The 144,179-nt window shown below is 49.2% G+C and overlaps 1 protein-coding gene across 1 annotated transcript; it reads right to left on the bottom strand.

Annotated features, from left to right (window-relative positions):
* Positions 1 to 42,276: 42,276 nt before the first annotated feature.
* On the bottom strand, positions 42,277 to 109,115 carry ACTL8 (actin like 8). Its single transcript, XM_015441907.4, has 3 exons — positions 109,072 to 109,115; positions 46,012 to 46,383; positions 42,277 to 43,572 (listed from the first exon to the last, which is right to left on the bottom strand). The coding sequence occupies exons 2-3, from the start codon at positions 46,357 to 46,359 to the stop codon at positions 42,820 to 42,822; spliced, it is 1,101 nt and encodes a 366-aa protein (XP_015297393.2). The 5' UTR covers positions 46,360 to 46,383; positions 109,072 to 109,115; the 3' UTR covers positions 42,277 to 42,819.
* Positions 109,116 to 144,179: the final 35,064 nt, after the last annotated feature.

Consider the following 144,179-nt stretch of genomic DNA (forward strand, 5'->3'; position numbering starts at 1 on the left):
CTGATGGGGCAGGCAGGGGAGCAAAGCAGAGGGTCCTTTCAGCCAAGCTGAGTGACCGTCCCCCACCCACGGCTCCCTGTGGCTCCCATTCAGCACCACAGCTGCCAAACCCATTTCATTCAATTCTGCAAAGAGCTCGGAGCACCCCGAGTGGGGGTTCCTGCCTCTCCCTCGAAGCGGAGAGCAGCGAAATTGGACAGTAATGTGTTGTCGTTCAAATATTTCAGCTGGAGCCAGGGTGAATTATGATGCCGTCCCACTTTATTCAGTGTAGCATCTTTCATAAGAGCGGTGTCTCAGAAACACGTTGGAGAAGGAAATAATAAATAATTGCCCAAGGGGACAAAGCGTAAGATGAAAAGCTCCAGGCTGTTGGGGAGGGGAGAAGAAACTCCGACTTGAGGAGCTGTTGTGTCCAGGGAGCCCAAGCTGAGCCCTGGGCTCCAGCAAGCAGAGCCTTGGGCTTGAGTGCTGGGTTCTGGATGCTTCCAGGACCTCCAGGAGGCAAGGCCACAGGGACCCCACACCCCAGGACTCCACAGAGACTATCCTGCTGTCAAGGAGTCCTAGAGCTCCCTCCATCGGAGCTAGGCCCCCTGGATAAGCGACTTTTTTGCAGAGACAGGGTGCTCACTCTACTCTGAGCTGTCAGTCAAGGCACAGGTCCTCACTCTGACCCACAGAGCCCTACACAGCCTCACTCCCATTACTCCCCTGACCTTTTCTGACCCCTGAAACTGCTCTTCCTGCACCAGCCCCACTGATCTCCTTGCTGTTCTTTCAACATGCCAGGCACATGCCTGTCCCAGGACCTTCGCACTGCTGTTCCATTTGCCTGGAACAGTCTTCACTCAAACAGCCATATCATCAATTCCCTCACCTCCTTCAAGTCTTTGCTTAAACATTATTAGATTGATGCAAAAGTTAATTGTGGTTTTTGCCATTGTTAATTGCATTATTAATTGCAAACACCACAATTACTTTTGCACCAACCTAATGCCTTCCTGGTTAAGCCTTGTGTTAGTCCACTTCGTGTTGTTATAAGGAATATCTAACTCTGAATAACCTAGAGAGAAAAGAGGATTATTTGGCTCGCAGTCCTGTGGGCTGTACAAGCACGGCGTTAGCATGTGCTCAGGTTCCGGTGAAGCCTCAGGAATCTTTTACTCCTGGCAGAATGTGGAGAGGAAGCAGGTGTGTCACTTGGTAAGAGAGGAAGCAAAAGAGAAAGAGCAAGAGAGAAGGAAGGAGGTGCCAGGCTCTTTTAAACAACCAGCCCTTGCATGAACGAATAAAGTGAGAACTCACTCATTATCATGAGCCATTCATGAGGGATCCACCCCCATGACTCAAACACCTCCCACCAGGCCCCACTTCCAACACTGAGGATCACATATCAACATGAGATTTGGAGGGAGCAAATATCCAAACTAGATTAGGCCTACTATTATTGCTCTATTTAAAATTGCTCTTCCCTTTTCCTTACTCTTGATCATCCTTACCCTGCTCTGTCCTCCCAGCAATATGATACTTCTCACCTTCTCACACACTCTGCAATGCACGGATTCTTATGATTATAATCCTTCTCCTCCTGCTGCTGTTTCTGGATTCTTTCACTTAACAAAACGTTTTTGAGGATCATCCATGCCGTTGCATGGATCAAGAGCTCATTCCTAGGAGTTTGAGACCAGCCTGACCAACATGGTGAAACCCTGTCTCTACTAAAAATACAAAAATTAGCTGGGCATGGTGGCACATGCCTATAGTCCCAGCTACTCAGGAGGCTGAGGCAGGAAAATCACTTGAACCTGGAAGGCGGAGGCTGCAGTGAGCCAAGATCATGCCACAGAACTCCAGCCTGGACAAGAGGGAAACTCCATCTCAAAAAAAAAAAAAAAAAATTTATTCCTTCTTACCACTGAGTAACATTCCGTTGAATGGATATACCACATTGTGCTTACCCATTCTTTTGTTGATGGATGTTTTGCCTGTGATGACACCTCTCCACCTCTCGCATACACTATAATGTACGTGTTATTAGGATCAGAATCCATCTCCTACTGCTAGGTTGTAAGCACTGCAAAGGCAGCGCTTTTGTTCCCACATGGTGCCTGCCACACCCTCAGTGTTCTGTCAACATTTGTTGAGTGAATGCAGGCATGTACCAGCAGACCCTAGAGCATCACACTTACAGGTAAGTACATGCATGTTCCTACCTGTAGGCCCATCTGCAGTGCCGCACACATGCACACCCTCAATGCAAACTCACAGAGGCTCTCTGATTTGAAAGACCTGCCTCAAAATGGGTAAAGTCCCAGGCCTCACCCTCCCTAGATTTTAATCCCAGCTCTACCATGGGCTGTGAGGTCACCTTGGGCAAGGCGTGTTGCCTCTCTACGCTTCCAAGTCTTCATCTACAAAAAGGAGATAATCATGATTACTGCTACCCTGTTAGGTAGAAACTAATTATTATGTCTGTTGTGCAGATAGGAAAACTGAGGCATAGAGAGGCAAAGTGAGAATGAAATAATTGCAAAACAGCTATCATCACTCAGGTGTTTGCTGAGCCTAGAAATTAAAACAGAGAGGACACAGGAGGCAGAAGAAGGCTGAAGTAAAAACCTCAAAATAGACACTAGAACTGACCTGGAATAATTTGTCCCCAATCCCTGTATGATGGAAAGTAAATCTGCTGTGACAAAGTGAACCAAGAGCCAATGTCAGCCATGCGGACTAAAAATCATCCTCAAGCATCAGCGCAGGAAGGTCCTTAGAGATAATCAACCCACGTACCCACTTTCCAAACGACGAATGAGGTTCAGAGAGGGAAAGCCATTTGTGGGCAATCACACAGCTGATAAGAGTGTGAAATCTGGGGTTTCAGTAGGCTCTGGCTGACATTTCAGCTCTTGCCCTTTTTGTTGTCTGATTTCATATTGATTCATTCTCCAGGAAGCCAGCTCTTGCCCAACTCCTGAGTCACTGAGGGCGCTAGAACCCAGTCACTCTGGAGCAGGCTCTCTGGAGGCCATGAAGATCCCCGATCCTGGGTTTGTGCTGAGGCAGCAAAGCCACTCATAGGCCAGGAGAAGGGGTCTGTGGGGTATGGGGCAGGATGCTTGTGTGCAGCTCAAGTGTGTCTGTCAGATCCACAGCTGCCAGCCACGGGGGCAGGAAGCAGAGGCCAGCGGGGACCTCCAGGAACATCTGGCTTGAGGCTTTTCAGGGATATTTTTTTCTTGCTCGCTCAGAAGCAGTGATTTCTTGTTGGGAAGTGAAGAAGATGTCTCAGCAGAGTCTGAATTTAAAATAATTAAAGCTGCCATGTCTCCCAGGGCCTAATAGAAAATTTAGGACTATGTACAAGAGTGAGTTTGACATGCCAGTGGGAAGGGGAAAATGAGCGGGGAGGAGTGCTCAATTCCTATACTCAGTCTCTGTTCAACAAAACTATCCTGGGTCCAGCACCAGGCAGGACAAGGGGGACCAGGCCAGGCACTGGGGCAGGTGGGGATTCAAGGATGAGTAAGATATGGCCTCAGTATTCACAGAGCCCACAGTCTGTTTAGAAATAGGCCAATCCCATGGTATTGTCTGAACCTAGCCAGTTGCAGCTCCCTCCACCTCAGTGGTCCTCAAGTGGGCAATTTTTATCCCCCAGGGAGTATTTGGCAATGTCTGGAGACATTTTGTTTGTTGTAATGGGGAGAGTGGGCGGCCATGCTACTGGCCTGTAGAGGGTGGAGGCCAAGGATGCCCCTAAGCATCCTACAGTGCCCAGGGCGCCCCACAACAAAGAATGATCCACCTCGAAATGTCCATGGCGCTGACGATAACAACCCTGCTCCACACAAGGAGTTTTGTTTTCATTTTTATTTGTTTGAGGTGGGATCTCACTCTGTTGCCCAGGCTGGAGTGCAGTGGTGCAAGCATGGCTCACTGCAGCCCCAACCTCCAGGGCTCAAGCAATCCTCCCACCTCAGCCTTCCAAGTAGGTAGGACTATAAGTACATGCCATCACGCTGGCTAATTTTTTTTTTTTTTTTTTTTTTTTGGTAGAGGCAGGGTTTTACCATGTTGCACAGGCTGGTCTCAAACTCCTAGGCTCATGCGATCCTCCCGCTTTGGCCTCCCAAAGTGCTGGGATTACAGGCATGAGCCACCGTGCCTGACTTAAGGAGTTTTTTGTTTTTTGTTTTTTGTTTTTAAAAAAAAAAAGAAAGAAAGAAAGAAAAACAGGGATTCTAGGATGCTTAGAAGGCCCAGGGATGTTCTTCCAGAAACCCAGGTATCCCCCTAAAATCATAAGCAAAATTGGGGGTTTATGTGTATATATGAATTTTTCCAGCCTGACAACCATTGTAAGTTTCAGTTCAGTTTTGAGGCCAGATATCAGGCTGAATTGTTTGACTGTTTTGTGCTCAGCACAGGCCACGGCACAAAGTAAGTGCTTGGTACACTGTTTGGATGAATGGCAGGGGGTTCTTAAAGACTCCCAGAAAGACTCTGCCTCTTCTCCATCTAAGTTCTGAACAAATTGGGAAATAAGACAGGCCACCTGCCTCCCAGCCCCCTCACAGGAAAAAAGCTCATGTCTAGATCAACACTGTTCAATAGAAATATAATGCAAGCCACATATATATCATTTTAAATTTTCATGTAGCCACATTTTTAAAAAGAAACAGGTGAAATTGATTTTAATAATATATTGTATTTAACCCAGTATCTCTAAAACATTATCATTTAAACACATAATATAAAAAATTATTGATGAGCTATTTTACATTCTTTTTGAATACTAGTTTTCAAACTCCAGAGTGTATCTTATGTTAATAGCACTCTTTTTTTTGAGACAAGGTCTAGCTCTGTTGCCCAGGCTGGAGTGCAGTGGCACAATCATGGCTCACAGCAGCCTAGACCTCCTAGGCTCATGAGATTCTCCTGCCTAGGCCTCCCAAAGTTAACAGCACATGTCAGTTTGGACTAATAGTCACAAATGGTGAACAGCTACCATATTGGATAGCAAAGGTTATAGAAGATCAGAGAGCAATGCCTGCCCCCTGTAGACAGCAAGCTTTCAGGGGGAAGCACCAACCAGATCAACCACTCCACACCCCTGGGACAGAATGGAGAGAGGCCAAGAATTATACTAATTGAGCCACCTGTGAAGGAAACATTGGAATTGGAGACACATTCCTCCCAGACGGATGGACGGATGGATGGATGGATGGATGGATGGATGGATGGATGGATGGATGGATATGGATGGATGGATGGATATGGATGGGTAGGGATGGATGGGTGGATGGTGGATCATTAACACACAGATGATGTGAAATCCAAGGAAGACAAACCACACCAGGGCAGGAAGTCAATTTCTATTTTAAAAAGTTACAAATGCCAAACCCTTATGAAAGAGAATACTGTGCTTTTGGTAGCAATAAGTCCTTGTCTTGAAAAAGACCAGAATCCCATCCACTGTCACCTCATCCAGCCTCTGAGGGAGGAGGAAATAATACCTAAATAATAAATAAGTCACCATTGCAAAGCTCTTGCTGTATGGCAGATAGTTGAATACTTCATCCAGTAGGAACACAGGCTATAAGCAAAGAGGGATATTTTTGTCTGATAGTTTATGTCTCTATCTCTAGTATGTGCATAAAATAGTACTGAATACATTTCTGTTGAGTTAATAAATTATTCAATTGACTCAAAAGGCTCAGGAGGATGAGGCTAGGTCACATCACCACTAAATGGTAAAACCTGAACTTGAACCCAGGTCAGTTTCCAACACCTGTCTCTCAAGCGAATGACGCAGAAAATCACATTTTCCCATCTGTTCTTCAGGGAGTATGGCACCAGCTCAGACCTGTGGATTACCCGCCTTCGAGACTATCTCAGCAAAAGTTCAAAGCCAAAGTGGTTTTCTCCATTTTTCCAGCTAATAATTTGCCATGATGCTCTCCTCAACCCCCAGAGTTGAGAGTGCCAGCGGGGAAAACAAACTCATTTAAATGAGGAAAAGTGGTGTGCTGGTGCAGGCTCGCAAAGGCTTGTAAGAATCCATTGTCAAGGGTTCAGGAATTCTGTGAGCCTGTTGTCAGATACAGCCATTATTAAAATCAGATTACATAAACTAAATACATTTTGTCTACATCTTCTGTCCAGCTGAAACTTGATCCTGTTGTAAGACTTCCGCAAAGCAATTCTTTTTTTATATATATTTTTTATTTTGTTTTATTATTTATTTTGTTTTTTGAGACAGAGTCTCACTCAGTCACCCAGGCTGGAGTGCAGTGGCACAATCTCGGCTCATTTCAACCTCCGCCTCCCGGGTTCAAGCGATTCTTCTGTCTCAGCCTCCCGAGTAACTGGGATTATAGGCATGTGCCACCATGCCTGGCTAATTTTAGTATTTTTAGTAGAGACGAGGTTTCACCATGTTAGCCAGGCTGGTCTTGAACTCCTGACCTCAGGTGATCCATCTGCCTCAGCCTCTCAAAAAGCTAAGATTGCAGGTGTGAACCACCACACCTGGCCTTCTTTTACTTTTGATGCTAAGACATAGGGGACTAAGTTTTGTTGGGATTGGGTTTAAAGTAAGAGAGGAAATTGAAAATCTGTACCTGAATCTCTCACTAGAGGAAAAATATCTAATTAGTGTTAACTAATAATTTTGTAGCATCTGATATTAATTTGAATGCCATGTGTTCTTCGTACAATGTATTTTTCCCTATTAAATAAGAATGTGGACTAGATCAATTTTAGTTATATTATTAGTTTCAACATTATATAATTTATTTAAATTATGAACTGTACTATACATATAGTGCTTGGTATAATTGATAATACAATTAATGATCATAACAATAATAATTTAATAATAGCAAATACCCATGTACCCACTAGCAGTTTTCTGAATTTTGCATTAATCCCTTGCATTTTGTACAGTTTTACCATACATGTATACATCTTTAACATGTTATTTTACTTTGCCTGTTTTTGACTGTAATAAATATAATGCATGTAATTCTTTAAAAAATTACATAAGTTGCCATTAATTAAATCACATTAAAAACAAAGATGATTAAAACTCAAAATTGATCGCTTTATAATTATTTTAGTATATTTAGTACTACCTATGTTTTTGAGCTTATTTCTGCTTTCTGTACCTGCAGGATCAAGATACTCTAGGATATCCTACTGAGGTTCCCTTCCCAACTCCATGTTCAATGATGTCACTTTGGATGACTTGAGATCAGCCATGGTGGGAGTATTTACATCACAGAAACTGTCAAATGCTACAAACCAGGTCCTGTTTTTACTAATGTCCCAGAGAGACCATTATTAAACATGTGCCAACAGCGTTATCATCACATAATCAGAGTATGGTTTTCAAACTCTCCGCTAGGCCAGTATATAACTGAGAGAAAACCATCTTCACTCAAAAAAGGACATCTTGCTTCAGAAGCCAGCACCAGCCTTGTACTTTCTGATGTTTCCCCATGGGGGATGGGAAATTCAGCACACATTCCCTTTGGGGCCTAGCTGACCTGTTCATCTCTGCAGGGGGCCTCTCTGACCACAGAGAGTCAAAAGGCTCTCCCACAGACATCTAGCTCCCTTTGGAAATATCAAAGCCCAGCCCATTGGAGTCATTGCTATGCATGTCAGAGCAGGTATCTCGTCTCTAATGAGCAGTTGGCATGATGCCCGCAGTATCATCCCAGGCCCCCTGCTGAGATGAAGTTGATTTAACCATGTCCTGCTGTCTATATTGCCCACCCTTTGTCTCTGCTTTTAATACTCTGAAGAATGTATCAGTGGTTGGAGTGGAGACCATGCAAAGCAGAGAACAAAAGCAGAAGTCAGCCTCAGAAAGCACGTCTGCCCCCAGCCAGCCATCTCATATATACCTTGAGAGCCACCTCATATGTACAGGAGGGTCTTTAATCAATTTCGCATTTCCTCTTCAATGGAGTTTAGTATTTGTTGAGTACCCCCTGGGTGCCATGTATGTTGCTGGGCACTTTACAGACAATCTTATTTAACCCTTCAATTATTTCGCAAAGTAGGTATCATTAGCCCCTTTTCCATAAAAGGAAATTGAGACTTGGAGAGGTTGAGCAGCCTTCCCAAGGTCATACAGTCAATGAATAACTGAGCCAGAATGATAACACTCATCTCTAGCTGCAGAGTCACCTATTTTCTAGTGTTCTCTGCTTGCTTGAAATAGAGTTCCTAAAATAACCCTTGAAGAGTATGATTTCAACAATCAGAGTTCAGGAGGAGGACATGAGAGACATGGTAGAGACCATCAACAAACTAACGGAAATAGGAAATGACAGGGCTTATGAAGAGCACTGAGTAGGCTTAAGGTTCACACAGGAGGTGAAGGAATTAGTGTGGATGGAGGGACATACGGACAAATCGGGGGTGGTAAAAAGGATGGGTGGGTGGGTGAATGGGGGAATAGATGGATGGGTGAATAGGTGGGTGGGTAGATAGGTGGATAGGTGAATGAGTGGATAGATGGATAGGTGGATGGGTGAAGAGGTGGATGGGTGGGTAGGTGGATGAGTGGATAGATGGATAGGTGGATGGGTGGAGAGGTGGATGGGTGGAGAGGTGGATGCGTGGAGAGGTAGAGAGGTGGATGGGTGGAGAGGTGGATGAGTGAATAGGTGGATGGATGAATGGGTAGAGAAGTGGATAGGTGGCTTGATGAAGAGGTAGATGGGTGGGTGAGTGGACAGGTGAATTGGTGGGTGGGTGAGTGGTTGAGTGGATAGGTAAGTAGGCAGGTAGGTAGATGGATGGATGGATGGATAGATGGATGGATGGAAGGTTGGATAGGTGAATAGGTAGATGGGTGAACATGAAGTCTGGATAGATGAATGAATGGAAGAGAAAAGGTAGAAGGATGAAAAGGGAGATGGGTAGACAGGTAGACAATGAATGGTGGCAGGGAGGGAAGGGTACAGGGAAGGGTGAAGGGAGAACTGGTAGGTAGATGAATAGGTGGAAAAGTGGAAAATGAAGGGTGGATGGGTAGATGAATGAAAGTGTGGAAAGGTGATGGATGGATAGGGAGAAAAATGAAAATGTGAGCGGTGGCACATGGATGCATGGATGGGTGTTAACGTGATCATCTGGAAAGATGAACGGGTAGACATATTGATAGAGGTAGACTGAAAATGTGGGAAGGTGGACAATGATAGGTAGATATAGATGGGAGGGTGGGTGGGTAAGGATGGAAGGGTGTCTGGGTAGACAGATAGTAATGTGACTGGATGGATGAACACATGTGTGGGTCTGAGAGAAGGAAGAGACAGAGGCAGAAAAGAAATGAAGGGAAGAAAAGAGGGTAGGGCTTATCCCACCACAGAGGTACATCCTAAGGCTCCTGAGGAAAGAGTCACCCTCACACCGCATCCAAGAACCAACCAAAGCCAGGCTTCCTGGGGAACCCAAGGTACTAATAGCTAAGCTTTCTCCAGGGGCTCAACGCCTCCTCTGAGTCCCTGGTCAAGGACTAGGCTCTGTCCCTGGACTTCCTCCACCTCCTCCTTCCTCTTCCCACCTCCCTGCCCGTCCCTCTGCCGCCCCTTCCACACAGCAGCATTCTCTTGGCAAGAGTCTTGTTGGAGTCGAGCAGTGGGACCAGCCAGTTTGACCTTCTCTGTTCTTGGACATAATTACTGTTATCCCAGATAATCACTTTGAAATAACTCTATGTCAGTACGCACCTTTGTGCTGCTTTGCCCATTTATCTGCAAGCAGCCCTGTCCTGGGGAGTGGGGATTTGGAGGGAACAGCCTGCTGGGTTATTTCTCTGTCTCTCTCTCTCTCCCGCTCCTCCTCACCTTTCCCCTCCCACCCTCCTCTCTCTCCTCCCAGGCACCACACTTGCCTTAACCCTTCCCATCACTGTTCTTGTCAATGTAGAGTTCAAAAAATAGGATAGACAGCCCCTACAGGCCAGGGACCAGACACCTCTGGATGGGTAAAGAGCCAGTGGCCCAGGCAGACTCTGAAGCCATACCGGACCACATGTGCATTCTGAGGACCCAGGAGTATGTAGGGGTGGGAGGGAGAGACAATCTAAAGCCAGCAGCAACAAGAGCTGTACATGCTGAACAGAGGAACCAGAGTCAGGCCCAAGAGCGAGTAAGACCCTTGGTGAAACTGACCTGGAGGAGGCTACTACTGGATAGTGATTGAGATTGTCATCAAGTGTCCCCCAGCGTCCCATGGTGAGCTAGCAGAATTGGTCATATCTGGAGCATTCCAAGGCACAGGGCCACAGATGGTGGATAAAATAACGAACCCAACCAGGAAGGGCACTTCCTTGGGGTCAAAGGGCTGTGCCCTTTAGCCTAAGAAGCCTCCATCCGACAGGCCTATCTCTGAGTCTGCAGAAGGAGTGAGGGTCCAGACAAGCCCTGCCCACGGAGGGGGCTCCAACCTCCCATGTCTCAGCAGTGACTCCACCACCCCTATCATTTTCCTGGGAGGCCCACCCATGGTCTTTCTCCTAGAATCAGCCTGCTTGGAAGACTGCCTTTGGGATGAGACAGACTTGCATCTGATCCTGGCTTCATCACGGAGTAGCTCTGTGACTTGGGGAAAGTGACTTAGTCTCTCTGGACCTTGGCTTCCTCATCTGTAAAGTGGGGAAAATGATTACACCCACTCACAGAGTGGTTGGGAAGATTCGACGTGCTAATGCACATAATTAGCACAGTGTACAAAGCATAGCAGTTGATCAGTAAATAACAATAAGAGGAACAGTCAGCTTGGGCAACCTTCCCCCTTGCCAGCCCTGGTTGCCCTCCAGACTTCTCTCTTGCCACACCAGACCTTGGGTCTGTGAGCCTCCAACTTCCCACTGGTCTCCATTTGGTTCCGCCTCTCCTAGTATCAGCAACGCCCATCGGCTCTGCCGTGGGACCCAAGCCACATATGGCAAAGGCTGGGAGTTTAAGGAGAGGTAATGGCATGTCACTAGGGTCAGGTGGGCTGGAGGTCAAGGCCAGAGAAGCCAGCTCAGGGAGGAGATCAGGCAGTGTCCAGCCCTTAAGCCCACCTGATGCATCCAAAAATGAATAGCTCCCAGCAGCTTGGCTTGGTTCCGAGGCCACATTCCAAGACTCTCAGAGCTTCTTAAGCCTTTCCCGAGCTCAGCAGTCCCTGTTTGTTGCCTCTTCGCCTGTCCATGGTGCTTGCTAACACTCTGACTTCTGCTTGCCTGGCCTGGCTCCAGCATCCAATTTGTCTGCATTGAACGTTGCCATGGCAGGTGACTGGGAGCAACTGATGTAACCATTGCAGAGAGTATTCATGACTGGGGAGCACGGGGTTACTCAAACCTGATGGCTTTTCCATTATAAGCTCTTCCAGCGGGTGTCTTCTATCTCCTTTAATTATCTTCATTACACCTTTCCATTACAGCCTTTAAACACGTCCTCTTGCTTTGAATGCATCATCACTCCTGAGCAGCTTGGCTCAGCTGCCCAGGAGAGGTGAAAGGAGAGGTGAAGAGGCCCAAAAGGGCTAAGAACAATTCAGTGGCTGAGCTCCTCCAGAGAAACTCTGAAGGGAGATCAAGACCTCAAAGTCTAGCCTCCATGCTCTCTTCCTGCAGGAAGCCCTCCATGATTTAAACCTACCCAAATAAGATCAGTCAGAGTAGCTTCCAAGCTTTGGGTGCTCACAGCCAAACACTGCACTTGGGGCTTTAGGAGCATTCACTCACTTAAATATTAACCCTGTATTTAGTGAGAAAATAGTCTCACTAGGCACAGTAACGTAGCCAATGTCACAGTTTGTCCACGGTGGGGCAGAGAATCCAACCCAAGCCTGTGTGACTCCAAATCCAGCGTACCTCCCATAGGGCCACACTCCCTGTCACACAGCATCCGTCCTTGATGCAGATGTCACTTTCTGTGTTTTTAAACAGAGTTTTCAGTGATTGAAAACTACACCAAGGCTTTCCAATATTTCTCTATTGTCTTCTTCATGAGACTGAGAGGTCCCCAAGGGCCAGGATTGTCACCTCACTAGACTGGGAGCTCCTTGAGGTAGCAGCTGTGCTTCTTCTATCAGGCTGGAAGCAGAAGCGGTGCCTCCCCTATCAGAGCAGCAGTTCCTTGAAGGCAGAAATTGGGTCTCCTCCATCAGACTGGGAGATCTCACCTTCCCTCCACCGCACTGCCTATCCCTGCAACGCCCTACCCTCCTCTGCGCTCCCCAACTGTCAGTGACTACAAAAAAGGCTGCTGGGCACCATAGCAGGACCCCCTCTCCCAGCACACAGCCCTGGCACTATCCCTTCCCTGGATCCCCTCTTGTGGCTCCTTCTCCTGGAAGCAAACAGCACATCCATCATCTCACTAACAGGTGTCTCATGCGGCCCACCCCAGACTCTCCAACAGCTGGAGCAAAATGGAGTGTGCACGCTTATATGGGCGGGGGGGGGGGAGGGGCAGCATGGCCTCCTGCTCCGTCCATGGCGGCACAGAGCCCACAGCTGGACCAGGCCATGGCAGAGGGTGGGGAGGTCCACAAGAGAGCACACAGAGTCCACCCTGCTCCACAAATACTAATTCAAAGCCCTGGCTTGCCCTTTCCACTCCAGGGTCCAACTTACCAGCTGCGTGGCCTTGGGTAAGTCTCCTCTCCAGTCTCGGCCTGAATCTACTCTCAGCCTGGAAATCTATCCCTGCCAGACCTGCCACTTCTGCTGCCACTCTGCAACCTGGGAGTTTCTGGAAATGGAATGGCAACCGCCTCCCTTCCCACCTCACAGCCTGCCTCCAAGGGCAGATGAGGCCGTGTGTGTGGAGGCTGTTTCTGAATGGGGGTTCCTTATGGCTGCAGCCCACAGCCTAGCAGCTCATGCCAGGCTGGGATGCCTGAATCCCTGCCGCCTAGGCTGGAGGCTCCAGACCAGCTGGGGCAGGAGGTCTGGATGCCAGGATGGTGTCCAGGGGTCGTGCCATCATCTTTTACCCTGTTTTTTTTTTCTTTTGAGACGGAGTCTCATTCTTATCTCCCAGGCTGGAGTGCAATGGTGCAATCTCGACTCACTGCAACCTCCTCCTCCAAGGTTCAAGCGATTCTCCTGCCTCAGCCTCCTGAGTAGCTGGGATTACAGGAGTCTGCCACCGTGCCCAGCTGTTTATATTTTCAGTAGAGATGAAGTTTCACCATGTTGGCCAAACTGGTCTTGAAATCCTGACCTCAGGTGATCTGCCAGCCTCAGCCTCCCAAAGTGCTGGGACTACAGGCGTGAGCCACTGCACCCAGCCTACCCTGGGTCTCTCTTGAGCTTTGGAGTCAGACATATTGGAATTCAAATCCCACCTCTGGAATCTATGAAAATATAAGATGTTTATAACCCTTGACCCCAGTCCCACTTCTAGAATCCATCCTCAGACATCAAAGCACCATTACCAGTGGACACCCACTCCACGGTGGCTGTAGCACTATTGTGAGAATGGAAACCTTGAAACAGCCGAGATGTGCATCGCAAGGGAAGCTGGCTGAATAACTATGCTAATGCATGCTACTGGCTACTAAAACACTATTAAAAACAATCACCGACATCTGTGTTATTGACCTGAGGTATCCAGACTGTACTGTGAAGCAAAAAATATATCGTTGAGGAAAAAAACATATTAATGTGAAAACAAAGTTGCAGAGTAGACAGAGAGCAGCACCCCACATTTTTCCCAGTGCCCCCAGATATGTGTGTATATGTTTGTATATATTTATAGGTGTGGATGGAGATTGTTTACATCTGGGAGGAGGTACTGGCAGAACAGGAAATGGAAGAAAGGTAATAAAGGTTATTAATATTTTATGTACTTTGGAATTATTTAAATTGCTTTAATGAGCATATGTTTTAAAAATAAAGAAATGGTTGGAGGGGCATGGTGGTTCACACCTGTAATCTTAGCTTTTTGAGAGGCTGAGGCAGACGGATCACCTGAGGTCAGGAGTTCAAGACCAGCCTGACCAACATGGTGAAACCCCGACTCTATTAAAAATACAAAAATTAGCCAGGCATGGTAGCAAGTGCCTGTAATCCCAGCTACTTGGGAGGCTGAGGCAGGAGAACTGATTGAACCCAGGAGGCAGAGGTTGCAATGAACCGAGATCACACCACTGCACTCCAGCCTGGGCAACAGCGTGAGACTCTGTCTCAAAAAAAATAAAATAAAATAAAGAAATGGCAATTTTTAAAACTTGTATCTCTGTCACTGATTTACAATGGGATTTGGGCATATCACTGCATGTACCTCAGTCTTTCCACCTGTAAAATGGGAATAGCAATGTCTGCCTCATAGACGCACTGTGAGGATTAAGAGATTGTGGCACCCAGTACATACGAGTGCAGAGGGGAGAACGGGAGGCTATGCCCCTGCAGCCAGAGGCCCATCTCTTTCAGGGCATTTGCTTGGACTGACATGGGGAGAATTCCGCTTTTATTCCCCTCCACAAATGCCACCCCACCCTCTCTGCCTTCCAAGCTAGCCAGAGAATGCTAAGCCAGCCTTGTCACTGCTGCCAAATGACCCTGACAAATGTCCATCCCTCTCTGATTCCCAGTCTCCCCTCCTGGAGAAAGGCAGGTGTCTCCTCCCCGCCTCCTGTGTGTGCCCAGGGTACCTGGCTTCCTCCAGGCCTGGGCAGCCTCTCCAGCAGAGCCTCTAGCTGGTGGATGAGTAGAGAGGCAGAGCTCTTGGGTAAACATGGCTTCTTATGCAAAAGCTCAGAGATCTGCCCCCGAAAAGCTCACCTGAGATGTCTGAAACCAGCCAATGAATCCCGAAGCGCTTTGCAAACACAACTTGAGCAGGCTGCTGCCCCTCAGGAATGGGGGTTAAATTCTGGGCTTCTGCACTGAAAAGCAGAGAGATTTGCTACATTCTACCAGGGAGGGGAGGAGGAAGAGGGGGAAGAGGAAAGGTATTGGGGAAAAGAAGGAGGAGGAAGAGGAGGAGAGCACCCTCTTCCCTATCTTATTCCTCAAGAGACAGAAAGGAGGCACAAACCTAATTCCTAGAGACCAGCTAGGAAGGTAGACAGCTCCAGGAAGGAGCGACCCCACTGAGGGGCCAGGTTGGCACTGCCCACCCAGCAGAAGCTCTTGTGGACAGAAGCTGAGGACGAGGCACCGGGCACTGCCTGCAGATGCCACCACAGTCCTGGAAATCAGATGGCATCCCAAGCAGTAGGAAGGGAGGGAAGTCCCAGATCAACTGAACTTAAACCTGAAATGACTGAGTTTACCTGGAATTGTCTGAGATTACATTTTCTGCCCTCAGGCAGAAAGGGAACTTGGGACGGAAATTCAGTTCCATGATAGAAAAATAAAGTTACAGTTCTTTGCACACCAGAGTACGTGGCTTGAAAATTCATACTCACTCTCTAGATAGCCCTTAAATTTAAAAATAATAAAAAGAGTAGCTAGGGAACAGAGGACCCCAGACCCCACCCACGCAGCTCCCGCTCTTGGATCATAGGGAGGCTCTCCAAACATCGTTGGAAAAGTTCTGCCCCAGGCCAAAGGGGGACGGGGTAGGAGAAGGGATGGCTTTAGGCTGCCTGCCCCTATAGCACTGGTGCTGTCTGTTTTCTCTGAAGTCTGAGTTGTTGCCTCAGATTAGAGCAGATTTGAGATCCCAGGTCCTGTCCCAAGAGCAGGACTGGGTGAATGTACATCCACATAGAGCCTCATGACATACCCTGGACTTGCAGAGCAGCACTACCCACCCCTGCAGCTTCGGGCCCCCAGAGTAGGGCTTCTCAACCTCTGCATTATTGAAAGTGGGGCTGTTGGCAGGTGTGGTGGCTCATGCTTGTAATCCCAGCACTTTGGGAGGCCGAGGAGAAGGATCACTTGAGCTCAGGAGTTTGAGACCAGCCTGGGAAACCTAGCGAGACCTTGTCTTTACTAAAATTCAAAAAACAATTAGTCGGGCGTGGTGGCGCACACCTGTAGTCCCAGCTGCTTGGGGTCAGGGAGGCCAAGGCGGGAGGATCGCTTGAGCCTGGGAGGTGGGGGCTGCAGTGAGCCCTGATCGTGCCACTGCACTCCAGCCTGGGTGACAGAGCAAGACTCTGCCTCAAAAAAATAAAATTAAAAAAATATATAGAAATAGAAAAAAAAGTGGGGCTGTCTTATGTACTGTAGGGTGTTTAGCAGCATCCCTGGCCTCTACCCACCAGATTTCAGCAGCACCTACACCCCCACCCCCAATTGTAACAACCAAAAATGGTCCCAGGCATTACCAACTGTCCCCTGGGGAGTGAAATCTACTCTCCCTCTGTTTCCCAGTCTCTTATGTGCAATCTGCTCTGAAGAGTTTTCCAGGCCTCTTGTTGTGTTTTGAAGTTTCTCCAGACCCTGGGCTGCCAATGGGGCTCCCTTGAGCTCCGCTCAAAGATTTGGTGCCAGCCACTTGAGGGGCTTTTCAGCAGGTGCTAGGCCTGGGTCTCTGCCAGCTCCTGTGCATGGGAAGGGAACTCGCCCATCTGAGCCTGGCTGTCAGTCTTGGTGAGCTGCTCCATGGAACCGCAGTATCAAACCCAGCATGTGCAGGAGCAACAGAGCAGCTCTGGACTCGCACAGGACACAGATGCAAAAGCAGCGCTCTCACCCTGGAGGGCGGGGGTGATGGAAAGAGCCTCAAGATCTCCTGGGGAAGGTCTTCTCCCAACACCCTCTGACCCGGCCCCTGGGCCCAGGGTGACTGCACATCTCAGCCCCAGCCTCTGTGAGCTCAGGCCCTGGGCAGCCACTCCATGAGACACAGCCTGGTGTCTCTGGGCTGGGGAAGGAGCAGGCAGCTTTCAGTTTGGGAAGAACAGCATATGGGGTGAAGACGCTGGTCCCAGCCACACTCCTGGGCACACCATCAGGATATGCTCTACAGCTCCAAGCTCCCCGCTGCATTTCCCATTGCATCCAACCCAGAGCAGCCTGCAGCACCAAGACCCAGAGCTCAGTGGACCCCTCTGTGTACATCCCCAGGGCACCACCGTGGGCCAAGCTGCATGCTCGGCACTGGGGGACTAGAGGTGGCACAGACACAAGGCATGGGAATGACACGAGGTGTCGGGGACACAGGCACATGTGGTCTGATAAGAGCTAACAGGGGGCCATGGGGCATGAGGGCTCTCCAGCCCTAGCATCTCTTGAGCTACCTACATGCCCTTCAGTCTCTCAACCTCAACACATCCCAAAACACCTCCTTGCTCTGCCTCAAACCTGCCCCTGGTATGGTTTCCCCATTTCAGGTTCTGGGCCCACCCTGGGTCATACACTCTGGGCCCAACAGAGGAACACAAGTGAAGACAGGAACCCACATGTGGGTGGCTTCCTTTTCTCTCACTGTCCATCCAAGCAGGTGCCAAGTCCAATTTTCAAGCACCCCTCGTGTCTCATTCTGTCCTGCCTCCATTCCTGCCCCTCTCGTCTCTGGGCCCCTGGCCTCCAGAGAGGTTAAGAAATTGCATGTGTGCAAAATCCAGCATCATTGTGAGCTATTAGGTGCATGATATGGAGAGAGTTTTCCAACCTTTCTCAATTTTCTTATCTTCAAAATTAGCATAATAATAGTACGTACCTGATAGGGTTGTGAGGATTAAATAAGCTAACACGTGCGCTGTGTTGGAGCTGTGCCCGGACCATAATAAATGAACAATAACGAACAGCTATTTTTCATTGCCTAACGCATCCTCTATGCTGTAAAGACTGATCTTCCTAACCCACAAATCTGACCTTCAGCTCTTACTTAAAGGGTTCCCATGAGACCCTTCACAGGTTAGTAGCTCTGCTAACTACTTGTATTAGTTATCAACTGCTGTGTGACAAATTGTCCCAAAAAGTTGTGGCTTAAAACAAGAAACAGTGTCTCCTCCAGGTTCTGTGGGTTAAGACATCACAGCAGCTGGCTAGGTGATGCTGGCTCTGGCCCTCACACGGTGGTAGTCAGTGCGTCACCTGGGCTGCAGCCGTCCACACACAATTGACTGGGGCTGGAGGACCCACTCCTTAGATGGCTGATTCTCACAGCCACTGGCTGAGACCTCATTCCCTGCTGGTGGTTGTCAGAAGGCCTCTGTCTCTCGCCACAAGGGCCTCTCCACAGGGTTGCTTGACATGACAGCTGGCTTTCCCCAGAGCAATTGATCCCAAAGAAAGACAGCAAGGAGGACGCCAGAGTGCCTTTGAGGAATGAGCCTTGAGAGTGACATTCCATTCCCTCTACCAGGTCTCAACACAGACCAGCCCCAGTACAGCATAGGAGGGGATAACACAGGGCAGGACACCACTGGGAGGCTGCTCCCACACCTCCCTAAGCTGCATCTTTCCCCACTCCACAATGTTCAGGCGACACTCCTGGAACCCAGAACTACTGCAGTTCACATCATGGGCAGTGCCTTCGAGCCTTGGTACATGCTGTTCCCTCTGCCTGAGATGCTCTTCCTTTGCATCTCAACCTAGCCAAGGTCTACCCATGTTTAAAGACTCAGCTAAGAATCTCTTCTCCAGAAAAGCTTCTCTGACCCTAATAGGCCAGGTTAGGTATCTTTTCCTTGCTTATGGCTGTCACAGCAATTATTAATAAATGGCCACAATGATAATGATATAAACGAACATTTATTGAGCACTTACTATGTTGCAGGCACTACAGTATTAATAAATGTTTGACACATGTATTAGTCCATTGTCATGCTGCTGAAAACATACCTGAGACAGGGTAATTTATAAAGAAAAGGAGGTTTAATGGATTCACAGTTCCACGTGGCACGGGAGGCCTCACAACCATGGCAGAAGGTGAAAGCCAAGTCTTACATGATGGCAGGCAAGAGACAATGAGAGAACCAAGCAAAGGGGGTTTCCCCTTATAAAACCACCAGATCTCATGAGACTTATTTACTACCACAAGAACATTATGGGAGAAACCACCCCCATGATTCAATTATCTCCCACCATGTCCCTCCCACAACACATGGGAATTATGGGAGCTACAATTCAAGATGAGATTTGGGTGGGGACACAGCCAAACCATATCAACACATAATAACTCATTTTTCTCTCAAAAGCCCCATGAGGGAGGTACCACATTACAGATGGGGGAACTGAGGCTCCAAGGAAGTAGGTAGTTTTCTGAAGGTCACACACTTGGTAAGAAGTAGAGTCCAAAGTTGAACCTCAGCCCTCTGACTCTTAGGCATCAAGATGGTGTTAGGTCTCTCTCCTTGACCTTGAACTCTACAAAGGGACAGAATTTTGACTGATTTATCCCTGGCTTCCAGTGCCTAGGGCATGCCTAGCCTGCACCAAAGAAAGAAGGACAAAAGGTTAAGAGAAAGGAATAAAGAGAGGAAACGAGGGTAGAGAGGAGGAGATAAGCCAAGAGCTGGGCCTGATGGATGAGGTCCCTGCCAGAATTCTGAGCAGGCAGTCTGGGTCCAGCCTTCCAGTTCATCCTCCTCTCCAGAGAACTGTGAGATTCCCAAGACCCCAGCCTGTGCATGGAGCCCCTCCCCATGGCTGGAGAGGGAAAGGCACCCAGCCTTACCACACCCCGCTCCTGCAGACTTTTGGAGTACCAGTTCTTAATTTTTATGTCTGCTTAGCCACTTGTCCTATCAAAAGAATAATTTCATTAATTCCAAGAAATGTAATTAATTTTAATTGTTCATGATAATTCATTGTTTAATACTCTATTAATAATTATAAAAAATCCTAGTGCCCAGTTACTGTCCTATAATAGGATAATTAAACACTTGTTCGGGAGACACTTCATTTTCAAGTGCCTCCACGTCACTTCGGTCTGCAGAGCAGAGCTTCCCCAGTTTAACCTTTGATGCGCTCACAGGGAGGCTCCCAAAGATTGTGACTTCATTTGATTCTTTAAATTTCTTTTGCTTTGGAGAAGGAAGCAAGGGGGTGGGAGGTGGGAGGGGCAGAAGCTGGCAAAGAGCTCTAGAGTGGGCAGAAGAGACAGGGTGCTGCTGCATCAGAGGTGGGAGAAGTCCCCGGGGAGGTGCCCTGTGCACTCGCCTAAGCCGGGCTGGTACCTTGGACAAGCAGGTTAACTAAGCAGTCAGTTCACACACATTATTGACTATTTATCATATCCGGTGCCTACCATGACTCTTGATGCAGGGACTATGTTAGTGATCAAGACAAAGTAATGTCTTTATGGAGCCTAAATTCTAGAAGGGAGAGTTAGACCATGGATGGATGGATGGATGGATGGATGGATGGATGGATGGATGGATGGACAGATAGGCAGATGGATGGTGCCATGGACTGAATATTTGTGTACCTCCCAGAATTCTTATGTTGAAACTTAATCCCCAGCTTGATGGTGTGTGGAGGTGGGGCCTTTGGAAGGTCATTAGGTCATGAGGGTGGAGCCCTCATGAATGGGATTAGCGCCCTTATAAAAGAGACCCCAGGAGTTCCCTCATCCCTTTGACACAGGAGGAGGACAGACAGAAGATGCCATCCATGAATCAGAAAGTGGGCCCTCACCAGACACCAAACCAGCTGACACTTGGATCTTGAACTTCCCAGCTTCCAGAATTGTAAAAAATAAATTTCTGTTGTTTATAAGCCACCTAGCCTAGGGTACTTTCTTAGAGCACCCCAAACAGACTGAGACAGAGGGACAGATGGATAGATAGACGGATGAATAGATGGATGAGTGGATGTACAGATGGATGGATGTATGGACAGATGGATGAGTGGATGGACAGATGGATGGATGGACAGATAGATGAGTGGATGGATGAACAGATGGATGGAAGGATGGATAGAGAGATGAACGGATGGATGGATGATAGATTCACCAACAAACAAATGAGTAAATAAATTCAAAGAATGATAGCGCTCTGAAGAAGATAAAACAGGATCCAGCAAAGCAAGACTTGGGAAGGTGCTTTTTAGACAGACGGGTCAGAAAAGGCTTTTCAAGAAGATAACATCTGCCCTGAGATGCGTGGGATGACAGAGTCAGTCTTATGAAGATCCAGTGAGACCGTATTCGAGGCAGAAGGAACAGCACATGCAATGTCCTGAGATAAGGCTGCACCTGGCATGTCTGAGAGACATAAAGAAGGCCTGAGTAGCCCAGGCAGAGGCAGCAAGGAGGAGGGAGCGGGGTGGTGAGGTGTGGGGAAGGGGAGCAGGGATGGCTCATGCAGAAACCTGTAGATTAGGGGGCAGCAAACCACAGGCTGCAGTCCAAGTCTGGACCACCACTTGTTCTCGTAAACCAAGTTTTATTGGAACATGGCCGTGCCCACTCCCTTACGAACTTTATATGGCTGCTTTTGTGCTACCACAGCAGAACCAAATAATTGCAACAGAGACCATATGGCCCACCAAGTTGAAAATATTTACCATCCGGTCCTTTACAGAAGAGATTGCCAACTCCTGATACAGGGCATTGAGTTTTATTCTAACTGTAATGGGAGCCCCTGGAGGGTTTGGGGCAGGGGAATGTCCTAATCTAATTTATATTTTTAAAATATCCGTCTGGTGGACTGAGGGGTGGCAGGCAAGGCAAGGAGAGCAGTGACGAGGCTGGAGTTGATGCTGCTGCAGGGAGATACGATGCTGCGCGAGAGGTGGTGAGAAGTGGGCAGAAGTGTGCAGGAGGCAGTGGACCTGGCGGGATGGACCTGAGGACGGCTCAGACGTCACCTCCCTCCTCTGAGCCTCGGTTGCCTCGTTTCTAAAGCAAAGATGAGGACCAACTCCACTCCCTAAGTTGAGGAAAGTTATTAAGGTGGAGAAGTGGCGAACGCAGCAAACCAGAGAGGGAAGGCACCTCCACCCAGGTAGCCCAGCAAGTGCTGGAGTTGAGGAGGGAACAAACTCGTCAAAGGCAGGGCTGGCTTTCCAAACATCCCTGAACTGAGTATTGAGTTGGGAGCAGAGCCCAGTGGGAGAGGTGTCAAGTGCATTCCACGTCCTTGAGGAAATGAGAAATTCATGGAACCTGGCTAGTTTATTCACTCACTCACTCCTCAAACATGGAGAGTACGTGCAACCCCTTCCCAGGCACTGAGGAGAGAGTGGAGAACAAAACCAGAGGTGGCTCCTGCTCTCAGAGTCCACAGGCTGGCAGGGAACCAGACATAAATCTCGTAGTCACACACATTAATGCAAAAGTGCACCCATGGCAATTGCCATAGGGTGTGTGGGTTTTGAGAACCTCATATGTAGAAATCAGACCCTGTCGGGGAGGCTGGGTGGGTCAAATGATGCTGACGCTGAGATTGGAAAGAATTTTTCTAAAGAGAGAGAAGAGTGCTGCAGGTTGAGGACACAGCACATGGAAGGTCCCTGGGGTAGAGGGAGCGTGGCAGCTACGGAAGGCTGAAAGCTGGCCAGTAAGTATAGTGGGACATGGGACCAGGCGCGGTGGCTCACACCTGTAACCCCAGCACTTTGGAAACCCAAGGCAGGCAGATCACCTGAGGTCAGGAGTTCGAGGTTTACAGACGCAGCAGCAATTTTGCCTCAGTTCCCAACCTCCTGGCCTGCCCTGTAGGCTTCGAACTCATGGCTATAACATCAGCTCTTACCTGAATTTCCAGCTTGCCAGCCTGCTCTCCAGACTTCAACTCAAGTCTGTAACATCAGCTCTTACCTGAATTTCCAGCTTGCCAGCCTGCTCTCCAGACTGCAGCCAATTCTTTAAAATCTCTCTCTCTCTCTCTCCCTGTCTCCCCACCACCTCCTTCCCCTTCTCTTCTTCTCCCTCCCTCCTAATCCTCCTTATAGACCATCTTCACCTGAGCTGAAAAGCCCTCAGAAAGCATCTTATCCAAACCTTCCCACTACCAGTGTTCAGCTTGAAAACCCGAGGCCCAGACCCAATAAGGAACTTTATCAGGGTCCCAGTGGCAGAGCCAAAACTTGAACGCCAGCCTCCTGTTGCCATAAATGTTCCTACACCTTCAATCCATGCCATCCAACATTTCCTCTGAGAGCCCACAGTTCCCTGGTAGAGGGAAATCTGCGATCCTGGAACATTCCATGAGGCAGTCAGTGCAGCCCCCCCACCCCAAGCCCACACACCCCACCAAGGCTGCTGCCTCAGCCACAGAGAAGCGGTTCATCGTTTATTAATGGGCATTTAGTACCTACGCCAGGGCCCTGGCTGTGTAGAAATTATTCTACTTCCCAAGACCCTTAGGGGAGACCTCTTGGCACTGGAGACTACAGTGGGTAGAAGAGCCTCCTGATAAGCTGGTGCCCAGGCCTCCTGGTGTCCCCCAACCTCCCAGAAACACCACCCTACCCCATCACTCCTGAACCAGCCTTCCCAGGAGAGGGCAGGGACTTGGTGAGGGGCCAGTGGGTGACCTGGGTCCACCCAGCTCAGCTATGTCTGATCTCAGGGAAGCAACCAAAGTTGTGCTTCTGGGGGCTGGGCTGGCTGGAGCTCGGAGGGAAGAAGGCAGACAGGGACCCAGCTGAGGGTTTGTTTCCGAGGCAGCCAACTGCCCTGCACACAACACACAACCAGGCACATAGGTTGGCACCTGGGGGACACACAGGTCAAGAAGGACAGTGTCCTTAGAAACCCAGAGAGACCCAGAGACAGATGCCACCTGGACAAGGGCACTGTAAGACATATACACACACACACACACACAGAGGCACACACACAGTGACAGCAGCCAGCCAACGAGCTTCCCTGGAATTATCCTCTTCCCTATCTGTCCCTCCCAGGCTCTGGAAGAGAATGACATGTTTGCACCCTTGCAAGGGGACAAGAGTGGGTGGGTCTACAGAGCCCATCCCCTCCCCTGAACCTGCCCTTTTCACAGCAGGCAGCACGTTGGAGAAGGTGAGGCCATAGCTCCTTCCTCTGCACCTGGGCTCCCGACTCCGCCTCCTGCAGGTGGAGTGTAAACTGGGGGTGGGAGTTAGAGGGGTATAGATAAGGTGCAGGGACCAGAACCAGCTCCTAGAGGGACTAATCACTGCTCCCAATGGTCCCCAAGGCCCAAAATGTGGCCCGCCCCCAACCCTGACTCACAGGCCACATGGAGCAAGCAGGACTGAGAGAACCAAGGGGACAGAAGCCCTACCATCTGGTAGAAAGGTGGTAGGGAGAATGGGTGTATTGTTTCTTTCATGGAGAAACATGAGTTCAGACAGGTTAAGCAGCTTCCCCCAAATCACTCAGCCAGGAAGCGAGGAGCCTAGCTCAGAACCTGGGTCTGTTGGGTCCATGGGGACAAGAGAGGTCCCATGGGGAGGGGGAAAGGTGCCAAGGGCCTGTCCCAGCAGTCTACAAGCACCACCTCCAGGAAGCCTCCTCAAACCCCCAAGGTAAGCACCATTCTCTCCACTCCACGTACAAAGAGCTGGGGATAGCACGCCCCAAAAAGGCAGGGCACTCGAGCAGCAGCCAGAGTCAAGGAGTCCTCACTATGCCCCTTCACTTACTGGATTCGATCAACTCATTTATTAAGCACCTGCTGTATACCTGATGAACAAACCAGATGTGACCCTGCCCTCTTGGAGTTCCACAAATGCCTAAAGATCCCACTGTTCCCTGCAGAGTCAAGGCAGTGAGGGAGACCTGGCCCCTGAGGGGACTCAGAGGGGTTAGAGCACAAGCCCTGAAATCCATCACCCCAGCCTGGTCTTCTGGTGTCAGGCGCCACCATCTCAAAGGAGGGCAAAGGGCGGACCCTGTCTTGCTTCACAAGACAATATGGCAGGGAGGGGGGGGTGCCATCTGCCTGTCCTGCCTTTCCAAGCCTCTGGAGGGAGGAATGGGGGCGCCGGTACATGGTTCTGTGCTCTTCCTCCCTCCTCCTCCCAGCAGGAGCTCCAGATCCAAGGGCCCAGCATCATCCTAATTTCCACACAGAAGCAAGTACCGCAGCTGCACCCCCACCCTAAGCACTTAAATACACAATTTACTCGCAGGAATTATACGCTGCCGGCTGCTTTTAAAACAGAGAGGAGACCCCCCCGCAGCACTGGCTCCTTTCCTCCAGTGGCATCTTCTGCAGCGAATCTGCCCAAGCCTCTAATTGCACCATCTGTGCTGGGCAGGGCTGAGGGCTCGGGGTTGGATGACAGTCTCTTGCCCTCTGATTTTGTTGTTAATTCCACAGCCCCCACCCGCGGGGCCCCTGCTGGAAGGCCCTCCCACTCTGACCCCATCCACTGCCCTTGGACACAGCTGGACCAACCCCATCCCTTGAACTCTCCCCCACTCACTATGCATGATGTTAACCCCTCAGCCCCTGCCCTGTGGGGTCCCCAAGCCCCAGACTGAAGTCAGCTGTCTCTTCTAAATGTTGTCCCTTACAGAATCTTCTGGAAGCCAAGCTGAATGTGACCCCAAGATTGCCGGTCCCTGGGGAGCACAGACGCTCACATTTTGCTGCCCTATAAACAAGACCCCAGTAAGGCAACAACTCCAGAAATCCAGCTCCTCTTTCCCCCTCCCCACGTGACCGCTCTTGTCCCCATGGACACAAGAGACCCAGGTTCTGAGCCAGGCTCCTCGCTTCCTGGCTGAGTGATTTGCAGGAAGCTGCTTTACCTCTCTGAACTTGTGTTTCTCCATGAAAGAAACAACACACCCATCTCCAGACCACCTTTCTTATTTGGGTTCCCTCCAAAGAGACAAAGATTGGAGTACAAGTCCATTATTAAGGAGGTGACTGCAGGAAGCACGGCAAGGTGGGAAGTGAAAAGAGGAGGAAGGTGGCCAGTAAAGGCGAGCTTGTGGGCAGTTACTGCTACTGGCACTCAAGAGACCCTGTGAGAACAGCTCGGAACTGTCCCTCAAGGGATCGAGGATGAAGAACAGGCAAGGAAGTTGGGCTTCTGTCCACCAGCACCCCCACCTCTCCTCCAACCAATTCCACACTGAAGCACTGACTCCCAGGCACATCTGGTCTGTCCCAAGTGTGGCTAATCTTGAGCTCAGGCAGAGCTGTGCACGGTGAACACCTGCAGCCCACCCCAGGGAGACACCTATTCCCACATCTGCTGCCCCTCCCTGCAAAGTGGTGGCCAGAACGGCACCTAGAACCTGGCAGGTGCTCCGTGAATATTTGCAGAGATTTCCCCTTTCCCAGCAGGTAAATGGTCCCATTTAAACTCCTGACTTCGTTATGATTAGGACGAAGGAAAGTGTCTGTGAGCTTCAGGTTGGGTACTAAGTGTAGACCAGGCCACTGGGTCACTGTCCTCTGCATGGATTGAAGCCAAGTCAGCCAAAGGAATCTGGGACCAGAGCCCTGGCCCCAGAGAAACTGACTCTCTGGCCCCCTCTCCCCTGGCTAGACTGGCTCTCTCTGCCTGACCTCCCTCCCACCCCATGGGTCTGCCTGTACCCCATCCCTGCCAGCCCCTACTCCGTGGTCTGATCAGCCCCTCCCACAGGCCAGCCTGCTTCATGAAGCCTGCTTCTCCCGGGAGGGCAGCTCTGCTCCTTCCCACTCGCAGCAGGCCATGCTCACAGCCAAGCCTCCTCTCACTTCTGGGCAATCTCAGGGACCTAGCATGGCCCCCGGCTGGGCAAGGAGGCATTCAGCTTCCCATGGGCACCGCCCACCAAGGCACCTCCCTGCTTTTTCCTGTTTCAATGTTCACACCCACCTCCCCTGGCCCTTGACTTCCACTTGGGGTCTGCACATCTGAGATCCAGCTCCTGGCCCATCAGTGTAGCAGAGGACCCAGGGAAAGCTGGACAACATGGCTCATGCCATTGTGACCAGAGACACACCTTTGCCACCTGCAGCAAATAGATAGGCGGAGAACTACTGTCCCTATTACCTCGGCCCCTTGAGATGTCCTAATAGCTTGATCAAATCCCACATGCCAGGCTGTGGACTCCCTGTGTGGACTGATCGGGGGATTGAAAAGATCACCCAAGGCATTCTAAGTGTCATCTTTGCACCAGAAACTTCTATCAACCCCGGGGCTATGGTGGTGAACAAAACAAATGAAATCTTGCCGAGCTGATGGACTAGAAGCAACAGAGGAAGTAGTAGGGGTTGGGGGAGTGGGGACATACAATAAACAAGCAAACAAACAAATCATTCCAGGTCTCCATAAACCTCTGCAGAAGAAAAGAGAGCAGGATGATTTGACAGCCTGACTAGCTGGGAAGGGAGAAGTGCACGACAAGATCAAATATCTGAGGTCACAGAATGAGGCCCCAGTCATGCAGGGATCTGGAGACAAGGCACTCAGGCGGCAGCAGCAGCAGCAGCAGCAGCAGCACATGCAAAGGTGCTGAGGTGGAAATGCTTGAGCATGCTTGAGGGTAACTAGGTGTTGAAATGGAATCATTTTGGCCTCTGTTTTGGATGAGGCCCTAAGACAACAGATGCTAACCTCATCCTCATTCCAAGGTGAGGTGTGAGAACACCAAAGCAGGATTTCAAAGGAGGTGGCCAAGAACTGGCCTTACTGATCCTTCCTTTAGTTAAAAGAGGTTGGAAGATGGACACGGTGGCTCACGCCTATAATCCCAACACTTTGGGAGGCTGAGACGGGCGGATCACTTGAGGCCAGGAGTTCGAGACCGGCCTGGCCAACGTGGTGAAACCCCGTCTCTACTAAAAATACAAAAGTTAGCTGGGCGCAGTGGCAGGCACCTGTAGTCCCAGCTACTCAGGAGGTTGAGGCAGGAGAATCGTTTGAACCTGGGAGGTGGAGCTTGCAATAAGCCAAGATCGTGCCACTGCACTCCAGCCTGGGTGACCGAGCGAGACACTGTCTCAAAAAAAAAAAAGAGGTTGGAGAGGTCAAGAGGGGGCTGGAGATGAGGAGGAGAGTTCTGGGGAGAGTGAAGAGGGTTCTGAGAGTGTCCCCCCAAAGAGAGAAGGGCGGGTGCTCATCCTGACCCCCGAGCCCAAGCAGATGATTATATGTACTTGGACAGCTACATATGCCTCCCTTGGGTGCTTGAGCGGGGACACAACCATATGTGCCTCACCCAGGAAAAGTTAAGTTGATATGGGGGAGGGGAGGAGGCACCTAAAACCTGGTGTTCGTCAGGGCAAAGCATCTCTCAGGGACAAGAGAAAGGCACCGAAGTGATCAGGAGGATCCCCAGGGAGCAAAGACACCTCAGCATCAGGCAGCTGGAGACCCATGACAGATGGCCAGCCAGAGGAGCTGCAGGTGAGTGGGGGCCGGAAAGGGGCAGGGCTCCAAGGAACCCACCAAAGTCCCGCATGAGAAAGCGTGGGATTTAAACATGGGCCAAGCCCAGAGTACACTCGCCCCGGTTCACAAATGCCGGTCTGGTCCACTTCTGCCTATTTCCCCTCCTTCTCTCTTCCCACCTCTCCCACCTCTGACCCCAGAGAGCAGGACCCTCAGGAAACACTGCCAGTCACGGGGAGGAGGCAGGAAAAGCAAGGTGGGAAATCGAGACCCTACCACATCTCCGCTTCTTGCCCCCAGCTGACCTGGGCCCAGGGACTGGAAAGGCCTTGAGTCTAAATGAATGAATTTGCATGTTTTCACTATTCCATGAGACTGGACATTACAGAAGTAACCAGAGGAACTTTCACCGCCTAAGTGACCAGGAAAGCTGTAGGATTCGCTCTCAGTTTCGTCTAGTAGCAAAGGATGACATCGCCCCACAGAGCAAGTTGGCTCAGAACACAAAGGAGAAAGCACCGCTGTGTTCTCTTCACCCTACAAGTCCCATCTGCCAAAAGTGATGGTGAGTCTGGATTAGAAATCAGGCCAGAACAAATGGAGAGGCAGGGGGCATTCAGCCTCTGTACCCAAGTTATCTTCTCCCACAGTGATCACGATCAGCCCTCAGTGGGCACCGCTGTCTGCACGCTACAGACAAGAAACCCACATGGAGAAGTTACTCAGCATGCATGGAGTCGCCCTGCCAGGAAGTGGTCAGTGGAGGTGGGACAGGGAGGCCGAGGCGGGCGGATCACGAGGTCAGGAGATCGAGACCATCCTGGCTAACATAGTGAAACCCCGTCTCTACTAAAAATACAAAAAAAAAAAATTAGCTGGCTGTGGTTGTGGGCACCTGTAGTCCCAGCTACTCAGGAGGCTGAAGCAGGAGAATGGCATGAAACTGGGAGTTGGAGGTTGCAGTGAGCCGAGATCACACCATTCCAGGCTGGGCAACAGAACAAAACTCCATCTCGAAAAAAGAAAAAGAAGAAGAAGAAAACATGCCTGATTCCTTCAGTCCTCTCTAGTATAACTTCTGCAGGAGCCAAACTAAGCTGAGAAATGGTGAGGGGATGAGAAAAAGAGAGAGAATAAAAAGTAAAAGAATCTGAAGGTGTGGGGAGAGCACCAGGCAAGGGCCCTGAAGTCAACTGTCCGGAACCAGCTTGCCCTTCCCTGGGGCAGCCCTGCACCCCACCCCCACGGCAGGACCTCAGCCTGACCAAGGCCTATCCTCAAGCTACCCATTCCCAAAACCGCAGCTAGGGACTCCAACAGGGGACCTGGACAATCCCAGTGGGGAGCTGAGACTGCCCTTTAAAGAGCTGTGCCCAGCTGGTACCTGCTGTCTCTGCTGCTACAGCCACCAACCAGTTCCCACCAAGCCAAGCCTGCAGGCTGTTAATGGGTTGAAACGGGTCAGGCTTGTCCTGTAATGTGAAAGAGGCAGTGGAAATAAACAGACACACACACCCCTCCTCTTCCACCTTCCTGGTCAGTCCAGGGAGGCAGAGGCAGGAGTGGGGTCTCCAAAGCCAGGACCCTTAGACCAGGCTGTCTTAGTCTGTTTAGGCTGTTGTAATGAAACAGCATGTACTGGGGAGCTTGTAATAACAGAAATGTATTTCTCAGTCTGGATGTTGGCAAGTCCAAGATCAAGGAGCCTGTGGATTTGGCATCTGATGAGGGTGCCCTTTCTGGTTCACAGATGGCACCTTCTCACTGTGTCCTCGCTTGGTAGCCGGGGAGAACACTGGTCTCTTCAGCCCTTTATGGGGCCCTGATCTCATTCGTGAGGGCTCTGCCTTCATGACCTTACAGCCTCCCGAAGGCTCCACCTCCTAATATCATCCCACTGGGGATGAGGTCTCAACATATGAATTCTGCAGAGGACAAACATTCAGTCCATCGCCCCAGGATATGTGACTTTTGGCCATCTGGCCATCTCTGGGCCTCCTTCCATCAGAGTGCATTAATACATTCATAACAAGAACACACAGTCCACACAGTAATTCCAGGAGCTAAGCCAGGGAATACTAGCCCCATTTCACAGATGAGCAGACCAAGGTCCTCAGAGGGGCAAAGTGACTTTACCCCGGACAACCCGCTGGTAAGAGCGGTTGCCAGAATTCTTGTTCAGTAAGGGGGACCAAGGCATGAAGGGACGGCGTTCGTGCAGGCTCCACTCCTTGCAAGGTGGGGTGTGGGGGTCCAGTGTGCTGAGTCCTGATCCTGCTGGGCCACCCATTTGCTGTGTCCTTAGGCAAGCTGAAACTCCTCTCTGAGCTTGAGCTTTGCTTTTTCCATCTGCTAAGCTGGGAGGTGGGACTGGGAGAGGCAGGAATGGGTGCCCCATCTGGCCAGAACATTCTATGAATCTTCCCATCACAGAAATCTCCCCAGGAGCTCAAGGGACAACCCCCTTCCTCCACTAATAACGTGTATGAACCCCCATGTTATGGGCTGATTTGTGTCCCCCCAAAATTCCTGAAGCCCTAAGCCCCAGGACCTCAGAATGTGACCGTATGTAGAGACAAGGCCTTTCAAGAGGTGATTAAGCTAGAATGAGGCCGTTAGGATGGACCGTAACCCAATCTAACTGGTATTCCTATATGAAAAGAAAGTTTAAACACACAAAGAGATCCCCAGGATGTGTGTGCATGGAGGATATGGCAAGAAGGCAGCCATCCAAATGCCAAGGACAGACTCCTCAGAGGAAACCAACCTGCTGATGCCTGACCTTGGACTTCTAGCCTCTAAAACTGTGAAAAAACCACATTTCTGCTGTATAAGCCACACAACCTGTGGTATTTGTTATGGAAGCCAGAGCAGACTAATGCACTCCACCAATCCTACCTAATCCAAGCAAGAAATAGGGGCAGAAGGGGATTGGGCAGCGGCAAACCTACTTAAACTCCACCGTGGCTTTGGTAAGGTTGTATGTCACAGGATAAGGCACAGAACTACGGAAGCTCCACCAGCTTCCAGATAAAGCCATGCTCCTCAACCAGGCATTCAAGGCCCCCGGCTCCAGCCCTATCACTCATTCACCCTCCCAGGTCACCTCTGCTCTTGATGGAAGCACCAGCCAGTCTTTTAACTGCTGGGTCCTCCTCTGCACCTTTGCACAGGCTATTCTGTCTTAAATGTCCTTCCTTGACTAACTTCTACCCATTCTTCAAACTTAGCTCAATGGCACCTCCTCCAGGAAGCCCTCCCAGCCTGGGTAGCTGCTGCCCCTCTCCTGCACATCCACGGGACTCTGGGCTGCTCTGATGTTCTGATCAGTTTCGTGGATGGTTTTCTACACTGAATTGTGAGACTCTAAAGAGCTGAGGCTGCCTGTGTCGTAACCACCTCTTTTTTCCCAGGGTCTGACAAAGCACTTGAAATTTGAGTAAATGGAAGGATGACTAGAAGGAAGAAAGATTGGGAAACCCGGAGTTGTTTTCCCCAGAATGCACACTCGCTGCAGGCTAGGCATTGTTGACCATCAGTGCTAGCTGGGACTCAGGAGACCACCTGCTCCAACCTCCTCATTCTACACAGGGCGAAGCCAGAGCCAGGAGAGGTGAAGTTGCCCGCACCCCCTCCCCCAAGGGCAGAGAGATCAGAGACAGGCCAGAGTCCCAGGACACCTGTCTCCCAGCTCAGTGTTCCTCACACGTACCACGTTTCACCACCCTTTCCCAGCCCCCTTGACAAGTGGAGTTTAATTATTTACAACGGTGCTTTATAGCTGCGGGTGAACCCACCGGAATATATTTTGTAAAAGTAATGAAGGCTCAGTAATGCGAGACCTCACTACAGCTCCCGTCTCTAAATCTTGGCCTATGAGTCGGCCAGAATGTGTAGACATTTTTTTTTTCCTTTCCCTTCCCTCTTTCGGAGAATTACAGGGTTTGCAGATTAGGGGTGGTTGCAGCACAAGGCATATCCAAGACATTTTTTCTCATTTAGGGGGAAAAGCAGCAGCCTTCATGGAACCAGCGTCTGCATCTCCCCAGTGGGGATCCGAATGGCACGTCAGCTACAGTTTCCCGACAGACGCTCCCTTGGAGGTGCCACATTTGCAGCAGTCAGGACACTGTCACCAAATCCCCACTGTCCCCCATCCTGGGGGTGGGGGGGACAGACCACAATCAGTAACCATGAAACTGAGGAGAGAGGGCAGGCCTAAAAGTCAGGGACCTGTGTCTCTGCTCTGCCGCTCTGGGCCTCAGTTTCCCCATCTGTAAATTATGGAGCTGGAAGAGACCCTGCCTCTCCTAGTCCTTTCTACAACATCCCACCATTGTCCTAGCAATGACGATGAGATAAAGGCTTTATTCCAAGACGGCAAGTGTGTTGTGGGCTTCCTGCAGGCCCTCCCTGAATCCTCCCTCCCCGCAACCCCATCAGGCAGATATTAACCGCATCACACAGAAAAGCCAAGTCACAGTGCTGGAGAGTGACAGTCCGGGTTGGCACCCAGGCCTTCTGGCTCCACATAGAACACCTTCAACCACAGCTCTGCAAGCTTCTTAATGAATGGTTACAACAGGCCAGGCACTGTGATGGGCATCTCACATGCTAGGACTCATCACATCCTCCCAACAATGACAAGGAATGTTTTCTCATCTTCATTTGTAAATGAGAAAACTGAGGCTCACAGGGAACCCAGATTTTCAAGTGGATCTCCCATTTAAAAACACAGGCTGAGGTCTCTCCACTCCATTTCACTGTTGCCCAAGGACTCTGAGATGAAGTTCCCTGGACTCCAGTAGCTGCGGTTGAGTTGAGAGAGATAAGGCTCAGCCTCCCCCAAATATCCAAGAAATAGAAATGATGCTCCAATTCACTGTATGCAAGAGCCAGGACACAGGCTGAGCTGAGTACATCACAGCCTGTTGCATATCACAGCCTAAGGCACACAACTATGGAAGCTCCACCAGCTTCCAGATAAAGCCTTGCTCCTCTACCAGGCATTCAAGGCCCCCAGTTCCAGCCCTATCCCTTACCCACCCTACCAGGTCACCTGTGCTCTTAATGGAAGCACCAAGACACCATGGTGTCTTGAGCCAGATGATGGTATCTTGAGCCATGGTGTCTTCGAGTCAAGCTAAGGCCTCGGTCTGCTCATCTGTAAAATGGGGCTAATATTCCCTGGCTTAGATGTTGAGCCAGATCCCTTAGTCAGATGATGGTGTATTAAGCCAGATTGAAGAGAAAGGGAGCGATGCAAACCAGCAAAAAGTGCCAAGGTAGCAAGATGGTCAGGGAAGGAGGTGGGGAATGTGCCCAGAACATTCCAGCATGAGGGAGAACAGGTGACACAGCCTTAAATGATGGCATTTTGGATGGGAAGATCAGGTGGTAGGATCAAGAGTCTAGACCGAGAGCCCCTCAAGGGTAGGAGCTATTCATCTGTGTAGCTCCAGTACCTATGCCATAGTAGGTGCCTGATAAACGGAAGCGAGGGTTGTTAAATAACATGACCTGACTTGGACCTTGATTCTGCTATTAAGCAGCCAACTTTGACCGCATCCTGTCACCTCCCTCGGCTTCTTCTTTATCACATTATCAGACCCACCTTCGCACGACAAAAAATTCTACCAGGCAGCTAACTAAATATACATCCCTGCAGATGAGAGGCTTTCAAACCTCCTAGAAAGGTATCTCCATCAATATACTCACAAGACTATACCAATCTTTAACTCAATGCCAGAAAATTTTACAAGCGGATCACCTCAATACCTCCTGCTGGATGCTGGAGCCACATGCCTTTGTTTGGTTCTCAGAAGAGAAGGAAGAGTTGGCTGCCCATCCTGTGTGTAGATTATAGATACATCCTCAGGGAAGGAAGATTCCATCACCAATTCATTCGATAAACATTTATTGAGCAACTATGTGCTGTCGCTGTTCTAGGCACTGGGGATACAGCAGTGAATGAAACAAAGTCCTGCCTTCATGGAGCTTACATTCTAATGGAGAGATAAATCAGAAAAAAATCGAATAAATCAGGGAGAGGAAAGAGAGGAGCTGTGGGGGCTTTTGCTTTTTAATGGAAATGGGGGTGGTCAGGGATGTCCTCTCTAGTAAAGTGGCATTTGACCAAAGACTTGAAGAAGCAAGAGAATGCACCAGCAGTTGTCTGGGAAAGATGCCGCAGGCAGAAGGAACAGCAAGAGGAAAGGCCTGGGCAGAGCACACTGGGCAGGACCAGGGAGCAGTGGAGAGGCCGGTCTAGTTCCTGGAGGGCCTGAAGACAGAGGGAGGGAGAGGAGAGGCTGTCAGAGTGGACCAGGAGCCAGACTGAGCAGGGCCTTATAGGATGCAGTGGGGACTTGGGCTTTTTACTGTGCATGAGATGGGAAGGTTTTTAAACAAAGGGGCTGAATGGCCTGACATGGCCTTTTACAGGTTCCCTGTGGAATAGGGGTGGAGACAAAGCTGAAGGCAGGGCAGGCCGGTAAGAGCTCCTTGCAGGAACCCAGGTGAGAGACAGTGGCCTGTGGAGCAGGCGAAGGGTGGCAGTTTATGGAGAGAGTCTGAAGTCAGAGACAACAGGGAAAGTATTTATTGTAAGTCCAGCTTATCCAAGGTGAATCTGACTTTCAAGGTCATGGCCACCAGGTCAACAGTTTAGCCTAAAGGAGTCCTTGGCTGACACTCACATCCTCTCTTTTGACTCCAGTCCTCCGGAAGCTGGAGGAGAGGCCGCTTTTCACATTAAAACTCTCACCCAGCGCTTGCAGGAGAGGCCGGGTCTGAGCCTGCTCTGAGACGTGCCATGTGGCTCTCAGGGGTGTCAGGCTGAGGGCGTCCATCTACATCTGGCAAGATGCCGCTCCCTGCAGCAGAGTCACCAACTCACGGCCTCCAGCCACAACTGACAACCCCAGACCAACTGTGTCTGTTAATGCCAAGGATCCCCTATGAAAGCAGCTGAAAAGATGAGTAAACATGATCACAATCACGATAATAACAGCAGCAGCAGCCAACACTCCGCACATTCACTAAGTGCCAGGCCCTGCGCTAAGCATTCTGCTCAAGGTAAGCTCAGATAAGCTTTACGAGCCATAGGGTAGATACTGCGATTATCCCATTTTAGAGATGAGGGGTTTGGAGCTCAGAGACACTAGGTAATCAGCCGAAGGTCACACAGCCAGACAGTGACAGAGCCAGGGTGGAAATTGGGGTCTCTTCTCCAGCCTTTAGTCTTCCCGACTGAGCGGCTCTTGGCTGAACGGACCCTCCCAAGGGCTCACCAGGCAGATCCACCTTGTTTTACCTCCTCAACGCCTTGGCTCTGGCTCCACTGTCCCCACCCTTCTCCTCCGAGACAGGGCCAGCCCTCGACATGTACCCCCTCTCCCTCCCCACGCGCAGTTCCACCAGCTCCCCAAGTCAAAGGCTTCCCCATTTCCTACCTACAGCAAGACCACATTAACTCCAGGTAGAGGGCCAGGTGGTTGGAACCGGGCGTTGCTTTTAGAGAGACGAAAGCCAAGTTGGTCTCTACTTCCTGCAGAGACAACAAACTCATACCTTAGCCAGGCCCTCAGGGACCATCTCTAATGACTATGTAATGACTAAGGTGTTTGATAAAATAACATGACCACAGGAAGATTGTTTCTGCCACCTCCATGGCCTCCTTTTGGGCCAGGCCCTGTGGTAAGTACACAGCCAAACACAACCCTGCTGCCCAGTTGGGGCTGATGGCCCATCTGTACCATTTTGCAGATGTGGAAACTGAGGCCCAGTTGGGGGTAGGGGAAGGGGGGGAGTGAAATAACAATTTGCAGATTCACTGCCTACACAGCCCACTCTCCCAAAGACTGTCACACCAGCTAGATGAGGGAATGTGCCCCGAATCACGTTCTCCAGCAGGTTAAACATCGCACCTGCAATTGTGCTCTATTTACTTTCAACCAACCCATTCTTTTCTCCATAAACCACGCAGCATCCTACCCTTGTCAGAATCATCAAAGGCCCAATTAACCCTGAATGCCGTGGTCCCTCCTCTGCAAACTGCCCCCAAAACCATGGCATTTCAGGCTGGGAATATTACAAAGCTGGTGGAAAACCAGCCCAGCAGGCAAGCAAGCATTCCCTCTCCAGTGACCCTGTGGGGGAAGGGAAAGCCCACACACGTAAGAAAACCACCCACAGCAGCTAAATTCCGACTGCCAAGCCTTTATTAGTGGTGATAAAAGGCAGCAGAAACAGCACAGGGCTTTCTACTCCCAGGTGGGGGCTGCAGTTCCAGGAATTAGTCATGTTTTGACTGGTAGAGTTATGGAATTTATAATGGAGGCCCTGGAGAAATTAAACCCAGATTACGGCCAACCCCTTCCCCCTGCCGAATGTCTCCAGTGGGAGCAACATGGCAGAGCCCTCAGCCCCTCCAGGAGACTGATCTGCTGGCTGGAAGAGCTGAGCAAAGATCATGACCCCACAAGCACACGGTTACAGAGGAGGTGGCTCTGGCCTAACCCCCACCTCCCTGGGGGTGTGTCCACTCCCATTAAACCCTAAGGAGTGGGAGTCAGGTCTGTCCTCCATGTCCCCAGCAGCCCCACCCGGTGTTCGGCAAGGCTTGTCAAGATGAATCTGTGTCTTCAGTTCATCAGTGTTGTCCTTCCTAGGTGAAAGCAATGTCCTCTCCCTCGAGGGAGGCAATTGTAGAGGGGACAACCACAGATCTAGGTAATCAGGAGAATGGCCTGAATTTGAGCGAGTGTTGTTAACTCTGCATGAATTACAGAAGAAGAGTAGGACCCACCTCTCACACTCTGATTTTAGGGCCTCTTAAAATTCTAAAGATTCCTAAGATGGTTGTATATCAAGATCCTAACACCTTAGTGGAAAAGTTAATCAAAAGGACAGGATGAAAAGGAACCTGTCCTAGTAGCATGAATGAGTGCTGGGGCCCGTGCATCATTGTGGAGGCTCCTGGTGTCCTTAGTCCTGAATTTTTGTTGCAGACATGATTCAGGGAGAAAAATTACCTTTACTGAGCACCTACTATGTGCCAGGCTCTGCAGAGCCACTTTATAAACATCCTTCAATCCAACAGAGCCTAGCAAAGGGCCAAGGGCACAGAGAAAGTACTTACTGAATTTCATTAAATGGATAAATGACTTTAATTCCCATATCAGCCTTATGAGTTAGGTATTATTATCACTACTTTACAGATGAGGCCATGGAACCAGAGAAGGGCAGTGCTTTGCCCAAAGCAACACAGCTTGTAAGTGAGGAACAGAGATTCCAGCCTGTGTCTGCCTAACTTTGACAACACAGCTTGTACTCTCTGCCAGGGTTCCTGCTTTCTCAGAAGGGTCTGGCTTCTTGAAACCAGAGATCATGAATGAGAGAGAGGGGAGAGGAGGTGAGAAGCCCATGGGAGCTGTCCAAGACTTGTAGTGCTGAAAGGAAGAGCTAATGGAAAAAGCACAGATGTACACAACTGATGAAGCCTTTCACTTCAGGCTGCCTTTCCTGCCATAACCCAGGCACTAAAATAGCTCCAAAATTGATAAGTAATGGCAACCACTGCTGGAGGACAGGGAAGACCTGTTAGCCCCTCAAACTCACCATGATCCCAAGTATCACTGAAGCCAAATTCCCAACCCAAGACATCAGAAGGGAACAAGGTCCCAGGCAATACAGAATTGTTAGCCTAGAGTCTAGTGAAATACCTATTTTATGGTGTATGTTATCACTCTTGTCTGATCCCTCTCTGAGCCCCTATTCTCCGAGCTACACCCAGAGCCCTGCATTCTCCGGTGATATCACAATTCTGCTACAAGTCTGTCCTCGGTGTGACCCCTGATGTCCTTCAAGAGCTGAGCCTGTCAACAATCACCTTCATCCTTCCCTCCCCTCATTCCCCAGACATTCCAGATGTTCCATCTATTTAACCCCCCATACCAGGGTGTCAAAGGCAACCATGGGGGTGGCAGTGGGAACAAGCATTCCAAACAAAAGGAACAGCATCTGCAAAGTCCTGTTCCTCTGGCAAGAGCTGCCTCAGGTATCACTTCCAACAGAGGACACCTCTGACTGTCTACCTCTCCCCGGTGCCAGGTACCCCCGATATCTGTGATACTTCCGTGTCCAGAATGCGATTCTACCTCATCACTCCATGTCTTAGTCTGTTCCTGCTGCCATAGCAAAATACCACAGACTGCATAATCTACAAAGATTAGAAATGTTTGGCTCACAGGTCGGGAGGTCAAGATCAAGGCACCCACAGATGTGGTGTCTGGTAAGTGTCCACTCTCTGATTCCAAGACCGTACCTTATTGCTACATCCTCCAGAAGGGACGAATGCTGTGTTCTCGCATTGTGGAAGAGTGGAGGGCCAGGCAGCCAAGGTCCTCTTTTATGGAGAATTAGTCCCATTCATGAGGATAGAACCCTCATGACAATCACTTACTTCCGAAAAGGCCCCACCTTTTTACCACCACCACAACGGGGATGAGGTTTCAACATGAATTTTGTAGGGACACATTCAGACCACAACATTCAGACAAGAAAAGAAATTACCCTGCAATGCCTTCCCCCGGGGAAACTAAGCCAGCGCTTTATGATGTTTTAATCATGTTGTATCACTAGCATCTATCTGTCTGTGACCAAGTAAAAATAAAATGAGCCAGGTGTGTGCCTAAGGACTTGGCCGATAGAGGCTGGTATGTACGAAATAATAGCTAACCTTCATGTGACTGGCGCTCGCTTAGTGTTTTATGTATGTTAACTCATTAAAACGATATGGTAATCATCAAAGCCACCCTGAGGTAGACATCTTTGTTATGCCCACTTTACAGAGAGGCCAAGTGAGGCACAGGGAGGTTAGGAGAGCCAGAAAGCAGCACAGCAGGGACTGCAGTCCATGCAGTCTGGCTTCAGAGCTCATGCGCTTGTCCATTTTCACCATCTGTCTAAGAAAGGGCCCTGGAGATGGGAGAGGCCATACACTTCTCCTCTAGAGGCAGGAGGATGCTCAGTGTCAATGTCGACTTGGTTATCAGCATCAGCAGAACCTAAACCTTCTGCCAGGGTTATCCTGGGGAACTTAGGCATCCAAAGCCTACCCACACCCAGATGCAAGGGTACTAAGCCCCAGCCTTGGCAGCAGAAATTGGCAGAACTGTATCCTCAGAACTGGGGATGGGTCGCCTGGGGGCTCTTTCCCTTTGTCCCCTCTGCCAGCCCCACCCAGCCCCTGACCCAGCTGCCAAGACCCTGCCTCCCTCCCCCCTGCACCTGGCTCCCCTGGCAGACAGCCCCAGACCCCTCACAGAGGATGAGCCTCCCCAAGCTCTGAGCAGCTGCCAGGCCTTGCTGGAGCCCGGCAGGCATCTTCTGGGCACCACGTGCCACCCCGCTAGGCCTGGCGTGCCAGCAGTTCCGCATTAGGTTGATGGCCCCGCACAGCCCATGGAGCTGCTATTTTTAATTTAATTGGAGAGTCAGAGGAGAGAGATGGTACCCAACAAGGGAGTTTTAAAAGCTTTGGGGGTGGGGGAGGGGGGAGAAAAAGTGAAGAAAAGTTCATAATTATATACTAGGCAGCCAGATTTGATGCTTGAACAGAAAGGTTAAATGTTACATTCAGAATGAAATGAGGAAAAGGGTTCTGATGACAGTTGCCCAGAGCTAAATAAGGAAAGAAAATGTCCCTTGCCCATCTCCCCTCCAGGCCCTCCTTTCCCTTGTCCTACATTTCTAAGCTGCCCCCACTTCTGCCTTTTAAGGCTCAGGTGTGTACAAACACAGGAGTTTCAAGTGCAAAGATTGCTGCCCAGGGTGCCCACATCTCGACTGCTATCCAAAAGCAGCTTTCACACAAGCCTGGGAAAATCAATACATCTGCATCTCAGGCCAAGGGAACCAAGAAGGCACAGAAAGCTAAGAAGGCAGCCTGCCACTGTCGGTGATAACACAGGCTTTAGTACGGACAGACGTAGATTCAAAGCTCTCCTCTGCCAAGGAACGAACATTGTGGATCAGCTCACTCAATACCTGTATGTCACCTCTTTCAGCTACCTCCAAGTAATGAGCCAAACAGAAATCTGCTGGACGACAACTTTCTAATAGCAAGTGACAGACCCAGATGAGACACTCTCTTCATGCTTCCTTTTCCTGCAGGAAATATAGGGGGTGATGCCTGGAGCTGCCACAGCCATTTTGTGACCACAACCCAACAAGCCTACACACTGAAGGTGGAGAAATGGAAAGATAAAGAGAGACCTTGGTGCTGTAGATTTGACACTGTTCCCCTGGAGTGTCTACTTGTTGCCTGAGACAAATAAATCTGTTTTGGCCACTTTTAGCCTAGTGTTCTAGGCATGCTGAATCCATTCCTAACTCTGACAAATCATGATTAGCTTGAACTTGAGTGTGAACTTAAACAAGTGCTTAACATCGCTAATCTTTGGTTTTCTTATTTGCAAGTGGGGACAAACATCACTCATTTCACAATGTGCACGTGAGGATTAAATGTGACTCCATTTGTAAAACTCTCATCACAATGCTTGGCAAGTGATGGTAGCTGCCATTGTTATCAACACTTCTGTTTAATAGGCGAGTGACATCAACTTAAAAACTTGAAAGTCATTTCTCTTACCTCAGTAGCACATAATAGCTTCACAGTGAGTTCTCATCCCCTATCTTAGCTTGTCTTCAACCCCAAATCTCTGACAGGAGGTGGTTATTACTTCCTATTTTATACTTGATAGACTCAAAGAGGTTAAATGACTTGCCCAAGGCAGCTCAGTTCGTGATAGGGCCACCCTGAAACTCAACCTGACACCAAGTCTGGGGCTTGCACCAGGCTGGTTCTGAGTTGGTCTAAGAATTCTTATTCCAGGCTCCTACTCTTTTCCCTGGGGACTGCTGATGCTTCAACTGTGGGAGCAAACACATGAGAATATGGCTCACGTATTCAAAGACAAGGTGAGCTGGACTCTGCCCTCCAAATCTTCTTCTACTTGCCCTGAGACATCTGGGTTCCTTGAGCTCCAGTCTTCCAAACTACACTTGTTACTCTATTCCAGCTTTTAACATTAAGGAGCCAAGAATCCCTTTCAGAAACCGCTGGATAACACTATGGTTGAGAGCCCAGGCTGGGTTCAAACCCCAGTTCTGGCACTTAACAGAAAACACATTTCATTAAATAAATTGTATATTGTGGCTCCTTTCTCTGTATTAGTCAGAGTAAGCAAAAGAGTTGCTGTAACAAACAGCCCCACACTCTCAGTGGCAGAACATAGATTCCTCATGCCACAGGCTAGTGTTGGTGGGGTTGGGCAGGGGTTTCTGTTCCACCCAGGCACTCAGGCTTCTTCCATCTGCAACTCTTGCCACCCCCTAAGGCTTACACATCCTCCCCATTGACCTATCCCGCAGGCTGTGAAGGGGTATTTTTAAGGTCAGGTGCATGCCAAATGGGCCAGAACTCAGCCACCTGGCCCTATATAACTGCTGAGGACTTGGGAGCATTGCCTCAGTGTGCCATTGAAGGAGAGAACACAGTTACTGATGGTCCCTAGCAACCTCATCTCAGTCCACTCCATTGAAAGTGGCCATCCCGCCACCTCCAGATCACATGACCGTGTCACATTTGATTCATTTCATTCATCATCATCAGAAATATTAACGTATGTACTGTCTACAATAGATCCCACAGGATGCTGTAAGCTGGAAACCAGAAACCTTGTACATCTTTCTCACCTCAAGTCCCCAGTGTCCAGCACAGCTCCTAAAACATGGTAGGTACTTGAATATTCATCAGATATATACCAAACAAATACAAGAAAGAAGGAAAACTTTCAACAGAATATTGGGACACCTGGGATGGATGGATAGAATGTGGCAGTGGAAGAACACAGGGTCCAGACCCTTGCCTATTTGGCTCAGTGGCAGCCACTGTTCACAGGCCCCAGACACCTCAGAGACTGCCCTGGCCCCTACCTGGCTCTCTCACACTTATACTCCCTGAGACTCCCCAAGGGGCCGCCCACCCTATCCCCATCCATCACAGGAGCCAGCGCTGCTTCCAAACAAGTTGTTTATTTGCAGATATAAAACAAGGTCCAACCACGGGTGGCAAGGGCATCCCAGGCTCACCTGCAGCAATGCCTCCCTGGCCAGAAAGGGCCTGTAGGACCAGAAATGTCAACTCTTCCCCATCCCCTAGTCAAAAATAATTGGGACTCCTAGCAGAAGCGTTACCCCAGTTAAAACCTACTCAACCAAGAAGAATGAGACAAACCAAGTGAAATGTCAATGAAAAACCAGTGGCTCTCGGGCATGGAGATGGCAATCAGCCACTCATACTCCAATGACAGGCCACCCTGGAAAAACCGTTCCCTGCAGAGTTTCCAAGGATGACATCTTGTCTTTCCCCTTGGGTAGGTCCCACTCTTGCAACAAGATAAAACCTTAGAACCTAAAAAATACACTTATGCCCCCAGAATTCCAAAGCCAGCTCACCCCACCTCACCTCATTCTACCACCACCCAGAACATTTTGCTAAAATTAATCTGCCTGTGCCCATCTAACAGGAGCCCATTCTCAGGAGACAGCCAGTAGGGTCACATCCTCCTATGCTCACCATACTCCTCTCGGGACATCCACTCAGACTGGTAGGTAGAAAGGTGAGCCACCACGGACGCTCCTAGCCAGACACTGAAGTTTCTATTGGAACCCGCCCAGACTGTGGCCTTGGTGGAGGAGACACGATCCCCCATCAGCTCCCTGAACAGGCGCTTTGTGAACCCGGGATAGAGGGTGTTGCCCCCGCAGGCCATCACATGGGAGACCAGCAGGGGGCGCAGGGAGATCTCGCAGGACTCCACGGATTCCACGATGGCCCGTGGGATGCTGGGCCCTGGCTGCTCGAACACCTGCGGGCTAAAGAACATCTCAGGAGCCACCCGCTGCATGGGGGTCAGCTCCACGCGGGAGCCGTCTGGGAGCTGATAGGTGTTGCTCTCATCCAAGCCATTCTTCTGCCTCTCACGAAAGTCCAGGGCCTCCCCCAGATTCTGCGGCACGTAGCACTTGTTCATCTGAGTAATGGCGACCGTCTCCAGCTGAAACAGGCTGCGTCTATCGCAATCTTCCTTAAAGAGGCTCTTGAGGAGATAGGCGGAGAGATCCTGGCCGGCGAACTCCAGCGTCTTGCCACTGGCGGGCAAGGGGCGGCCCTGGTGAAAAGGCTGCACGCGGGTCAGGCCGTAGCCAGAATCAACCACCACTCCGGTCAGGAGGCCAGAGGCATACAGGGACATCTGCAGCTGGTCAGCCAGGAGAACGGATGGGACATGCAGCAACTCAAACAGGATCTGCAACAAGGGAGAATTCACTCAGTGCATTTCCCCCAGCCTGCTCAGTAGTCAAAGCTGAAGTCAGCACAGAGCCACGTTCTCAGGGGACTCTCGGGCTGCTCCAGGATGCTGCGCCCAGGGACCCTGGAGCTCATGCAGTGAGGATAAAGCAGCAGCTCTAGAGGATTAGAAGGGGAGCTGGGTTTGCCCTCAGGAGCTTGTCTGGTCATGGCCGTTCAGAAGATCACTTTGGTGGAGAGGTGAGAAGAGCTCTGTGGCTGCAAGAAATGGTTCTGGGACTGGCTGCAGGAGGGACATGGCCACGGGTCATATGTGCAGCCTGAACCGCCTCTTTAGAAGAAGGAAGAACAGATTAGAAAAGAAACAAGTGTTGCATATTCACCACTGCCTCCAAAAAGTGGAGGAAGACTAGAAAGACAGACAAGAAAGATAAGACAGACAAGAAAAAAGACAAATGGGTGGAAAGAATGAAAAAGGAAAGAAAATGAAAGAGAAAAGGAAAAAAGGGAAAGATGCTCACTGCCTGGGAGCAAAAGCCTTATTTATTCTTTTTTTTTTTTAATAAAAACCTTACAAACGTTAAGACAAACCTGGAATTTGGATATTTAGGGTTTGCCAGAGACCCTGGGCTGGTTTTCTCCCCCTGCCCCTCACCCCCTGAATCTTTACAAAGTCTCCCTGCCCCCCATTCCTCAGCTCTGGCTGCCTTCCCAAGGTTCTAATCCCATAGAAGCAGAAAGATCACAATAGTCAACCCTTCTGTGGCCCCAGCCACTTACCGCTTCAAGCCCCCACAAGCCTGTCATCTCCCCTCAGTGGGAGGGGGCTCTCTCTATTATTACTCTCAGAAAATTGTCCCCCCACCAGCCATTTCACAAAATAGCAGCCAAGGTCCTCTTTTTCAAATAGAAAATCAGATATGACTCCCCCATTTAAAACTCTCCATTGAAAACTCCCCAGGAACTTCCTATTCACTTAGAGCAGTGGCTGGCAAGCATTTTCTGTAAAGGGGATAGACAGTAAGGGTTGCCAAATTCAGCAAATAAAACTACAGGATGCCCAGTTACATATGACTGTCAAATCAATAATAAATAATACTGTAGTGTAAGTATGCCCCATGCAATATGAAACATACTTAAATACTAAGACATTATTTGTCATTTATCTGAAACTCAAGTCTAACTAGGACATCATGCATTTTATTTAACAAATCTACGATAATAAATATTTTAGCCTTTAACTTGATGTATGGTCTCAAACAGTCTCTGCTGCAACGACTGAACTCAGATGCGGGAGTATGAAAGCACGCTCTGCCAAACCCTAAATATCAGAATTCCTGTTTTGTCTTGATGTTTGGAAAGTTTTTATTTAAAAAATAATAATAGGGCTTTGTCTACCAGGCAATAAGCATATTTTCTTTTTTCTTTCCTCCCCTTTCTGTCTTACGCAACATATAAATGAATGCGTGTGGCTATGTTCCAATAAAACTTTATTTACAAAATAGGTGGTGGGCCGGATTTGGCTCACTGGGTTGCCAATCCTTGATTTAGAGTAGAACCCAAGCACTACCCACAGCCTACCAGGCCTACAAGGCCCACCCTCCGCCAGCCTCACCATCCTACTTGCCTCTTGCCACTCTTGCTGCTGAAATCACCTCCGTCAGGGAAGCCCTTCCTGAGTACTCTCTTCAGACAGGTTCCCCACCCCAACAGTCCACCATGATCCCATTTCATTACGGTTCTAGAACTCATCACTACCTGGAATTATTTGTCAACTCCTTCATGGAAGCTCTACTGAGGGCCAGAACATGGCCTATATCAGCAATTATGGAATCCATAAGCAAATAATCCCACGTCTTTCTCCCTGGTAACAACCCCCTTTCCACCGAGCACTTTGGTTGCTACATGTCCGTCTGCAGGTGGGGCCTCCATGAGCTCCCTTGCTTAGAGGCACACCAGGCACCCACTAGGCTCTTGGGAAATGTTTGTGGGGCAATTTGTTGGTTTCTATTTTTTTTTATTTTTTTATTTTTATTTATTTTTTTTTGAGACAAGGCCTTGCTCTGTTGCCCAGGCTAGAGTGCAGTGGCATGACCTCAGTTCACCCTATTCTCAACCTCCCAGGCTCAAGTGATCCTCCCACCTCAGCCTCCCAGGTAGCTGGGATCACAAGCATGCACCCTACGCCTGGCTAATTTTTGTATTTTTTTATAGAGACGGGATCTCACTATATTGCCCAGGCTGGTCGTGAACTCCTGGACTCAAGCGATCTGCCCACCCGCCGGGGACTCCCAAAGTGTTGGGATTACAGGCATAAGCCACCACACTCAGTTGGCAATTTATCTTAAAAAGCACAATTCCTGGTGCCCAATCAGTCCAGACACAGTGTCAGTCTGTTTCCCGCTCCCGAGTGGGAGCAGCCCCCAGAAGGCCTCACCTCCAACATCTTCTTTCGGTCCGCAGGCTCCCTCAAGGGGGTCTCTGTGATGATCACAGGGGGGACCTCGTGCTCCCGTTTGTGGTTCTCCAACACAAATGACCAGAGGTACTGCACGCCCTCCCAGTTGAGGATGCGGCCCCGCTCGATGGGGTAGCTAAAGGTGTCAGGATGGCAAATGTCGATGCCCAGGCTCACGCGCCTCCGGGCGTAGCTGGGGCCAGGGTTCTCCTTGCACGGTAGGTAGTTTACGATGTTCGGGAAGACCATCTGAGGCTCATTCCAGCCAGCCGTGCCAGCCTTCAAAAAGCCAGACCCGTGGTCAATGATAACGGTTCTTGCAGCCATGGCGGAGGCAGAGGTGGGTGGGACCTATGGATGCAAAGGATGGGGTTAGTTGTGCAGACAGCCTACACCACCATAAGCAGCTTCCCCCTCCACCCAACAGTCAAACCTCAGGGCTTCCCCTGAAGCTTGTCCACTGACCCCTCCAAGCCTTTGCACAAGCCATTACCTGAGCCTGGAACACTCTCCCCATCCCAAATTCCCAATCACCCTACCAGGCTCCCTTAATGGGCCACGTCCAGGAAGTGGCACCCACCCCTCCTGCCCACTCAAGCTTCTCCCGCTGCACTCTGCACACACATGTATCCTGAGGAGAGCACTCCTGCCCCATGATCCAACTCTGCAAAGATTACTCTTTGTAGACTCAGCAAGAAGCTTGCCACTTGGGAAGTCCTTGTAGACATTAGCTGCCTAATTAGAGGGCACAAGGAACATGAAACATCAGCCTCAGAGCCACCACCTTCAGTAATAACAATGTCATAGCAACAGCAGCAGAAGCAGGCGTTGTATCAGTGAGCATGGCAGCAGCTGCAGGGACCATTTCTGGAGAACATACCCTTTCTCCAGTACCACAAGGAACACTTTGCATGTTAGGTTGGACTAGGTAAAACTGCCATTTGTGTCTGTGAAAATGGTCAGAGATCAGCAATTTCACATGGTTTCACCTGATACATGGACTCATTTAATATCTGCCACAATGTATAAGGCAGGTGATGTCCACTTTATAGATGAAGAAAACTGAGGCACAGAGGGGTAAGATTACTTTCCCAGGGGTATACAACTAACAAAAACAGAGTTAAGAGTCAAACACAAGCCAGACTGCAAAGGCTATGTCCTGAGCATCAAGCATGAGAGGCATCAGGCATCAGGTGTTAAACATGAGCTAAGCATCTAACACCTGATAAGGGAGACGATCAGGAAGATTCCATGACTGTGATTAGTTTCTTCACCTGTAAAGCGGGGAGAACAACAGCCCCCCCTGCTGAAAAGGTAGCTATGGTCACTACCTGATGTCCAAACTTACTAAAAAGCTACAGTAGCCAAGACAATGTGGGGGTTACTGGTAAAAGAATAGTCAAGGCCAGGTGCGGTGGTTCACGCCTGTAATCTCAGCACTTTGGGAGGCCAAGGCGGGCAGATAACCCTGACGTTAGGAGTTCAAGACCAGCCTGGCCAACATGATGAAACCCCATCTCTATTAAAAGTACAAAAATTAGCCGGCGTGGTGGCGCACTTTTAATCCCAGCTACTCGGGAGGCAGAGGAACAAGAATCGCTTGAAACTGGGAGGCGGATGTTGCAATGAGCCAAGATTGCACCATCACACTCCAGAATAGGTGACAGAGTGAGACTCCATCTCAAAAAATAAATAAATAAAAATTTAAAAAAAAATAGTCACATAGATCCATGGAACAGAAAGTCCAGAAACAGGCTCACACACAAAACAAGTGTTGTTTGATCTTTGACAAAGTCCCAAAAAATAATTAAATGGAGAAATGATAGTCTTTACAACAAATAGCAAAGAACAATTGGATGTCCATATACAAAAAAAAGAACCTTAGCCTATACCTCACACCTTATAAAAAATTAACTTAAAATGGATCATAGAAATAAATGTAAAACCTGAAACCATAACACTTCTAAAAGAACACCTAGTAGGAGAAACCGTGAAGGCAAAGTTTCCTTAGAACATTAGAAGCCTGACCCACAAAAGAACAAATTGATAAACTGGACTTCATCACATTTAGGAACTTTTGTCCTTCAGAGACGCTATTCACTATAAAGAGAATGAAAAGACAAGCCACAGACTGGGAGAAAATACTTACAAATCATATATTTAATACAGAACTCTCAAAACCCAGTAATAGGAGAAACAAGCCAATTTTTTTTAAATGGGCAAAAGCTTTGAAGAGTCACTTCACCAAAGAAGATAGATGGATGGCAGATAAGCACATAAAAATGTATTCAGCATCATTACTCATTAGGGAAATGCCAGTTAAAATCACAACAAGATATTTCTATGTACCTACCTATCAGAATGACTGAAATTAAGGACCAGCCTTACCAAGTGCTGACAAGGAAGTGGAGAAATTGGAAATCTCATGCACGGTTGGTGGGAATGGAAAATGGTGTGTCAGTTTCTTAAAAAGTTCAACATACTTTGGGAGGCCAAGACGGGCACCTGAGATTGGGAGTTAAGAGACCAGCTTGACCAACATGGAGAAACCTCGTCTCTACTAAAAATACAAAAAATAAAAAAAGCCGGGTGTGGTGGCGCATGCCTGTAATCCCAGCTACTCGGGAGGTTGAAGCATGAGAATCTCTTGAACCCAGGAGGTGGAGGTTGCAGTGAGCCGAGATCGCACCATTGTACTCCAGCCTGGGTGACAAGAGTGAAACTCTGTCCCCCTCCACCCAAAAAAAAAAAAAAAAAAGGTTCAACATACACCTACCATATGACCTGCACTTCCCCTCTTAGGTATTTAACTCAAGGGAAATGAAAACGTACCTTAACACAAACACCTTTATGCACATACATATAGTAGCCGGAGAGCCTTATTCCTAATGGTCAAAAACTAGAAACAACCCAAAGCCCTTCAGCTAGGGAATGGACAGACAAATCTCCATTCAGGGGAATACTACCTGGCAACAAAACAGAATGAACAACCGATATGCACCATAACATGAATACATGCATAAATCTCAAATGCCCGAGGCCGAAAGAAGCCAGACCCTAAAGACGACAAACCGTATGACTCCATTCCCGTGACATTCTGGAGAAGGTAAAACTATAAGGACCAAAATCAGATCAGTGGCCACCGGGTGCCAGGTGGTGAGAGAGGATGACCAGAGGGGGCATGGCAGAATCTGGGGCCGTGACAGAACTATGCTATATCTTGTTTGTGGAGCTGGGCACACTTCCGTATGCATTTGTCAAATTCCCACAACTAATTCTTTCTAGAGTAAAAACACAATGTTTTTGAGACAGGATCTTGCTCTTGCACAGGCTGGAGGGCAGTGGCACGATCATGTCTCACTTCAGCCTCAATCTCCTAGCCTCAAGCAATCCTCCCACATCAGCCTCCTGGGTAGTTGGGACTACAGGTGCAAGCCACCCACACCCAGCTAATTTTCCTAGGCAACAGCCTGGGCTGGTCTGAAACTCCTGGGCTCAAGCAATCTGCCCACCTAGGCCTCCCAAAGTGCTGGGATTACAGGTGTAAGCCAACACATCTGGCCCTAGTGGAAAAAAAAAAAAAAGAAAAAAAGGGAAAAATGCAGCGGGTATGGGGGGTGTGGTAATATTCGATGAAAGGTGTGTGAACTCATCTTGCAGACTACAAATTGTCAGACAGACTGGGTACCTAGACTATACGTGGGTGCTTCCCGTAAGACAGGCCTCCAGAAAGGCAGCTCAGGCCGAAGGCAGCATTCTGGGGCTGTGGCTCCCCCAGCTATCTGCTCGGCTCCGTTTCTGGACAGCAGTTGCATCTACCCATCACTACTGAGCATGACAACCATGGCCTGGCCCTGGCCAGCGGCTCCCTGCTGTCACCAGCCGTGGGGCAGAGAACAGGCTTCTCTGCCTTTAATCAGCTCTGACATAGACCCGGGGAGAGCCGAGAAGGAGCGTGGAGATGGAGCTGCGGTGGCCCGGCCTCCTGCCTCGCCTCCTGGCAGGTTGAGTGATGGATTCCTCACACTCCATCATCCAGAGTGACCGAGAACTGGCTGCCTGCATGACATTCCGGGAAGCGGGCTCTGCTGCTGACAAGGCCCTCTGCATCAGACAGCAGGTGACTGATACACGCTTCTCGGCCCTGGCACGTGGAGTCATGGGAGACACTGGCAGAGTGATCTCCACCGGGGCTGTGAACAAAGTGCGCATGGCAGGGGTAGGGGATGGGAGAGGACTCCAGGTTGGTGGCCCAAGTGACCTGGCCTGGGAGTAGGAGGGTGGGAGGCAGGGGCCATCCTTCCCCTGGCACATGACTATAAAAGAAAGTCTGGATGGCTCCAAGGAGCCAGCTTTCAGGACAGAGATAAAATCCGTATATGCAAAAGCATTTTTACTGAGCCACCAATTCTACAAATTCCCATAAGCATCTACCTAGGTATAAAACCTGTTCTAGGCTGGCACGATTTCTCCCCTTCTGGAGTTTACATTCTAGTAAGAAAGAACGTCCATAAGCACCAAAACAAACACAGCATGCCAAGGAAGATCAGTACAGCAGAGAAAAAGAAAACCTGGTAAGGACAGGGAACTCAAGAGGCACAGAGGCACAATGTTATTTTCAGCAGAGCAGTCATCAAAGGCCTCCCCTAGGGTGACATCTGAGCAGAAAACTGAATGAAGTGAGGGAATAAGGCACATGAATACCTGGAAAAGCATTCCGCCCCAAAGGAACAGCAAGTGCAAAGGCCCTGAGGAAGACAAGGTCAGGTGAGTTCTAGGATCAGCCAGGAGGTCTGTGTAGCAGGGACACGGTGAGTGGAGGGAGGATACTGGAGATCTGAGAAGGGCCTTGTAGACCTTTGTATCATGCTTGCAGATGTGGGAGGCCACTGGGGGCTTGGCCAGAGGAATGGCATGATCTGACTTCACTTGTGAAAGGATCATTTCGGCCAACAGAAAGGACAGACTGCAAAGAGCAGAAGAAAGATTACAGAAGGTGAAAGGTGTGGGTAGCCTGCGATAAAGGGGTGGCCAGGAAGAGGGTGCAAGGTGATCAGATTCTGTATATACCTAAGTAAGGCAGATAGACTGAAATATGAGACCAGGAGAAGAATGAAGGAAGACACCACAATTTTTAGCCTGAAAAGCTAGAAGAATAAAGTATCCATTTACTATGATGGAAAAGACCATGGGGGAACAGTTTGGCATTTGGGAGGAAATTAGGAAATTTATTTGGGACATGTTAAGTTGGAGGTGTCTATTAAATATATGTAAAAATGTCTGAGCTAATGGTGTAATTGGGAGTTCCTGAATGGATGGAATTGAAAGTGGTTGACGTCAGGCAAGGTAGCTCATGCCTACAATCCCAGCACTTTGGAAGGCCAAGGCAGGTGGATCACCTGAGGTCAGAAGTTTCAGACCAGTCTGGCCAACATGGCAAAATCCCATCTCTACTGAAAAATAGAAAAATTAGCTAGGTGTGGTGGCATGCACCTGTAATCCCAGCTACTCAGGAGGCTGAGGCAGGAGAATTGCTTGAACCCAGGAGGTGGAGGGTGCCGTGAGCCGAGATCATGCCACTGCACTCCAGCCTGGGTGACAGAGTGAGACTCCGTCTCAAAAAAAAACCAAAGAAAGTGGTTGGGATGGAAGTGATCATGAAGAGATGTAGTGTATACAAAGACTCATGCCTGAGGGCCTCTAAGGTCTAGTGGCCAGGCCTTGGGAAGGCACCAATAAAGAGGACTGAGTAAGAGTGGCCAGGGAGGAAAGCGGGAAGCCCAGAGGGAACAGTGTCCCGGGGCCAAGCAGAGAAAGTATTTCAAGAAAGGAAGAATGGAATGGGGTGAGAAATTAGGAGGAAGACAAAGGACTATCCATTGCATTTAGCAACATGGAAGTTACCAGCAGCCTTGGCTAAAGCATGTCCATTGAAGAGGTGAGAAAAAGCTTGAAAAGGTTGATTCAAGAAAGGGTGAGACACTGAGAGCGATTCTACCAAACTGACCCAGGCTCTGCAAAAATATCACAGCATACACAACAATGAAATGTTAAAGAAGTGTTCAAAATTGAAGGACATGGCAACCAACACCATGCACACTTTGTGACCCCAGATTGGGCGGGGGGGAAGCATTGAGGTACATTACCATAGGCTTCTAATGCTCACCAGGATAGAGTAAGCCTCTTTCAGCCTTCTTTCCTACTGAGTAGGACTAAAAATTCTGGACAAAACGAAAAAACAAACAAACAAACAAAAAAACCAAACTACCTGAGGACAAGGAGTGAAAAAAATAACAGGCAGACTGAAAAGAATCAAAACTCGGAGAAGCAACCTGCAGAGGGTGAGGTTCCTATTTATTTTTCTGTCCTCTCTCAAACTTTGACCTGAGACAAGTTTCCAGCACAGCCAAGACTGAGCGAAATCCTGTCTCTCTGGACCAAGAGAAGGAATCTATGCAACTCAAAGAGTTGGGGAAGAATACTGAAGAAATGGCAGCCAGTCAGAGAAAGGATTCCCCACATTCTACATATGAACGGGCACAGGTCCCAGCTCACCTGTGCATGGCTGGGACACACCCATGGCAGAAGAGCACAGGCCTTTGTACCGAACTCACAGCAGAATCACCACCCACAAAGGGCAAGATGGAGTTACAGGTTGCGTGTAACAGGGTTGACTGAAGGCTAAAACACAACCAAGTAAATGTTCTCCATGGGATGTTAAAAGAACACAGAGTCTCGCAGCATAATGCTTAAGTATTTTTACCCTAAAAAGCTATTATGATTTTAGCCTGGGTGCATAGGCTCACACCTGTAATACTAGCACTTTGGGAGGCCAAAGCACGTGGATCACTTGAGCTCAGCAGTTTGAGGCCAGCCTGGGCAACATGGTAAAACCCCATCTCTCCCAAAAATACAAAAAAAAAAAATCAGCCAGACGTAGCGGTGTATGCTGTGGTCCCAACTACTCAGGAGGCTGAGGTGGAAAGATTGCTTGAGCCCAGGAGGCGGAGTTTGCGCCACTGCACTCCAGTCTAGAGACAATGGGAGTAAAATCCTGTCTCAAAAAAAAAAAAAAAAAAAGGCTATTAATATTTTGAGTTCTATTGCATAGCCTGGTGAATACAGTTCATAACAGAGTAGTGTACATTTCAAATTTGCTGACAGTAAATTTTGAAAGCTCTCATCACAAATAATGTTAAGGATTAGAGGTAATGGATGTGTTAACCAGCTTGATTTACTTATTCTACCTTGTATTCATAAATTATAACATCATGTTGTACCCCATGCATTTATACAATTGTAAATTCTCAATTTACAACAAAAAAAATAAAATAAAAACAAAAAAAAGTTCTGCTCCATAGTAGAATGGAGAGGACAGAGGAATGAGTAAGGGGATTTTCAAATATCGATAGAAATTATTCAATCTAAAAAACAGAAAAAATTTACTGAGCAAAGCTTCAGAGATCTGTGGGGCAATATAAAGAGAGCTAACGTTCATGTCACTGAAGTTTCAAAGTGACAGAAAAAAGATTGGCTCAGGAAAAGTTTTAAAGACATAATGGCTAAAAATTTCCCGAATTTGGTCAAAGACAAATCTACAAAGCCAGGAAGCTCAGCACACCCCATAGAAACTAAATTCAAAGAAAACCATGCAAACTACCCAGAAAACCACAGTATAACCCAAGTGCTGAATACCAAATATTTTTTTAAATTTTCAAAGAATCCAAAGAAAAAAAAAAACACTAAATACAGATGAATATCACTTTGAATGACTGCAGACTTCCCACCAGGGGAAATGGAGTCCAGAAGACAGTCAGGCATCTTTAAAGGACTGAAAGAAAAGAGATATCAACTCAGAATTCTATACCCAGCAAAAAATCTTCCAGGAATGAAGACAAGATATTCTTAGATGAAGGAAAACTAAGAAAATTGCCAGCAGAACTGCTTTAAAAAGAAATGCTAATTAAAGCTCTTCAGGCTGAAGGAAAATAATGCTGAATCTAGCACTCAGGAATGAAGAAAGAGGAACAGAAATGGTAAATACTTAGAAAATTATGATGTCTATTTTTCTCCTCTCAAAATATGTATGGCCATTGAAAGCAAAGATATGGTATAGCCTACTACTTACCTAGATTGTATGATATAGCCATTTGCTCCTAAGCTACGAACTGGTACAGCATGTTATTGCACTTAATATTGTAGGCAATTGTAACATAATGGCATGTATTGTATTGTTTTGTTGGTAGATATATAGTCTTGCTATGCTACAAACTGGTACAGCGTGTTATTGTACTGAATACTGTAGGCGATTGTAACATAATGGTATGTATTGTCTTGTTTTGTTGGTAGATATGGAGTCTTGCTATGGTACAAACAGGTATGGTGTGTTATTGTACTTAATACTGTAGGCGACTGTAACATAATGGTATGTATTGTTTTGTTGGTAGATCTAGAGTCTTGCTATGCTACAAACTGGTACAGCATGTTATTGTACTGAATAGTGTAGGCAACTGTAACATAATTGTACGTATTGTTTTGTTTTGTTGGTAGATACGGAGTCTGCTATGTTGTTCGGGCTGGTTTTGAATACCTGTCCTCAAGGGTTCTTCCTGCCTTGGCTTCTCAAAGGGCCAGGACTACAGGAATGAGCTACCATATCCAGCCAGTAAGTATTTGTGTATCTTAACATAGAAAAGGTACAGTAGAACTACAATATTGTAATCTTATGGGACTACCATCATATATGCCATCTGTGGTTGACCAAAATGTCATGTGGTGAATGACTGTAATTGAAATTGAAAATGGAAAACAAACAGTGAAAAGTCAATAAAGCCAAAAGCTAAAAGCTAGTTCTTTGAAAAGATCAAAGACTAAGAAAAAAGAGAAAAGACACAAAAGCCTGCGATCAGGAATGAGGTGGCATCACTTCAGACTCTACAGACACGAAAAGGATAACAAGAGAATATTAGGAACAACGTTCTACCTGATGCTTTGACAATTTAGGTAAAAGAGATAAATCCTTTAAAGACATAAACTACCAAAGCTCAGTCAAGAAGAAATATATATTTAAATAGCCATATGACTATTAGAAATAGACTTTTTAGTTACAAACCTTCAACACAAAATACTCTAGGTCTAAATGGTTTCCACTGGAGAATTTTACCCAGCATTTAAGAAAGAAATAATACTAATGGTACACAATCTCTCCCAGAAAGCAAGAGAGGAGGCAACACACCCTAACTCAGTTTGTGGAGCCAGTATTACCTTGAACCAAAAGCAAAGATATTACAAAATAAAATAAAACTCAAACCAAAATCTTTCCTGAAGATCTATTATTCTTTAATAAGATTTTGGCAAGGCCAGTAATATATAAAAAGAATAACACACAATGACTAAATGGGGCTTCTCCCAGGAATGCAACACTGGTTCAATATTTTTAAATCGGTATGATTCAAACAAGTAACAGACTGAAAAAGAAAAACCACATGACTGTCTCAACAGATGCAAAAAAAAAATCAATGGATAGAATTCAACATGCATTTATCATAAAATTTTTTAACAACTAGGAACCAAAAAGACTTTCCTTATCCTAATAAAGAGAATATCCAAACACCTACAACTCATATGGGTAATGGTGAGAAGCAGGATGCTCTCCAAGACTGGGAACAAGGTAAAGATAGGTCAGTTCTCACCATGCATATTCAACATTGAACTGGAAGTCCTAAACCAGTGCAATATGGCAAGAATAAAGAAACAGAAGACACATGAATTGGAAAGAAATAAAACTATCCCTATTTGCAGAAGACATAACTGTCTAAGTAGAAAATGCCAAAGAATCTACGAAAAAGATCCTAGAACTAATAAGTGAGTTTGACTAAGTCATAAGATACAAGTTAAATGTTTTAGAAACCAATTATATTTTATATACTATCAATAAATAGCTGAAAAGTGTTTCTTTAAAAAAGTATAATTTACAATGGCATCAAAAATTATGAGAAAAATACAAAAATTAGCCGGGAGCAGTGGCGGGCGCCTGTAGTCCCAGCCACACGGGAGGCTGAGGCAGGAGAATGGCATGAACCCGGGAGGCGGAGCTTGCAGTGAGTGGAGATCGCGCCACTGCACTCCAGCCTGGGAGACAGAGTGAGACTCCGTCTCAAAAAAAAAAAAAAAAAAAAAAAGAGAGAGATACTTTGTTATAAATCTAACAAAACATTAAATATGCTGAAAACTACAAAATACTGATGAAATAAATCAAAGAAAACCTAAATAGAGAGATGACCAGGCGTGGTGGCTCAAGCCTATAAACCCAGCACTTTGGGAGGCTGAGACGGGTGAGTTGCCTGAGCTCAGGAGTTCACAACCAGCCCGGACAACACAGTGAAACCCCATCTCTACTAAAATACAAACAAAAAATTGGCCAGGCGTGGCGGCGTATGCCTGTAGTCCCAGCTACTTGGGAGGCTGAGGCAGGAGAATTGCCTGAGACTGGGAGGCGGAGGTTGCAGTAAGCTGAGATCACACCACTGCACTTTACCCTGGGTGACAAAGTGAGACTCCGTCTCAAAAAAAAAAAAAGAAAAAAAAGAAAAAAATAGATATGCTATGTTCACAGATTAGACAATTTAATATCATTAAAATGTCATTTCTACCTAAACCGCTTTATAGATTCAACTCTAATCAAAATCTCAGAATCCCAGCAGGATTACTGTTAGATATCAACAAGTTGATTCTAAAGTGTATATAGTAAGGAAAAGGAATTAGAAGAGCCAAAACAATTTTTAAAAGAACAAAGTTGGAAGACTCACACTATCTGATTTCAAGGCCCACTATTAAGTTTACAATAATCAAGATAGAGCTGGGTGTGGTAGCTCACACCTATAATCCCAGCACTTCGGGAGGCCAAGGCAGGCAGATCACTTGAGCTCAAGAGTTCGAGACCAGCCTGGGCAACATGATGAAGCCCCATCTCTAGTAAAAATACAAAAAAAAGAAAAAACTTAGCCAGGTTCAGTGGCATGCGCCTGTAGTCCCAGTTACTTGGGAGGCCGCAGCGAGCTGAGATCATATAATTGTACTCCAACCTGGGTGACACAACCAGACCCTGTCTCAAAAAAAAAAAAAAAAAAAAGACAGAAAACTCAATCATCAAGAAAATGTGAAGTTGGTAAAAGCACAGTCACATGGATCAGTAGAAAAGAATACAGAGTCCAAGAATAGACTCATACAAATCTAATCGATTGATTTTGACAAAAGTACAAGGACAATTCAGTGATGAAAAGATAGTCTTTCAACAAATGGTGCTGGAAAAACTGGACTCCTCCATGTAAAAATAACCTCGACTCATTCCTCACTTATTTACAAAAAAAAAAATTTAACTCAAAGTGGATCATGTAAAATATACATATAAAGCAGAAAATTATAAAACTTCTGCAAAAAACATGAGAACATCTTTGTGACCTTAGATCTAAGAACATTTAAGTGTTCTTAGGTATAACATCAAAAGTACCACCCATAAAAGAAAAAGTTAATATCCTGGACTTCACTAAGATTTTAAAATTCTACTCTTTGAAAGACACTATTAAGAGAATGAAAATGAAAAGCCACAGACTGGGAGAAACTATTTGCAAGTCACACATCTGCTAAAGGACTTGTATCCAGAATATATAAAGACCTAATAATAATCCATAATAAGAAAGCAAACAACTCACTTCCAAAGATGGGCCAAAGATTTTCACACTTCATCAAATAAGCTACACAGATGGTAAATAAGCACACGGAAACATGCTAAATGTCATAAGTCACTAGAGAAAAACAAATTAAAACCAGAAAATTTTAAGGACAATGCCAAGAGCTAACAAGGATGTGGAGAAATCAGAACTCTCATACGCTGCTAGTGGGAATATAAAAATGTATAATCTGGAAAACAGTTTGCAGTTTTTTTTAAAGTTAAACATATATTTACTATACAAATGAGTAATCCTATTCCTTACATACTCCAGAGAAAAAAGAACTTATGTTCACACAAAAACTCTTATACCAATGTTTACAGAGGCTTGATTCATAATCACTAAAAACTAGAAACAATCCAAATGTTCTTCAGCCAGTAAATGAACAAAATGTGGTACATCCATACAATGGAATACTACTTAGCAACAAAAAGGAACAAACTACTGATACACATGACAACATCCATGACTGTCAAAATCACTATGTGTACATGAAAGAAACCAGACTTACATGCTGTATATTCCCAATTATATGATATTCTGGAAAAGGCCAAACTTTAGTAACAAAAGAGATCAGTCGTTTCTGGGGCGGTGAGAAGAGTTAACTACACAGGCCTGGAGGAATTTTTGGAGGTGGTGGAACTGTCTCATATCTTGATTGCCAGAGTGGTTATGTGCCTGCATTCATTTATCAGAACTGAGAACTATACAACAAAAAAAGCGAGTCTCGCCGCATGAAATTTTAAGGTGAAATTTTCGAAAGAACATTTTGGGGACAGATGGTAAAATTTGAATACGGGTTATATTTTCAATGTTAAATTTCCTGTGTTTGATCTCTATATTGTGGCTTTCAAAAAGAATATTCTTATTTTTAAGCAGATCCATGAAAAAGTATTTACAGGTAAAATATCATGAGATTTACTTTCAAATAGATCAAGAAAAACCCAGCATGTGTCGATAGAAAAGGTGTCAAAGCAAATGGGGTCAAAAGATAGTAACTAGCGAATATATACGATGGATATTGGAGAGCGTATTGAACTATTCTTGGACCTTCTCTAAATGAAAAGCTTTTAGGAAAAGAAAGGATAGGGGGAGAGAGATGGGAGACAGTGAGACAACTTTGAAGAGCTCTGCTCTGAAAGGAAGCAAAGAAAGACAACAGTAGATTGTGCAGAGAATTGGGGTCCCAGGAGGTTTTGGTTGTTTTGTTTAAGAGAAGAAATAATGTATTAAGGTTTTATACTGATGGGAATAATCCAGTGGAAGAAAAAGTTGAATTAAATCAGAACAAACTACAGTTAAATCTAGACACTATCAGCAGTCATCAACCTTTTTGGCACCAGGGACTCGTTTTGTGGAAGATAATTTTTCCACAGACCTGGAGTAGGGGTTGGTTTACGGGATGATTCAAGCACATTCCATGTATTGTGCACTTTATTTCTATTACTATATGGCAACACATAATGAAATAATTATACAAATCACCATAATGTAGAATAAGTGGGAGCCCTGAGCTTGTTTTCCTGCAACTAGACGGTCCCACGTGGGGGTGATGAGAGACAGCAACAGATCATCAGGCATTAGATTCTCACAAGGAGCGCGGCCTAGATCCCTCGCACACACAGTTCACAATAGGGTTCACGATCCTATGAGAATCTGATGCCACCGCTGATCTGACAGGAGGTGGAGCTCAGGCAGGTAATGTGAGCAACGGGTAACGGGTGTAAATACAGATAAAGCTTCACTGGCTCACCTGCCTGCTGCTCACCTCCTGTTGCCCAGTTCCTAACAGGCCACAGCCTTTCCTTTCCCTCTGTCCCTGGACCACAGCCTGCTTCTTCCTTTCCTCAGCCCCTGTGTTTGCCTTACCCTCTGTCTGGAACCCCTGGCCAGCCCTTCCAGAAACCAGCTCTCATCACTCTTGTTTAGCTTGAGTGAGATCTGGAGCCTTTCCTGACCACTCCACTCCAAGCCAATACTGCATTGACTAGTTTTATTATTGTCATAGCACTTATTACCATACATAATTATGCTGTGTGTTTGCTGGCTGTTGTCTACCTCTCCGAAGCACCACCAGAACGTAGGCTCCAGGAAGACAAGTTCATCATATTTGTATTTTACTTCCCTATCTCTACCACATAACTGGCATATTTTTGTTAAATCAGTTTGTGTTGAATGAATAAATTTTTAAAAATACATTGGTTTGCTGGCGGCATAATAGCTCCATATGGGCTGCACTCCCGTGTCCCTAAAACATGGGTTTCTTCTATAGGCTTCTGGTTACTTTCCTGCTCCAAACTCTTCAACAGCTCCCACTGCCAATAAGATGAAGCCTAAACTTAGTTTGACACACAAAGTCCACCAGGCTCTGGCCAACTTTCTCCATCTTCTCCATGCACCTGAAGCTAAAGCCACACTGGAATATTTGCTGCTGGAGAATTCTGTCCTTTCTACACGTCTTCTCTGCCTAAAATTCACTTCCATCATGCCTCTCAGTTCTTCAGGATCCACACCAAACCTTCACTCCATAAAGCTTCTAACACTAGACAACTTGCAAACAGGAACTCATTCCTCCACGGACCACCACGAATACAGAACCTTTGCTGAGCACACTTACTAAGAACCAGGCACTGGGTATGGTACTTCCCACATAGTATCTCTCTCACTTACTGTGCACAAAAACCCAATGATGAGGGCATAGTGTCATCGCCAGTTTATAGATGAAGAAATGAGGCTTAGAGAAGTGAAGGAGTTGTCCCCACGCCACCCACCTTTGAGTGCAGTCAAGATTCAAATCCATACCTGTGGGGGGTTCAGAGCCCAAGCTCTTAACCACTGCCATGATTAACTATGTGGCCTAAGGTTAAGCAACTCTCTAAACTGTAGTCTTCAGATGAGAATAACTGTCTTTCACAGATGAAAGGACTCACAATAACATTTGAAGGAAAAAGGGTACAGACCTTAATGTGTTCACTCACATTGGTCTGTTGAGCTCTTATTGCCATCTGCCTCCTGTTAATGTGTACCTACGGCCTTCTGTCTCTCAAGTCTGTGCAATGTTTGCACACACAAGCTTTCCAGAGTTTGTTCATCAAGACTCCATCCTGGATCCTTATAAATTGCTCTGTGATTGTAAACATCTTGCAAGGAACTTTCCACTTAGCACTTTTATCCACATTCTCAGTGAATCCTAGACAACCTCTTGAGGTAGGCAACGTCGTTCCAGTTTCCATCTCATTTTATAGGTATCAGCACTGCTACTGCTGCTAACACAGCATACTTTTTTTATCATTATACTTTAGGTTCTGGGGTACATGTGCAGAACGTGCAATTTTGTTACATAGGTACACACGTGCCATGGTGGTTTGCTGCACCCATCAACCCATCACCTACATAGGTAATTCTCCTAATATTATCCCTTCCCTAACTCCCCACCCCCCCGACACAGGGCCCAGTGTGTGATGTTCCCCTCCCTGGGTCCATGTGCTCTCATTCTTCAACTCCCACTTATGAGAGAGAATATGCAGTGTTTGGTTTTCTGATCTTGTGATAGTTTGCTGAGAATGACAGTTTCCAGCTTCATCCATGTCCCTGCAAAAGGACGTGAACTCATCCGTTTTTATGGCTGCATAGTATTCCATGGTGTATATGTGCCATGTTTTCTTAATCCAGTCTATTATGATGGACATTTGGGTTGGTTCCAAGTCTTTGCTATTGTGAAGAGTGCTGCAATAAACATAGGTAACACGACATACTTGCTATGATCCAAACACCAGGCCAACTACTTCATTCCTCACTTACCCAGCACAACTCTAGGAGGTCGGTACTATCATCTGCCTCAGTTTCATACATAAGGAGACTGGGGCACAGTTGGGAAACTTACCCACGTCCCCACAGCTATTGAGGAGCTGAGCAAGGATTGAACCCAAGGGATCAGATTCCAGGGTCTGTGCCTCCAACCTGTCAGTCATCCTGTTTCTCATCCTATCAATGCTGCAGTCCCCACAGCACAAAGATTCTGATGCCCTAATCCATGGAAACTGTGACTATGTCAGATTACAAGATCAAGGGGAATGAAGGCTGCAGATGGAATTAAGATTACTGATCATCTGACTTTGAGAAGGCAAAGATTATCCTGGATTATCCATGTGAGCCCAAAGTAATCACAAAGGTCCTTTATATGTGGAAGAGTGTGGCCAGAGTCAGAGAAAGATGTGCCGATGCAGCAACGCTGCCAGCTCTGAAGACGGAAGAAGGGGCCATGAGCCAAGCAATGCAAGTGGCCTCCACAAGCTGGAAACGGCAAAGACATGGATATTTCCCTAGAACTCCCAAAAGGACACAGCCCTGACAACACCTTGACTGTAGCCCAGTGGGACACATCCCGTGCTTCCGACCTCCAGAACTGCAGGATAATGAATTTGTGCCGTTTGGGGCCACTGCATTTGGTAATTTGCTACAGTAGTAACAGATTCCTGCAGATGCAAAATCAGCTCCCATTTCTCTCCTGCTCAAAGCCCAGCAGGCCATAGGGCTCTGCGGAAGAATCCAAAGGCAAAACCCCATCCCAAAACCCTCCCTTGCTCCCTGTGCGGACGTCCTCCCTGAGGTCCACCTGGGCTTTGTCTGGCTACAAGGTGTGACCGGACTTTATATCCTGAGGACGTGGCCCAGCTTCCCTGCAAATCAGGAACCTCCACTACAGGCCTCTTCCGCTCCAAAGTCCCCTCCCTGGGGGCCAAGAGCTAAGCAAGTCCCACTCCCAGCAGCAGCTGGACTGGGCCTCATTACCAGGGAAGTCAGAGCCCCCAGGGACAGGGGAGACTTGCGCCTCTTAAAGAGCAACCGGGTTCAGGTAGGGCTGAACTGAGAAAGTGGGGAGAGAGCCAGAAGGGAGACAGAGAAACAGAGGGAAAGACATCAAATTTGCATGAGGGCAGGACAGGGTTTTAATTATGCCTTTTCTTAACCTCATTGTACCTTGAGGTATCTTAACATTACTCTCCCTGGCAGGAAGGATTGATTGATTGTCTCTTGGCATTCAGAAACCCCGATTAATGTAAAACTAACCAGTCGTTCTGAACTCTGGAGAATTAATCACTTAAATGTGGGAATTACTCAATAAACCATTCAAACATGCAATAAACCAAGCCATTAAAAATTAATCGCTCGACATCCCGGCTGTGTAAACAGGGCTAATAAGATCCTGGCAGCCCAGAAAGAGGAGGAAAAGGAGGAAGCAGCAAGACGATGCCTTTAACCAGCCACTCCCAAGGACCAGAGTAGATACACCAATGTCCAGGACACATGTCACAAATCATCAGGGTAGGTGACATCTTGTCCCTACGGCCACCCAGCCTGTCCCTAGGACAAGAGCAGGCAGGTAGGTGAGACAGAGGAGACCCTCAGTGGGCCGTAAGGAAGAGGCAGTGGAATTAGAGCTACAGCTCTCAACAAATACTTACTGAGCATCTTCTGTGTACCAGACACTGCACAGGGCTCTGCAGATACAGCCATGAACAAAACAACAGTGGCTGCCCTAAGGAAGCTGACATTGGAGCGGAGGGTGTATATGCATGTCTGTGTCTGCTTGAAAAATATATACATATTGGCCGGGTGCAGTGGCTCATGCCTGTAATCCCAGCAATTTGGGAGGCTGAGGAGGGCGGATCACAAGGTCAGGAGTTCGAGACCAGCCTGGCCAATATGATGAAACCCTGTCTCTACTAAAAATACAAAAATTAGCTGGGCGTGGTGGCACACACCTGTAGTCCCAGCTACTCAGGAGGCTGAGGCAGGAGAACTGCTTGAACCTGGCAGAGGTTGCAGTGACCTAAGACCGCACCACTGCACTCTAGCCTGGGCGACAGAGTGAGACTCAATCTCAAGAAAAAAAAAAGAAAAAGAAAAGAAAATATATGCATTTTATAAAGCACTGACTATAAAAAAAAATAAAGCCAAGACTTGTGAGGGGCGGAAGATGACAGAAGATGAAAGAGTTCCTGTTTTAGACTCAGGAGATCCCCTTTGGCCAAGACCCCTAAGTAGTGAGGGCAGGAAGCACACAGACGTCTGGGGAAGAGAATTCCAGGCAGAGGTCTGGGCAAATGCAAAGGCCCTGAAGTGGGTGTGCCCCTGTGTGGCTGGAAGGGAGCTGGAGGGAGAGGAAGTGAGGTCCCGGAGGCGTGAGGCGCACAGAGCCATCTAGGGCCTTGTTAGGAAATTGTAAAGAATACGACTTTGGTCCTTAGAGAGATGGAGAGCCACTGAAGATTTCTAAGCAGAGAGGAGGTGGGTCCCATCTGTCCCACGTGTTAGGAGAATCACACTGGCTGCTGGGTTGAGGATAGAAGATGGGGACTGCCGGACACAGTGGCTCACACCTGTAATCCCAGCACTTTGGGAGCCAAAGGTGGGTGGATCATCTGAGGTCAGGAGTTCGAGACGAGCCTGGTCAACATGGTGAAACCCCGTTTCTACTAAAAATACAAAAATTAGCTTAGCTTGGTGATGTGTGCCTATAATCCCAGCTACTCAGGAGGCTGAGGCAGAAGAATCGCTTAAACCCAGGAGGCAGAGGTTGCAGAGGTTGGAGTGAGCCGAGATCGCACCACTGCACTCTAGCCTGGGCGACAAAAGCAAAACTCCATTTCAAAAAAAAAAAAGATAGGGACAAAGATGGAAGCAGGATGACTAGCTGGAAGGCGGCTGCAATGGTCAGGGGCAGCCATTTGCTGGGTCCCTGTGTCCTCATTGCCTCCCCAGTTTAACAGCACCCAGGTCTTGCTTTGGACCTGCCCTTTCCCCATGTCAGCCTGTGGCCTAGATGGGATGTATTCACCCCACTCTCAGCTCATGGGTACAGCCCAACCTTTTGATAAAGTGAAGGTTCAGGGAGGACCATATGACCCAACTCAGGCCAATCAGAGAAGGAGACACTAACTAAGGGCTTCTGGGAAAGAGGCTTTCTCACATGAGACTCCCAAAGACCCATTTGCTCGTGTTCAGCTAGTGGGTGTCAGCTCTGAGACCACCAGAGCCTTTACTGTTTCCCACTACAGCCTGAGGGAGAGGCAGGCCTGTGGAGAAGAGCAGGGCCAAGAATGTCACAGAGAAATACAGCCAGGGCACATCACCATGAACTTCTGGATCAAACTGCTCCTGAAGCATGAACTACATTTGGGGCTTTAAATTCATTGAATCAATCAATTTCCTTGTTTCCTTTGAGCCAGTTTGGGTAGGTTAGATTCCTGACAGAATTCTTAGGGTTTGTATGTGATATCACTTAGATCATATGAGGACCCTAGGAAGTAAGTGTATATCCAATTTTCCAACTTACAGATACAAAAACTGAGAATTAGAAAAATAAACTGTTCAGAGGCGTAGTGATGGAAATTGGCAAAGCTGACATTTGAACCGAGTCTTGCTGGCTCAAAAGTCCTGCTCTGTGGAGACTCCGTATCAGTCTCCCTCGCTCACTCTGTCTGCCTTTACAATCATAGGGACCTTCTGCTGAGTTTGATGATTTAAGTCAGGAATGACCTATGCAGCACACGCTCTCACTCCCCACTTATACCCTTGGCAGGTGTATTAGTCTGTTCTCATGCTGCTAAATAAGGACACACCCACGGGCCAGGCACAGTGGCTCACGCCTATAATCCCAGCACTTTCAGAGGCTGAGGCACAAGGATCACCTAAGGTCAGGAGTTCGAGACAGGCCTGGCCAACATGGCAAAACCCCAACTCTACTAAAAATACAAAAATTAGCTGGGCAAGGTGGCAGGCATCTGTAATCTCAGCTACTTGGGAAACTGAGGCAGGAGAATCACTTGAACCCAAGAGGTGGAGGTTGCAGTGGAGCCGAGACTGCACCACTAGTGCACTCCAACCTGGGCAACAGAGGGAGACTCCACCTTAAAAAAAGACATACCTGAGACTGGGTGATTTATAAATGAAAGAGGTTTAATTGACTCCCAGTTCCGCTTGGCTGAGGCGGCCTCAGGAACTTACAATCATGATGGAAGGGGAAGCAAACACCTCCTTCTTCACATGGTGGCAGCAAGGAGAAGTGCCGAGCAAAAGGGGGAAAAGCCCCTTATAAAACCATCAGATCTTGTGAGAACTCACTATTACGAGAATAGCATGGGGGTAACTACCCCGTGATTCAATTACCTCCCACCAAGTCCCTCCCACAACATATGGGGATTATGGGAACTACAGTTCAAGATGAGATGTGGATGGGCACACAGCCAAACCACAGCAGCAGATATCACTATTTTTTTTATTTTTGTTTTTATTTTTGAAACAATCTCACTCTATCACTCAGGCTGGAGTGCAATGGCATGATCTCGGCTCACTGCAACCTCTGCCTTCTGGGTTCAAGCAATTCTCCTGCCTCAGCCTCCCGAGTAGCTGGGACCACAGATGCCCACGACCACGCCCAGCTCATTTTTCTGTATTTTTAGTAGAGATGGGGTTTTGCCGTGTTAACCAGGCCAGTCTCACTCCTGCCCTCAAGCGATCTGCCTACCTCAGCCTCCCAAAGTGCTGGGATTACAGGTATGCGCCACCACTCCCAGCCATCACTAACTGTTTGAGGACCTCTTTTCTGCAAAATAAAGTACCAGCTAGCTAAGTTTAAGAGTTAATTAAAGACAATATGGTAGAGCAAGTTACATGATGTTTTGATCGGGGATATGACTCGAGTCAGGCAGCCTGAGGTCACATCCCAGCCAGCTCCATTCCTTAACCACTGTGGTAACTTCTTTCAGCCCAGGTAAGAGGGGATCCTTTTTTTTTTTTTTTTTTTTAAGACGGAGTCTAGCTCTGTCGGGACGATCTCGGCTCACTGCAAGCTCCGCCTCCCGGGTTCATGCCATTCAAGCTCCGCCTCCCGGGTTCACGCTATTCTCCTGCCTCAGCCTCCCGAGCAGCTGAGATTACAGGCGCCCGCCACCACGCCTGGCTAATTTTGTATTTGTATTTTTAGTAGAGACAGGGTTTCACCGTGTTAGCCAGGATGGTCTCGATCTGACCTGGTGATCCGCCCGCCACGGCCTCCCAAAATGCTGGGATTACAGGCGTGAGCCACCATGCTTGGCAAGGGGATCCTACCCTAAGCCCCATCGTCTGATAAATATGTGCACCACTGCCCTCCAACACACACACACACACACACACAGAGTTATCACACACACACACAGTTATCTCACACACACACACACAGTTATCTCACACACACACACACACACAGTTATCTCACACACACACACACACAGTTATCACACACACACACAGTTAACACACACACACACACACACACACACACACACACACACACACACACACACACACACACAGACAGTTATCCGGGGTCTGCTGCTCAGCGCCGGCACAGCGCAACTCCTGGCTCCACGTCCACTCTCGTGACTGATACCTTTCAGGGCCCAGGGAAACGGCTCCCCAGCAGCCCCGGCTCAACTTCACAGAAACAAGCAGCAACCTGAACCTACACACCGCGGAAGCTGGTTGTATGTGGTGCTGCCGAGAGCAGCAGGGCACAGCTCTGAGGTGCAGGGAGGATTTGAGCCGCAAAAGCACTTCGGTAAGAGACAAGACAAATGAACCAACTTATCAAATCTTTCTCTTAGCACTCCTGCAACAGATTCCCACGAAATGAAGAATCATTTCCTAGAAACACACGGCATCCATTTTCTTGTTTCTCTTCATGCTCCGCGTTGTGGGAGTAGAGGTATGCCAATTAGCTAAATTAGAACAGCGTTCAAAACAGCTCCACGCCGCAGCTTGGGAACATTGTGAAACCCTGAACAATTCATACGACCCTTCATATACCCATCTCTAGATATTATAAGGGTAAAAGCGTGAGACCAATGATTTATGCTGACAACTAGATGGACACCAAATGCTAACACTGTATTTTCAAAGCATGAATAAATTTCAGTTTTAAATACATTTAATTTTAAAATTCTTACTGATTTGTATTTTGCTTCTTAATGTGTACAGATAATTCTGAATTTTAGATGAAAAACTTTTTGAAAGCTTCAGGAATTCTTTTTTTTTACATTTACTTTCACGTCTAGGTGATAAAAATTTAATTTTGTATGCTTTGAGCGTAATTATGTTTTATTTTTAATCTTTTATATCACTACTATCAATAGAACACAAACTATGTGAAAGTCTTGATTACATCAGAATTTATTGAAGGCGAGAAAAATTTTATGGAATATATAATTTATGAGTTATGTATGACTGTTACTCATCCAACTATCTCAGATTTACAATGGAATGCCAAAATGTGCAATAATCATTAACTTTGGCCATCTTGGTATCTTGTAGATTTTATCTTTATCAATGTATCTTTCTCAGATAAGAGGATAGATGTTTTATTTAACAGTTTGCTATCCTGTTTCAGAGCTTTAAATATCTGGAATTGGTATCTGTGTGTCCATTTATACTCTTCTCCAGTACTCCAAATGCTAGAGATGGGCCTGACCAGCTGTGTGACTTTGAGTAAATTAATTAACCTCTCTGTGTCTTGTCTCATCTGCAAGGAGATAATAAATAGTGTCTAGCTCTATAGAGCTGTCATAAGGATTAAGAAAGTAAATATTTACAAAGCCCCTATAACACAGTCTGGCACACAGAGCTTTATAAGTACTTTTAGGCAAAGAGGAGTTTAGCACAGAAGTGCAAAAATTATTTTAATAAATTGGCAAAAGCATTTGACCAAATTTAACATATATTTACTTTTAAAAACTCAAGGAATTGAAGAGAATTTCCTTGACTGGATGAACACAACATAGTAAAACCTACAGCAAATGCCACCGTTAGCTGGGAATTTTCACCTTATTTCTCTTAAGATTGACACTAAGGTGGCCAGGTGCGGTGGCTCATGCCTGTAATCCCAGCACTTTGGAAGGCTGAGGCGGGTGGATCATGAGGTCAGGAGTTTGAGACCAGCCTGGCCAACATATTGAAACCCAGTCTCAACTAAAAATACAAAAATTAGCCAGGTGTGGTGGCGCGTGCCTTTAGTCCTAGCTACTCGGGAGGCTGAAGCAGGAGAATTGATTGAACCCGGGGGCAGAGGGTGTGGTGAGCCAAGATCACGCCACGGCACTCCAGCCCTGGCAACAGTGCAAGACTCTGTCTCAAAAAAAAAAAAAAAAAAACAAGATTGACACCAAGGCAAGGAAGTTTGCCACTACTGCAACAACTCAACATCAAACAAAGTCCTGGCAAGGGCAGTAGGGCAAAGGAGAAACATCACGTAAAATAACTGGAAGAAGAGACAGAGAGACCACTATTGTTCACATTTAAGATAATATCATTTATAGAAAAAAAATCCAACAGAATCTGAACACATTCAAAGTGATCAACTTAAAAATTAGTAGCATTCTTCTGCCCTAGCAATAACCAACTAGAAAAAAAACACAACAGAAAATGACATCCCACTCATATTATCGATGAAAACATATAAACTATTTTAAAATTTACTCAGATGCTCAAGACTTGTATGGAGAAGAGTTTTAAATTATTAAAATGACCCAAAAAAGCAACTGTCATGTTGACATTGGTCACATGTTAACTCCCTAAAGTAGACATTTTCATGTAATTTCAATAATAATTACAGCAGGGTTTTTAGAGAATATGGTCAATAAATTCTAAAACTGTCTAGAAGAAGAAAAGGGTCTGCCAATTGCTTAATCATGAAAAAGAAGAGTAAAACTTCTGGCCTCCAAGGCATTCAGAGATGTCCCAGAGGCACAACAATAGAAACGGCTAAGGCATTCATATAAAAACAGACCAGTGGAACCGCAGAGAGCGCTCAGAAATAGAACCTCCTGTGTGTGAAGAGCTGAATTCAGCACCATAAAGGTGGTTCCTGAAACCGGAGGAGAAAGGATGGATGTAGGTGGTGGGGGCGGGGGCGGAGTTGATTTACAGTACAGAGAAAAACGAGGTTGTGTGCTTATCAGACAGAGAACAGAGAACAGAACCCAGATGGATTAAAGACCTAAATTTGAAAAGTAAAACTATAAAGCTAAGGGAAGAGATTGTGGGCGAATTTTTTTGGCCTTGGTAAAGGGAAGGACTTCTAAAAACAAGACAGAAGGCACACACGCAATTTCTAAGGCCAGAAAAAAAGAGAGGAAGCAACAAAGACATAGATTTCTGCTCAGTGAAAACACACAGATACCTTTAAGAGAAACACATCAAAATGGGAGATGATACTAGCAACATCTAAAAATGACACGGAACGAACTTAGAAACCAACAAGAAAAAGAAAAGACAAAAAGATGAGGAAATGGACAAAGTGTATAAACTCATCCATTCAGAGATTAGCAATCCAAACAGCAAGCATATAAGGAGATGATGTTCAACCATACATTGATCAGCAGCACACACAGTAAAGGGATGAGATGTTTTACACACATCAAATTAGCAAAACTAGACAATCGCCAACAGGTGCTGGCGCAGATGCAGGGAAAAGGAAGCTCCCAACCCCGCTGGCGGGAGTGAGCCCGGTGGGACTGGCTGGAAAGGCATCTGGGAACACAGTGAATTCCATGTGCATGTCCTGCTGACTCGGCATTTCCCAAACCTTGGCACACCCCCCAGAGAAACCACGGTCCTCCAGCCTTGTGATGGGACTCTACAAGGACGTTCTCTACAGCATCATTAGTGAAGTGGAAAACCAGAGAGGGGACAAAGTGGACATTGCTCAGGGAGAGGCTGAGCCAGGAATGCATCCATGGAGAGCTCTTGTGAGTGGACTTCACAGCAGCGCAGACAGAGCTTTCAAACAGAGTGGGGGGTGGCTATCGTAAAGACGTAAAACAAGGACTTAAATAGCATGAGACTAGTGATGTTGGCTAAGGCAAAAACGCCTGCTTATTTTACAGAGATGCACACATATCTGAGGACAACACACACGTGGCTTCCCACCGGGAGGGTCCAGGAGCTGGAATGGAGAAGGAAAGACTTTTAAAAAGTGAAAACCAGAGAGGGCCCTTGGCCAGACAAATGGTAGAATGACACGAACTTGTTTTACCTGGGGGAACAAAAATAGAATTTTTTAAAAAGCAGTTTCGCTTTTGAAAAGCATGTTTGGAACAAATGCAAGTCAATCTCATGCATCTCAATCATCCTGGTAGAAATCAGGATGTGACTCAGACTAAAATCTTAAAACAGACCTCCCAAGAAAACTCTTTGGTCCTTTTGAATGCCCCCCTCCACCAACTCCCTCTCCTAAAATGTCCTTCCCCAAGCCCAGCATCTGCCAGGAGAGCTGTTACGGCTTCCTTTAAGAGTCAGCACCTCTGCCATCACCTACTTTTACTCCCGTCTGGGTCCTCCCTCCCAGCATCAGTGGGTCCTCTACCCCTCCCAGCCCCTCCCCAGTCAACCTATTCTAATTCTGCATTTGCTGATCTAGTTCCCCTCTAGACCATGAGCTCCTCAGGGCACCTCGGGCAAATATCTTGGGGTAGATATTTGTGGCATGAAGTGACGACATGTGCCACACCCTGCAGCACTTCCACTGCCTATTTCAGGAAAAAGGAAGGCAGAGCCAGGACTGATGACTGCTGCTTAGTTTCATTGCACATTTCACAGCTTCACAGACCCAGGACTGATGACTGCTGCTTAGTTTCATTGCACATTTCACAGCTTCACAGACCCATCTGACCTTTGCCTTCTAGGCAGACCAGCCAAATTAGCTAATTCCTTGAGATCCTAGGAGAGAACCGAGGTGTCCCCAGAGTGAAGATGTGGTAGAGGTAACACAGATTGTGAATTTACTCCAGGACAAAACGCCTTTATGGAAGGAGACTCAGCTCCGTCCTCTGCCCCACTCAGATTCGACAGCATTTCAGTTTCTCAATGATCCTGCTCCCACCTCCTCCCCTCCTGCAGCCAAGTCAGATTTCCTACTCCCCTGCCCCATACCCAGCCCCTGCCAGGAACACTGGCTCCCGTTTGCTGGATGCCCACTGAGGGCCAGGCCCTGTGTGAACCGCTTTACCTCCATCCCACAATTGAATTCTCAGCCACCTGGGAGGCTGGGGACTCCTCTCCCCACTCCACAGAGCAAGAAACCAAGGTTCAGAGAGGAAACAGGCAGCAAGTACAGGAAGCTGCCAAATCCACATCCAGGCCTGCAGGCTTCCAGAATATTCTCTCAGCTGCACACTACACTGTGTTCTGAAGGGAGAATGACAGGAAGGTGTGATTATTGGTCAAGTTTGAGAAATGCTGGATCCCTGGCCCTGTCCGCCTGCAGAGTCACAATGCTTTCTGCCGTATTAAAGACCCCGAGAAGGCTACTGAGCACAGTGCCTCTGATGCACGGTGGTTACAGAACACTCCTTTCAGGAACACTCTTGTCTGCAGGACACAGCCTGGGAAGTGCCGATATGGCACGAAGAAGGCTCCAGGCACTTCAGAGAGGTGGGGTCCTTAGCTCCAAAGCAATCGTGGTCTCACAGGAGGGACAGAGAGGTCCTAAATGATGACTAATAGATACCATGCATCGAGCACCCTCATGTCAGGGTGTGGGTACAACATCAGCATCACCTCGAATTGCCACAGCAGCCCTAGCAGGTGGCAGCTGCTGTCCTGCCTGGAGAGGTGCAGAAACTGAAGCTCTCAGGCAGCAGGGACCACAGAGAGGTAGGAGAGATTTGGGTCCCAACCCTCATAGGGTTGGAAGTCTGAGCTCTTTCTGCTTAACCAAGAACTTCTTAGTAGCAGGTGCCCCAGATCTCAGCTACTGGCCTGAAACCCAGGAAAACACCATGCTGGGAGTGTGGATACCATCCCTAGGGAAGCAGCGTGTCCCTAGAGCGGGCCAGAGCAGAGAGCAGACTTCTGCCTTCTGAGGCCCTCAGGGCTGGCCCAGTTCCGACGGCAGTGCCGGTGCTATGCAAACTCTATCCTTCTAGAAATTGCCAGCTTAGAAGTTAACACTCCAACAAGTAGCCACCTAAACCTCCTCCTGCAATATAAGTCTACAGCATCGTCTCAGCTGCTGAAGAAGAGTCCAGCTTGAAGAGGTCGGAAGACTAGATCAAGAAGCACATGGCTGGCTTTTGAAGCCGAGTGGACCTGGGGCTTGAATCCTGGATGAGCCACAGGGTAGCTGTGAGAGCTGGCGGTTGGAGAGTTCCAGCATCCTCTGTAGGGATTATGCCCATTTACCCCAGAAGGGGTGGAGGGCAAAGCTGAGTACTTAACAAAGCTGGATTTGAATCTCTCCAAATATACCGCTGGCTGCCACTGACCTTGGACAAGTTGTTGGTGAGGATTAAATGAGATACTGAAGGCACCGGCATGTATGAGCCAACTCACCTCCAGCTGCCCATCACTCTAACATATGTGCACACGTGTACAGCGCCATCCTCCTCCCTCCATCAAGTTAAAGCCCACCCCACCCAAAACCACCTTTTCCTCCTCTTCTTCCTTCTCCTCCAGGGAACCAGACCATCCCCAGCAGAGTCCGTCTGAGCATGCTCAGTAGCCAGAGCAGCTGGGGTCCCCAGGACCTCATTGCTGACTTCAACATCTCCACCCTGGTGAGACACCCAGGGAAGAACAGCATTTCCCGGCAGCCCCCGCTGAGCAGAGCGAGCCACCAGCTGGGCTCCCTCCCTCCCTGGCTCAGCTTTTAAAGGCCCCAGAGGACTTCCTGAGGATTCAGCCCTGGCAGAAAGGGGCATCAGGGGAACGAGATGCTGAGCAATGCTGCACCCCATGCCAGTGTGCTTGGTGTGCAAATAGTCTTGGAATTGCCCGAGCTCATCTTGAGGATGAAAACAGCTGCACATTCAAACCCAACCCGCCTTGCCCATGTACTGCATGCACCACTTTGAACTTGGGGAAGGTGATCACAACAAGATTTGGGAATCAAAGGGCACGGGAGGTCCTTCTGAGGGTCTGTACCCCATTTCTACACCGAACTAACCTCTAGTGATTGACGCAGGACCCCCACCCTTCTGTTTCATTTCAGTTTTACTGCCTCCCTCATTGGAGCCAAAGGGAATCTGTTATCCCAGCTTCCTGGTGTGTGCTGCAACATTTCCTCTCAAAGAGTTTTCTTTTTTTATTGCTCCTAAATCTTTCTTCGTGTAGCTAAAGCTTCTCTCTTAGTCCCAAGTAATGGAGGGAAGGGAAAACTAAAAATAGAAGTAAATTTACATTTGCAGAACACCTGTTATATTTTACTACATTCTTATTTAATCCTCACAAGCACCCTGCAAGGCAGTTAGACTGTTTATAGTGGAGGAAATAGGCTCAGAGAAGCCCAAGTTTGCACAGAATGAGGACTCCTTTCCCCGGCCTCCCTAGAAGCTAGGCTGGTCCTGAAACTAGTCAATGAGGACAAAGTGCGGTGGGGAGGGGCTGTCTCTGCAACTTCTAGGAAGTGCCCTTCTTTGCTTTGCCCTCCCTTCTGAAATGCAGGGTGTGAGGGCAAACAACAGTGACTCTGGACATGGAACATGAGTGCCTTGGAGAATGGAAGCTATTACACAGCAGTGTGAGCGAGAATGCTATTAACGTTCCTGGACTCTGGGGCCCCGTGCCACCCCAGGAATGACCTTCTTCTAAACTATTTGAACATGAAAGTGAAATCAACTATTGGATTGTTTAAGTCCCTTATTTGGGGATTTTCTGCATTAATCTTAAACTGATACAGCGAGTTGCTAAGCATTCCTCCTTCTGCCGACATCATCAGCAGATTTCCCTACCACACACCTCAGTATCCAAAGGGTTAGAAGGAAAGTCTAGTCTCACTAACCACCCCCAGCCCCCTCTCCCACTCCCAAAAGGGCAAATTCTGTTTTCAAAGGTGCTTTTCTTTAAGGAATAGGAACTGGACATGATCTGGGAGAGCAACTCTCTGTGGGATCTCTATGTTGCCCCCAACTTCCCCTCTGATGGCAACATTGGCTTATGATAACAAGAGCTTGTTATAGAAATTTAAAATGTTAATACAACTTCATACTTGTGTAGGAAGTAAGACACAAATAAAACTTATGCAAAGAGAAAAGTAGAAAAAAAATAAGATGAGACCAGGGAGGCCTATGAGCAATTTCACTGAGCTTCCTAGCAGCCAAAGCAAAGGGGAAAACAATCAATTGATGGTGACTGTTGGTTGCTCAACATCTGTTTTCCAGACATCATGGCCTGAAAGCCATTTCTCCTGTGGGGCCTAGAGGAGACAGTGCAATTGATGGACAATGCCAGTAACAGTCCTGGTAGCCAATGCAATCATGAGTCTTATGGTATATAATGTATTGAATCCTCCCAGAAACCCAGGGTATTGTTGCTAGTCACCCTCCTCATTTTATAGATGAGGAAAAGGAAGTTAAGTAACTATGTCCAAGGTCACACAGCTAGGAAATGGCAGAACTGTGATGCCACTCCACTGGGCTCTTAACCACGGGCTTTAAGGTTAGCCAGACCTAGGTTCAGATATTACCCACTCTCCACTGCTGAGCAGCCTTGACCAAGCGACTGCATCTCTCTGAGATTCTATTTCCCCATCTGTCAATAGGAATAATCCCATAAACTAAGCAGGGTGATTGTGAGGCATCAGCAAGAGAGACTGCCATGTAACAGAATGTGAGGAGGACCTTTCATGGTGCCCTGGAATGACAGCTGAAGCCAAAATGAAGGAGGATGAGGAGGGCCAAGTATCCTGAGATTCTCAAGAGAGCTGACAAGAAGCTACTCACAACTGGGGCCAGACCTGCTCCCTTCCCATCCTCTGCCAGGCAGCACTGACCGCAAGCCAACAGAATCACCCCCAATACCACTTCTCCCCACACGTATTCCACACAAAGGATGCCAGCCTTGCAGAGATCAGAGCATGGGCCATGAGAGGTGACACAGGCCGGGAAGTGGAGGCTGTCAGGAAATAGGAGCCAGGAGGTGCCACCACAGCAGAAGACCACCAGAGTAGGCAGAGCTAACCCAGACCAGGGTAGGTGGTCACTCACCCTCTGCAACCTGCCTGTCCAATAGAGAGTGAGATTCCATCCTTCTCCCCACTCCTGGAGCAGCCTAGAAAAGCTGTAGGGGAAGGGTTTAGAGTGCTTTAGATGAGATGTGAGAGCCCAGGTTCTAAAATGAATCGGATTATATTTTAACTGGAAATGGCCAGAAAATAATGAAATCTGCCTGAGGACCTTAAGGCTCAAAATAAAAAGGAGAACTTGAAGGAATTCCATTAAAAGCAACAAGTGGAAAAATGAAAACCATATCCCGTTTTTACCCATAAAGCATTAAATCTCCTCAGTTAACTAGCTGCAGATAAAGCCCTTTGCACAGGCTGTGCACACAGTAGGTGCTCACAGTGCATCAGCTCCACATATGCAAGAGTGAGAGGGCCCTGGATGGTCACTCCAGATCCCTCCAGGGAGCCCCAGGATTTGAACATTTCAGACCAAGAGCACCCACTGCGGTCCAGCCTGGAGACACCAGATCTGGCACAAAAGGGAGGGAAGTCCAGCCTTTGTTTAGGAAATGCTGTTCCACTCCTAGGCCAGCATCTGATGTCATTTGTGTGGTTATCATCCTCTCGACAGTGCAAGAAAGTCAGAAGATGCCACTCAGGACAGGCTTGGGCAGAGAGGAGGGGAGGGAAGCTGGTGGATTACCAACTGTCCCACCCCTGCTTTACCTCTCCCAGGGCAAGAAGCCTTTGGTCCCCTAAAAATGCAGATGTGAACCTGATGGTGGTCCTGTCCCTTCCCACACCCCAGAGGGAGAGCCCGTGTCCTCCTGTCTCCACTCTACACTGACCTCTGTCTAGTTCTCTGGGATCTTCAGTCTGCCACCTCCCTGGATGATAACAGGGTCTTCTGTCCTTGCCTTCTCTTTGATCTCTCACATACGCCCCTGCTGGGGAAGGTTCTTAGTGAGCCCTAAAGTCAAGAAAAGCCATCATGATGAGCAGGAGGGCAGACACTCTGCTCAGGAAAGAGCCTCACGGTCTCCAAGAGGAAACAAGGAGCCACTGTCCCAATGTCAACACAAAGATAATGGCAGGATGAGTACCTGCCATCCTCCTCCTCTCCTTCTGCAGCCAAGTCAGATTTCCTGCTCCCCTGCCCCGTACCCAGCCCCTGCCAGGAACACTGGCTCCCGTTTGCTGGATGCCCACTGAGGGCCAGGCCCTGTGCGAACCGCTTTACCTCCATCCCACAATTGAATTCTCAGCCACCTGGGAGGCTGGGGATTCCTCTCCCCACTCCACAGAGGAAGAAACTGAAGTTCAGAGAGGAAACAGGCAGCAACTACAGGAAGCTGCCAGAGCCATACCCAGGCCTGTGGGCTTCCAGAATATTCTCTCAACCGCACACTACACTGTGCTCTGAAGGGAGAATGACAGGAAGGTCTGATTATTGGTCAAGCTTGAGGATGAGCAGGGCCCCAAGGGAGTGGGGGTCAAAGGGCAGAGTTAGGAGGAGGATGGAGATGAGCAGAAGGGGCTTCAAGCTCCCCATCTGGGGCCCAAAGACAGCAGAACATGAATGTTGTACATGAATCTCTGGTCTATGTGCATGGTGATGTTTGATTATCAGAAAGATGGGTACTTGCCTGTATTGGATATGGCCTGAAGACCCTTCCAGATATTTGAAGGCAAAACCACAGGGTTACACAATATTCACATGGTACTTTATAAATGGAGAGGGGGTGATGACACACATTTGATTAAACCAGCCATGGGCCTATGAAAGCTAACTCCAAGCCTCAGTTTCCCCATTTGTCAAGAAGGGTTAAACACACATCCGCTAGGACGGTGAGAGTCGGGATGATTGGGATAAGGCAGGTAAGGTACTGAGCAGTGAGACTTGCCTACCTCAAGAGCCTAATAAGTGCCTGGTTCACCCTTTTCTGAGCTCCACGTGGGGCAGCTGACCTGACCTGGCTGAGCCACACAGTGCTTTGATGCAAAGAAGAGAGGCTCCTCTTATTTGATGAGCTGAGAGGGGCCCACTGGGGTAAGAGGCCCTGGCTCCAGCCCCAAAGACGGGGGTTGCTGATGGGGTTAATGAGGGGCAGGATCCCAAGCCAAGGATGCCACAAGTCACAAACTCCGCAGATGGCAGAGAAATGATGATAGGAATGGGAGTCCTGGCTTCAGTTGGAAGAAATCAGGTTGGGGGTGAAGCTCTTACTTTTTCCCTCTCTCTTCCTCATAAGATGTGTTCCTGACACTAATCAGGGATCCATCCCCCTGGGAGCCAACAATAATGATTAATGGTGTTAAATATAGCCAGAGACTGCTGGGGCAAAATTAGGCACCATGCATAAAACATCACCCTCCTCGTTCCACAGGCAAATCAGGCTGGCTCTAGGGCCTGGTGCCCATGGCCCAGTGCCCACTCGCAGGGTGGCTTGATCTAGCCAGCCTCCTCACCACACTGACGGCCCCTTAGGGAGGCATCTGCCAGGGGAACCCACATTCATTCTGCACCCCGATGTGCCCCATGCAGACCTCAGAGCCACCACCAGGCACTTGAGCTGACTCAAAATAAAGGAAATTGCTGCTGGGGTGGTGGCAAGAGAATGTGCCTAGGCCTCACAGAGACCTGGGTTCAAATCCTGCCTCTTACACTCCCTAATTATGTGGCCCTGGGAAAGTTGCTTCTCATCTCTGAGTCTCAGTTTACTGTTCTGTGAACAGGGTTTCCTCTTCATAGCCAATGGGGTGGTATCAAGGTGATGGCAGCAGCAAGCTGTCTGGAGTGGCTGCTACCATCACGCGAGCTGCAGCAGGGAGGCGTGGCCAGGGCTGTACACTCTGTAGAGCTGGCGGGAGCTGGGGACAAGCAGGAGGCCTGCACCTTCTGAGTTGGGGCAGGAGCTCCCAGGGTGCCGCTGCAGCTCCCCAAACCACGGCAGCAGACCTGGGCCTCCTGCTCCATGGAGTAGGCAGGAGCCCTGCTCCACTCCCCACCAGGCACAGCTGCAGCCACCCAAACCATGGCTGCTGACCCAGTCATCTCTGCACTCTTAGGGGCCCAGGAAGGCCTCCTTCCCCGCAACCCTCATAGGCTCAGAAAGGCCTGTTCCCACTGCCTGGCTTCTCCCTGCTGTCAGCATCTGCTCCAACCTCAGAGCAAAGCCAAGGTCAAGCCCAGGCACTGTCACAGCCCAGCCAGATGTGCACATGCTCAGGGCAGTGATGACACACCAGCCTCCTGCTGCCACAGCCCCCTCTGAATTCTGGATGCTGATGAGCACAGGAGGGAAGCCAAGGGAGGGCTAAGGGCAACTGGCATTGGCCTGCAGGTACCCCTTGGCACCTATAGCCTGGGTGCCATGAACAGCAGCAGGAGGCAGACAGGTTCCTAGGTAGAAGGGGGTGGGTCCCGGGTGAGGCCCCACCTTTAGGACAGGGAGGGCCTGAAGGCTGCAGGCCCAGCTGCCAGTCTCACAGAGTGGGAACTTTCTGGGCCTGCCCGTGGGTGCCCAAGGACCAATCAGCATGCACTTTCTTCCCTCTGAGGCCCATAAAAGCCCTGGGATCAGCCAGAGCTGAGCAGACATCAGGACAACCAGCAGCAGGGAGGAGCTACCCACTCCAGGGCCTCCACTGAGCTATGTTTGCTCAATAAAGCTCCTTTTCGTCTTGCTCACCCTCCGTTTTTCTGCCTATCTCATTCTTCCTGGGTATGGGACAACAACTTGGGACCCACTGAATGAGGCTAAAAGAGCTGTAACACAAACAGGGCTGAAATAGGCCCCCTGTTCAACACATTGCAGGTGAAGAGGAGAGAAGCGCTGCAGCCCTACAGGGAGCCCAGACCTGGGAGCTCCCCAAGCCAGGGCTGTGACTCCCTCACTGGGACCCTGTGGTTCCTAGCATCTCCAAGCTTCTGGGTGCCTTTGTGTTCCCCTGTGCCAGCCATGGAAGCTGCTTGTGGTGTGCCTGGCCCAGCCACAGCCCCACAGAAAGCCAGCACCTGTGCCAGCACCTGGAGCTGCCTGCCCCACTGCAGCAGCTGGCATGTCTGACTGTGTGCAGTGGCCACACCCCACACTTGCTCACATACCCCCTTGCCATTCCACACCTGACTCTCCCTTGGCAGGCATGGGACCCAGGCCAGTGGCATGAGCCAAGTGCAGCCTTCCAGGCTGAGTGAGTAAAATGAGCCCAGCAGGCCTGAGCAAAAGTCAGGCAAAGGTGCCACCAGTCACAGAGGTTTCCAGCCAAAAATATGAGACCCTAAAGGTCCTATAACAACGGCATGGTCAGAGCCGGGCATTTGGCAAGTACTTAGAAAATGTGAGCTCTCTTTCTCCCACCTCCAGGCACAAACAGCTGTGTGACTTAGAGTAAATTACTCAACCTCTCTGAACCCAAGTTTCTTACCTACAAAATGGAGATGATGATGTCTACCTTTAAGGACACAGAAACAAATAAGGTATGGAAAACACTAACATGTGCTTGGAACATCCACTCATTACACACCCAACTCTGTATTGAGGGCCAATTTTGTTGCCCGGCACTGTGCTAAGTGCTGGGGACACCACCAAGACTGAAACATCCCATCTCTGCTTTCACAGAGCTTACGGTCTAGTGGGGAAATAGGAAAAAGGTAAATAGGCAAAATCACTACAAATTAGAAGATATCTTGGAAAGAAAAAAGGGGGCTAGAATAACATGCAAGGAGCACTGAGAGGGGCTGCTCTAAGGAATGATATGTGAGAAGGAGATGGCCCTTCTGGGAGCACGGGAGAAGTTATTCCCTTCCCAGCAATCACTTTCCCAGGCCTCCCCCGCCCACACGAGCATCCCTCCCTTCTATGTCAGGGGATCCCCTCTCTCGGGGGTGGCTGAAGATGAGAGGACCGAGGGCTGCCATACATCATCCCACTAAGAGCAGTTGTCTCCAAACTCACATTGTGCACATGTCCTGATACATATTTATAATTAAGAACATGCACTGCCTTCCTAATATTATGTACATCACTAAACACACACAAAAATACACCTTTAGAGGAAGAAATGAGAACATAAATAGAAATGCAGTTCTAATTCTGTCTCCTGCACTCCGCAGGTCTTCTCAAACTCTCCTGCAAATTCGTGTACACCTCTTTGATGACCATTGATCAAGAGCAGCCAGCAGAGACGACCTGAGCCACGCCAGGAGGTCAGCTGGCACACAGGGGCCCTGCCCTTCCCACCTCAGATGTACTAAAAAGGAGGCAAAGTGTCCAAGTTCAACTCTTCTCTCCACATCCCCGCTATGGTGGGCACCCACTCTGGGTCCCTTTCTGGTTTGCCCTGGGCCTTCTGCAGCCTGGTAGTACACCTCCCCCCATGGCCGCCCCTCCCTATGGCCCAGGGTGGGACTCCTCAGATAGGACAAGACCTCCCACTTCACTCCTCTTGCTGTTCTTCCCTCCAGGAATTATCTCACACCACCCTCCTCCTCTGCACCTGGCTGACTCAGCCATTATCCCTGAAGCATGCAAACCTGGAAAACAGGAAATATTTGTGCGGGGTGAAGGGATGAGGCTGTCCATGGCAGGCAGTGATCTTCCTGGGGGCTCTGGCCACCCCAGGCCCTGCCTGGCTGCTCTGAGGGCTGAGGGCATCAGACCTGGGCACACTTGTATCCTGACTGGGAAGCTCTGAGCTGAGGCAGCAGCCCACCTTGACTCCTGGCCCCAGCCCAGAGCTATGGATGTCAAAGGAAGGTAGGCATGTGGCAGGAGCAGGGGGTGGAAAGGAGGCTTCTTAACCAACCCTGGGGACCCAGAGACTGCAGAAGACACAGATTTTTTTAACTAACAATAAGAACTTCTGCATGGCAAAGGATATCGTGAACAAAATGAACACACAACATCTCTGGCAAAATAACTGCTACACAGAAGGCAAAAAGAGGGTTAATATCTATGCTATACACAAGGCTGACGGTGGATAAGAAGGGGCAGAGGACACAACGGGGAAACGAACAAAGGATCCGCAGACGCAACTCACAAGAGCACAGCCAAAGGGCCAAAAAGATGAAAGGCTGCTCGGCCCCCCTGCTTGTCAGGGAAATGAAAATGGAAAGCAACAATGAGATATCACTTTATACCTCTCAGCCCCTGCAAAACTAACAAGGCCAATAACATCTCTTGCTGGCGAGATACAGGAAAACGACCTTTCTCAAATTACTGGGGTAAATGTGAAGTATTATAGCCTCTGGGGAAATCCAGTTGGCAACAGCTATTAAAATTAACAGCACACAAACCTTTTGACCCAGCAATCCAACTCCTGGGATTATGCCCCAGAGAAATAAAACTAGCTCTGTAGGATGTACGTGCACACAAGGAGGTTTATCTTGGTGCTATTTATTACAGCAAAAAAAAAAAAAAAAAATGAGAAATGAAACAAATACCCATCAACAGGGGAATGGTCAGTTGAATTACGGCACACCCACGCACTGGAATATTACGTAACCATTAAAAAGAATACACTAGAGGCCAGGCGCCGTGGCTCATGTCTGTAATCCCAGCACTCTGGGAGGCCAAGGCCGATGGATCACTTGAGGCCGGGAGTTGGAGACCAGCCTGGCCAACATGGTGAAACCCTGTCTCTACTAAAAATGCAAAAACAAAAAAGATTAGCTGGGCGTGGTGGTGCACACCTGTAACCTCAGCTACTTGGGAGGCTGAGCATGAGAATTGCTTGAGCCTGGGAGGAACAAGCTGTAGTGAGCCAAGATAACTCCATAACACTCCAGCCCCAGTGACAGAATGAGACTCTGTCTCAAAAAAAAAAAAAAAAAAGAGAATGCACTAGAACTACAGCTATTGAGGTGGAAGGACCTCAATAGCTGTAGGACATGGTTGAATGAAAAAAGATCCAGGAATGTGCAAGCATTCATATATGTTTGTAACTGACTAGAAGGGCATGGAAAAATATGAAAAAGATCTATATGAGATCATTAGCATGGGTTCCAGGGTGGGAGTGAGGGGGGATGTCACTGAAGGAGGGTTAGGAGATACGCAAAACAAGGGAAAAAACATACTGAACTTTATAAATGTAACATTTATGCACTTATCTAAAACTGTCAGGGCCAGGTGTGATGGCTCACACCTGTCATCCCAGAGTTTTGCGAGGCCAAGGCGGGAGAATTGCTTGAGGCCAGGAGTTCAAGACCAGCCTGCGCAACAAAGCAAGATCCCGTCTCTACAAAAAACATTTTAAAAAAAATAGGCCAGCATGGTGGTGCACACCTGTAGTCCCAGTTACTTGGGAGGCTGAGGCAGGAGGATTGCTTGAGGAGCTCAAGGCTGTGCTGAGCTATGATCATGCCACTGCACTCCAGCCTGGGCAACAGAGTGAGACCATATCTCTAAAAAAATCATAATTAAAAATAAAATTGTCTATCAAGAGGCATTTACACATATATGTAAAGAAGACCTGTGTATATGTCCCCTCTCTCCTCTATCCCTTCTGAGGTCCTGCTCACTTTCCTCCCGTATTCTCCATTCTTCCTCACTTCAGGCCATTTAGACACAAAAAAGACAAACAGATGCTAAGAAAAAGGCTAAATAACTTATTTATCTGGCACCCTTCACTCTCCAAAACACAGCCTAGAACCACAAGGCAAACAGACATCTGATAGTCAAAATGCACTGTCTCTGCTTTAAACTAATAACTCTTATTTTGTATTTCAATAAGCTGTCAGCTTACCAAACTCACTGAGGCAGACACGCCTGAAGGTGAACCCAGTGATCCACATACTTGTATAATTCCCTCCCCTTGAGGGTGGGTGAGATCTGTGGCTTCCTTCTAACCAACAGGGTAAGGCAAAGGTGATAAACTGTCTCTCCTGTGATCGCGTTTCATTCTATTTCCTGTTACTGTTAGACTCTGTCTAGGAACAGACTGGAGAGAGACACCGTCCGCCTTGAAGAAGCAAAGCACCACGCTGGGCTCTGCCTATGGAGAGGACCATGTGGCAGAGGCCTGCGGGAGCCTCTAGGGGCTGAGGGTGACCTGCAGCACCCAAGGACAGGCCCAGCCAAGAGCCAGAAATAAGCTGGAGCCCTCAGTCATACAGCCACAGGGAATGAATCCTGCCAGCAATCTGAATGAGTGTGGAAGCACTTCTCCCCCAACTCCAGCCTCTACATGAGAACACAGCCCAGTCACCACCTTGAATGTGGCCTTGTGAGATCCGAGCAGGAGACCCAGCTAAGCTTTGCCTGGGCTCCCGACCCATGGAAATGGTAAGATAATAAATTAGTGCTGTTTTCAGCCTCTAAATCTGTAGTCATTTGTTATGCAACAAGGAAAAAACTAATACACCCATCAAATTAAGAAACAAAAGAGTGGAGTGAAAAAAAGATACTAATAATTGCAAGAAGTGAGGATTGAGATGGAGAACAGCAGATATGAACTGGCTAACAACCATCTAGAGCCATAGTGAGTTAGGGCAAAGGACCCTACAAGCATCCCTGTCACAGTGGGATGGGAAGGTTGAAATCTAAGACCCTGAAGGACCAGCAAGGCAGTGGACATCTGTGCTGTCAACTGCTCTAGGAAATTCACCTGCATTTGCTCATTTCATTGTCACAACAACCTACTGGACGTGTCCTCTTAGCTCCCAGGACAAAAGGGGATAGTCCAAATGTTCCTATCAAGAATCAATGGAACGTTGCAGAATGGAATCTTTCCAGTCAACATGGCTCACCATGTGTTTGCCAGCACACACCCAGTATGCCAGGCCAGGTGCTGACTGGGCACATGGGGCCAGACACTGAAGTGAGTCCCATAGGCCCACCAAGAACAGGTGTTGCTTCCAGTCTATGGACGAGGGAACAGAGATTTAAAGGTCATACAACTAGTAAGTAGCCCAACGGTCATTCAAACTGGCTCTTCTGGGTACCTGATATGGTTTGGCTGTGTCCCCACCCAAATCTCATCTTGAATTCCCACACGTTATGAGAGGGACCCGGTGGGAGGTAATTGAATCATGGGGGCAAATCTTTCCCATGCTGTTCCCGTGATAGTGAATAATTCTCACGAGATCTGACGGTTTTAAAAAGAGGAGTTCCCCCGCACAAGCTCATTCTCCCTTTGCCTGCTGCCATCCATGTAAAACGGGACTTGCTCCTCCTTGCCTTCTACCATGATTGTGAAGCTTCCCCAGCCACATGGAACTGTAAGTCCAATTAAACTTTTCTTTTGTAATTTGCCAAGTCTCGGGTATGTCTTTATCAACAGTGTGAAAATGGACTACTATAGTACCGAAGCCCATGTTATGTCTGATTTGACTCCACAACCTATGCTTTGAACACACCATGTGATGTTGTGAGCCTCAGTCTGCTCTACCTGTAAAATGGGAAGAAGTGTGGTGCTTTTCCCATGAGGAATAAATAGGTATAGCATTGTATTGGGAAGAGCACTTCATGGTACCCAGCATAGGAAGATGCAGAATATCTTTCCTAACATTCTATACTGCTCTCAAAAAATTTGACAAAAAGAACAAAAGTTCAATTTCAGAACAGTAACAACTTCGGGGCACAGTGGGTTATGATAAATCAGTCTTCAAAATATATGGTACTTTTTCTTCACACACAGAGGACAATGTAACTCGCTTTCTAGTGTTCCTATGAGGCACGGAAGGTGGAACTTCAATTCCTGATATGGTTTGGCTCTGTGTTCCACCCAAATCTCCTGTTGAATTGTAATCCCCAGTGTTGGAGGAGGAACCTGGTGGGAGGTGACTGGACCACAGGGGCGGACTTCCCCCTTGCTATTCTCAAGATAGTGAGTTCTCGCGAGATCTGGTTGTTAAAAAGTGAGTAGCAATTCCCCCTTCACTCTTTCTCTCTCCTCCACTCCACCATGTGAAGAAGGTGCTTGCTTCCCTTCACCCTTTTACCATGACTGTAAGTTTCCTGAGGCCTTCCCAGCCATGCTTCCTGTACAGCCTGCAGAACTGTGAGTCAATTAAACCCCTTTATTCACAAACTACCCAGTCTCAGGTAGTCCTTTATAGCAGTATGAAAACAGACTAATATGATTCCCATATCACAGACTAGACAATTAAGGCTCGAAACGGTTAAGCAGCTGAACCAGTCTGCAATGTGAGAGGCAGAATGGAAGATGGATACCCATTTAGATCTAAAGGGTGATGATGCCAGACCCACCCTAGAGACTCTTAAGCTCCAAGCTAACAACTCAAAAGCTTTCAGCCAATGGCCCAAGATATCCCCTTTACACCAACCCAAGGCAACAGCTATTTCTCATTTCAGAATTGTAGGCCAGTGGAGCTTAAGAGAAGCTTTTCCAGAAAACAGAGCCTTTCCTTCGAATAAAAGTGAACACATGAGCAGCCTGACTGCAGAAGAGGCCTGGAGGTGACATCTCCAGCCCGACGACCATGCAGTTCTAGATCCCTTTAACATCATGAGAAATAAACTCACCTCGGGGACACACAAGGAGGCCAGAGTTGCAGATGCTACAGAGCCAAACAGCAGCAGGAATGGAACTCCTTTTCCTCTATTCCAGTTCAGCACAGAACACAAGCATTAAGGAATGAATGTTTTAGTATATGTGGTGCTGCCAAAGCGAGCACAAGTGCTGATGCTTTAAATAAGGACCACCACCTTCACGGAGAGCCTCCAGGCATTATCCAACACATGGGACCATTAGGGTCACAGGCCCTGGAGTTTTTAAAAAAAAAAAAGAAAGAAAGAAAAAAAAGAAAAAAGAAAAAAAACCCTCCTCTTTTTAAAACCATCATATCTTATGAGAATTATTCACTATCATGGGAACTGCATGGGCAAGATTTGCCCCCATGATTCAACTACCTCCCACCAGGTCCCTCCCATGACATGTGGGAATTCAAGATGAGATTTGGGTGGGGACACAGCCAAACCACTTCAGGTACCCAGAAGAGCCAGTCTGAATGATTTTTGGGTTACCTACTAGTTGCATGACCTTCACATCTCTGTTTCCTCATCCACAGACTGGAAGCAACACCTGTTCTTGGTGGGCCTATGGGACTCACTTTAGTGCCTGGTCCTATGTGCTCAGTCAGCACCTGGCCCTGGCATACTGGGTGTGTGCTGGCAAACACATGGTGAGCCATGTTGACTGGAAAGATTCCATTCTGCAATGTGCCACTGATTGAGGGGGGAATTAACTTGCCTAAAGCCAGTTCCCAGATGTGGGATGGGATAGCTGAGGACTAGCTTCACACAGATTCGGTGTCAAATAAAGGCGTGTGAGATGTGTGCATCAGTAAAGTGCTTTAAGGTTTAGCGTCTACAGTGTACTTTCCCCTATAGAGGCAGATGCACAAAAGAAACCCCAAGGATGTTCACTACAGAATTGTTTCCCAACAAGGAAATGATGTAAAACAAGTTGTTCAGAAGCAGAAGACTGGTTAAGGTGCAGCACAACCAGACAACAGAACTCTGTGTGGCTGGTAAAAAACATTTCGTGAGCACTTCTCCAGGTGAAAATGTGAGTTACACCATTGTGTACATTATGGTCCCATTCATGTCAAATAAAATACAGAGGAGGTTCAGAAGGTCACATACCCAGGTGGCCGCCGTGGCGATCTGTGCGTCATACAATTAAAGGGATTTTCCTCCTTTGGCTTATCTGCATATTTCCTCATTTTTTCCTACCATGGACAGATAGTGCTTTATATAGTTTAACAAACAAAAAAAGACAAGATAACTCATTTAACTTTTAAAACCACAGAGCACTTTTCGCCCATATTCTCTCTTGTAATCTCCAATGCCAGAGCAGATGCAATCGCCCCTGTCTTCCTAATTGTCAATCTGCCTCAAGCTGTCTGCAGCATTTAGTGCTGTTCCCTCCCCTTGTCTTCAAACTCTTCTCCTCTAGCAGGGTATCCTAACCAGAGTCTGAACCAGGGTCCCCAGAGGTCCAGGGATGGGCTTCGGGGTACAGGAGGCACGTGCCCCTGAAGCTGTATACCAAAAGTGTGTGTGTTCATGATGCACATTCTTGTGAGAATAGATCCAAAAAATTGAGGTTCTTAAAAGATGCCTGTAACACCTAGGAGGTATGGCCACTCTCCCAAACCCTCCAAAACATCTTTCTGCCATATCTTGTTGGCTCCATCCGGCTCCTTCATGGGTGGCCCATTCTCCACATTCCCCTTCTTTCCGTGTTTGTGGCCTGTCCTCTGTCCCAATAGCCCCACCTGACAGAGATGGGTCCTGGAGGAGCGTGGGTCCCCGCATCTGTGGGGGTTCTAACAAATCAAAGAGAGCCGTGTGTCTTTCTAGGGGAAACATATGCATGGGATTTTATGCATGGATCCAGGTGATGTGCAGCCTTCCTGAAGCCCACCCATAAATGGCCCTTGTAGTGGGTTGAATCGTGTCCCCCAAAATTCATGTCTACCCCAGGACCTCAGAATGTAACCTTATCTGGAAATAAGGATCTTTGTAAATGTAACTAGTTAGGGATCTCAAGATGAAATCTTCCTGGATTTAAGCTGGGCCCTAGGGCCAATGACTTAGAAGTTCCTAGTATCCTGATTGGGTGCAGTGGCTCACACCTGTAATCCCAGCACTTTGGGAGGTTGAGGCAGGCGGACCACCTGAGGTCAGGAGTTCGAGACCAGCCTGGCCAACATGGCAAAATCCCATCTCTATTAAAAATACAAAAATTAGCTGGGCGTGGTGGCGGACACCTGTAATCCCAGCTATTTGGGAGGCTGAGGCAGGAGAATCGCTTGAACCCAGGAGGCAGAGGTTGTAGTGAGCTGAAATCGCACCACTGCACTCCAGCCTGGGTGACAGAGTGAGACTCTGTCTCAAAAAAAAAAAAAATGCTTCTGGTATCCTTCTAAGAAGAGGAGAGGACATAGACACACAGAGAGGAAGGCCGTGTAAGGACAGAGCCGGAGATGGAGAGGGCAGTGACGCAGCCACATAGCCACATGCCAGGGAACAGGATTCCCCAGAGGCTGGAAGAGGAAGGAAGATCCTCTGCCAGAGCCTTCGGAGGGACTGGGGATCTGCTGATACCTTGATCTCAGTCTGGTGACAGAGATCTCAGACTTCTGACCTCCAGAACTACAAAACAATACATTTCTCATAAGCCATTCAGATTGTGGCCATTTGTTATGGCAACCAAAGGAAATGAACACAGACCCCAGTCCCAGGGAAACCACAGACCCCAGTTTAGAACGTTCTGGATACAGGCCAGGAGTTGTCAAGTCTGTATGTCCAGGCCAGGGCTCCCTGGATGCTCCCCGGAACTATCTCAAGGCCCTTCAGCCTCAGTGTGTCCCAAGTTGGGTTTATCCTCCCCACCCCCACCGCCAAACACACTCCCACCCCTACTCTTCCTCCAGTGTTCCCGATTCAGGACTGGCACTGTCAACCAAGGCACCGAAGCCAGCATCCTCAGCCACCATCGGCTCACACCCTCCCCTCACCTCCTACATCCTATTAATAAAACAAAGCAAAAATTAAATTACTTCGAACACACCCCCAGTCTGCATTCAAGAGGGCTGGATGGTTTGAAATTCTAATTTGTTTTCCATGGTCTTAAAATAATTTGACAGGAGCCCCAGAGATGACGCCCCCATCCCTGCCTGCATCCCACAGGAGGAGGCCAGGCTACAGTGAGCAGAACAAGGAAGGAAGAATATGGCCTGGACCGTGGGAGAACTAGGATCAACAGTCCCTCCGCAGACTCCACGTGCCATCTCAGGCAAGGCCCCAGCCCTCTCTGAGCTTCAGTTCTCCCACCCGTCATTTAGACAGGAGCATCCTAAGGTCTTCCCAGGCTAATGCCACTTCTTTGCTACAAGCCAGTCACTAAACCAGAGGGTTTTTTGTTTTGGGGGTTTTTTTTCAAGACAGGGCCTCACTCTGTCACCCAGGCTGGAGTGCAGTGGCGTAATCACAGCTCACTGCAGCTGCGACCTCCCGGGCTCAAGCAATCCTCCCACTTCAGCCTCCCAAGAGGCTGGGACCCCAGGTGCCCACCACTACAACCAGCTAATTTTGTTAATTTTTGTAGGGAAAGGGTCTCCCTATGCTGCCCAGGTTGGTCTCAAACTCCTGGACTCAAGCAATCCTCCCACCTCAGCCTCCCAAAGCTCTGGGATTACATGCATGAGCCACTGCACCCAGCCAAAAGGTTCTTAAGCTTTTTGGATTCATGGACTGCAGTAGATTCCCTAGTCCTTACCCCCAGCCAGGTCTCCCTCCCCAGGAACATGGAAGGCCCACTCCAGGTAGGGCCATGAGACATTTTAGCCTATAAAGTATGAGCAGAAGTGATGACCTCCATGCTGACTGTTAAAAAGCAGTGGGCCGTCTGTGTGCTCTGTCCCCTTTAGCGGTAAACACGGAGGTCCGTGTTGAGAGGGTAGAGCCATAAATCAAAGCAGCTCTAGATCTCTGAGTCACTGCATGGAAGAGAGCCGCCCCAGAGAGCCACCCAGCTCCTCTTACCGCTTTGCAGGGGAAAGAACCAGACTTGGGTGTTTTAAGCCACTAAGACTTCAGGACATATGTATTAGTGCAGCACAGCCTGGCCTATCCTGCCTAACACAAGTACTGTCTCCTTTTGAGGATCTGATGATGAGGGATCTAGGTAGAAAGACACAGGGATTTTCCCAAATTCACACAGCTATAACGTGGGGAAGCAGCAATCAAACCCAGACAGGGCAGCAAAGGAATTTAGTGGGGAGGGAAGCAGTCTTGGATGGCTTCTGACTTAAGTCAGGTGCAAGGTACAAGGCAGAGGTCAGAGAAGGCTTCTGTGGAGGCTCAGCCCAGCTAAGTGTTGAAGGAGGCGAGAAGGGGCTATGGGAAGGAGAGGGGTCCAGGAGAGGGGTCCAGGAGAGGGGTCCGCGGGTACAAATGCCCAGGGAAGAAATCAAGCACTGAGCTGTGAGCCTGTGAGTCATTTAGCACATCTGGAATCTCAGGTATGTATAGGAGGAACAGGGCTGGAGAGGCAGAGAAAGAGTGCAAGGTAAGTGGGGAGGCTTGAGAAGGGGGCATTTCTAGAATGGGTGCCTATCCCACCTCCAGGCAAAAACAGTTCTGGGGAGAGGCAGGCAGGGCCCAGCTTCTGATGACCCGGGTCAGGCCTGTGTCATCAGCCCCTCTATCATTCCCACACCGGCCACTAAACTCCGGCATCTCTTCTTCAACTCATCTCCCATCACACAAGCACCAAATCCATGTCTGGGAGAGCAGCCTCCAGGACTCATCATTCCTGGGCTCAGACTCTCAAACAAGCCCCACCGACTGCTAATCAGATACACTGTGCCCAAGACAGCCCATCTTATCAGTTAGGGCAGAAAGGGCCCTTAGATCGCTAGTCAATCCTCTTTGTACAGAGACGAAAGACAGGCCCAGAGTAGGGAATTAACTTGCCTAAAGTCACACAGCAAATCCAAGGTACAGCTGTGTGACTAGAACACAGATTAAGCCCCAAGAATACTACTCCTTACTACTGCTTCTTGGGATCCCAGGGTCCTTGGGATTTCGGCTTCATCAAAAGCAGCCCTTCTCTGAATCAGGAGCCACACCCGACAACACACTTTCAGCTGACTAGACATCAGTTCTACAGTCCTGAGACACAAGGGAATGAAAAGGTGATTCAGGGTCTCAGTGGGAGCAGCTAAGCTTCGGCCCCTTTGTACCCTCCCACCCAGGATCCCGAAAGACACCCTGGAGTACGGCTTAGGAAATGCTTCAGCCTTACAGCCCCTCAGGGCCAGTGAGATGCCACCAGGAAAAGAGCGGGCCCTGCACCAAGGCTGGAGGGATCCCAAGGCTCCATGCCAGGATAAACCCTTTCTGTTTACCAAAGCTGCCTGAGCCTACCCCAGTGCAGGGGACAACCCACAGCTTTTTGCTGCTACGCACAGAGCCATTCCTAACTGTTCCCCAAACTGGTTAAGACCAGCAGAGCTTGTCTCCCATAGCCCTCAAAGCAGCCAACATGTGCCACCATCCAGCAATGTCACCTTCCACAGCACACAGCATGACAAGGAACCCAAGAGAAAAAAGGAGGCGGGGCCAGGAACGGTGACTCACGCCTGAAATGCCAGCCCTTTAGGAGGCCGAAGCCGGCGGATCACCAGAAGTCAGGAGTTCAGGACAAGCCTGGCCACCATGGTGAAACCTTATCTCTACTAAAAACACAAAAATTAGCTGGGCATGGTGGCAGATGCCTGTAGTTCCAGCTACTCGGAAGGCTGAGGCAGAAGAATCACTTGAACTCAGGAGGCAGAGGTTGCAGTGAGCTGAGATTGCACCACTGTACTGCAGTCTGGGTGACAGAGTGAGACTGTTTCAAAACGAAAAACAAAAGGCAGCAGGCCTCAGATGGCACTTTCTAGCACACATTCTAGTCTTTTCCATCGCAGTGGTGGCAGACATCACGAATCAATCAGCAGGTGGATTCTTTCCCACGAGCCCAAGCACAGCCTGGAACGGCTCCACACCACACTCCAGTAAGCAACCGCCAATCTATCAGAGTTGACGCAGGAGATGAGCACCACATCTCACACCTGCTATCACCGGCCAAGGATCTCAGACACCTTCCACCACCAGGCACGTGTTTATCTGGTGGAATGTGCGAGAGAACAGAGACACACTTAGAAGTGGGAACGGCGCAAGCCTGGGGCTGAGGGATGAAGGATTTCAGAGGGCAGTGTCCACACAAGAGCTGCTGGCCAGGAGAAGTTACTGGTGGAGGAAGAAGCATTTCTACGAAGTAAACAACCAGGTGGCACTCCAAGGAGGCTAAAATGTTCCTGGAGAATCAGGACATGGGACTTTGGACTTTCTGAAGGTTCTGACCCAGGACAACAGGCACATGACTGGCATTTTTTAAAGAGAGGCGCTTGGTCTGCCAGCTAGGTTATTGGCTTAGAAAGAGGAAATAGCCAGGTTCTGTGGCTCATGCCTATAATCTCAGCACTTTGGGAGGCTAAGGCAGGAGGATCACTTGGGCCCAGGTCCAGGATTCAAAACCAGCCTGGGCAACATGGCAAGACCCCCATCTCTACCAAAAAAAAATCATTAGCCAGGAATTGTGGTGGATGCCTATAGTCTCAGCTACTCAGGAGGGTGAAGTGGGAGGACTGCTTGAACCCAGGAGGTCAAGGCTGCAGTGAGCCATGATCTTACCACTGCACTCCTGCCTGGGAGCTAGAGCGAGACCCTGTCCAAAGAAAAAGGAAAGAGGAAACAAACAGTAGGATCAAATAAGGTACTCTGGAAGGAACTCACAAAATGGGAGGTAACCCTAGGGACCAGTGCTGGAATCGGCCTTACTTAAAACCCTTCTGAGCAAGTTGGGTACTGGAACGTATGTGACACTGCCAAGTTTGCAGATGGTCACTGACTCTGCCTGGGAGGAAAAATGAGGCCATTAGGAACATATGGCAGGAAGAAGGGACAACAGCAGCATGGAACGGAAGCAGACTCAGCCCCACAGAGAGGGGGTCTGCAAGGAAGCAGCCGTCCAAGCTTCTGCGAGGCTGCAGGGGAGCTGAAGCGAGTGGGCCTCACCCCACAACTCCTGGAACTAGCTCTACACCAGGGGCACAGTGGGAGGACCAGGAAGGCAAGTTCAGGAACAACCCAGCAGTCCTCACCACCGGCTCCAGGCACCGAGCAACCAAACTCATCGACCCTGGAGTGGCTGTACACAGGATCTGGTTTGAACGCATGATCTGACTGTCTTCTAGGTCCTCGCAGAGAGGGCAGCTGTCACCAAAGCCTGGTGGAAGGGGCAGGGTGAAGGTTCCTTGGGTGAGTCCCATCCTTCCTAGGACCTTCGTGCTGCCTTCATCCTGGGCTGCTTTCTGACCACCGCTCTAAAGCTTTCCATGGCTCCCTGTGACCCTCAGAGGCAGGTCACAAGTTTTGGTTGGGGAAAAAGGGCTAAGGGGGACAAATCTTGTCCCCATCATTTACAGGCTGTGACCTGGGTGAGAGACTTCACTTCCCTGAACCTCAGCATCTTGATAGCACAAACAGTGACAGATCTGTTCCTCCTCCAGGAAGCCCTCCCTGACTCTTCCAGGTAGAACAGGTGCTTTCCTATACCGTCCTGGGAATCTTCTGTCCTAGCTCTAAGAACCTCCCGCCTCATGCTAGGTTCATTAGCCTTGGTCCGTCCACTATACCAGACTGACAGCACCTAGGGCGCATGAGTGTTAGGAGGGAAGGAGGATGGGGGAAGAGAGGAGAGGCCTCAAGGAGCTCCAAAAAGGACATTCTCAAAGTTAAGCAGGTGCCTGGAGTGGAGTCCAGCCAAAAGCTCAAGAGCGTTTCAAGAAAGAGTGTCTTTAACTCCGCTGAGAACAGGATGACTGACGTGGCTGTTAGATTTAGCTATCATGGGACACAGGTGACCTTGGCAGGAAACAACAGCCTTTTGGTGGTATATCTGGTCCAGGCCTGTGATGGTTTCCTTGAGATGTCACCTCTGGGTCTGCCTGAGCTTCTAATGCTGACAGTACAGCCCTGGCTGGACCTCCTGGCCTTTGGTATCTCTCTCTTCACTTCCCTTCAGAATCTTCCACCTCCCCGGCCCAGTGCTTGGTTAATGAGCTTCCTGGCCACTCCCATCCTAAAAGCCAACCCTCCTCCTCCTCCATTTCCAGGCAGTGAAGACTCAGGCCCCAGGAGCCAATCAGCTGAGTGGGGAGGGAGGGGGTGGCCTCTGTGGGCTATTTCCGGGACCCAGCCCAGCTGGACCCCTGGGCTCCAAATGTACTGCCTGACATCAGCCCTGGGTCTCTAATTTGCTGGGTGAACTCAGGCCAACCCCTGCACCATCTAGCCTCAGTCTATCCACCTGTATTTAGAGAGCATCAGGCTAAACTCTGCTCTGATGTAATGAGTCCTCTCAGAGTGCAGACAGGGCAGCTGCAGAAGGCTAAGCCAGCGGGGGTGTCCTCCTAGAACTTTTGGGAAGGAGCAAGGAACACCTCCCAGGAACCTCCAGGCCTCTCTCTCCTCACCCAGACTGCAGGGCCCATGCCTCCTGTCTAGGAATCAGGTAAATGAAGAGGACCGGAGAGATGAAAGGGGAGCCTGGCATGGCAGATGCATCCACCAAGCCGAGAGAGGAGCATCAGCTCCTGGGAGACGTAGACAAAGATGCTGGAGTCAAACCCTTCAAAAGAGGCGGCCCTCAGTGCTCTTTCAGCCACTCCAGGGGTCAGGTGCCTCTGTCAACACCTCTATAGCAGCTCAGAGCCCGGCCCCACAAGCTGCTGTGGTCCCAGAGTTGGCTGTGGCCTTGTCCACAGGCCCCCCTTGCGCACTGCACTCCAGCCTCCCTGGCTCCCTTCTGCTCTTCAAACACTTCAGGCACTTGCCTACCCTAGCACCTTTGCACCTGCTCTTCCTGCTGCCTGAACAACCTTCCCCCTGACAGTGGCACACCCTGCTCTTTCATAACCTTGGATTTCTCTACTCAGGTGGCACCTTCTCAGTGGGCCTTCCCTGACCTCTAGAAAGTTGAATATTCAAGGCTCCCTAAACACCCCCTAACCTCAGTCCCCCAGTATCCTGTCCCCATTCCAATCTGACATACTGTAAGCTCCACGTGGGGCTGATATTTACGGAGCACCTATTATGTGCCTAGTGCTGGGTCTGGCCCTGGGACTCAGCAGCCCCACCCCGACCCCCGACCCCGCCACTGGGGCAGGCAAGGGCGCCTAGCTGCGCAGCTGGTGGAAGAGCTTTCCTCATTAGCAAAATGAGGGAAAGGCAGGAAGCGATTATTCGTCAGGCTGCTGAGTCCTCGGTCACAGAAAGCACCCCCAAAGCCCCCGCTGGAGCTAAACGAGCCCAGATTTTGGCCTCAGAGGACCCCAGGCTTTAGTTCCGGCTCTGCAGTCCTCATCTGTGAGAGGGAAGGTGGCGCTACCTCCAGGCCATGGCAGTGATGCCCACCCCACCACCTCTGGCTACCCTCTTGTGCCAGGCATTGCATAAACGTCACTCTAGCGCACCATCTGTGGCCCTGCACAGTCTCTTCTCCCTTCTTTCGCAAAGTAGAAGATGGAAGCTCAGAAATCCCGTTAATCTCACGGTAACCAGCATCTATTCAGCACGTGCCAAGTGCTGTTCTATGGACTCTGCGTGAATTGCCTCTCCTAGTCCTCTCACCACCCCTGTGAGAGAGACCCTTTGATTGTCCTTGCTTGGGCACAGAGAGGTCAAGAATATCACCCAAAGTCACGCAGCTAAGGGGAGAGCAGAAATGTGAGCCTTGCAGCCCTGCGTCTTCTTCATCAGGCGAAATTGCTCCCCAGCTTGTGCCAAGTAACTAGGACAGAACCTGGCACTCTGGAAATGCTCAATCCTGACACAAAGCTGCTCCACTCTATGGCACCATAAATATATGCACAAGGGTTGAGCTAAGCCAGCACCTACCGCTGCATTTGTCTATTTTAGAATAGCCTGCATTTGTTCATGCTTGCTGTGTGCTAGGAAAGGCTTCCCCTGCATTCTTGCTAATTGTTATTACTTGTGTCTTCTCGTTTCACATAGGAGGGACCAGAGAGGTGAGACAGCTTGGCTAAGCTCACATAGCAAGGGACAGCGATTGGTGAGCCAGGAGCTGGAGCTATGGCCCCAGGGTCCCAACTGTCAGCCTGGTGCTCTCCAGACTTCAGACGGGCCACAGGTAGGCACACAGCCGGCAGCCAGGAGCTACTCGAACAAAGAAAAGCTCCGCTTCTCCTAAACACATAAAACAAGCCTCTAATCCTTGTTATTAATGTAAATAATATTCCAGCAAAGAAAGCAAACTCCCTGCCTTCCCGAGGGGCTTCGGGGGATTACGTCGACAGTGTCCGACGCAGCGAGGACAATCACCAATTGACTCTTATGAAAACTCCAATAATGCGGGTATGATTGCTGCTTTGATAAGCTCGCTGCTGTGAGCGAGGGTCAACCACATTAGGAAAATGTAATTAGACTAATAAATTCCAGGCAATCCTTTTTTTTTCCTTTCCTCTTTGCTCTAAGGAAGATGTACTCACAAGACCTCATTACCCACAGAGAGGCCCCACAGTGGGCTTTGATGCAAAGGAAAGCGGCTCTTAGACTGCCTGGGTCTGGCCCCAGAAAGATCCCTCCGGGTCCCCGCAGCTCCAGAGCACGTGGGACTCACTGGTCAAATGGCAGAGGCTCCAGGGAGCCGGGAGCTAGGGATGCATGGCCAATTCCTGCTAAACGTCATTGCTCTCCTCTCGTCCAAAAGGGAGCCCCCCCCACCTCCTCCTACCACTGTTGGGTTCCCTCTCTCCGGTCCAACATGATCCTGCATAAACTACATCTTTGCCGAGTTTGTGTGGTCAGAGTTGTGGAGCTGGCCCAACACCGCTGGTGCTGGCTTTCCTCCAAATAAAGGGTGGGATCCAGAATTTATGAGAGGATCCAGTATGGTGCCTTGAGATCCCAAAAGACAAGCTGCTGAGGTTTGGGGGAGAAATCGACTTTAGGAGAGGACCAACCTCACTGAAAGACCAGAAACCTTCACAGGCCCTGAAATGCCGAGTAACAGCCCACCTTCTGGGGTGAGGCGAGCCTTACAAGGAATTCCTTATCTAGAAAAGACCTTCCCACGCCTCATAACTCCTGATCCAAAGTGCTATATCCATGCTGCTATAACATTAATTTTGAAAATGCATATTTGTTCCAATGTAATCGATATATTAGGGAATAATTTCAGCACTATGCAAACTTCTCATGTGTTGATGCAGGAATCTGTCCCCTAGAAACACTAGGTGAACATGGAAAACACGCCCAGGAGAGCTGATCCTCACAAGGATACACAAAGCGCATGCACTGCACAAGGACAGTGAGCCACGCCGTCCGCAGCGAAGGTTAGAGCTCTGTGTCCTGTCTCCCACCACCTCCCTGTTCTCCTGCTTTCTTTCTCTGTCTCTGTACCTCCCGTTCTCTTCGCCTTGCACGCAGGGTGGCAGGTATGGGAACCAAGCGGGCAGCCAGCAATTAGAGTACACACTTCCACAAGCAAACTTCAGCTCTTTTTCAAGATAATATATGGTATTTATGGTCATACTTACGTATTTCTTAACCATAAAACATGGATGACTCTGCTACCACTTTATTAGATTCCCATCTTTTGTGTGTGTGTCACTGAGAAAGTGTTTTAGTGTTTTTCCCATAAACCCTGTGGCTTTTATTGTGCAATTCTGTATAGCGCAGTGGTTTTAAGGAATGCGTGTGCCACGTCATGGCAGAACAGGCTGTTCTTCACATGCACAAGCCACGCTGCAAGGCAAGGGCAGTGGGGTGCGGGACCACCGTTCCCAACACACAGAAGAGGAATGTGAAGTCCAGAGCAGGTCAAGACTCACCAACATCCTAATGTGTGTGTGCTGGCCCTCTGGTCTTGGATTTTGATGTTCATGGCTCACCTATTCTGTACCCAGAGCTATGCTGAGCCCTTAATAGCCAAGTTCAAAGGAAGAGAGCTGAGTGGTTAAGAGAACAGGCTTCTGAGTTAGAATTCCTGGGCTCGAATCCCAGCTCTATGGCTTAGCCTTATGACCTCAAGCACATTATGCAACCTCTCTGTGCCTTGGTTTTCTCATCTGTAAAATGGGAATGGCTCTCAGAGAGGCTGTAAGAATTACAAAATTATCCATTCTAAGAGGGCTTACTGAGAATAGTAACTGAAGCCCTGTGATCGCCCCAAAAATGATGGCTACCCACATCATCAAGGCTTACCCTACCCATTGTGGACTCTGATGCCAGCCAAAAGGTGACAAGAGATGGGGACTGGGTTGGGGATAGGGGATGGAGTCTTTTGTTTTCAGACTCAGGTTCAAATCTCAACTCCCTTGCCTTCTCCTTTGCAGTCCTGGACAGGTGACTTGGGCTCTTGGCCTCAGTTTGGTTACCCATAAGTGGGGGTACAAGTTCCATGCTCATCACGGGGCGGTCATGAAGATGAACGGGATCCCCTGTGTAAGTCAATCGGGCAGAGGGCTCAGCATAGGAAGTGCCAGGGGTAGTTGGGGTATAACCCCAGACTGTGTCTGCTGAACCCCACCCACTCTCCCGGTTCTTCTCCCCAATAGTACTCAGAGGTGCCAGAGGACAGAGCCTGCATTTGCAAGAAGAGAGTCTACTTCTAGTTTGCTGGATCCATCCAAAAGCCACCATCAGGGCCACAGACTTCCCTGCCTGCTGTGCACATCTCTGTATCTCAGAAGAGAGATACAGAGATACAGTCCCCGCCTGTGGAATGGGCCTATTGCAGCCTAGACTCTGCCTCCCCTCCCTGCTAGATCCGGAGATGTTTGGGTTGGGCTGGGTTACTGCCCTACAACCCCCAACCCTCCCCCAGTGATGCTGGCACCACAGGGTCAGGGGAAGACTATGCCACAGCAAACTACTAGTGGACAGGCCACATCCCAAAGGACAAGCTCTTCCCTGACCCTCCCAGGACATGTCAGAAGTCCCTGGGATCAAAGGCTAGGACCGGAATGGACGTGAATGAGCGCTACTCCGACACCTACTCTCTGCCTGATACCAAGCTAAGCATTCTGTGTGCAATAACTCATTTCATCTTCACAGCTGCTTGGCCAAGGAGATAATATACGTCCACTTTACAGATGCAAAAACTGAGGCTGCAGCAAGGTTAAGTGACTTTTCTACCCAGAGTCACAAACGCAGCAAGCAGCAGGGAAGGGATCTGAAGCAGCAGCAGGGCCGGGAACCACAGCCCACATGTTTCCACCATGCCATACCTCCCTGCCCAAGCCAGCAGGTCTAGCCAAGTATCCATCTCATCCTCTCTCCCCAGGCCTTGGCTCTCCCGCCTGTCAAATGGGAAGAATGTGGCCTGTGCGCATCACTGGATTATCTGAGAAGCCAGGAAGAGGACAAGATACTTCATGAATTAAGAAAAGGACCGTGGAAGAATATGAAACCACCCCCTCTTCCGTTAGCCTTGACGGTGCTGCAAGAAACAGTGGGGACCCCAGCATCTCACTGTCCATTCATCCAGCTAGTGAGCAAGCCCCCTCCTCCACTGCAGCGTGTCGGGGCATCTGTTCTCTGCGTGACACCCTCAGTTACAGGCACTCAACTACGCCCAAGGCAGTCAATAGCAACTTTCAGTACCTCTAGCTGCTAGGGGCCTTGAAGCCAAAAATCTACCTCCCTGTCAATTCTGCCAATCAGGCCTGGAGGACACGCCTCTGGGACAGCGCAGGACAAATCCTATCTTCCCTTCCTGATGGTCATGGTTTATACGCTCCTTCCCCCAAACCAAGTCATCTCTTTCTGGGCCAAATATCTGACTGTCTTCAACCCGCCCTCCTGAGATGAAAAGAATGATGATAAAGATCAAGGTAGTATCAGTGACTGACATTTAATAGACATGTAATAGGCATTATTCTATACTAGGAGTCGGCAAACTATGGCCCACGGGCCAAATCAGGCTTGCTGCCTATTTTTATATGGCCTGAGAGCCAAGAATGTTTTTTGTATTTTTAAATGTTGAAAAAAAAATCAGAAAAAGAAGACTATTTGTGACACATGAAAAGTATCTGAAATTCAAATTTCAGTGTCTATAAATAAAGTTTTATTGGAACACAGCCACACCCATCATTTACATATTATCTATCTATGGCTGCTTTCAAGTTACAACAGCTGAGTTGCAGCGTCCGACAGAGACCATATGGCCCACAAAGCCCAAAATGTTTATAATCTGGCCCTTTACAGAAAAAGTTTGCCGCCCCTATTCTATATGCTTTACAAGTATCATCTCAATCCTCACGATAACCTATGAGGAGGTAACTGCTGTCATCTTCCCATTACAGATGAGTTCTTAGAAGCTCAGAGATGTTAAGTAAATTGCCCGCGCCCCCAGCCTCACAGCGGTGAAGCCAGGATTCAAACCCAGGCATTTGACTCCAATGTCTGTACCCTACCCACTCCCCTATTCTTCCTGGTCAGAGCCCAGGACTGACAACTGCTATCACCACCGCAGCCCCAGTGGAGCCACTCCCTTTCCTGACTATATAGTCCATCTTGGTTTCACTGTGCACGGTGAGAATGACCAGCTCACTGGCCACTATGACCTCTAGATCCTCTTCTGCCACTACTATCTCTCCGAGGTCTTTCCCAAGCTCTGCACAGGTAGAAATGACCAGCACATTGGCCAATACGACCCCTAGATCCTCCTCTTCTAAGCCTTGGGTTCCTACAGGTCTTTCCCAAGCTCACCCTTAAAAGGGCCTATAAACTCACTGCTCTCTGGATACTAAAGAAACTAATCCAGGAACACCCTCCAGACTGGGGACTAAGGTAGCAGCTAGTATGATAAAGCCGGTAGCTCTTAGCCAGAGGTCTCTAAAAATTTATGAGAGCCGATAAATCTTGCTCTTGGGCTGCCCACTGGCTTCAAATAAACCTGTCCTGCCCCTGATTTTGCAGCAGGGGTAGAAAGTAGACGTCCCTGGAACTCTGAGTTATGAAAATCTCAAGGCCACCCTCCCTGCTTCTCTCTCTGAATCTATGAGAGAAAAGGTAGCATACTCTGTTGCCATAGAAACTAGGCTAGGCTAAGTCTGCAGCAGGAAGGATTAAAGATAGACGTTAGGAGGAGGAAGTAATCCAGAGGGAGAGGTATAAGCACACCGATTCTAAATCTCTCAAAGTTTCTCAAAGAGGCTTCTACCCCATTATTAACTCTGAGTTCAGATGCAAACTATAAACCACAGACCTCATCAATAAATACAAATCAACATATCTAGAAGGCAAATATTTGATTTTTTTATATGCCTATTAAATGTAGCCATAGCTCATCTGGCTGGAGGATACCCAAATAATCCAGACACTGCAAGCTGGTGACCCCATAGGCCAGTTTCAGCCCACGGAGCTACTATTATTGGCCTATACTGTCTTTCAAACATTTCAAATAAGTTGCTAACATTTAAAATTTTAATTATTTTGGAGCATAGTTCAGATTTCTGGATTTTCTTGAAAATGCCCCAAAGATGTGGCCCAAGAAGCCCTACATAGTGACAGCTGGTTGGCCCTGAGCTGGGGCTGACTCTGCCAGGTGAGCACGTGCCCACCAGGCCCCTGTATTCCCACGCCCTCTTCTGCCCTGCGCCTGGTCTATTTCACGCCTCTGTCTCTCCTGGAGGGCTCCCGCAGGTAAGTGGGCTTGTGACGCCCCACCACGATCACCACCACCCCCTTTTTACTGGTGGACAAACTGAGGCCTACAGAGAACTGTCTTGCCTAACAAGAGACAGGGAATTCGTGACAGAGCAGGTCTCCCAATGTCCAGGGCAGGACTCAGCTCAGCCCTGTCTGGAAGGAAAGTCTAGAAGCTGGTTACTGTCTGCCAGCTACAAACGTGTCTAAGGTGAAAATTAGGTTTTCCTGCTGACCCTGATTTTGCTAGCTTTGTTCCAGCTCTTTACAGCAGGAACGGAGAGAAGAGAAACAGCTCTGAGAGACAAAGAGAAAGTCTCCTCAGCCCCTCTCCCGACACTCTGCCGCCCCTGCCAGCCCACAGCCATGCCCGATGTGCTCTAGGGATACCGGGCAAGAGAAGGCCGAAGGAACAGAATCAAGGCGCTCGACAGGACAGATCAGCAGGCTGCCTGCCTTCACAGCTGGCGATTCTGCAACACAGACCGGTGGAGAACACTGGCCAGGCCTGGGCCACGTCACAAGAAGCGGGACCTTCTTTGCGACTGACTCACTATGTCACTTTGTCCAAGTCACTTAACCTCTCTGAACCCCGTCTCTTCATCTGTATAATATGGGAAATAGCAGTATCGATGGGTTAAATAGGCTACAACAAAGCACTTAGCGTAGTGTCAGGCACAGGGTAGGGATGTCAGGAAGCAGTGGACCACTCCTCCCGCTCTGCTTCCTGACACAGTCACCCTCCCAAGACTATACTCCTCAGCCTGGTGTCCAAAGACACCTTCAGCCTGCAGCTCCAGCCTCACTCCCCACTCCCTAGCAGTGAATCAGCATCTCTGCCGCTACCTCCACCAAACCAGCCTCCAGGCCTTTGCCCTTGCACTAAGCCTGACTCGGAGCTCCACTCCTCAAACCCCCCCCTCCTATTCCAGGCAACCCAGCCCTAGAGGCCCAGCCAGATCAGCGTGTCCAAAACTTCCCCAGACCCGGGAACCTTTCTGCACTCTGAGCTCAGCCCTTTCATTGGCTTGGAGGAACTCAGTTCTGTTCTTTAACATTCCATTTGATGATATCCTCCGTCCTTAGCATCTTAAAAGACCAAGACACTGCTCACACGTGCAACTCTTAGGGTACAGGAGGTACTTGTAGCAGCCAAGTGCCCAGCCCCTCTTCTTCTGACACTAGCACCCCAAAATTCCTTTCGAGGAGTAATCCTCTCCCCAAACTGCAGTCTTGGCAGGACTGTTGAACACGAGCCCTGCACATTGCCAGGCCAGGCCTGGCCACAGGGTCAAATCCCCACCAGTTAGGTCCCCTCTCTCTTGGTACATGGTCTTGCAAAATTCTCGAGCTGGCTGGAGCTACCCATCCTGGTGGGGTCCCCAGAGGGCCTCGAGCAGATCTTCCTAGAAACACCACCCACCCACCCACCCCGTTCCCAACCAGAGCTAGCTGGGTTCCCACCTTTTCCCAGCCAGTCCTTCGGCCCAACTTCAGATCCAAGAGTTTCCTTCTGACGATTCCTTTTCTGCTGAAGTTGGCCAGAGGCAATTTCTGTTACTTACACACATGGAGCCCTGACTGATTCTCTAAAACCCCACATCACATACACGCTCACCCCTGCCCCCCAGGACTGAACCCACAGACACCCAGTCCCACCAGAGGGATTCACGAGCACCTGTTCTGCACAGCCAGAGAGGCCAGGGCCTCACGCTTTCGAGAAAAGCCAGGCTGCCACCTGCTTGAGTAACGCAGCATCATTCCTCCCGTGTCAGCAGCCACGGCATCCCGGTGAGCCGAGAGGCAAAGCAGGGGTGTTGTCGCATTTGAAATAAATAAATAAATAAATAAAAGCAACAACGAGGCATAACTGAGCAGGCAACACATAAAGCAGGTATTTCTGCAGATGTGAAAAATAATAATAATAAAGTACCTATGGAGGATAAACATGGTAAGCACTGATCTACAGTCAATACCCAAAAAGCAAAGGGCTTACTGTGCATCAAGAAACCAGATGAGGCAGCCACAAAAGAGCAGTGCCCGGGAGCTGTGCGCCCAGCCACAGGCCTAGACGAGGCCAAACTCAACCCCCAGGAGTACAAGGAAGGTCTGAGCTGGGAGAGAAGGATGTGCCGACATCAGCCCGGGAGGAAAGGAAAGAGAGCGATGTCTAAGAAGAGACTCTTTAGAAGCACCCTGAAGCTAAGTTGCCAGCATCGTCTCTCCCCTGTACCACAGGGACGGCCCCCACACTGGCCCCCCTACCTCCGCCTCATCCCCCGGTTCCACCCTCAGCAGTGAAGTCAGATCCTATGGTCCGATGCAACCCAGGCATCTCCTCACTCTTACCATTCTGACCTCACCTCCTGATGCCCTCCTCACTGTTCCCACAGCAGGCCTCGACAGTCCCACCACAGGGCCTTCGCACACACTGCTCTCTGCCTGGAACCTCTTCCTCATGATGCTCACCCACCTCACTTCCCTTAGGTATCTGTTTCCCCCGTCCCTGACCACTGTGGCCAAAGTCGTCGTCTTCATCACTCTGTGTTCCTTTTCCATTCATTTTTCTCCATAGCTCTCTCAACCTGAAACCGCATTCATCATCCACTTATGGTGTCTCCCCCAACTAGAATGGAACTGTGTGGGGGCAGGAACTTTGTCTGTTCTGCCCAGGACTGAATCCTCGGCACCGAGAACAATGGTCAGTACATAATAGATTCATTCATTCATTCATTCATTCGACCATAGCTTAGGAATGAACAGATGAACACCTCTGAGAAAAAAAAATGCAGTGCATTCCAGGAATGATGGCTTTCTGGATGGTTCATGTGGCAGGATGGTTAAAGCTTGGTCTCTGAAGATTGCGTGGGTTCCAATCCCAGCTTCATCACATTGTGGCTCCTAGTCCTGGGCTAAGTATACCCTCTCTAGGCATCAGTTTCCTCATCTGTAAAGTGGAGATAATCACAGCCCCCACCACCGTGAGCTTCAGGCAGGGAGGAATAAATGCATTAACGCCCAGCAAGTCAATGAGGACAGTGCCTGGCAGGCTGTCAGCGCCCAAGGTTATGACTTTTGCTTTTGCTATTGCTACTCTGCAACCAAATTTAGATAGTGGTAGAATAATCAGGAGGCCCTCTTGAATGGGATATTTGCACAGAAGAGGTCCCAGACAGAGTGTGTGTGACATGGGTGCAGAAGACCTGGGTTTGAGCCAGGCTCTGCCACTCATATGCTATACAATTTCAAGAACGCACAACTTCTCTGCCGATTAAGTCAGGGCCAAAGTACCAGTCCCAGCCTCACAAGGCTGCCACGAGGCTCCAGATTGGATCAGGGATGTGAACGCAATTTGGGGAAGACAAGGGAGTGAATCAATGCATCACATCTATTAGTCACTACTTTTGCAAAGCAGCCAAAGTCAAAAAGCCAGGGTTCAGAGATGCCGCCTCCATCACAGCCACAGAGCACCCAGATCCCTTTGGAGACGTCAGCAGTGCTTTCGAAGCCTCAATTACAAGGGCTGGGAGTGTCATGGAGTGTCACTGCTTCTCACATTTTGGTCACAATATCATCCAAAAGCTGAGGGTGACACTGGGGAAATTACAGTAATTACTCTGCAGGAGGGCAGGCCATGAGAAGTTGGCTGCTCTAAAACCTGGGGTGAGATTTAACTCCCTGGGAGTTGAGAGAGGTCTCGAGGGAACCTCTGCATCGCATCCTAAGACCCGGGAAATGGTACCCACGCCAGATGTAATGAACCCACGGCTCATCAAACCAGGTAGGCAGGAAAGCCTGATGGGTAAGAGCACAGATGTCAGATCAGACCCGTCAGCACTGCCCTGCCACGGGCTGGACGTTGTCCTGAGAAACTTCACATTCCGGGGAGTGGAGACAGATCGTGAATAAGTCAGTGAATCAGGCATTTATAGAGAGTCGGGTGACATGTGCCACGAGGGAGCAACAATGATAGTGTGTGTGGAACGGAGCCAGGGCTCTGGTCAGACCTCTTAAGAGGGGATCACTGAGCTGAGACCTAAGAGATGCTACAGAGCCTGCCATGGAGAGGGGCTTGGGCATGTTACCTCACTTCCCTGGGCCTCAGTTTTCTCACCTGTCAAATGGGTAAGTTATCACACCAACTCCATACGGTTATTGTGAGTGTCTGATGAGTTAATGTGTAAAAAGCAGAGGGTCCTGTCTGTAGGTAGAGCTCAAGCTGAGGTGGTTTGGAGGCAAAGAGTGGGGGACCGTGAGGCCTCCGTGCCAGGCGCTCTCCTAGGCACCAGGACACCACAGTGAGCTAAGGCAGATAAAAATCCCTGCCTGCGTGGAGGTTACTCTTCAGTACACACGGCCTGGACAGCCAAGTTGACATGTTTCTCTTCCTCCAGGCCCACCACACTCAGGGACCCAAAGGAGGAAGGCCAGCCCCAACCTGCTCCGCACAACCCCAGACCCGGTGATCCTTGCCTGCTCATCTCAGGGAAGGAAGCGTCCAGCACTTGCAGTTGGTGCCATCTCCCGACAAGCTGGATTCCCGCAGCATCCCTCCCAACTCCGCTCTGGCTGGAGCCCCCAGCGCTGCACAGTTGGCACCCGGGACTTGTGTGTCATGGTATCTTTACCTGGGTGGATTCCAACATCTCGTGTCTATACAGCCCCCCTACCCAGATCCGGGGGCCCCAAGCCAAGTGCCATCTTGGGCCACTGGGCAGGGGCACAGACAACCAGCAACTAGGCCATCTCCAAGGGAGGCTAAGTGGAGAGATGGAGAGGGAGACGCTGCAGCCTGTTAACACATCAATTTCTGCATGAACTCCCCTGGGGAGCCAGGCGGGCAGAGCTGGAGGAATGAGGGCCTCGAGACAAGTGGAATTTTTTTAAAAGAAATCTTCAGCTATTAAAACCCAGGCTCTCAGGCCACATCGGGCATGCCACGTGGGCCTGGCAGATCATCGGCAGCTGGGACTTGTGTGTCATGGTGGCGAGACAAGGAGGACGAGGCTGAACCCAATAAGCACCAGGATGAGAGGTGCTGTGGAGGGGCCCCCAGGAGCTCAGGCTGCTGAAGTCACAGCATCACCAACCCCACCTCCAAGGGTACCCAGGGCTGGAAACTGCCTGTCAGAACCTCATAGCATTCCTGACCATGCCTAACAGAGCAATAGGAAGAAATATTGGGCTGGAAGGAAGCGAACCCCCCGTTTTCAGGCTGACTTTATGACCAGTCCCCCCTGGCTTGCCCACTGGTATTTGTCCAAGCTTTAGGGAGGGCCAACTATGTGCCGGGCATGGAGCTAGAGGGTCTCTCAACCTGGGCGCTGTTGACAATTGAGGCAGGATGACGGTCTGCAGCAGGGGCCGGCCTGTGCACTGTAGGATACAGAGCAGCTTCCCTGGCCTCTACCCACCCCTTGGGTCACACCTAATGCCAACCCCATCATCGGCCGGGAACTGGACCGTAGTTGCCCACCAAGGGGAGGGACCAGCCAGAGGCTTCCGCCTCCACGAAATCACCAGCACCCCCACAGCCCCCTTCCCTGCACCCACCAGGGCTTCCCGAGCCCCGCTCAGCTCGACACAGAGCTGCTTTCCAACCTTTGCTACTCTTGTCTGGGACATGTTATCAAAAATAATGATTATCATGATAGAAGGCACTAGATCAATCATTGTCCCAGTTAGCCCATTCAGTAAATGGGAAGCTGAGGCTCAGACCTGCTGAGTCATCAGCTGGTAAAGCATGGAACTCCATTACAACCCCTGTTTCCCGAGGGCGGAAGCCCCCACTGCACACTCACAAAACCTGTCGGCCCCAAGGCTCCCCAACCGCTCATCCTTTTTTGCAGAGGGAGAGAACGGGGGAGAAAAGACTAAGGAACATTTTGCCATAAGCCTTCCCCTGCCCCAAGTGCCAGCAAAAACTCAGAAATCCTGGGAACCCTCTCATGGAGAGGGCCTGAGGCTAATGAGGAATAGGAGGGGTAAAACGTTAATGAGCTGCTTACAAAGGCACTCAAGCCAGCAGGGGCATCTGCAGCCCTCCAATTCCTCAGAACCTCCTTCCAGGCTGGAGGCAGGGGACACAGGGGGGACCAGGGGTCCCACAGAAGTGGGGAAGGCGGTTGAGGGACCCACTCCACCCCCAAGTTTGAGATGGGAAAGCCAGTGAGGTCACACAGACATGACTAGGAGGGAACCAGGGATGCCACACCTCCGGGGACCCTTTCTAAAGACCACACCACAAGGCACCCCCATGCTACCTGGTCACTTGACTCTACGGTCTGAAAGCGAGGTCACAGGGGCCATGGGCCAGCTCGGGGCCATCACAGGGGTACATCAACACAGCCCACACACACTCCCACTCCCCAGCCTACCTGGTTTTAGACAACATGAAACCCAGACAGAATGAAGCCCTCAGCACGATGGAAGCCTTCCAAAGACAGAAATTCCATAGCTGTCGCAGAGCCCGCAGTGTCTGGGGACCCACAGGCCAGGCTTTCTCATCCTGCAATGAGGTGTGAGAGGAGGGGAGAACTCCAGACAACTAGGCCACTCTAGCCCAAAGGTCTCAGTCCAAGAGACATCAACTTGCCACAGCGAGGCAAGCGCTTCCCCGCTGCTTTTCCTAGCCTGGCCACCAAAGGCGAACAAGGAATCAGAGGCCTGCTCCTCTCTCTCACACACACACACTCCTTTCATCATTGCCTGGGCCCCACCACGCAGCCCTACCATCCCCACGGACGCAGAGGAAAACTGAGTCCCCAGGAGGCCACGCAGAAAGCGCCAGAGCTGGGAGCCTCTCCACTGCCACCTGGGGCCCACAGCTCAGGAGTCACCGGGGAACAAGGCTTGTGGGGGCACCAAGGAGGCCACCCACACAGGCCACAACCTGACCAGAGAAGCTCGGTTTTTCCTGCAACCCCACCACAAACGCCGGCCCCTGGGCTCCCGCCTGCAGCCCAGGCCCCTCAGGTCGGGAATCAGGGACCAGGGGCTCCACAGTGCACAACCGCTGCCAAGCAGTCACACCCAAGCGCCTGGCCAAGAGAAAGGGACCCATGGTGAGACCTACCTGCTAGGAGGCGAGCCAGAGCCTCTGGAAGACTGAATTCTGATGGCACCTGGCCCAGGTGTGAGCCTTTTAACAGCTGACTCTACGGTCTTGAAAGCGTGGCCGTGGCACCTGGGCCTCTGGTTTTAAATGGCCCAGGGGATGGGGCCTGGTCTGTGCTTGATGGAGCAGTGGTCAGGGGAGGAACAGAAAGTAGCCATCCTTCCTTTCCGCGTGGACCAGCGACAAGACCCCTGGCCTAGCAGTCAGTGGACCCGCCACGAATTTGCTGCAGGACCTCAGAGTCTCAGGCCCCAGAGCCCTATATTTGAAGGCTCGGACTCTCTGGGATGGGGTCATTCATCTCCACCCTGGGTCCTGGGGACTTAGTTATGCTGGACTCCAGGCAGAATTTCCAGCACCTACCATCTCACGGCTCTCCCCAGCCACCAGGAGGCCACGTTTGCTCCCAAGTGGTCTTGTTCTCAGTATCCTGAGTAAGGTGAAGGTTAGGAGTTGGCCTTTTAAAGCCACATTCCTCCAAGAAAGCAGGAGCATCTGGGATCCAGGTGACCTCAGGTGAGCACATGGACCCCTGAGACCTTCCCACCTGAGATGAGGAGAAACCCACGATGTGGCCTCCTTCCCTAGATGCTGGGTGCATTAGAGTTGAGTCATGTGTTAAGAATAGGGCCAGGTGCGGCGGCTTACGCCTGTAATCCCAGCACTTTGGGAGGCCGAGGGGGGAGGACCACCTCAGGTCAGGGGTTCGAGACAAGACTGGCCAAGATGGCGAAACCCCGTCTCTACTAAAAATACAAAAATTAGCTGGGCATGGTGGTGGGCGCCTGTAATCCCAGCTACTAGGGAGGCTGAGGCCAGAGAATCACTTGAACCCAAGAGGCAGCGGTTGCAGTGAGCTAAGATCGCACCACTGCACTCTAGCCTAGGTGAAACAGCGAGACTCAGTCCCAAAAAGAAAACAGAACAAGGTTGGGCCCACATACCCAAAAACCTGCCTTCTCGTGTTCCTTTGGTAATTAATTGTCCCACTTTAAAGGTGAAGCTATGGAGGCCTAGCAAGGTTACCTGGGTGGATCACACAGAGTCTGTGCCAACAAGAGCCCGGCCCAGGGAGACCGCTGCCTGCATCCAGTAAGCAGCCCAGCTCAGTCCCCGGGGGTAGAAGAGAGGGAAGCAGGTAAAGAAGAAACATGCATTTATTAAGTCCCTGCTGCATGCCAGGCACTGCGCTAGGCCCTTTTGCATCCAAGATCTTTCTAAATGCCACAATGGCCAGGCACAATGGCTCATACCTGTAATCCCAGCACTTTGGGAGGCCGGGAGGAATGCTTGAGCCCAGGAGTTTGAGACCAGCCTGGGCAACATAGCAAGACTTTGTCTCTACCAAAAAAGAAAAAAAAGATTTAAGCCACACTGACCCCCATCCCCGAGTTTGCATACGGTAGCTCCTCTTTCCTCCCTCTGCAGTGAAGCACCCACCGCCACCAGCCTGGCACATTCTGGGCCCAGACAGGGATAGGGGCCTGGTTCCCTCCAGTAAGGACTTGTTCTACCTTATTTAAAAGTCACTGCTGCACATAATTAGAGGCACTAACCCCTCGGATCCATCTTTCTCCTCAGATCGGTTTTATAGCCAGTAATAACTCTCGTAAATTCCTCAACAGATGGAAATTTTATTTGACTAATCATGGCCGCTTGACTTGCTGGGGCCCAGCAGCTCGGGGCTTGGACAGGCAAGATGCCAGTTGGGGTGATTGTCAGGGGGTTGGGCAAAGTGCCCAGAACCCAAGGCCACCTTGGCCACCCACTCCTCTGAGGGATGCCATAAGAAGGCATCAGAAAGTGCCTGGCACTGCACAGCAGTGGGCAGCTGTGCCCCACCTTCTGAGTCCAGAAATGTCTCTGAGCAGGGCACCAAGACCCTTTGCCACCCCCCTGGGCTCTTGGTCTGTGAACACATAATGGCTAGCACCAGGGAGAAGCTAGGACATCCTGCCTGAAACACCTAAAAATGGCAGTCCTGTTGGCTGCCACCACTGCGCATCTGCTCCATGCCAGCCCCATGCCAAGTACCCCTCATGCATTATCCCACTCAGTCCTGGCAACGATCCCATGCACGCCTGTGAAAAATCCATTTCACAGATTAGGAAAAAGGCGATGGGGCAAAGTCCCACACCGAGTCACCAGTTTGAGCTGCCACCCTCATCTGGGGAATTGAAGACTGGCATCTCCCCTCCTATTCACTCCTTCTAAGATCCACATCGAATTCATCAGTGTTACTTAAAACAAAACAGACCCACAAAACTTCCAGCAGCTCCTCGGCACCCTCTAGACCAAGTGAAAGCCCTGTGGTCTGGCCTTCCCAAAGGAACCCCATTCAAGGTATTTATCCAAGAGATACGAAAACGTATCACACAAAAAAGCCCGTCCACTCAAGAATACACGTCGTAGATTATTCATAATAGCCCCAAATTGGAAAACCGTGGACAAACTGTGGCCAGTGTGTACGACGGGCATCACTCTGCATCCTACCAGGAGGGGGAAGCTGGGCAGTCATTTGAATAGGTAAGTTTCATATAAAGGATTATTAACCATAATGGGAGATGGAATTAATAAGAAATTGGCTAGAAAGAAGGAAAGGGAACTCTGAAGAATATAGGTTTAGGAGACAAAAGGAGCAGCTGCTGCCCCCCAGGGCTGAAAGAGACCCTCAGAGGCAAGAGTCCCCCACCCCACCCAGTGCTGAGCTAGAGTATCATGCAAACGCAGCTTCTCCAGGGCTGACGTCCAGCCCTCAAGGAAGAGGCTTCTACTCCAGTGCTATGGCAGAGCCCCTGAATAACAGCTCCTCAACTTGGGCTGAGAAAATGCCCAAGGAGGAGCCTCCACCCAGAAACAAGCATCCTCCCACAAACACCCCTGAGGGCTGATATCCAGGCCTTGCTGAAGACGGTATGGCTGTGCCTCCCTACATAGGGGAAAAAAGAGTTGGTCTAGAGCACACCAGCAGAACTTGCAAGAAAGCCAACCTGTAGAACTTACCAGAAATCTGCCCCACAGGGTGCCACAAAAGCTGCTTACACGTGTCTCACCAGAGGCACCCACTACAAAACTGCCTAAAAGAAAGTGCTGCTGGCCTCTGCTGAGCAAAACAGCAGCCAGCACTGAGCAGCTGCACGTGCTGCAGGAGCAGGCCCTGTGAGCAGGGGGCAACCAGGAAGCAGAAGGTCCCTGCTGCAGAGGCTCCCCAGCGCCCTCTACTGGCAAAGCCCAGCTTGCTGCCTGGACAGGGAGAAAATTTAAAGGGCCCAGATCCATTTTCACCAGGCAGGCAAGAAGGGTGATTGGACACTGAAAAGCAGTAATTGATACCCAGAAAAGGCCATCTCTTTGACTACTTGCCTTCCATAGGAATCCTCCTGCACACCACTGAAGTCCCGTATAACAACACAACGGTGTATTTCTATCTAAGAAGATACAGTTATCATTCTTATAAGTTCTCACTCCCCAAAACAAGGAAACTAATAGGCCCAGGAGTCATCGTGGACTATATTTATTATGACTTAAATACCAATCACAGTTCCATGGAAGATTCTGTCACCTAAATACTACAAAGTTGACTTCCAAAAACTTCCATATAAAACAAAAATGGGAAGAAGAGAGAAGAAAATGGATAATCACCAAGTGTGCTTACTTAACTGTTTATTCAGGAGCTCAGAAAATAACTTCAGGGTGGGCATGGACCAAGCAAATCTACTGTGAGTCAGACTAGAGCTAAGACTCTATCCCTGACCATCACAAGCCCCACTTTGACTTATGAACCAAAGTGGCATTTTAGATCCCCAGGAACCAGCATCAGTTCAGAGTTGAGTGTCAAGTAACTCCAGAACTGTCTGGGTATGTCCATTTCCCCATTATTCTGGTAAATGGTCACAGGTCCCTTTGGAGGAAGGTTTGGAGGAAGATTTACAATAAGTATTTATGGCAGATGCAGGCTCCCTCCTCAAGGTGACCCGGCCACCCAGGGATTCTGGGTCTGTGAATTAACTCAGGGTCTGGAAACTGGATGAGAAGCCATGACTGTCGATTGCCATGTTTTGGCTACTGGGTCTAGAACTTTCTATCACATATAAAAATACATGAAATAATATTCTAGTAGGCTGCCCACTTATTTCATTCCCAGAAACACTCTGATCAATTCACCACCACTAAAAATCCCGATGGGCAAAGGCATTCTGCCAGCCCATACATTCCTGCTACCCTTTCCAGTGTGTGCCTACCTTGTCCTTGACAGTAAAGTGCTGCCCCTTGGTCTCTGCTACTTCAGGACCCCCTTATCCCCACTGAAATCAGGGAGCCCAACTCAATGGAGGCAGCCTCTATATTCACAGTGGCCTACAAAAGAGAGCAGCCGCCATGCATTTCAAGGACAAAGGGGCTCCCTCACTAATGGATCTCTCTATGTCTCTGTCTTTGGGTCCTTCTTGTGGAACATAGGTGGTGGCAGCAGGAGAGTGCAGATTAGACATGATACATGCAGTCCAACATTGCGGTCTCCCCGAGCCTTTGGATTCCCTCCTCCACATCATGACATCACAACCTTCATTAACTGCAGGTTACTGTCAAGTCCAAGTTTCAGTCAACCAACCAAGTTGCTAGAGCCACCTCCAGCTGCAGAAGCTAACAGCCAAATTCAGAACCTCTAATGAGTGTGCCCCTATTAAGGCATTCAGCCCAATCTAGTGTTACATTCTGCCTTTCTGGATCTAAAATCCTTAGAATCCACTCCCATGTGTGTCACCAGTCTTGTCATTCTTTTTCTGTTTCCTCCTAGGTCAGTCTGTACCCATCACCGTGGAACATGCTGAGATTTGACCACAGCTAGGGTCTAGTGACAACAGCAGGTGGCTGTGGTGAGTCTTGAGAATGGGCATCGCCTTTCAAGACATCTGCCCCAGCCGAGATTATCACAGGGTTTCTTAACAGAGGAAGACCAGTCTCCTCATGCACTGAGGAGGGCAAGGTATTTCCACCTGATAAGCTGAGGGACGTGGTGGGCTCAGAGTGACTTGTAGTTTAGGTTGTTGGTTTCATCACAGTTCAACAAATGTCCCCACTCCATGTTTCAGGATCCCATTCTTTCACGATTCATGCCCTAATTTGTCCAGATGTGATTCCAACTGTTGTCATAATTCAGCAACCAGCACAATTAAATTTGTTGTTTGATTTTCGGCAGTATCAGCCCTGTGGCTGCAAGAAATAAGAACTTCCTTAAGGGCTGCCATAGAAGCTGTCTGATTCTCAGACTGTGGCTCAAGGAGAGAGTTAATGGACCTGGGCTTGTCATTTTCTATGTCATTATCTACACATTTGTCAAATTTTTATGATATTATTATTTTTTTAGAGATAGGGTCTTGCTCTGTCACTTGGCTAGAGTGCAGTGGTGCAATCGTAGCTTACTGCAGCCTCAAACCCCTGGGCTGAAGCAGTCTGCCTGCCTCAGCCTCCCAAAGTGTTGGGATTAAAGGCCTGAGCCACCATGCCTGTGCCCGGCCTGCCTATACATGTTTTAAATAGAGCATTGTATCTGGTTCCTCGAAGACAGAAGCCCTCAAAAGGATCCATCCCACTCCACAGTTCTCACAGTCCTCATTATGGTCACACAGTCAAGTGCAGCATCACTCTGGCTCCCAAGGGAAGTGCCTCAGGTGGCATTTTGTCTTAATCAACCACAAGGGATAGACTGATTAATTTTAATGTCACCACATGTCTTGAGTAACTAGCGCCCCATTTCCCATTGGCAAGGAACTTTTCACTCAAGCCCAAAATCACCAGAAAACCAATCCCCAAATGGTACCTCTGTGGGTCCATCTCCCGATACCTATTCCTGACACCAATTCTGTATCAGTTTGGGTACAGTTAAGGAAACTATACAGTGATTTTTATAGGGAAAGTTTCATATGAAGAATTATTAACTTATAACCGAGGACTGAATTAACAAGAAATTGACTATAAGGAGTAAAAAGAATGATAATTAATACAGAAGCAGCAGACACAAAGAGCGACCACAACCCACAGAGCTGAGATGGAGCCTCTGAGGACCAGACCCCACCCAGAGCTGTGATAACCCCCTGCTAAGAATCCCCCACACCAGAGCTGGATAAAGCCCTCAAGGAGGAACCCCTCAAGGCCAAGATAGAGTCCCCAAGAAAGAGCCCTTGGGGGCTTTCATAGGTTCCCCAAAGATGAGTCCCCCACCAGAGGTTAAAAAAAAGTTCCCAAGAAGAGGCCCCCAAGGCTGAGCCACAGCTCCTGGGGAGAACCCCTATTCAAGGGATAAGGTAGAGCCCCAAAGACGAGTTCCCAGAGCTACCAAGGAAGGGCCCCCCGCCTGGCCACCCAGGGCTGTCATTGATCCCCCAAGGAAGAGTTCCCTCCCAGGGCTGAAATAAAGTCCACAAGGAAAAAACCCCTGAGGGCTGTAGTAGAGTCCCCAAGAAACACCCTCCTGCCACCTGTGGCAGAGACAATGTCCTCAAAAAAAAAAAAGCCCTCCCAGGGTTGAGGAACAGCCCCCCACCTCAGGACTGAAATAGAGCCCCAAAAAGAGACCCTGACATAGAGATAGCAACCCAAAAAGAGCCCTTTACCCCAGGGAAGGGGTCTTCCACCAGGTTAAGATAACCCCCCTTCAGGAGGTGCCCCAACAAGAGGCTAAGCTAGGACCCCCAAGGAAGGACCCTCAGCCCCACACATGTGGCTGAGGTACAGCCGCTATGGAAGAATCTCCTCCAAAAGCTGAATCAAGTACCTAAGGAAAAGCCCTTGGGCTGAGGTAGAGCCTGTCACCGCCCCCTGCCCCCCACAAAGAAGTGTCCCACACACACACCCTTGGGGGCTGACATCCAGGCCTTGCTTAAGAGGGCATATCTGTGCCATGGGAAGAAAAAAAAAAAACAGGGGCCACAGCCAGCCAAAGTTATTAGAAATTCAACCTGTAGAACTCACCAGAAATCTGCCCTGTAAGATGCCACAAAAGCTGCTCTCAGAAGCAGTGTCTCACAAGAGGCACCCACTGCAAAACTACTCGAAAACGCTGCTGTGGGAGCTGCCGACCTCCGCCGTGCACTGCGAGCGCCAGCACTAGCGGCTGCACGTGGTGCCGGAGCCTACCCTGTGAGCACGTGGCAACCAGGAAGTGGAACCTCCCCGCTGCTAGGGCTCCCCAGCGCCCTCTACTGGCAAAGCCCAGCATGCCCGCTGGCCAGGGAGAACATTTAAAGGGCCCAGATCCATTTTCACCAAGCAGGCAAGAAGGGTGAATGTGGAGCAGAGAGGCAATAATTTGATAACCAGCAACAGTGAAATATCAGCAGTGAAAAAGAAAATAACTACTGATACATAAAACAACATGCATTAATCATATACATATTATGCTGAGTAAAAGAAACCAGACACAAAGCAGCACAATCTGTAAGTTTCCACTTATATGATGCACAAGTTATCTGAAAAGGAATTTGGAGGAAAGAGACTTTAGTACAGAAAACAGTTTGCAAACTTGGAGATGCACCCTCCACTGGAAAATGAAGGGGAGTTCCTAAGAATGAGGGGAAGGATCAGGTTTTACAGCAAAAGTTCCTGCCCAGGTTCCCAATCAGATCAAGTAGTGCCAATGAAGGATTGAAACTTGCTTAGTTCTGATTGGTCAATACAGCTGAGCTCTGATTGGTTGATACAGCCAGGCCCTGATTGGTTGATATACTTGAGCCCTGATTGGTTGGTTCAGGTAAGCTGGGAAAGTACCAAAGATAAAAAGGTACAGGTTTTCGGGAGAAATCAGGGTACTTATGTGAACCCTAGTCAGCAAGTGGCTGCTTCACTCTATTTTAAATTTAGGCCCACTTAGCCATTCTGATTTGGGGGCAGGGGGGTAGTATTTATTTCTTTTGTAGAGAACAGGGTCTTGCTATGTTGCCCAGTCTGGTCTTAAACTCAGGGGCTCAAGTGATCCCACCACCTTGGCCTCCGGAAGTGCTGGGATTACAGGCAAGAACCACGGAGCCTGGCCCACTTAGCCACTCAGGATCCATCTTGAAGATCTGGCACTTTCAGGTTCACATTTGTTCACAATATGAAGTTCAAGAACAGGCAAAGCAACCTACAGTGACAAAAATTTAAAAAAAAAATACAGGTGGAGATGGGTTTATTTTGCTGGAAGGGGGCACAATGGAATTTTCTAGGGCAATGGAAGTACTCTCTATTGCAATTGGGGTGCTGTATATATTTGTGAAAATTCATACTGAACACTAAGATCTGTGTGTTGCATTGCAGATAAATTATACCTCAGTTTTTTAAAATTAGCCCCCAAACTTGATTTCAAATCCAGTCACTGTGTACTACCTGTACGCAGTGGGTGATATGGTTTGGCTTTGTGTCCCCACCCAAATCTCACGTTGAATTTTAACAATCCCCAAGTGTCCAGGATGGGGCCAGGTAGAGATCATTGAATCATGGGGACTGTTTCCCCCATAGTGCTCTCATGATCATAAGTCTCATGAGATCTGATGGTTTTACAAATGGGAGTTCCCCTGCACAAGCTTTTTGCCTTCTGCCACGTAAGACATGACTTTCCTTTGCCTTCCAACTTGATTGTGAGGCCTCCCCAGCCGTGTGGAACTGAGTCCATTAAACGTCTTTCCTTTATAAATTACACAGCTCTGAGTATGTCTTTATTAGCAGCATGAGAACAGGCTAACACAGTGGGTAAACAAATATTCTTGAATAAATAAATGCACACATGAATCACACATTCTTTTTGCTCTTCTCACATCAAATTTCTGATGTTTCCCCCAAATTACTAATCTATTGGCCTGCTTTTCTGGGCTCCCATAGTCCTCTCCTCTTAGTCCAGTTGCAGTTTTTATTACACTAATGTTAGCTTCAGAGAGGCAAAAATCTCTGGTTCTACCAGAGAACCCAGCATGTCTTGAGTGCTCTGTGCCTGACGCTCTTTTCGGAACTCTCATATGACAATAATCTATGTGGTAATTACTCCTCTCGTCCCCATTTTACAGATGAAGAAACTGAAGTATAGTTTGTCCCAGGGCCCACACTCTTTATCACTTTGTCTTAGAAGTCAGACCGTCCTAGGTTCAAATCTCAGCTCTTCCACTTACTAACCATGGGTCTTGGGCAGGGCAACTGATTGATGCAGGGCAGGCAAGCCCCAAAGCAGAGCTTGGCCCATGAGGGTTCTTGGCTTCCTCCAGGAAAACATTCAAGGGTGAGAAGAAAGGGTAGAAGAAAGCAGAATTTTATTTAAGGGCCAGTGTTACAGCTCCAGCCTTTGACTGCTCCTGCAGAGCAGGGCTACCCATAGGCAGAGCAGCAGCTCAGGGCAGTCTCAGTCATATTTATACCCATGTTTAATTACATGGAGATTAAGTGATGGTTTATACAGTAATTGCTAGGAAAGGGGTAGTAACTTTTGGGTTGTGAGATCATTGCCATGGAAAGGGGTGGTAACTCCTGCATGTTGCCATGGCAATGGTAAACTGACATGGCCTACTGGTGGATGTGCCTTATAGAAAGCTGCTTTGCCCCGTCTGTTTTAGCTAGTCCTCCATTTGGTCCAGTGTCCAAGCCCCACATCCGGAGTCAAGACCTGCCTCCCACCTCATGATCACTCTGAATCTTGCTCTACTCATCTTTGAAATGGGGATAATAATATTTTCTTCTTGGGTTGTCTTGAGGTACAAATGAGCTTATCCACATAGAACTTTTAGCAGCGTCCACCGCAGAACAACCACTTACTCTCGGTAAATGACAAATTTCATCCGTTCTAAGACACACATTTTCACATTTTCACATCCTTGAAATCAAAATGTGTCTTACAACCGATGGATCTCATAATCTCCTTGGACAGTGACAGTTGTGACAGTCGTCATTGTCTCTGCAAGAGCAAACCTGGTTCCAGCTGTTCCCATTGTTGACACTTCCATGCCTCAGCATCAAATAGCTCTTTCGGTAAGAATAAAATAAAAATATGATGGGCTAAGAAAGCATCATGCCATACTTTAGTTCACAGCCACTTTTCTTTCTTAGTGGTACATAAATTAATGGTGTGTCTTGCAGCTTAGGTTTGATAGAATGCAGTACAATATTATTAGCATAAGTCTGTAGCCCACACTGTGGGTGATTGGATTATTGTGGCCTGTTCTTCCTGCTTCCCTGTTAGAGAATTAGGCATCCCTGCTTTTGCGATGTGATTGTGCAGTGCCTCACATCAGAGGAGGCAAAGTGTATTTCCCCACCCCACTGATGATGTAGGCCTTGCCCATGTAACCTGCCTCCATATGTGAGCATCAGGACAGTACCCCATTTCTAAGATGAACCCTTAGGAGACATTGCATGTTCCTGCCCAGTCATGAAAACAGGCCCTGAGTATTTTTCTTTTTCACTGGTGCAAGGAGAATGAGAGACAGCTGAAGCCAACCTGGCCAACCGGCAGCCTGACGCAGAACCACCCCAGCTGACCCAGCCAGCTGGGAACAAGAAGGATAATTGCTTGTGGTTGCAAGCAACTGAGATGTGGGAGCTAGGGGCTGCTTGTTATGGGGCATTAGCATAGCAGCAATAGCTAATACACTCACTAAACTACAGGTGCTTTAAGGGCAAGGCTCGTGGATCGTTTATCTCCATATCCCCAGCATCTAGACTGGTACCTGGACATGGTGGGTGTAGAGGGCACAGGGAGAGATCAGGGGAAAAGGCAGGCTTTGGAGTCACACAGATTGGGTTCAATTCTCAGCACTGCCACTGAAAAGCTAGGTGAACTTGGGCAGTCCTCTGGAGTTCCCAAGCCTCAGTTTCTTCATCTGTAAAATGGGGAACACCATATCACAGGAGGGTTAGAAGGGAAATAAAGGATGTGCAGGGGCCTCACTCAGTCCCTTGCAGCAGGTGCTGCAGACGCACTGGTTCACTTACCGCGGTAGATGTTTCCGATGTAATACATGACCAAGTCCCCTGTAACCCATTTCTGTACCCCCAGACCTGCCAGAAAACTCTCTTCCAGATGTTCCTGGCACATGGCAGCAGGTTCTAGCAGGGAGGGAATATTCCTGGGAGAGAAGGTCTGGCAGGAGCCAGGAGAGGCAGTTGCCAAGCTGCTCCCAGCAGCCCAGTCCCCCAGGGACCCCTTTACCAGTTCTGTTTCCAACCTGCCTGGTGGCCAGGTGCCTGGGTTGGTGCCAGGCTCAAACTTGGCAGACTTTGTGCTCCCCCAGAATTTTCCACCCCAGTTACTCCCTGTGAAAAGGCAAAGGTGAGGCCGGGCACGGTGGCTCAAGCCTGTAATCCCAGCACTTTGGGAGGCCGAGACGGGCGGATCACGAGGTCAGGAGATCGAGACCATCCTGGCTAACACGGTGAAACCCCGTCTCTACTAAAAAATACAAAAAAACTAGCCGGGCGAGGTGGCGGGCGCCTGTAGTCCCAGCTACTCAGGAGGCTGAGGCAGGAGAATGGCGGGAACCCGGGAGGCGGAGCTTGCAGTGAGCTGAGATCCGGCCACTGCACTCCAGCCTGGGCGACAGAGCGAGACTCCCTCTCAAAAAAAAAAAAAAAAAAAAAAAAAAGGAAAAGGCAAAGGTGGAGAAAATAGCAGAGGAGAGGGCTGCCCATCTGGCCCAGGGAGGGGGCAGGAATGACCCAGCTGTCCTGACAGGAGTTCTGCCAGCCAGAGGGGCCCACATGCACAGCATATTCTGGTCCACCCACTGTGGGCCCCACCCTGGGACAGTGTTCAGCAAGGAGGCCTGGATTCCAGGCCTGACTTTGCCACAGCCTGGTGGCCTGGGCAGGTCTCGCAACCTCTCTGTGCCTCCATTTCCTTGTCTTTACAATGGGTAATATCTAGACAGTCTCCATGGTTTGAGTCCCAGACCCATCTGAGAACCTGCTGGAAGCCATGGACGGCCTCCTAAAAACAATGCATTAATTTCAGCAGTCCAGGGCCTGGGAGCCAACAACCCCAAAGGAGCCATCTGCTGGGCCCAGAGAGCCCTGTGCTTCCTGGACTGTTGGGGCTACAGGCCCAGGGGCTTCTCTCCCACCTGGACCCTCTCCAATCTCTCTCTTCCAAGGAAGCCCACATGGCCATGGAGAGAAAGCCCAGAGGACCTTCCTCCCGAGCTTCTCTCCATGTGGCTTTGGGGATACCAGGTTCCTGGCCTCCTCCATCCCTGATCATTAATTATCCCATGGTTGCCATGGTTTTTCTGAGTCTTCCACACAGAGCAGGGCCAGAAACAAGCAGCAAATCAGATCATCAGCCAGTCTTGGGCTGGAAGGGTCTCCAGAGGTGACCTACACACACACACACACACACACACACACTCACACACTCACACTCACTCCAGTCCTGTGCCTCAGTCCTCCACCGCCAGTACCCTGGGGCTGCTCCCCACCCCAGGGGCCCACTGATTTGCACCATCACTTCCTCCTCTGCTCACCACCCGCTGACACTGTTGTTCCACTTCTGGCAAACCCTGTGGTGCCCACCACAATCAGTAAGGATTAGGGGGCACAAATGGTTAAAACTGGGCAGCTAGGAACCACAGCATCATCAAGCCTGTCATACCCTGGCTACATGACCCTGGGGGTCATTGACGATATTATCTATGCTGCCATTGTTTTCTTACATTTCACACAGCCTTCAACGTGCATCATGTACTACACAAAGTGCTTACATGAATTTAATCCTCACAACAAACCTACAAGATCATTATCCCCACACGTTATTTATCCACTACTGTGTAGTAAACTACTCCAAAACTTAGCAGCTTAAAACAACAAACATTTATTATGTCATGCAGCTCCTGGGGATCAGCAATCTGAGAGTGGCTTAGCTGAATGGCTCTGGGTTTCTCATGATGTTGTAGTCACCTGTTGACCAGGGCTGTGGCCTCACCTCAAAACTTGACTGGGGATGGAGGACGTGCTTCCAAGCTCATCCAAGTGGTCATTGCAGGCTTCCGTTCTTCACTGGCTGTTGGCCATGTGGGCCTCTTCACAGGCTGCCTGAGTGGTCTCAGGGCCTGGAATTGACTTCCCCCACAGTGAATGACCAGAGAGACAGAGAGAGAGAGAGAAAACCTAAGACAGAACTCACAACATCTCTTATAACCTCACCTCCAAAGATACTAATATCAGTTCTGCTATATTCTATGGGTCACACAGAACAACCCTGGGACAATGCGGCAGGAGATTGACCAAGGCTATAAATACCAGGGGATGAGACTCTTTGGAGGCCATCTTGGAAGCTGGGTAGCACATCCCATTTCACAGATGAAGACGTTGAGACTCAGGGAAATGAAGGGACTTGCCTAAGGTCATGTAACCAGCAAGTGATGGAGTAGAGATTTGAATGCAGGACTGTCCAGCTCCTAAATCTATACCCTTGATTATATGTTGTCTCCCTATCCCCAATCTGCCCTCAGGTTCCTCAAATGCTGGTGGAGAGAGTTAGACTGGATAATCTTTAAGGGCCTTTCCATTTAGAAAGTTCAAAGGCTGAATGAGCCAGGTACAGCACCAGGACCTGAATCTCAGTCTCCTGTCTTCCAGCCACCAGCCTCTTGTCTGCTTCAGTCCTCAATCCTAGGCAACTTCTCTTCTGTCTATAATTGCCTGGTGCAAGTCTCAAACATCTCTAGGTCTTGGTTACCTCTTCTGGAGAATGGGAGGAAGGGAAGGGAAAGACAAGAGCTGATGACAATGCCAATCACAAGGAAGCCAGTGATGATGATGATGGTGGTGATGATGATGATAAAGAAGATGATGCCAGTGAAGGAGACGAAGATGAAATGGCAATGATGATGATGCCAACCACAAGGAAGCCAGTGACGATGGCAGTAATGATGATAAAGAAGACGATGCCAGTGACGGAGATGAAGATGAAATGGTGATGATGATGATGACGATGACAGATGTGGTGATGATGACAAGCAGTGTGTATTTTGAGCACTTCCTACAAGCTAAGAACTTACCTTGCATTTCATCTTTACAACCTTTGCCTTTCAAAATGTGGCCCATGGACCGGCAGCATGGCTGTCAGCTGAGCACTTGTTAGAAATTCAGAGTCCATCTTACCCCCGCCTCCCCACCTGCCCCGGTGATTGGTGTGCACAGTGCCATTCACATCAGCCGGAAGAGGAAGCATCATTCTTGTCCCCATTTTGCAGATGATAAAACTGAGGCTTGGAGAAGTTCCCCAGCCGACAAGGGGTAGAGCCAAAATAAGGGTCTGGGTCCTCACCCCAGACTCCTCCCACCCCACTCCATTGGGCTGAGCCTCTGTCTGCCCTTGGGTGAGGTGAGGCTGCAGACGTCCCGGGCCCAGCCCTGAACACATCAAGACTGGCCCCGTGTGGCTCCTCCACCATGCAGCCTCCTGCTGTCACAGCCCCTCAGCCTTGCAGGCCTGTCAGCAGGTAGATTGGGGGTGAGGAGGTACGCCAGGTGAACAGTGACCTTGTCCCAAATTACTCTGGGGGAAGGACACGCAGAATCAAGAGATAACACTCAGTGCAACTGCACACAAACATTCCTGAAAGAGAGGGAAAAATTAAGTCTTTGAAATAACATTAATCATGATAATGCTTTTGCTGGTTCCCTCCCTTGGTGGTTGCTAGATGTTCTTTCTCGAGGTAGATTTAACCCTCAGTAGCCCGGCCTCCTGCAGGGTCCCCAGGGCTGTGTACGCTCCCTCCCTTGGCCAAGTCACTTGCCAGTTCCTGGAAGCACCAGGAGCACATCTGTTCTCATCTCCACCGGCCTTCCTGGGTCCAGTTGTCACTCCAAGGCAGAGGCAAAACTCAGGAGCCAGGCAGGTAAAATAAATGATAGAAGTGGGTTGTGGTTAGGATGAAAGTAACCAGTTCAAGCCAGGTGCGGTGACTCATGCCTGTAATTCCAGCACTTTGGGAGGCCAAGGCAGGTAGATCACCTGAGATAAGGAGTTCGAGACCAACCTGGCCAACATGGCGAAACCCTGTCTACTAAAAATACAAAAATTAGTTGGGCATGGTGGCACATGCCTGTAATCCTAGCTACTTGGGAAGCTGAGGCAGGAGAATAGCTTGAACCCGGGAGGCAGAGGTTGCAGTGAGCCAAGATGGCACCGCTGCACTCCAGCCTGGGCAACAGAGTAAAACTCGGTCTCAACAAAAAAAAAAGAAAGAAAGAAAAAGAAAGTAAGTAACCAATTCATCTTGGTTTGCCTGGTTTTAAAACAGAGATTTCCATCCCAGGCACCCCCTCAGTCCCAGGCAAACCCTAAAGGTTGATCAACCTAAGTGGGACTGTCATGAACAGAAAAAAATATATATATTCTGTCCTGCGGGGGCAGCAGCTACTCAGCCTTGGGCCGACTGCTACCATGTGGTGTTATGGGCTGAAACCTGTCCCCTTCCAAATCCATATGTTGAAGCCCTAATCGCCAATGTGACTGCATTGGCAGAGAAGGTCGCATGGGGAGTGATTAAGGTTAAATGAGGTCCTAAGGGTGGGACCCTAATCCAGTGTGGCTGGTGTCCTTGTGAGAAGAGGAAGAGACACCAGGAGGACCTACACACAGAGAAAAGGCCACGTGAGGGCACAGCAAGAAGGTGGCCATCTGCAAGCCAGGGAGAGAGGCCTCAGAAGAAACCAACCCTGCGTGCACATTGATCTTGGACTTCCAGCCTCCAGAACAGCTATGGCAGCCCTAGCTGCCATAGTATCTGTTGGGGGAAAATAATAGTAACAAAAGTTAACACATACACAGCGCTCACTGTGTTCTAGGCTCTACGTGGATTAATTTAATAACAACCCTATGAGGCAGGTAAACTTTTTTTTGTGGGAGACTGGAGTTTTATTATTACTCAAATCAGTCTCCCCAAGCATTCAGGGAGCACAGTTTTTAAGGATAACTTGTTGGGCGGGGGGACGTCAGTGAGCCAGGAGTGCTGATTGGTCAGAGATGAAATCGTAGGGAGTCGGAGCTGTCTTCTTGTGCTCAGTCAGTTCCTGGGTGGCGACCACAAGGTCAGATGAGCCAGTTTATTGATAGGGGACCAGCTGATCCATCAAGTGCGGGGTCTGCAAAATATCTCAAGCCCTGATCTTAGGAGCAGTTTAGGGAGGGTGGAAATCTTGTAGCCTCCAGCTGTGTGACTCCTAAACCATAATTTCTAATCTTGTGGCTAATGTTAGTCCTACAAAGGCAATCTAGTCTCCAGGCAAGAAGGAGGTCTGCTTTTGGAAAGGGCTGTTACCTTCTTTGTTTAAACTATAAACTAAGTTTCTCCCAAAGTTAGTTCAGTGAGGCAGGTAATGTTACCATCTCCATTTCACAGATAAGAAAACTGAGGTATAAAGGGTTTGAGTCACTTCCCCCAAAGACTCACAGCTAGAAATGGCAACACTGGGATTGGAACCCATCAAGCTCGATGCAACTGTGCTAGGAGTAGGATCCCGTGTTGCCTAACCTTTTAGTTTTCCAAAGAAAGTTGAAAAATCACCTGATTTTAAATGCTGGCTGCTAATTAAGAAGAAAAATTATTATTTGTGGATGTACACAAAAGATACCTGTGTCTCATTCTCAGTTGCCAGCTTATAATTGCTGTTCTTAGAGAATTTCAACAAGTCAGAATTAAAATGTCATCCACCACCGCCCACACCACTACCTTGGCTCTCCAGGATGAATGTGGATCTTACAACTGTGGGGTTTGGAGATTTAGAAAATTAGGGAACCCTGAGGCCCAGTGGGATTTTAGGAGCTGTGGTATCTAAGCTCTCATTTCACAGATGGCACCATTACGTTCAGAGAGGTTCAATGGATCGCCAAGGTCACACAGCAAGCTAGCATCAAACCAGTGAGATTTGCTCACTCATCACCCATCAAATTGAGAAGAAAGAGGTGTCCTGTGCAGCCTTGCTTCATCACCTGTTTTTCTCTGTGCCTTCAAATCTGGTTTTCTGTCCGTCTGTCCATCCAGCTAGCCAGCCAGCCTGCTTCAAGGTCTGTGAACTGTTTGACATCAAGGGCTTGACTTGCCTGGTTTTGTGTCCTCAACTGGCCGCAGAGTGGCGTCCAAAACAGTCTTCCCCAGCTTAGCCCTTTGCTAGCTGTTATCCTTGGACCAGACACTTCACCTCTCTAAGCCTCAGTTATTTTATCTATAAAATGGGGGCATGACACCACCTACCTCATGTCATGAGGAGGAGGAGGAGATGCAGGCACATAGTAGGTGTGCATTCACAGCTAGCTGTGAGCATTGGCTGTCTTGATGGGTAGGAGCCCAGGCTTCAAGGCCCCTCCCAGCTCCACACCACTGTGACACGACAGGGTGGCTGCGCAGCCTTCCTGCAGGAGAGGAGACCGCAGTGGGTCACAGATTGAGGACTGCAGGCCAAGACTGCAGAAAGCTGACTGGAGACTCAGTCTTGTAGAAGACAAACAGGGACAAAGAGAGAGGTTGGCCTGGCTGTGAGGCCAGTGAGGTCTGCCCTGCAGTTGGTTGTTGCCGGCGGGAGGGGGGGAGGGGGTGGGAAGAAATGCCCAGCCTCAGTGTCCCTCCTAGGACCACATATGCTCAAGGAGGCAGGGCCACCCACCTACTCCCCGCCTGGCACAGCTACCAGAATCACACAGGGCTGCACCAGCCTCCCAATCACCAGCCTCTGTGAAAAATCAACTGTGATAGCTGAACTTCTGTTCCGTTGTTGTATTGGTTTTTAATCACACCTCTTCAAAGAGAGAAAAAAAAAATCCTCAGGAACCCAGTTGGATCTGGCCGACCTGAAATTAATTTGTAACATAACACAGTGGCATGGAAAACTGGGCCATCGGCTCTCAGGCTTCCAGGGGGTAGGGGGTGGGAAGGTCACTGCTCAGCCTTTCTGCCTCTTCCACTCTCTGCGGGGGAAGCCCTTCTTTCTGCAGCCTTTGATACCTTCATTCTTCCACAGCTGCTTATGAGCACCTACTGGGCACCAGGCCTTAGCTGGGCATTAGAGAGGGATACAGCCGTGAACGTAGTGGTCAAGGTTCCTGCCCAAGGAGCTTGCAGCCCTGCTTTGTCACCGAGAATCTTAAGATTATAAAGAACAAAAACAACAGAAAACAGTTTTCTCCAGAGCCTTCTATCGGTCTGAGATTTAGTACAAGATTATGTCGATGTCACCAATTAGATTTTATCAAAGGAATGCAGGAAGGAATGAAAAAATCACTCTAGTATCTTTCACTGGGGTAGACACTTTGCACAATGAAGCATCTCATGTCATCCTTAGGGTGCTAACTTTAGACCCGTTTTACAGATGAGAAAACTGAGGTTCAAATGGGGCCAAACTAGCCCATAGTGAGGAAGTAACAAAGCCAGAACTTGAACTCAGACCTGAGTGATCCCCAAACCTGTTCCTAGAACCATCAGGCTGTTCGGCCTCTGACAGAAAACCACTGTGTCTTGGGCCCTTCCCTGTCCCCAGGAGCTGAGGGTCAGACCTGAGTGTGATCTTGTGATCCTAGAATGCCAAGTGCCAGAAATGAGTGAGGGCCAAGGTGTGTGATGGCCACAGTGGGGACTGTGGGCAAAAGTCTCGCCTTGGTAAGGGGGCGATGCTCTCCACTTCTACCCCCAATCCTCCTGTCTGCCTCAAAGTGGAGATGGACAGCTGGCCCAGGTGGCCTTTTTGTCCTCTTCCTTTCTCCTTGATCCTGTCACCATTAGGGAAAATATATGTCCTCCTCTGTGGATCTGAGACTGAAGTTAAGCCAGTGCGTGGGGATGCGGGCCCCTGTTTCAGAGCTCAGATGGTTCGATGTCTTTTTGCACAAGGTGGAGGGTTGGGGAGGAGAAGGAGCAGGCTCCCGCAGCAGTCAAGGGGTCCCCTTGGAAACAGCCTCTCCTCCCCTCCAGAAGTGGACAAATCAGCCCAGCGGCCCAAGCTCAGGGCAGCCAAAGAACCGGCCCTGTGCGGCTCAGGATTCATCTTCCAGCTGTCTGGGACCCACTGGGATGTGCATCTCGGGGTCTTGGGCTCCCTGCCCCATGGCTGGGTTCTGCAAGTTGTTCCCAGCAGCTTCTGAGCTCCCAGTAGGAGCAGGAGCAGGCCCCAGCCCCCTCCCCTCCCTGCCTCTCCTCTACCCATCCTTCCTCCACCCATCCCTCCTCCACCCTCAGAGGCACCAGGCAGCTCCCTCAGGGGGAGGGAACACCCCCAGGAAAGAGAAGTCTACTTTGTCCATTTCCTATCACCCTGGACTTGATTTCCCAACGGCCATCTCCAGATTTCCTTTTTAAACCGGAGTCCACTTGGGACTCAAAATACAACAGCCTCTGTAAATATGGTCTGTATAAGATGGCCTTTAAATAGAACATAATATTAGGGCAAAAATACATACGGACATTAAACTGTGAACTTTGAGCAGGAGAGGATTACCTAAGACTTCCCCCTTCTACTTTTCTGTATTATTGTAATGTTTTGCTGTAAGCAAATGTTACTTTTTCATCAGGAAAGTGAAAGAGAATTGTTTCAAAAACAGACAAGAGCCAGAAACATGGATTCCTCTAAGAAACCCCCAAAGAGCTTTCAGTCTCTAGAATAAAGCCAGCAAACTATGGCAGACAGGCCAAGTCCAGGCCACTCACTCCCTGTTTCATTGGAACACAGCCACTTCCACTCATTCACACGTTGGCTACGGCTCCTTCGGCGCCACGGCAGTGGAGTTGAGTTGTGGAGTTGTAACAGAAATCATATGGCCTCCAAAGCCAAAACAATGTACTATTTGGTCCCTTGCAGAAAATTTGCAGAACCCTGGTCTAGGAAGACATCACACTGTGAAGATTAGTCGGACATCACAGAATCCCGGGTCATTCAGGATGCAGAGGCCATTCAATCTACCCCCTGCCTCTATGCCCCATAAAAGAGGGTCTCTGCTCTGACCAGTCACCCAGGGAGAGCAATACCACAACCATCTACTGTAGGTGAAGTTTTTTTGTTTTGTTTGTGTTTGTTTTTTGTTTTTGTTTTTGTTTTTTCCGACAGAGTTTCACTCTTCTTGCCCAGGCTGGAGTGCAGTGGTGCTATCTCCATTCACTGCAACCTCTGCCTTTCGGGTTCAAGTGATTCTCCTGCCTCAGCCTCCCAGGTAGCTGGGATTACATGTGTGCACCACCACGCCCAGCTAATTTTTCTCATTTTTAGTAGAGACTGGGTTTCACCATGTTGGTCAGGCCGGTCTCGAACTCCTGACCTCAGGTGATCCACCTGCCTCCCAAAGTGCTGGGATTACAGGCTTGAGCCACTGAGCCTGGCCCAGGAAGTTCTTTCTTAAATCTAATGTAAATCCTGCACCCCCTAATCCTCCTGTTCCCAGCTCAGACCCTTAGCTCAACCCAGCCACTTTGTTAGGTCTCCAGCTGTTATTGGCTAAGGCTTGGAGCTTGCTCAATGCCCTGTCAAGCCTGCAAGACCTCAACCATCCACAGGGAAATGGCACTATGGACAAACTTATGAACGGCCAGCCCTGCTCCTCCCCTTCCTGGGCTCCACACCCAGGGATGTGCACGGGCAGAGGCTGACCAAGCCGGTCACCACACCAGCATTAAGAGAAAGTTGATGGCTATGGAAGCAATCGCTACCACTTCTGGAAGAATGATTACTTGAGCACTGCATAAACACCCATCCAGAGCCGTTCTGCGGGGCTAAATGAAAGTACAAGAGCATCTGGGCTGATTTATCTCGGCCAGAGGAAACCGGAGAAATTCATTTCCCCTCTAAATGATCTGCTCCGGCTCCTAAATATTCAATAATTTCCGAGCTGGGAAATGGATTTCCTCCCCTTCCCCCTGCAGACGGTCTGCATTCTTATGCACGACATCCTTGAGGTTTTAAGGGGTGCACTCTATAGCAGGCTCTGGTCCTGTGGCCCCTAATCCCTTTCCAGCTTAGGGAGGCTTAGTAGCATCCCAGGACCACCCTTCTGAGCTGGGTCCCATCATCCCCACCCTGTCCCTGAGACAGGCCAGAGCCAAGGGCTGCAGTGATTGTCCAAGCCTAGCCCACTGCCGAGTCAGCTCAAAAAGAGGTCTGGCCACCCAGACCTGGAATCTGCTGAGAGCTCTGCGCTCAGAGCCCCCCAGTTGTCTATCTGCTTGTCTGTTTTCCCCACTAGGAAGTGACTTTGAGGGCAGAAATTGTCTCGGAATTACTCCTATACAGTGGTAGGTTCTTGCTATTTACTGAATAAATGAATGGATATGTGAATGAATGAATGAATGACAAATGGATGGAAGGGTGGGTGAATGGCACCTTAAACATTATTCATTTAACTCACCAGGGCAAGGACTGTGACTATTTCTCTCTCCCTGTGCCTGAAGCACCACAGGCAGTCAATACCTATCACCAAATTAATATTGATCAGAGAATGAACCACAGCCACCACCCCGACCAGGCTTGAGGACCTCGCTTCGTGACCCAACCAAGATTGAAACCTGCCCATTGGGGGCTCTGCCTCTTGAGTAGCCCCCTGGTACCGCAAGCCTGGGGGGAGGGCAAAGGCAGGATGCTCCGTGTGCCCTCGCCAGACAGGGAATCTTATATCTACAGGCAGAGGGAAGGAAACGGGTCAAGCAGTTGCCAAAGGGGTCTTGGAGCTTCAGGCTTGGAAAATGTTTATCAAGAGGAAGGGAGTGTGGGCAGGGAAGAGAGAACCAACCAGGAAAGGTGCTGTCCAAGGAGACAGAGCTAGAAAAAAATCCAACCGCCCTAAGGTGTCAGTGGTCCGACTAGGTGCTGGAGGGATGGAGACAGGCAAACAAAGGAGAAACAGAGATGGAAGGGGTCAAAAATTGGAGACCAAAAAAAGACACTCACCTGGCACGGTGGCTCATGCCTGTAATCCCAGAACTTTGGGAGGCTGAGGTGGGAGAATTGCTTGAGCCCAGGAGTTCAAGACCAGCCTGGGCAGCATAGGGAAACCTCATCTCTATTAAATTTTTTAAAAAATTAGCCTGGCATGGTGACATGCACCTGTAGTCCCAGCTACTTGTGGGGCTGAGGCAAGAGGATCCCTTGAGCCAGGGAGGTTGAGGCTGCAGTGAGCCATGATCATGCTACTGCATTCCAGCCTGGGTGACAAAGCAAGACCCTCTCTCAAGACAAAAAAAAGAGAGAGAGAGAGAGACTCTCAACCAAAGAAGGAACAAAATGGGGCAGAGACCTAAGACAGAAGGGGCTCCTAGACCCACCACCAGGAGACAAGCCTATGGGTGGGGGAGGCTACTGCCATCTTTGCTGCAGGCAGGGGGTTGGACTGGGTGACCATGAGGTGCCTAGAAGCTGACCAACGTCTGCCAACAAGAAACAGTCAACCCACTTCTTGGCTGGTTTTGGAGAATCTCCCCAGAGGGTGCACAGAGAGCCCACCCGCTGTCCCCTGCCCAGCCCTGACTCCACTGCCTGCCCCAGTATCTAGCCTCCATCACTTTGACAGTCATGAGTATGAATAAAGGGAGCCTTGGGTGCCAGGACACCTTTGGACCATGAGTGTAGTCCAACGTGGTTCATAGCCACATTGATGCTATGAACTCCATGATGGTTGGGAGCTCTGTCTGCCTCGTTCATCCCCATGGTCAAGAACAGTGTCATGTCTACTGAATACAGGCAGGTAGATGAATGAATGGACCCCCTAGCAGTGCCAGATTCCAGGCGAAGCCACCTCAGTAGCTCCAGGGGGAGGCCCCTGGCTGCCTGGCCCTGAGTCTGCGGGTTCCCCACGGGGAGCTAAGCCCAAGGTGTGTTTTTGCCTCCCCCATCTCAGAATGTTTAGCAGGGTACAGTTGCTCACTCACCTCAACCCAAACTTGGCTGATTCCTAGCTCATGACCACACCAGAATCACCCAGAGAACCTTTTAAATGTCCTGCTCCATCCCACTCCAATTAAGTCAACCTCTAGGAGTGAGTTCTGGGGCCCTGACAGTTTTCAAAGCTTCATGGACGATGCCCAGGTGCAGCTGGGGCTGAGAACCCATCATCTAACCTCTAGAACAGTGGTCTTCACAGTGTGGCCTCACGAACCTTGGAACTTGTTACAAATGTAATTTCTTGGCCCCCACTCCAGACCTGCTAAATCTGAAACTCTGGGAGTGGGCCCAGCAGGCTGTTTTACAAAGCCCCCTAGGTGATTGTGATGCAGCTCAAGTGTGAGAGCCGAGATCTGGAATGTTCCTCCAAATTCCCTCCTGGAAGAAATCACTCACAGGGACCCCTGCTGCCCTCAAATGAACTCGGGGAAAGTCAGGTTGCTGAGGGCCTGGAGATTAGAAAGAAAAGCTCCTGGGGTATCAACAGCACTGTAGAATCAATACTTTCAGGGGATCAATTTCCTGAGATGGACACTCAGTACTTCTTAAATAACAGTGTTCTTGGGCAATTAACACTCCTACAATCACAATTTCCAGAGCTTGAGGTCCCAATAATCCTTAAAGATAGTATTCCTGGGGCATTCACTTTCTAGCATATCAATAACCCAGTAGGAACATTGTGAGACCAACGGGGTTGGGACATTAATCTCCTAAGATGGGATCCAATCCCCCTTCAATATTGGGTCTGGCAGGGCATCATTTATTTCAAGGCTGTTTCTCTCCACTTCCTGGGGGATCCCTTCCTGTTTTCCCCACTCATTTGCCAAACGGGGCCAGTTTCCACAGATTTGTTTTTGTTTTTTTTTTTTTTGTTTTTTGTTTTTTGTTTTTTTTTAGATAGAATCTCGCTCTGTCACCAGGCTGGAGTGCAATGGTGAGATCTCGGCTCACTGCAACCTCAGCCTCCTGGGTTCAAGCGATTCTCCTACCTCAGCGTCCCGAGTAGCTCAGACTACAGGCATGCACCACCACGCCCAGCTAATTTTTCTGTTTTTAGTAGAGATGGGGTTTCACTATGTTGGCCAGGATGGTCTTGATCTCTTGACCTCATGATCCACCCGCCTCTGCCTTCCAAAGTGCTGGGATCACAGGCGTGAGCCACCGCGCCTGGCCTCCACAGGTTTTCTCTGAAGGTCCTGACACTTGGAGAAGAGGCCAGTGGGGGATCTGACAGACGGGCACAGTTTGTAACTGACCAGACCCATCAGAAGAGGCAGAACAGGGCTGAGCCAAGTAGCTACAGAGCCTACAGCTGGGATGTGGGTGACACCACCCACCAGGTGGGGCGGATCCTGAAGTCTCAGCAAGGAGGGCCACCAGAGGTGACTTCTTGGACCTGGGCTCTGGATGCTGGAAACTTCCGGCCCTGGCTGCATCCCAAACTCTATGTAATTCTGGAAGCTCTCTCCTTTTCTCTACACTTTAGTGACCATAGCATTAAAAGGACAGAATGAGCCTGGATGGATTCTGAGGCCCCTTCTAGTCTATTCCATTCCATCTAATCAATCCTCTGCCTTCTTTCAGCAAAGGGGATATCACCATCTTAAAGGTGCAGCAACAGAGGCCTAAAGAGGTGAAGTAACTTGCCTCAGGTCACATGATGAATCGGGGACAGAGGGGAGACCCAGAGCCCTGGGCCCCTATCTGCAAAATAAGGTGGAAGGCTTTAGAGATTTAAATCCCAGCTCTCTAAGGTCAGATGCGGTGCTCACACTTGTAATTCCAACACTTTGGGAGGCCGAGAAGGGAAGGATTGCTTGAGGCCAGGAGTTCAAGACCAGCCTGGGCAACATAGCGAGACCCTGTCTCTAGAATAAATAAATAAATCCCAGCTCTCCCTTCAAAGCTATGTGGCCTTGGACAAGTTCCTCCCCTCTCTAATCCTCAGTTTCCTGATGACCTCTCAGAGGGTTCTCACATGAGGATCAAACAGAAGAATGACCACAAACGCTTACACAGCCCTGACTCTGGGCCAGGCATGGTTCTAGGCACTCACGCAGATTGACTCGTTTGCCTCTCAGAATCGCCTGGTAGTCCTTACTGCCAGTGTCCCCAGCTCACAGAGGAGGAACCTGAGGCTGAGAACAGTTAGATTCCTCACCCAAAGACCCTGGCTTTCAAGTAGCAGAGCCAGGATGCCATGAGGTCTGACCAAGCCTCCACATTCTTTGAGCTGTGTTGAGCCACCTCCGTGGTGAGCATCTGAAATGTGGGCCTGTGTCACAGGGGTCAGCTGTTTCTCTCTCCCTCCAGCATCATAGCCAAATCTGGTTCCCTTCACCATGATAAGGGTCTCCCAGCAGAGCAAGTGAACCAGCTAGAGTCAGTCAAGGAGGCAGAGACTTTAGGTCAGACAACAACAGTGTCACCTCTCTACCACCTATGAAGCAAGAGCCCTCAGGGTCCCCCTGAGAAACAGTACCTCCCTCTCCACCACGGCTAGGAGGAAAATGAGCCAACGGCTGAAGAGGATCCAGGAGAGCGCCATCTTTTCTTTCTCGAATTAGGTTCTGAGACCATTCCCTGCCAGGCAGTCCTGGTCCTTATCCTTGCAGGTGGGAGCTCATAGCCTAAAAGTGGCCCTTGCCAGGACACAGCCTCTGCCCCGAACTGGACAAATTGCCATCATTTGCAGGGGAACACCGTCACTCCCTGCTCGGTGACAGAGGCAGGCACCAATGCATCGCATGGAACCAATCCAACCCTGAGACTTCAGACAAGCAGCTCGGGGTGCATTTCCCAAGAGAAGCCCTGGGCTTTAAGGAATTTCCAGGCAGTAGCTGGACACTCGCAGCAGCAGCTGGGGGTGGGGAGGGGAAGCAGCCAGCAGGCGAGATAATTGTTTCATCTTGTCTAAGAAGGAAAATCTGAGCGCTGCCTGCAGCCTGATAAAGGAGCCCTCCCCACCTGGGCCAGAGGTGTGCAGTGGCCCCAGATTTGGCTGGGGCGAGATAAGGTTAATTCCCATTGGAGCCCTATTCAGTGGTTCTCATCCTTAACTGCAGTCAAGCAGGCAAGAGGCTGAGGGAGGGATGGGAAAGGAGGGACCTACTCCCAGGACCAGGGACTGGGGCTGAGGCAGCCCCAGTACAGCAGGCAGCAGGGTGCAGGCGGCTTCGGGGATGTCCCCAGACCTCTAGTAGGGGCGAAGAGTCTGCCATCAGGGTTTCACCCAAGCTGAGTTCATTCCCCATTATGCATATGGATCCCAACCTCAGGTAAATGGGTTCCTGTCCCAGCTCTGCCCCTCAGGGGCTGTGCAGCCTTGGAAAAGTTACCACACCAACCTGAGCCTGGTGTCTCCACCTGAAAAGGGGATCCTAATACCCCCATTTCAGATGGTTACCTAGAGATTAAACTAGACAATCCATAACAAGCACCAAGCCCAGCACCTGCCCCCTGTCCACAGTCAGTGAATGAGAACTGGCACCATCTGAGTCAAGAATAAAACAAAAGATTTTTTTGTAAATAAACTTCTCTGCAGAATGCCCACTGATGGTTGTAAAGGGAGGTCTGTGCCTTTAAGACAGGAATCGATCCAGCCCTGGGCCAGGCCAAGGAAGAATAGAAGTCCTAGGGCACATTAGGAGCAGGGATTGATTGGGAGCTCAGACAGTGTGAAGAGCCCTGACTCTGGCCAGCCCCCACAGGCTACCCCTTGCAGTGGGGCTCAGGGAAGCTGGGCCCTGTGGGACCTCTGGGGTGAGAAAGTCACCCCAAATCACTACTCCCAGGCCTCTTCCCACAGGAGCAGCTGGCATCAGAGACCCCTGCCCAGACACACACCGAGCCATGCCCATGTCCCACAGATGGCTGCAGGACAGCTGTTTACAGAGCACCTACTATGTGCCAGGCCCTGGAGCACTGACCAGGATGGGGCACAGGCCCTGCCCTCAAGAGGCTCACAGCCCTGTTTGGAAAATAGATGAAATAGGGAGTTACTGTCTGGGTGATTAGTATGCTGAGAGAAGAAAGCCCAGGGGGTGCGGGAACCCAGGGGAGGGACACAAGCCCATGCTAAAAAGCAAGGAGGGCTTCCTGGAGGAGGCAACCACTGTGCTGAGCCCAGAAGAAGAGGAAGGGCTTTGTTAGGCAGGGAAGGGAGAGGGAAAGGTGTTCCAGCTGGGGGAACAACATGAAAAAGAGCCAGAGGCAGATAAGAGGGTGGGTGTGTCCAGGGCTTAGCAGCCATTCTGCAGTGGGACAAGGGCCAGGGGGAGAGCAGTGGTCCTGGTGTTACCTTATGTACTTTTGAAGAATCAGTTCTAGGCTGTCTCTCTGGAGTGGGGCCTGAGTGGGAGAGCAGGTGACTGGAAGAGAAGGGTGCTATCCAGGGCTCCAGGGAGGCGCCAAGCAACCCCAGATTCTCCAGGATCCCAGCCTAACCTTCTGGAAGCTTTGTGACCTCTGCTGCGAGTCCGACAGAGCAGGGTGCCATCCCTGACTCACAAAGCAACATCCACAGCTGCCACTCAGGCCGCAGGCCTTTCGGTGAGAGTTGAAGGGAATCCTGGATACAGAAGGGAGGTTTTATCACCCCCTGATTCCAATCCAGGCTCGCTGTGTGACCCAGGCCATTCACTCCAACCCCCTGGGTTTTCTAGTTCTCTTTACTGTAATACCCCCTTCCTTCCCTTGGTGGGAGGGAGGGAGGGAAAGGGGGAAGGAAATAAACTTAAACCTAGTAAGTGCCAACTACGGATCAGGGGCTGCCCTTTGTTTCTCTGTTGACCACTAGAAAATTTCTCTTTGCTGAATTTGCTGTGTGATCTTGAGCAAGTCACATCCCCTCTCTGGGCCTCAGTTTTCCAACTGTAAAATGCCATGGTTGGTTCTTGTCTTTAGGGGTTCAATTGGTGCTAACATCCTGGGTAGGACAAAGAAAATTCTCTTTCTGTTGTTTTTTGTTTTGTTTTTGCGACTGAGTCTCGCCCCATCGCCCAGGCTGGAGGGCAGTGGCGCGATCTCGGCTCACTGCAACCTCCACCTCCCAGGTTCAAGCGATTCTCCTGCCTCAGGATCTAGAGTAGCTGGGATTACAGTTGTGCGCCACCGCGCCCGGCTAATTTTTTGTATTTTTAGCAGAGATGGGGTTTCACTATGTTGGCCAGACTGGTCTAGAGCTCCTGACCTCAGGCAATCCACCTGCCTCGGTCTCCCAAAGTGCTGGCATTTACAGGCAGGCGCGAGCCAAGAAAATTATAGGAGTCAAATTCCTGGCTCCCTGATTATTAGGTTGTGTGACCTTAGGCAAGTTCCCCAAACCCTCTGGGCCTCACCTTCTCCTAAAGAATGGGAATAACTCTCACCTGGCCAAAAAGAGCGGGCATGCAGTGAGACAGCTTATGCAAAGCACCCAGCACATCTTGGGCACACGGAGGCCCCTTAGTACAGAGCTTCCGCTTCCTGGTGAGGAGCTGACCTTCTCCAAGCCCAAACCAGCTCCGGCCAGGCCAAGATACTAGCTGCAGCAAAGGACAGAGGCAGCCAAAATACACACAGGCAGGCGCTGGCTGTTTGTTCAGGCGCTCAGCTTGGAATGAATCTCCTTTTATCCCAGCGAGTGAAGTCACCCGCGCTGGGCCACTCGCGTCCAAAGTGAGTGTCTACAACCATGCAGGTCCCCATTTATCACGCGGCGTTTGATGGAATATTCCTCCTTGAGGAATCGTGCTCCCAGACACTCCTCATGCTCCACAAGGGTCTTTGAAACTTAACAACGGGCTCTTTAAAGGGACAGGAGAGGCGTGCTGCATCCCAATATGAGGCTTTGAACACGTCAACATTAATAGAGGTCATCGTTCCAGGGGACACCGGGCCCTTCCCAGAAATAAATCAACAGCTGCTCCTGCCGGCCAACCGATTCATTTTGCTTGAGTTTCCTTCTCAATCGTGTGCTGGTGTCGGGGCCGGGGGGGTGGGGGGTTAGACGGGTGGAGGAGGCAGTTATATCTGCATCCACATTACTGGGCCTTGAGGGAAAGAATCCTGTCCGAAAAGAGCCTAGAGAGGTCATCTGTCATCCTGTCCCTTCCACTACTGCTACAGAGGATGGCGGTGTTTGGGGGTGGGACACCAGGGAGCATTATGGAGGGTTTACTGGGTGCCAGGCCCCCGACTAAGAGTTCAGGGTACACCCTCTCATTTCATCCTTATAGCTCTCTGGGAAAACTGAGGCCCAGAGAGGTTAAGATCCTTGCCCAAAGTCACACAGCCAGGAAGAGACTTACCTGAACCTCAAATTGCAATTTCCCCAATCCAAAGTCTGACCTTAACTATGCAGCAACCTGCCTGTCAGGAAGGCTTTGGGATCAAGAATGCAAGGAAATGGGATTTCCTGACCTGTAGGCCCGCTGGGCCGAGGGCCAGCTGTCTATCCTGACCCAGCACCCCGGAGCAGGGCTACTGCTTTAGGAAGATTGGAGCCGGTATGACCGGAAAAATATGCCTGGGAGTGTGCAACCAGACACACCTGGTTTGAATCCCAGCTCCACCATGTCCTAGCTGTGTGGCCTTGGGCAAGTGACTTGAGCTCTCTGAGCCTCAATTTGTACGTATTCTTTCATTCTCGGTTTGAAAGCACGTCCCCTCTGGCAAGGCCTTTGCACAGTAGGATCTGTGTGCGTCACCCTCATGGCCCCAAGTCCCTCTGACTCTTTTCCCAGCCTATCACTGTCTGCAATGACGCAGGCACAGACCAGCTTGCCCCTGCGATGGTCCTGCCACATTTAAAACTCCTAACCAACGGTTAGAGATAGAATGTTGTATGTTTCTGTCGTTTCTCCGTTACTGATAGTTTTATCAATAGTGCTGTTTATGTGAGTTCCGCAATTTATCTGGTTCTTCCCCCACCTCCCTATGTGGCCCTGGGTGAGTCATTCATCCTCCTGAATCACAGAATACAGGCACCGGAAGGGAGCGACCTCAGAGATCATCAATCCGGGCCTTTCATTATATGGATAATAGCCACAGTAACAACCCAAACTGCCTATGATCTGCGGCAGACCAGCACATCTGCTGGTGGTCCCCATGAACCATGCCTCCCGGTATTTCTGCCCTCCTGAAGTCCCCTCTCACACTGACTCGGGGAGGCCGTACCCCTTGCTTTGGTCACTGGGGCATTGGCTAGCAGAAGCAAGTGGGTGCTCTATGGGTGCTCACTCCTTGGATTTTTTTTTTTTTTTTTTAGACAAAGTCTCGCTCTATTGCCCAGGCTGGAGTCAGTGGCGCGATCTTGGCACACTGCAACCTCCGCCTACCGAGTTCAAGCGATTTTCCTGCCTCAGCCTCACGAGTTGCTCGGACTACAGGCGCGTGCCATCACACCGGGCTAAATTTTTGTATTTTTAGTAGAGGCGGGGTTTCACCGTGTTAGCTAGGATGGTCTCGATCTTCTGACCTCATGATCCACCCGCCTCACCCTCCCAAAGTGCTGAGATTACAGGCGTGAGCCACCGCACCTGGCCTTTGTGTGTGTGTGTGTGTGTGTGTGTGTGAGAGAGACAGGGTCTCTCTCTGTCACCCAGTCTGAAGTGCAGTGACACAGTCTCGGCTCACTGCAACCTCCGCTTCCCAGGTTCAAGTGATTCTCCTGCTTCAGCCTCCCGAGTAGCTGGGATTACAGGCGCGCACCATCATGCCTGGCTAACTTTGTATTTTTAGTAGAGACGGTTTCGTCATGTTGGCCAGGCTGGTCTCAAACTCTGACCTCTAGTGATCCGCCCACCTTGGCCTCCCAAAGTGCTGGGATTACAGGCGTGAGCCACCGTGCCCGGCTGGGCTTTCGCTCTTGGGACACTCCCTCTTGGAATGCTGCCTTGAGAACTGCCTGCTGTAAGGAAGTTCAGGCTACGAAGAGAAACCTAGAAGCCCTGGCAGAGAGCACTAGCTGAGCTCCTAGTCCACAGCTAGCATCAACTGCCAACCACCTGACTGAAGCCATCCTAGACCCCCAGCCCAGCAAACCTACAGTGGCTGCAGCTACATGAGTGATCCAGGCAATAACAAGGTGACCAACTCATCTCAGGTGGCCTGGGACGCTCTCAGTTTTCAATTCCCAGGAACACTCCCCCCTGCCCCTACCCCAACACCCTACGGAACACAGATGAGCAGAAAACTCAACCCATTAGCCCATAGAATTAAGAAAACAATCAATACCTGTTGTTTTAAACCTCGAAGTGTTGGAGCATGTTGTGATCCAGCAACAGATAACTGGAACAAGTCCCTAATGTGTGCCAAGCACTGGACTCAGCCCTTCCTATAAGAATTTGTAATCTGTACGACATTCCTGTAAGATGGTTTGATTAGCAAGGGAAGGAAATGAGGCTCAGACAGGCCAAGTGATAAGTCAAGTTCAGGAATGACGAAAGTGGTGGAGCTAAGGTTCAAACCCCAGTCTAACTCTGGCAACGAAGCTTAATGAGAACTGTCACCACAAAAGCCTGGGGTGTTAAGACTGCCACTTAGCAAATAGCAACTCACAATTCAGAAATAGGTGACTTCCCCAAGGCCACACAGCAAGCTAGTACACAGGGCTACCTCTGCCACTCTAAGGTAAATCATACAAGTATCTATATCAGTTATCTAGTGCCGTAATAATGCTGCGTAACAAACCAGCCCAAAACTCAATGGCTTGAAACAACTGGCATTTATTAAGCTCATGAATCTATGGGTCAGTTGGGCGGCTCTGGTTTGTGTCTTGGGGTTGGTTGGCTGATCTGGGCTGGCTTCAGTTAGGGCAACTCAGCTCCTCCCCATGTCTCCTCTGCACCAGGTAGCCAGGAATGTTCTCCTGACAATGACGGAAGTGCAAGAGCATGCTAGTGGAAATGTACAAGGCCTAGACTGAACTGGTCCATCATTGCTTCCACCACATTCTATGGCCACGGCACATCATAAAGCCAGACCAGGTACGAAGGATGGGGAGATCGCCTCTGCCTCGTGAGTGAAAGCAACTTCAAAGTCTCATTGCAAAGCCTCTAGGCATGGGAAAGACTGAAAACTTGAGGTTGTTAATGCGATCAGTTTATCACAACAGAGTCTCTCCCAGACACCAGGCACCAGGCAGTGTGCTGGGTGTTTTATACTTGCTATCATGTATTTCTTGAGTCATTCCTATAATTTAATTACATATTGTTATTAGTCTCCATATCCCAGTTAGGGATGCAGAGTCAGATGAAGATTAAGCGACTAGCTCAAGGTCAGACAGAAGTAAGTGGCAAAGCCAGAATTCAAGGCCAGTAAATTCGCTTTACTCCAAAGTCTGTGCCCTTAACAACTGAGCCACCCCCTAGTTCCTGCACTAAGCTCCAACCCTGACATTCCAGAGGACAAGAGACTGGGCTCTCTGAAGGCTCCCACCAGAGTCAGGAGCCTGTGTCTTCCCCAGCCAGAAGTTTCTGCTGATGCGGCGGGAAGTCCTATGCACAGAGATGAAAGCCTCTTTGCCCAGCAAGGCAGCTCTGCTGACAAAGGACAGGCTTCCTTTGGAGTCAGCCCTCTGGGAGGGGAGCAGGCGGGAGCCATTGGCAGGGAGGGAAGGCGGCAGTGGAGAGCCTTCCCGGAGCATGCAGGCAGGGGCAGGAACCCCCAAGCCTCACCTGCGTCCGTGGGACCCACGGCAGCATGGGGTTCAGAAGACAAAGGCTGCCTGAACTACGAAGGGATTAGGGATTATGCAGGCCAAGGGCTTCCAGGACAGATGGAGAAACTGAGGCCGGAGAGGTGCAGAGACAACCGAGCCTCACAGCCAGGTGGAAGCCAGCGGGACCCTGGGTACTCGTCTTGCCAGCTGGTAGCCTAGCTCATCCCTGAGTCATGTTGGGGGCCTCTCTGGGGGCTCTCCCTGAGAAAGGGGCCCTATAAAAGCAGGAGTCTTCCAAGGTCTCACATTGCCTGATCCTCGCGTCTCCTGGGGAAGTCAGGCCTTGAGGAATACGGAGCGAGCCCGCAGAGCTATTTCTGGGTCTTTTTTTTCAAGGAGATTCTTCCGAACACAGCGCTCATCGGCAAACACCATTTATTACGTCCGTTCCTGGAGCTCCGCGCTCTGAGACAGATAATACCCCTTATCTCCACCTGGAAAGCAGGGTGCAGGAGGCCCGGAATGAGATGCCCACTTTAGTGATAAGGCTTTGGAAGCACCAGCCTCCGCAGCTGTGAGCAAACACAGCACCCGGGCAGGCGTGGCATTTTTATAGGGGATTTCACAAAGTACAGCTCTGGAAGGCTCCATGGAGACCTCCTAGCATTGTAGAGGACTCTGGGGACACGCGCCTGGGACACCATGCAACTCAGGCCTTGCCTCCACCCCGACTGCCCAGATGGCCTTGAACAAGTCAGGAGACCTCACTGGGTCCCCTTCCCTCATCTGCTCAAGGAGGGGTATGGACCATACTAGGGGCTTTCCACGTGCATTCCTTGGGACCCCAGCATTCTCCACAATGGCCTCAGGGGCATCTTGAATAGGAGGAAGAGAAAGTGGCACCCTGTCCCTGACCCTGACTGCCACCAGATCAGACCTGCTCTAATCTGTGTGATGTGCCAGGAGTCCATGTAAGATGTCATTTCAACAAAGAATTTCACCACTTTAAGGGAATTCCAGGCTAGATGCGCCATGAGGACCCTCTGGGAGTCTAGGGGGTAAGGAAGAGACGGTGGAGAGACAAGACTGAGGGCTGCAGGATGGTTTGGAGTGGGGGGGGTCAAGACTAAGAGTGGGCACAGCCCCCACCTGGAAGAGCTATAGCCACCTACTTCATCTCCTCCCACTCGGCGCCTCCCCAAGGCTCCCTGTCTTGGAAAATATAGTGCCTGCCTTTCACCTGGGTGGTCTGGCCTGGAAGGCCGAGCTGCAGAGGCAGGGAATGGAAGTAGGGATGCAGGAGACGTGATGGTGGGGGTCAGGGTGCGGGGAGGACATCTGGTTGCCAATCCTGACTCCACTCCTGTCCAGCCAAGTAACCTGGGGCTTGTTTCTTTACTTCCTTGAGTCTGGTTTCCTCCCCTGTAAAATGCAGAGGGAAGTAACGACTGTCTTGTAGAATTCGGAGGATCAAATAAGATGTTAGTGGCCGGGTGTGGTGGCTCACACCTGTAATCCCAGCATTTTAGGAGGGATGCAGGAAGACCGCTTGAGGCCAGGAGTTCAAGACCAGCCTTGGCAAAGCAGCAAGAGCTCCCCCTTCTCAAAAAAAAAAAAAAAAAAAAAATAGCCAGACGTGGTGGCTCAAGCCCGTAGTCCCACTGCTCAGAGGGGAGAGGGTGACATGAGCCCAGGAGTTCAAGGATGCAGTGAGCTGTGATTGTGCCACTGCACTTCAGCCTGGTGATATGGTTTGGCTATGTCCCCACCCAAATCTCCACTTGAATTGTATCTCCCAGAATTCTCATATGTTGTGGGCGGGACCTAGGGGGAGGTAATTGAATCATGGGGGTCAGTCTTTCCCATGGTATTCTTGTGATAGGGAATAAGTCTCATGAGTTCTGATGGGTTTATCAGAGGTTTCTGCTTTTGAGTCTTCCTCATTTTCTTTTGCCACCACCATGTAAGAAGTGCCTTTCACCTCCTGCCATGATTCTGAGGCCTCCCCAGTCACATGGAACTGTAAGTCCAATTAAACCTCTTTTTCTTCCCGGTTTCAGGTATGCCTTTAACAGCAGTATGACAACGGACTAATACACTGGTGACAGAGCAAGACCCAGTCTCAAAAGAGGAAAGAAAGGAAGGAAAGAAAGAAAGAAAGAAAGAAAGAAAGAAAGAAAGAAAGAAAGAAAGAAAGAAAGAAAGAAAGAAAGAAAGAAAGAGAGAAAGAGAGAAAGAGAGAAAGGAGAGAAAAGAAAAGAGCCAGGCATGGTGACTCACGCCTATAATCCCAGCACTTTGGGAGACTGAGGTGGGTGAATGACTTGAGGTCAGGAGTTTGAGACCAACCCGGCCTACATAGCAAAACCCCAACTCTACTAAAAATACAAAAATTAACCAGGTGCGGTGGTACACACCTGTAATCCCAGCTACTATGGAGGCTGAGGCAGGAGAGTCGCTCGAACTCGAGAGGTGGAGGTTGCGGTGAGCCAAGATCGTGCCACTGCACTCCAGCCTGGGTGACAGAGCAAGACTCCATCTCCAAAAAACA

The sequence above is a fragment of the Macaca fascicularis genome, chromosome 1 (assembly GCF_037993035.2).
Source record: "Macaca fascicularis isolate 582-1 chromosome 1, T2T-MFA8v1.1".
NCBI lineage: Eukaryota > Metazoa > Chordata > Mammalia > Primates > Cercopithecidae > Macaca > Macaca fascicularis.

Excerpts from the sequence above, each read along its gene's own strand:
- ACTL8 (XM_015441907.4), bottom strand. The coding sequence starts at position 46,359 with ATGGCTGCAAGAACCGTTATCATTGACCACGGGTCTGGCTTTTTGAAG. Across the intron at positions 43,573-46,011 it reads ACCGAAAGAAGATGTTGGAG|ATCCTGTTTGAGTTGCTGCA; the intron begins GTGAGGCCTTCT and ends CCCTTGTTGCAG.